The 142732-nt window shown below is 44.4% G+C and overlaps 2 protein-coding genes across 5 annotated transcripts; one reads left to right on the top strand and one right to left on the bottom strand.

The window, feature by feature from the left end:
• Positions 1-34950: 34950 nt before the first annotated feature.
• Positions 34951-127740, top strand: SLC22A23 (solute carrier family 22 member 23; the record flags this gene model as incomplete). 4 transcript variants are annotated; one of them, XM_082754019.1, is made up of 11 exons in its annotated part: positions 34951-36225; positions 50731-50834; positions 55821-55975; positions 102966-103134; positions 105090-105217; positions 111075-111164; positions 116579-116681; positions 118520-118752; positions 121489-121521; positions 122328-122451; positions 126644-127740. In XM_082754019.1, the coding sequence occupies exons 1-11, from the start codon at positions 35713-35715 to the stop codon at positions 126999-127001; spliced, it is 2010 nt and encodes a 669-aa protein (XP_082610145.1). In that variant the 5' UTR covers positions 34951-35712. The 4 variants fall into 4 exon arrangements, with proteins under 4 accessions (XP_082610145.1, XP_082610147.1, XP_082610146.1 ...); XM_082754022.1 differs by lacking the exon at positions 34951-36225 and adding an exon at positions 50285-50388; XM_082754020.1 differs by lacking the exon at positions 111075-111164 and having other exon boundaries at positions 34953-36225.
• A 3467-nt stretch (positions 127741-131207) lies between these two features.
• On the bottom strand, positions 131208-136975 carry PSMG4 (proteasome assembly chaperone 4). The gene is made up of 3 exons (XM_082754023.1): positions 136620-136975; positions 136462-136537; positions 131208-132698 (listed from the first exon to the last, which is right to left on the bottom strand). Exons 1-3 carry the CDS (start codon positions 136830-136832, stop codon positions 132577-132579), a joined length of 411 nt encoding a protein of 136 aa, XP_082610149.1. The 5' UTR covers positions 136833-136975; the 3' UTR covers positions 131208-132576.
• Between the last annotated feature and the right edge of the window lie 5757 nt (positions 136976-142732).

Here is a 142732-nt window from a genome sequence, read left to right as displayed (position 1 = left end):
GTCCCCACTCTTTAAAATTGAAGTGTGTGCATTTAATGGCCTTGTTTAACTACCTGAGCTAGGTGGAGTGCAGCCTGAACCATGCTTGGGGAGAGAAAGCAGAGGGGAAGGTAGTAAAATTGTTCTTGAATGTGTCCGAAAGTGCGATACCCGTTCCTGGTCCCCAGGAATTGATGCAAGGAAGGCAGGTGCTAATGCCTGTTGGGGCTGGTCCTCTGCCAAGGGCTATGGGAGCACAGCAAGAGGCCCTCTGGACAGGAGCCAGGCTGCTGACCCTGTAACCCAAGTGCTGCATCCGAGAGGAAGGTGCTGAGAGGTTTAGGCTGCCTCTGAAATTTCAATTACTGTTGTTTCTAGCACATCCTGACTCACAACTGATTTGCTTGGCTATTAATTTCCCAGCAAAGTGACTCTGAACCTCTCCACGTTACGAGGTTTTGGAAGCATTGTGCCCAATGGGTCCAAGCTGAGGCCTTTTTGCAGACTGGACAAGTCTGAGGATCTTGAAAGTCCAGAAGACGTGGTAACCAGGTGTCAGGCTTGCATCACACAGCTGTAGGGCTTTTCAATAGTCTTAAGGACTCAATGGTAAAATGTGAATGTTGAGACCTTCCTAATGCTCTAGTTTTAGCAACAATTTGATACAGTATGGGAAACTGCACACTGAGCATTGCAACTAATAGGTTTTAATTTATTCTGTGGAACTGTTCTTATCAAGTTGGAAGAGGAGAAGCACTGTGCTATGAGCTATTCACTTGTGGGATGTGAAATCTTAGAGCATGAAGGTGCACACAAAGGGGAGGAAACGTAAAGCTTAGACTTTCATACATGTCATTAAGTGAACAAATTTAATTTGGGAATTAGGGGGGGGAAGGCAATAAATTAACATTAACGTTAACTGAAGTTTTATACGGATGTTAGTGAAAGGTATGGAATCTTATTATGTAAGATTTTCTCCAAAGCCTTCAATAGTTCTTCCATTTAAAAAAAATGGAGGGAAAAAAAAAAAAAGGAAATGCTGACCTAATGCCAGCTTTTATCTATGAATAAGGTCTTCTCAGTAAACTTTCCGACTCGTCAGCAAAGGCTTTGAAATCTTCCCCTGCTTGTAATGGAGCTGAATGAGTTCAGTGGTAAATATGCAACAAGTGTAATGCCTGTTTCCGCACTTTGTTCCCCCGGGAGTCATTCAAACAAAACAAATTCCATGCACACTAATAAAGTGGGTAGGTAGCTATTGCAGCTTAATAGCCTGGGCTCGACCATTTTCCTTGGCAGGGAGTTAAGGGAATGTTTCCAGCTAGGTTATGATATCTTCATCCCGGACTGTTATCAGGACTTGCGTTTCCTGGTGTCAAGCCACAGGGCTGGAGATGTGCTGCTCTTCCTGCACCGCTCCACAGGCTGCCTGGGAGGTGCAGAGTTAAACACAGCATATATTCTCCTTCCCACAGCCCATTGTTACTGCTGCAGCCTTCTCCACTTGCATTCAAAATGTCCTCCAAACAGGGCATGTACTGGTTGCTTGCCTATTTGCTTTTTCTTTTTTATTTTATTTTATTTCTTTAAACTGCCAGTGGTAATTGCTTGTGGCTAGCTAGACCATTTTTCTGCAACTCTACCTCCTTTATTCATCTGTATTTTAGCAAGAAGCGGGGTGTGAATATTCTGCTTGTGGTGCCTCCTGAATACGGTGCTCTTTGACTGGTGTAACTGTCTGGGGAATGGGCACAAGCACGGAGCAAATCTGCTGAGCTGTGGAGGTTGATGACAACGCATGCTCCTTCAGGCTGTGAGCCTGGTTCTGCTGTGGGAGACTTGTTGAGTGATGGGCAGTCGGGGACAGGGTGACACAGGAAGGTCTGCATACTCTTCCCTGCTGTCTGTAGGTAAAAAGACTAACAGTTATGATCTGCAGGCTACATCCATTGCTTTGTGGTACGTTGAGCCATGAACCTGTTGAGACCCCTCTGCAGAAGAGGACTGCCTCTGTGCAAACTGGTGCTGAACATGCTGAACCTGGGCATCTGCAAACAGACAGCAGTTTGTGTTTTTGTTTTTTTTTCTGGTCTTTAGAAAATATTTCAGAAAGTAGAACAAAAATCTACATACCGAGGAGCTGGTCGTGCCTGGTTTTCAAAGGTTTTGTATTCACAGCTCAGCGTCTCTGCAGTTCATCTTCCTTTGGGGGGGTTCTCCCTCATCTACCAAGGGAGAAGCCTGCACTGAAGCCTTCTCTTCTCTATGCGGGGTTACTTACAACACCTCCACCTGTTTGCACCCTTCCCCTGACCTTGAAATAGTAACAAACATTGAAATTTGGTGGAGAGGTTGCTAAATTACTAGGAGTTAAAAAGGAGCTAGAAAATATGACAATACATCTTCTTTTCCTCAGGAAGCTATAATGCTGCTGATTCACGCAGTGTTTTGTAACTGCTGCTCTCCCAGCTTGGTTTTGCTTTTTTTTTTTTTTTTTTTTCTTTTTTTCTTTCCTTCTAGTTTGGTATGGATGCATTCTCCTTTTCTAGAAGATTGATTATTGAGAAATCATGCCTGAAAGATTTTTAATTTAACTTCAGCATCCTAAGGAAACCGATGCTCAGACATGCAATATGATTAAGTACAGTCTTGTTTCAATCAGAACCTGTTAATCTTGCCAGCTGAACTCATAATTAGAAAGGAAAAAAGCACTTCTGGTGAGCAGCAGATTAACTAAAAATTTTAGAATAGAATTGTTCAGAATCTGGGGTCAAATTCAATCAATAGCTGAGCTGAATTTATAAGATTTTGAAACACCAACTTTTAGAATGTATTTTGTTGATCAATTGGTTATTTCCAAAGGCTTTCTTATTCATTTAAGCTTCAGGATATTGAGTCACGCCACTATAAAAATGGAACTTAGTTATTTTGTTTCTCGTTTTTGTTTGTTTGTTTGTTTGTTTTTTGTTAAGAAATAAACCTTTATATCTGCAATTTGGTTCATTCTAACAACAACAACAAACAAAAAAAAAAGAGGTTCACTCTCAAAGACACTTTATTATGTGTCCAATGTTGCCACTAGTAACTTGTTCAATTTTGCACATATATGTGACTATTTCTTACAATAATTTCTGTAGCTGAACTCTGAAAGTTAATTATTTCACCTCTCAGAACAACAGTATCTCAAATGCTGTAAGCTGAACCACGTGCTTTGGAGGCTGGTTTCATGTGCATGTGCCTTAATTTTTCATATGGCACAGATCGCTGATTTAAGATGTGTGCAGTTCTCACTGCTGCTGAAAACCCAGCTTTTGCTATTGGTGCTCACGTGTGGATGCAGAGCCTGAATTTTCAGCCTGGTAGCTTAAATGCCTGGATCACACTTTACACTGTTCCATCATGTCTATATATTTGGCTTGTTCTGGCACTCTGCAGGGAACTGCACAGCTACCCTGAGCCTTTCTCCAGAACAGTCATGCTCATAGCTATGATCTTCAGCCTGAAAGTTATCTTGAGAGTTTACTGTTTGGCCTTTTCCACTAAGCTGATGAAGTGATACGGTGAGATCTTGGTGTTCGAGAAGGCTATGTTTCCTACAGTGATGTTGGGGACTGTAAGTCCCACTCTTACTAAATTGTGACGGTTGTGTTAGTGGAGGGGCTGCCTCATCATATGGCTCATAAGTAGCTGCTTCTTGCCCTCCTTCTTTAAACAAGGAGGGTGTCCACAGTCTCCATGAGGAAAATGACACCAGTGGTCTATAATACCTCCTGCGAATTGCTGTATTTGTCAGGACTTGCTACCATTGTGAAGCCTGCTGTGTGGTGGTCTTCTTTCTGTCCTGCAACACAGACGTCAATGGACTGCCTATTTCATCCCCATAAAGGAAGCTTGTTTTACAGAGGACATGATGCAAAGAGCCTGAAAGCTTGAGATATCTGGATGTCTTCCAATTTCTATTCCCAGGAGTCTTGTTCTAACAAACACCATTGAATATGCACACTGTACAAGGGAGTGCAGGGAGAGGCTCAGCAGGAGATGGGATCATACAAAACATCGTCAGCCTTGGAGCAGCACCAATATATAGCCTGCCTTAGATCTTTTAAGTCAATCTGGAGTGATTCCTTGTTTGAGGTAAATCTCTTTACCTGGCAAAAACAAACTGATTTATATGTATGATCAGACACTCTTGAATTTAGAGGGTTATTTTCCACTCCTCCTGTGGTCAAGCACGTGGATTTCAGGATGCACCCAGGTAGGAATATTCAACTTACATGAGAGCCAGTTGATATATTAGGAGTTCCCCAACAGTCTTTATGGATAGTCTTCATCTGTCAGTCTAGCACCAAGAAAAATGAGTAAAACTTACTTTCTCCTTCCTCCATCTGAGTTCACAGCAGCCAATAGTCCCCAAATTGCTCAAGACTGTCATTGCTTCCCTTATTTATTGTTTTTTGCTAGGTTTATACATGCAGATCCACTTTGGGAAATGACTATACCAGAGCCAAGTAGCGAAGTTTCCTGAAGGTAGTTCTGTGGTGGGAGAAGGAACTAGAAAAAAAAAATTTTAAAAAATCCCTCTGCTTTCACTAGCCTAGATGAGCTATTGACAAGAGCAACAGAGCCATTGGCCTCCAGCTGGCTCTGTTCTGCTTCTTTGAATATCCTCAAACCTCTGCATGTGGAGCCAGGCTGCTGGGAATATGGTAAGAAAAGCCAATGCACACCCTAGGAGAGGTTAAAGAACCACCTTGAAAAGTAGACAAATTGGAAAATTAAACCATAGCAATATCAACGAGCAAAGGAAGAAGGGAACAAATGTATTAGTCATCTTTTAATTGCTCTTGGAACCCAATATGCTTAACATCCAGAAATAGAAAGCCCATCATTCTAGTCCTGTACATTAGCAATTTAAAAAGAAATAAAGGAAAGCAAGATCTCCCGAGGATGGAGTCATGTATATTTTCATATGTTTGAACAGGTAATTTTACTGTTTGCAACCTCTCAGCTTAATTCCTGATACATTATTATTATACTTGAGACTCCTAGACAAATTCCATTTTGGACAAGAAGAAACTTTTGCCTGGGTTTCAAGGAAGGTTATTTCATATTGCATGACTAGAGTGTGCCAACATATTATTAATTTAGGAAAAATTTTGACTGAATAACCTTAAGAGCCGAGCAAGAACTCTCAGACTTGAATGTTTACTTGCTTGGCAATCTCACTTGAAACCTGTGCCTCAGAGGTAAGGACACATACAGACTCATTCAATCTAGTATGGCTGGATTTTTTCTGTCAATGAAATCTGTAATTTTTCCTAAGCTACTTATCAGCCCAAATCCCTATCTCCCTGTTACATAGTAAGTGTAATAGAAATCACAGAAATTGGACTGTTTGGTTTGCACTTAATAGGCCGTGTCATCTTCCCTACAGAGCTCCAGGGACCATCTCTTGTCCTCATTTCTCTTGCATATCAGCTGTGCCAAAAGTTGTCATCCCTTGTCTTCTGTCAAAAAATGGTTCCCCACCACCACCCCTGCCCCTTTCCTGCTTCATGCACTGGTGCTGCTTCAGCTCCTGGGAGTACTGGGCACAATTTCTGGGCACCTGTTTGGATGTGCTCACATCTTGCACACAGCTCTGGACCTGATCCAATTGGATCTGAGATTCCATCTGGAGGCATCGGGTCCTTTCTGCACGACTTGCTGGGGCTGTGAAGATGGCAGCCTCATCAAGCCTCCTGAAATCAGCTTGTGTACGTATTAATGGCAGGTTGATGCTGTGGGATCCTGGGTGACCTATAATTTTGTGCAGCATTGCTGACATAGCTGAGCCTGCAGCTGCAATCAAGAAGATTTACATTCTTTACGGTGTTTCCCATGAGGTGTTGCTTGCAGTGATGTTCTTGATGATGGAGAAAATAACGTATAGAAAAAAAACAAAACCACTAGTATTTGTAATTACATGGCAAAGATTAAATGGTACTGTGTTGAAGAGCGGTGGTTGTGTGAAAATGACCAAAGATGTTTTAAACTGAAATGGTATTTTTAAGTATTTCCACTGAAATGAATGGATAGTGCTTTATTTAATTACTTTGCTATGAATCAAGAATGTGTGAAAGCATGCATTACCCTGTGTTTTAGAAGTATGTCCTAGCAGTGCATTCTGTGCAGAAGTACGTCCTAGATTTATTACCAAGCCTTTTCATTTCCAGATCACAAGTGTAGTCTATAAAAGCAGTGAAATGCTGACTGTTTTTAACCAAAATAAAGATTAAACAAAATATAGAGAGCAAGCAAACCTGAGGCAAAAATCTAAAATCAGAACACTGGAACCAGCAGTCCAAAATCAGATTTGCGATCTCAGTCTTGAATTTGGGTCATAATCCTAGGACCAGGGTGACCCTCCTGTTTGGCCTCGGGGGCAGGGATCCTGACACATGCAAACCACCTAGCAATTGTCCAGGAACTGCATGGGACAAGTGGCAGAGGGGGCTTTCAGAGACAGGGAGCAAGGTGGGCATGTGGTGGCTGTGTAGAGCTGTTCCTAGTCATGGAGAGCAACCTGAGGAGAAACCATGAATGTTCTTGATTTTCCACTGTCATAAGTAGTCAGTGAAACCACCCATAGGAAGGAGAAGTTCAGACTTTAGTTTATCCTTGTAAAGGGGCTGTTGACTACAGAAGATAGCATGGTTTTGTCTTCAGAAGCTAATCACTGCTTGGAGAAAGCTTGGGTGGGCAGTGCTTGTTGCTATACCAGTTCCACAAAGAAGGAGAATTTCACTCTGCAGCCTTCCCAGTCTCTGTGCTCTTCACAGAGGTAAATTCGCCTGGACTGGTCCCTCACATGAACCCAACAGGGAGCAGTGGCATCTACAGCATCTGAACTGACTTCCAGCCTTCCGTTCCTGATGAGCTCTGGAGGTAACGGTGGGGACAGCAGACATATTGGCGTCAAGGGGAAGGAATTCAAAGAGAGAGTCTTTGGAAAGAGGTCTTCAGACACAGTTGTTTTTCATGCCTGTTCATGATAATATAATCCCATATTGCTGAGAGCTAATACTTAAAACAAGGGTCACTGAAGGCGAATGGGCAGGGAAAAGCAGTTTTTGAGGAACACCTGGGGAACAGGATCCCCGCTATCAATTTTATACAATGGGACCAAAGAAAATTGTTTTTCCTCATTTGTTTCCTGGCGTTATGTCCTCGGGCCATGGACTCTTCCCTCATTACGTCAGGGTAACTGATCTGGAGTTTAGCTGTGAGCAAGAGAAGCCGCTGAAGAAAATGTTTCCATTGGAAACACAGGATATCCACGGCATGCTGAGCTCCACTTCTGGAGTGGAGAGACGTGGCACTGGCAGTGCTGTTGGGCTGCAGCTATGGGGGAAGTTTTAACCTTGCCTTGACAAGGAGATGACTGGGTGTATTGTGCCATGTGGGAGGGGAGAAGTGGTCATGGGGCATGAAAGGCTGAATTTTAACATCACTCCCAGCAATGCTTTAGACCCACATGTGCTTCATGGTACATGACTGAGGGAAATCTGTTGTTGTAGGGCCATCTCGGTGCTGATCTGTGCCTGCCAGAGGGCCACAGCAGCAAATGACAAGACCTCAGGACAAGCTAGTGTGGGAGAAAACTGACGTTATTCCCAGTGTAGCGTCATGCTGAGAACTCTCCGGCTTCCTGCTGAGGGAAGAAAAAAAAAAAAGGAAATGGGTTTCTTTTCTGGAACAACAATGGACTAAATTCAGTACTGGAGTACATTCACAAAACTCCCAGTACCTTTATAACTGGGCAGTTTTCTGTCTTGAGAATAACTAAAGAGAGAATAGGCTCTTTGTTTAGGTTCATTTTGCCTTGTCTGTGGAACATGGAGACTGGCAGGGTGGGCAGGTAGTGTTGCATGCTCTGGTATTTTGGCCAATCCAGTACTAAATGGTCCTGCTGAAGGGACTCCTATTAGCTGTTCAGGGTGACTATTTTGCACTTCATTCCCTTGTGAATTGTTTCAGTACTGAGCTTAAATTTTTCTTTGCAGTGTGTGTGGTGTGTTTTGTTTTGATCTTCCTGCAGTATCTGCAAGATACCCAACAGGTACCAATAAGCAAGACCAGCAGCAGAAGTGGAAAGTTAGCACCTTTTTCTTTTCTTTTTCTTTTCTTTTTCTTTTCTTTTCCTTTTCTTTTTCTTTTCTTTTTCTTTTCTTTTTCTTTTCTTTTTCTTTTCTTTTTCTTTTCTTTTTCTTTTCTTTTCTTTTTCTTTTCTTTTTCTTTTCTTTTTCTTTTCTTTTCTTTTCTTTTCTTTTCTTTTCTTTTCTTTTCTTTTCTTTTCTTTTCTTTTCTTTTCTTTTCTTTTCTTTTCTTTTCTTTTCTTTTCTTTTCTTTTCTTTTCTTTTCTTTTCTTTTCTTTTCTTTTCTTTTCTTTTCTTTTCTTTTCTTTTCTTTTAAGATGAATTTCTCAGCATTCAACAGTCAAAATTTATTTTTGTTGTTGTTGTAAACACCTCTAGATGTGAAATGTGGGAGAACACATTTTATGAACAGCAGTGAGATATTTTGAGATGCATATGAGAATTTTCCAATATATGTTGTTAAAAGATGTGTTTTTTATCTTGCTTTCCCTTTACAGCTTGTACACTCAGGCTCTTTACTATTAACGTAATCAGTCTGTACTGATAAAAATTGAATGTTCATCTGCTCTTCTAATTGAGGGAATTTGGAATATAAACTATTTTCCGTGTGTGCAGAATTAGGAAGGTTCTTGCTGAGATAAGTGTGAAGGGGTTAAGTGCTTGGCATGACTCTGGGGCAAACAAATTGCTAGTGCAAACATTTCAAACTGTATCATAGAATGTAAATACCTATGAAGACCAAGTATAGACTCTGCACACAAGCTCTAGGGGTTTTGTTGGCTTTGTTTTCCAGGCCAAACTCAGCTTCTTTTGAGCATGATGAATTACGTAAATGATTTCTCTTTCTATACAATTACACTTGAAAAAAATAATTATCCTCTCTCATCCCTAACACATGTACACTCTGGCCTGATAGCTGCTTTTAATAACCTGAGCATACGCCCTCCCACAACCAAACGTGGCTCTCCAGGCAGAAGTAGAGTCCTTGCAGCGAACCCCATCCCCAGCAGGATGAAGCAATCAACAACCACCGAGCAGAGCCTCGCGGAGGGGAACTTGTTGCTATTTCATTCTGCAGCTGAAGAAACATACAGTAGTGGCAGGGAGCCTTGGGGCAGCTGAGTTAAGGATTGGTTTTGCAAGCTGTTCCTTAGTATCCGGCATTCATAAAATTCACCTTGAGTAATGATTATTTTTCTGCTGAACTCTTAAACTCCTGCCAGAGGAGCATCGTGCTGGCTGAACGTCTCCAGGCTGTCTCTCAAGCAGCACCAGATGGTACCAGCCATGCTGGATCCAAGGAGTAGCACCTTTATCCCCCATCAGTTAAGATCTTCTCTCCTTTCTGAGGAGCTCTGCTAATGCCAGCTGTAAATGCTTGCCCCCAGAGAGAGCCTCCCACCATCCTCTGCCCTGTTTTGAGAAATGAGGCAGGATTAAAAAAGCGTAATTACCTCTGGGCTGTTGTTTTGTGGCCAGTCATGTGGTGGAATACTTTGGACAGAAATTTTAATTTAATGCAGAGTTGTTAATCAACATCAAACACATGAACGTCAGGGGCTGATAAATGTAATTGGGTGTTTGTTTAAAAGTATTGCAGGAAGTATGTGCTTGAAGCATCAAAGACTGGATTGTAGAACTTCAAACAATACTCCGGTTACATTTTTGGGAAGGGCTGTCACCACATTCATGCTGTTTGGCTGCTCTAGTGATACCTATTGCATCAGTTTCTTTACTTGTGCAGTGTTTACTGAAGTATGTATCTGTGTAAACAGGCTTAAGAAGAATTATGCTAAAAGAGCAATGTAATGGTGGGTGACAAAGGCATGGTTAGGTGACACAAGCGTCAAGGATGCCTGCTGAGTCTTAATTTGCTTCTCCTTTCATCCCAGCCCCATACACTGTGGACACAATTCTTTATGTGACCACACACTGCATTTCTGGCAAGACCGTGAATGCACGAAGCAGATCTGCTCTGGTGGGAAGGTGAAACTGTGGAAAGAGGCTGATACCTTCAAAGGAGAGGGACATTACCTGCTCTCTCTGTCCATAAGTGGGTAGGACAAAAGGTTGAAGCTATGTGAAGGAGACAGAGGTTAGACTATGTGAAGATATGGAGAGATGGAGGAATCACCGGTCCTCAGAGTGTGAGACTGTCATATAGGACAAGGAAGGGCCAGCTATTTCTGCATCAGAGGGAGTGGACTAGGTGCCTTCCAGCTCCCTTCCATTCTTTCCCATTTACCCTGGATCTGTTTTCTACCTCTTATTCACTAACAGCAGAAGCTACAAGGCACACGGTGAGTGAGGCAGGCATCAGTAGAATGGAAAAAGGAGTCTTTCTCTGAGAGAAAGGGGATCCCTTCCCAGCCTAGGTCATGGAGCTCCTATGAGGTGCTGCAGATGGTCCTGCAGCCATCAGCTGCTCCCGTTTGAAGGTCTAGGTGTGCCTTCCTGCAGTCTCATTTGAAACACTCGACCCTCAAAATTTAAACAGAAATTAGCAGGATGTGCTCTGAATGCATAATTTTTGACCTCTCTGGAAAGCTACGTCTTCCTGTGCGTCAGTTGCCTTTCTGTAAAATGAGGGCAATACAGCATTTCTGGGGGGATTGCATGAGTTTATTAATTCTCTCGTAGTGCTCAGATGCTGTAGTGGCACATGGTATGTACGAGGCCACAAGGAAAAGATGAATTCTGTCCTAGCCACAGGGGCTGGACACTGCGTGAAGGCTGAGGACCACGTGCTGAGCTTTGACAAGAACAAAACAAAATATTGAATGGCTGCTGATTAGGTGAACCAAATTCTGTTCGTGGTCCTTTGGACTTGTTTTTATTTTTTATTTTTTATTTTTTTCACATGGAATTGATTTTTTCCCCTGGACTGTTAGAGGGGAAGAAAGCAGTTAGGTGCAGAAAGACAGGCAGCTGTGTGCCTGGCTCACTGCAGCTGCAAGGGGAGTCCCACAAGAGGCCTTCCCACTGCTGCTTGGCAGGGTTTTTCTGCAGGGCTGGTGCACGTGCAGCGTAGTTTGGCCAAGGACGGTGCATTTTCAGAAAGTGCCAAACATGCATCTTTTGGCAGAAGGGCTTTTCCGCTAATGAATGGGACATTCCTATTTTACAGAAGAGGGTGCTGGGACTGCTTTAAAAATAAAGGTGTTGGATCATTTTACACAGAACATTAAACAAGCAGCTTCTGTCACCCTCACCCTGCAGAAAGGGCCCAACAATTGTGCTTTTGTGTGCAAGGTGTCGGGCAGCTTATGTATGGCAGCTCTGTCTGCAGTCCTCTGTAGTTGTGTTGTTACTGGCAGCAGTGTCCTGAAACTGTAGGAAGATATAAAATAAGTTATTGTAATGACTTGATAGAGCTGGGGGAAAAAACGGCAAGCGTTAGGACGTGAAGATAAACCCACATGCCTGAGATCTCGTTTATTTGGATATTTGTTATGCCACTAAGAGCTAACACATCTCTGTTCAAACCTCTAGCCTTCAACATGTTAAGCAGAGACTATGTTGGACAAGGTGACGTTGTGGCCCTGTGGGCTAGGAGTGAGCTTGAAAGAGCGTACAGGAAATTTGTTTCGGGGAGTGTTGGGTTTGGAGGCAGGGGTCTACTCTAATATGATAGAGAGACCTGAAGGTGCCTCATCTTCCCCTACAGAAGCTGCGTGGGCCAACCCAGGAGCTCCAGGTAGAGCTGAAGGAAAGCCTCCCATGTCTAGAGCTTTAGGCATTCTTCCCCAGGTCCCAGGCACGGAGAGATGCAGAGCTGAGTTGTATCAACCTCCCTCCCTCCCCACTGCCTCATGCACCCCTCAGCGCTTTCCCTGTCTAGAGCCATGTCCTACAGCTAGCCCCTGCTAGGGGGCTAGTGATTCAGTCACTTCAGACCCCTTCAGTCTAGTGACTGAAATTCAGGAAATAAGGTGGGTATCTTAACAGGGCTCCTGTGAGATGTATGTCCTACAGGGGAGAGCCTGGCATTCTTTGTTCTTTGTTCCAACATCTCGCTGTCTCCAAAAATTACTATGTTTTTATTTTGCAAGATGTACTCTGGGATAATGTAAAATGCCATGTATTGCAACACCATTTGAGAAATGCTGTGGTTTCCAAAATGAAAAGAACTGTGCAATGGACAGAGAACAATATATGGGTATCCATGTGGACACAGATAATGCAGGGTATATATGCAATGAGGGTATACACAGGGCCTTCTGTCTGGTTGTAGCTAGTCTTTGTTCTATCTCTTTAATTAAAAAAAAAAAAAAAAAAAAAAAAAAAAGATGCAAACTCCAGTAAACCATTTAACCATTTCTCATTCCTTCTTGCTGTCCCTCTTTAGCAAATGATGCAACACCTGAGGCCATTGACACATTGAACTGATCTCACAGCTGACTAAGGAGGAAGAGTCAGAGAAGCTAAAGGTGAACCTGAAGCAAATAATTGCTATAATGGGCTTGATGCCTTTGTGTGACTTCTTATGATCAAATAGTATTACATCAGCAGAAAAGAAGACCAGAAGAGATTATATTCCTCTGGGAGTCCCTAATTTTAGATTACAAAGTGAGTTAGTCAGATGTGAGATGCTTAAAATGAATAGGATCTTCTTTCTGTACACACTTGGGAATTCCTGGCTTCAATAACAAAAACCACTAATAGAGCAGTGGCAAAGAGAAAGCTGAAATTCTCATTCCAGTCAATTTCTGCCCTCACTTACCCCGGTGCAGACACGTTCCTTCCTGGTGGCCTGGCTCATCTGCAGCCAAGGACACCGGCTCGCTCCTGGCCGATCTTTACCGATGCTGCTAATGCTTGCACTGCAGAGCACCCTGCCCAGTTGCAGATGGAAAAATCCATATTTTATTTTTTTTTAAGAGAACACATTGCATCTAGTGGTTGAGGTACTGTAATTATAGCAATTTATCACTGTCCTTAGTGTTGCTGCTTTGTAAAATAAACAGTGGTCTTACAATCTTTCAAAACATGGTGGCCTTAATCAGCTTTTCCCTGATTACAGTTATCACCCTTGGCATATGTTTGGTTAAGGGTACCTCTTTCATGGTGAAGCTTGAAATAATGTTTGGAATATACTGCAATTAATTTCAAGGTGTCTCATTAAATCTATTGGAAATCTTATTTTAGCTCAGCCGATGTTATTAGTGCTACTTTTGAGAGAACACGGGTTTCTCTGACATTCTACTCCAAGGCTTATTGATTAACAATGACCAAAATGGGCCTGACTTGTCTATCTGGGGCTTCAAGTAAAAAGCTGCTGGTGCAGCATCAGCAGCTAATTGACAGGATAATTTTCCCCCATCAGAGATCATAAAGATAAAAAAAAGATCAGGGCCTAATTGTTTCCTAATGGAGACAGCTGATACACAAAGAGTGGCTGCATTAACTGAGGAGCTCGGCATGCCATTTGCAGAGATTTGGGTGAAACCAAGCTAAGCGTGCCCACGTGAGGAGTGGCCCATGCAGAGCAGCTCTGCAGTGTGCTACCAGGCCTCTTGCAGAAGGCATCCAGGAGCTGATTATTGCTCCTTTGTGAAGAAAACCACAATGCTCTAAGGAGACCGGGGCGAAGCTAACGCCTGTGGCTGCTGTATCCCAATGCTGTCGGTGAACAAGAATTGAATCCTAAAGCACTAGCTTGTATTCAGAAGCCGAATCCCATCAATCAAATTAATGTCCACAGAAGAACAGGGGAGGAAATGGCCAAGGTCTTGATTTTTTTTTTCTAGGATATTGTCACTCAAATATTAATAGAAACCAAGGCTTTTTAGGCTAGCTACCTTAATAAATGGTCTGGTCTCTGAAGCAAGCCTGTAAGAGTCCTACTAGTGTGTATGTGAACTGCAAGGGCTCCATCCTTACAGAGACTCTCACCTGAGATGGATAGTACACCTGTAAGCTCCAGCACCCTCTCCCCAAGAGCACTTGTGCCAAAGGATGCATGAGAGCACTGTTCCGTAATCCATCCCCAGTTCCACCCAATCCCCGGTGACTGCAGGCTGGCCTGAGGCATACAGCTTAATCTCTTAAATATGCCTAATTACTTGTGCCTTGACTCTCAGTAGCCTCATAAATTGTCCCATCTCTGAATTCTGCTGTGCTTGCCAGCACCCCAGGGCAGAGAGCTCCTTGCCCTTTGTGTTCACCCTCTCTCATAGTTTGTGGGGCATTATCTTCCAGAGCCATCAGTGGTCCCCTTGCTGCTGCTGCTGCTAGTTAAGGAGAACAGAATTTCTACACTTTGATTCATTCATCATTTATTTATTTTATTTTTTTTCATCTCCTATTTCTAGCTTGCCCTTATAGCAAGAAAGTTGTGGGGTTTAATCACTTTAACCCAAGCCTCTCTAAGCCTTTCCTCTGTTACTCCCTTCTCAAAAACTTTTGGTTATTCAACAGCCGTTTTTTAGATAAGCCGTACTGAGCATGCTGTTCCGAGAGGCCAGCCCATTCATTCATCTTACAGTATTATGACATGTTTTTTGCATTTATCTTCATCTTGTTCCATATAAATCCTTTTTGTTTCCTTTCGACTGCAGTCGGAGATTGAGCATTAATCTCCACCGAGCTGCCTAGGTTTGAAAAATGTGGTCCTCTCCCTTATTTTATCTGTAAGCTTAGGAGTAAAGAAAATCCCGAGGGAGGGGAAGAATGCAGATTTCACTTCTGCCCTGCCCACCCAGCTGCATGTTCTGCTGCCCCCATGCCCTGTGAAATCCATCAGTTGCTAAAAGCCTGGAGAAGTTGCTCTGTGCTCTCACTGGTGGTTTGGTAGGCTCGCTGACAGCACCGTGCTGGAGCTGACACCCTTGTGCAATTGCTCTGTGATTTTTGCTCTTGCAGCAGAAAGTTCAGAGCTTTTCTCCGTGCTAAGTTTTAAGGGACTCAGCTTAGAGATGTGTGGTCTAGATCTAACTGGGCTGCGTGCTTGGGGTAATTGGGAGAAGAAGCAGATCTTTAGAAGAGTTATTGTTTTTTGTATGAGAAAAAAATCTGCTTTGACGTAAAGGGAGTTCCCAAAATGTTAAGCTCATTTTCTCCTCTTACGGTGTTTCTTCACAGCCTTTAGTTTCTGTAACTTGGCAATACTGCAGTAAATCAGGAAGTCAAGGAGCTCGGGTTAAATTGCGGGGAAACGTAGGATATAAATTGCAAATCTGTGGAAACGTTTAACATCAGGGTATTATTAACCTTTAGTCCCATTAAGGTCTAGTGGATAATTGTAGTTCCAGGCTTTTGCATGTAGATTGACACTTTTGGATAATGGGACTTATGACTATGACTTTGTCTGTGCCAGTGTAAATACTTACAGCTTATCAATACTTACAGCTTATTGCAGCAACCTGGAATAGGTTGCCCTGAGAGGTTGTGGAGTCTTCCTCCTTGGAGATCTTCAAAAGCTGCCTGGATGTGGCCCTGCTGGAGCAGGGGCTTGGAGCAGGTGACCTCCAGAGGTCCCTTCCCACCTCAACTCTTCTGTGATTCTGTGATCATCCAGGGCCTGGATGCTGCATTACAGTGTCAGCGAGTTTAACATTGATTAACCACAGGATGGAACAGGAACGTGAAAGCAATACCGATTCTCAGCAGCTTCTCAGTTTACTGTGCCCTACTTGCAGACTAAAGCCTGTCAGAGAAAAGAGGCAGGCTGCTGCCCTATTCAGGATCCAGTGCAGGTGAGAAATTACATGCACGACTGGCTCAGCAGCCTGCCTGAGATCTGCACAGTGGGGCTCAGCTCACAAGAGCCATGCCTGACATGGGATTTAATAAGGCAGGCAAGAAGAAGGGGTAGTGGAGCCCTCACCTAAACCAGATTAGGATGCTGAGCTCATACTGGTCTACAGACCAGCACAAAGCAGAGCGGTGGCCAGAGCCAGCAGAAACTCTTGTTTCGTTGCTGGTTGCCAGGTAGCGTAAGCCTTGTGAAGGGTTTATTATCCAAATAACAAAAGAGGAGGGTAAGTTTTCACTGACATAGAAAGATTACATTGCTGAGGTTCATCTGTGCACAGCCATTTTTTTCCTGTCGTAGCCTTTTTTTCAGTCTTCTCCCAACTACAGATGAAGAATGTTAGAAGTGGGAAAGAAAAAACAAAGCTCAGCCCATAAAAGGAGCAGGAATTTGATTTCAGAGTGGTTTTAAGGGACTTCAAAACTTTTACAGCACAGGGAGCTCCTCTCAGCAGTGGAGCAGCTTCTTGGCTGTGGGGAAATAATGCACCCCAGAGTTACCCCTGTCAATCCCTGTCGCAAAGTAAGGGCTAGTATGGGGTCCAATTCTCCTTCAGCCTCGTCCACCTGAACTGTCAGCTTTTCACACAGCTCCCTTGCTTTATTCTGACTGGAGATACTGAGCACAGCCAGAGCCCTGCAGCTGGGCAAAGCCTGCTTCAGGGCATGGTGGCAAGCTGGTGAGATGGGATCTCATGCTCATAGGTGGCCGCAGGGCAGGACACTGTCATCACGGCCTCGGGGATGGTGCCAAGGATTGGGACAGAGAAAGCAGCATCAGTTCTGCCCCTGGAATGCAAGCAAGGAGGGCATAGCAGGAGAAAATACCAGCAAGATAAGTAGTTTCGATGCAAATCAGTAATCAAAAAACAAACAAAACCTGCATTCCTCCACTGGTTGCTTTTATTTTTACTCTCCTCTTCTCTGGTACGTGGGAGTTTCCCGTGAAGGATGGATTTCATTGCTGTTAAACTGGTTTCTACACCTTTACTGCTGTTGAACTGTTTGCTGGTTTGCCAAGAGAGAGAGAGCACCTCATTTGCAAAAAATAATTGCCACCTGCTGCAGCCCAGCCTGGCCAGAGGCTCTGGTATTGAGCTTCCTGCTCCAGCAGGCTTTCATGCTGCCCCTTGGCTGCTCCTCCTGCCCCTGAGGAGTAATTCACAGGCTCTGAAAGGCCAAACGGCTCCACGTATAAACTCATGCTCCTGCACGGATCCTGCTTGCTTTTGCATTGGCCAAAGGGCTCCAGTGTGCAAAGCCCTCCAGCTAGCAACCCTGTGGTGGCTGTGAGGCTCTGGGGGCAATTCTGCTTCTTGCTGCTGTCTGATGGCATCCAGCAGTGTGTGAGCACACTGGCCTGAGGGCTTTTATTCAGCAGGGTGAGTCATTCCTCAGAGGAAAAAGTGTTTTCAAAGGGTGAGAGAAAGAACTCGGAATTGCTGTGCTTTTTTTTAAAGCCTGTGAGTACTTCCTATGCAGGCTGGTTTTCACATTGTGTTTTCTTCCTTTCCTTTGGGACAAACACTACCTCTCTTTATCAGAAGGAAGGATGTAGTTGCTTACAGACCTGGGGGAGAGGGAGGCTGCCTCCGCTGTCTTTGTTGTATTCGTTTGTCATTTTCGTAGCCTGGTTTCTTAAGATAAGCAAAGCTTACACAGACAAGTCATCTGTTTGTCTCCCTACACAATTATTCTTGGATTTATTGGCAAATTTCATTCTAATTTTATAGAGGCGCTTGAGATATCAATGATGTGAGATTTCTGTAAGTTTTAAGGAAATTATGATAGATAAGCAAGAAAGATTGCATTAGCATCCTTACTGTGGGACCAGCTGAAAAACTGGTCCCTTTGCATCACAGAATCCACATGGAAAAAAATAGATGCCTGTAATTCCGCCATCTGTGGGGCTACTTACTTTAGTTAAAATAAAATAAAATAAAATAAAAGTCTTATGTGCCAAGGGACATACAAGGTAAATAGTTTACTGTCAAGATGTGTCTAATGCTAAATTACATATACAAGTGGGTGCATGGAGGGTATGCTTTGGAGGAAGGGTAACAGTGCAGCTGCTTCAATGGACAAGAGTTCTCTTATTTGAAAGTGAGCTGCTCAGGTGAGGGTGGTGCCACTGCAGCATCTATGCTATTCCCAGCCTCCTCATGTTGTAAATGTTCATCAAGATCAACAGCATGAAGGGCAAGAGCACTAGTCGCAGAAAGGACAGCGGGTCAAAATCACTTTTGTCATCTCCTATAAATCTCATAGTTGTACCTTCAGGACTGAAACCGAAAACTGCCCAGTGTGCAGCTTCTGTGTGCAACAGCACAAGCCTTAAATTGCTGGCACTGCATTACCCTGCGCTTGAAAACCCACTGTCCATATTTTTAACTACACTTAGGTTGCATACTGTCAATGGAAGTTAGAAACTCCATATCTTTGGATTCAGTGATATTGATGATCCTTTAAATATCAGAGAGGTATTTGCTCTGGGGTGTAGCAGCTCCCAGAATTTGACATATGGGCCAGGAAGCTCCTCTGCGTTCATTTATCGTGGACTTATAGTCAGATGTTACAGATTGTTTCTATGGCAGAACAAGCTATTGCATGCTCCATTTTGTGACAGTTTAGGCTAGATAGCTAGAGTTAAATAAAAAAAAAAAAAAAAAAAAAAAAAGTTGAGAAATTTTATCTTTTAAAAAACTGTTCTTAATATACCAGATGCCTGTGAGTAACATTTATGATGAGACTCCTGCCAGCTGAGAGCAAGCGGCCTGCCGAGAAATGACAGAAGCAGGGGAACATCTGCCACGGTGCATGCAAATGGCAGGTCTCAAGTGCATGTGGCCGTGATGGGGGAAAAAATTAACAGCAACCTTGGAGGATGCACCTGGCTTAGGTGAAATATCACACTGCTGAAATTAATAAAAGAACAGGAGTAGGTGCCCTGTGGTCTAAGAGAGCTTTTTTGGCAGAGTAATGCACCTGCCCTGCACCATTTTTCTGTGAATAATAAGGTTATTAAACCCACTGGTGGTAGGATGTGTTTTAAATCTAAAATTGAAGGCTGCTTAGGTAGCTTAATGGGTAGGGCCCTTTGCTACCTTTCAGAAGGGCTGGTATTTCCATTCCCACCCTAAGTCCCTGATCCCACCTTACAATGTCAGTTCCTTACCACATAGCTCACTCCAAATCATCTATTCAACATGAGCAAGGGGAGTGGCGCTTGGCCTGATGGAAAACACTGCAGAGGCAGCACAGTCTCTAACAGAGGAGGAAGCAAACTGTGTTGTTCCTGAGTGATCACTATATTGTATCTTGAAAAATAAACATCGTCCAGCCTTTCTTTGCCCACCTCTACCAAACATTTTCCTTCTAGAAGTGGGAGGGCCAGAGGAGAGGGATGTGTTTTAGATCTCTAGCAGGGAACATGAAAACTCACAGAATAAATGGCATTATCAAACTAATCAAAATTTTAATAGTAACGCTTTGGGACCCTAGTTCATTTTTAGCTGTGTCATTTCTGCATCCCACTAGTGATCGGACTAGACGACCTTTCAGACTTGGGCTGTTTGGGTCAAGTAATTGGGCTTTATTAGCTGCCTCTGAGACACTCATTACTGGGTTTATAAAAATGGGCAGTACAGCACAGTACATGTATACCCAGGGTGTTTTACTGGAGTTTTATATGTCTACATACTTTGCAACCACTGTACCTATTACAGAGTCTCCACGAGTGGTTTGTGAGCACTAATGGGGCCTGGAAGAATGTTTTGCTCAACTACAACTCTCGACTTTGGCTGCTCTTGACTTTCAGAGGGAAACTTAAGGAAAACAAATGGCTGAGGAGAGACTTGTCTGCTGTCCCCTGGTACTACCAGTCCCAAAACCTTCAGTCCCAAAGGATTCTTGTCATACATAGCACCACCATGGTGTTGGACCTTTGCAAGTCATTGCTTGCCAGGCCGCTTCTGTTACTCCCTCCATAATTCAGGCCTGGGGGGTGTATGACAAGAAATGGTGGGACAGATAGTCTTTGAATGCAGATTTATGACTTTTGCATGAACTCATGCAGCCCAGGTAACATGGTCATAGTAACTAGAGTGGTGCAGTGAGGTTTCTTTGGTAGCTGTGTGCGTGGCATAATAGAGAAATATATTATTAGCATGTGTTTTGGCTTGTGGCAATTTATCCACGTTTTTAACCTTGCTGTTGAAATTTTACACCTTTAATTGCTATCTGTGTCAGAAAATGGATGTCACCTAAATGTTCCCCAGCTCGTTGCCACGCGCTAATTAGCTCAAAAGACAGCTCTCACGAAACAGAAGCCCAGTAACGTGTGGGGATGGTAAAACATGAGTTCAGCCAGAAGTCAAGGGGTCTGCTACAGTGGGGTCTGCATCATGGGATAAAATAGACAAGATTTGTTTTAAATGACAACTCCAAAGTGTTACACACGGTTCTTTTCCCTCTTGTTTCAAGATTTTCTCCATCTCCCCAAATGCAAAGGAAGATGACAGCGATATTCAAAGTCTACTCTGTTGAGCTCAAGTTATACGTTAACTTGTACTGAACTAGTAAGCTGTGCTTATCATTTAAGCTAACTTCCTAGGTTTCAGGCAAACAGTACCAGCTCACTCATACACTCGCACGAAATACTACTGTCTGTGGGGACACTGCTCTGTCTACTCACCTTGTTTTCATCTCACCTGTTTTAACGGTATCTCTGTTGTATTACAGTTGGCTGTTGATACCGGTGACTTAAAAGCTCTTTTCTGCTCCTGCTGACTGCTTAGGCTCAGTGGTTTACAAGGTCAAAATGGTTGTGCTGCCTTTCTTTGTGTGTGGCAAAGGCACACGATAAACCAGAATGCTTAACACAACCAAACAATTAAAACACACAGCCGCACACAGCCACTTAGTACACCAAAACCCTGATAAAGCATTTAAATGGAAACTCCAAAATGCATTTATACCCATGCCTTAGTGATTCAACAAAATGCCAGCAGCTTGAGTGAGCTGTGAGAGTATAAGCCTGGGACCTGCAGGAAGCCTTGCTGGCTTTCTCTTTGTTTCAGCAGGCAAACAGAGCTTGGAGCGCAGTTCACTCCTGTGGAGAGGATCAGCACAAAACATATGCATCTTGAAGACCTATTCTGAGGACTCAACCAGGACTTAATTGGTACATTTTGTGGTAGATTATTACCAGGCATGAATTTCACTTCAGCTGAGTACAACTTCAGACTAAGGGGTTTTGTTTGTTGGAGGTATTTGTTTTAAGGTCTTTATTTTCATGTTCAAGGAGAACAAGCTGAATTCTCTTCCCTGGCACTCCAGTAGAGTTGTTCAGTGATTCCCAGTGAATTATGCTTTTCAAATACTTTAAAAAACCTGAGGTTTCCATGGTGTCACTAAAAGGCATCATTTGAAGGGAATGTCATTGCTTTTGTGCAAGTCAAGGAGGAAATTACTCAGAATTTTCATTTTTACCATGTTTCATGGGAAATAAAAAAAAAATAAAGATGGCTTCACTTAAATGCAGTGACCCCCACCTACATCTGCAGCAGTCACAGTCAGAGAAATTGTCTTTTCAGTTTGCATACTGAGTGACTGGAAAAGAAAGAGTCAGGGGCTGCTGGACTGTGCTATGCTGCTGCTATTTCAGCTGCAGCACAGAACGATGCTTTCAGATGCAAGGTAGTCCAGATATTATATCCAAGTAGCTCAAAACCCAAGTGCCATGCTACCTCTCCCTCAGGACAGCTGAGGGCAGCTGTGTTCCCAGGCTGTGAATGCAGTAGTCATCTCCAGGCTGGCCCTGACCCTCCTGGATGAGATAATACAGGGGAAGTGGTGCTCCACACCGTGTAGCTAAATCGAGGATTACAGTCAGCAAGCCCCTGTTCCTAGTACAGCTCCTTGGGAAGCCTGTAAATTCTCATGTTTTCTTTTAAGGGGATGCCTGGAAGGCATTCCTGGTGAAGGCAGTGGCTGCTGTGACTAGTTTAATTAGTGCTTATGTGCATTAATTCTACTAAATTTAGCACCTGTGTCTGCTAATCTACCACCCAGCTGGAGGGCATTGGATATCAAAGGAAAAGGAAAAGTAATTGCTCCAGCCCTGGGGATTGAAAGTTAAAATTACGATGGAGAATTTAGTCAATTGACACGTTTTACCCTCTCAAAAATAAATAAATAATGGTTACAATTGTCTGGAAAACAACCAAGGTGTTGAATATCTGCATGATATGTATTCCCAGCACAATAGCTGGCATTACTGAATCATTTTCACATCGGGTCACAAGCAGGATTTCACAGATGGATCCCGTTAATTAACATACATTAGTTACCTAGAAGTAAGAGCATCCCATTTGTTCCTGTATGTGGGCTCTCCAGTGGAGAGGCAAGGTCATTCAGCACATTGACTCTTGACACACAGTGTATGGGGACTGAAAATCCACCACCACAACATCTCTGTGAGCAGGAAGGTAGGCACATCCTCTTGTGTTATTATCTGGAAGGGCACACGGTTAAATAGTTGAATGTTACTTTTCACACCCTCTCCAGAGGCTCTTAAAAACTTGTTTTCATCAGTTCCTAAGGGGTGTAAGTCTTCTGATAGCCTCAGAGGGATTGAGGGCAAATCCTCCCTGGAGTATCAGCTGTCTATAAGCAGCACAGACCAAGCTGAAGATCCCTAGAGCATGCTCTGATGCCTTTCATCCCTCCCTAAAAATTGTCTCCATGAACATGGGCTCCGCACTCAAGCAAGGCCTTTCTCAATGTGCTGTTTCCTCTCCTCCTGCAGCACATTTCTGGGTGAGCAGCCATAGCCAATTTTCTCCCCACAGGTCCAAGGTGAGGAGAAAAGACCTGTCATCTGCCCAGCTCTCCTGTTTAAAAAAGAAAGACTTGTATTTTAAGGCTAGCTATGCTGACATGGCTGATTGAAAGGGGTTCCTATGGATAGACATGCAACAACTAATATAAGGCACATAGCCTGCTATGCTAGCAGACCTCTCTCTGGAGATGTCCAGCTCTTACCCTAAGCTGCAGAGGTATGTTAGGCTCCGAACTTCAGGCATCTATATGGCAGTTAAACTAGGTGCTGAAAAGGCAAGGGGAATTGGATATTGCTAGCAATGCTTCCCACCACCAACAATTAGAATCAAATGCTAATTGCTTGTTTGGGTTTTTGAGGTACTTTATCAGCCATAATTTATGCCTTGCTACACCAATAGTTCTGGAAAACATGGCTTTTGTCTCTGCTTGCCCTGGTTGGACCTTTTTTTTTTGTTTTGTTTTGTTTTGTTTTGTTTCCACCAGTGATGCCATTATTAAGAAAAGGGTAACAGCAGACTTAGTTTCTCTAACTGTACAGATTTCAGGTGTAAATTACTTGTAGCTAAGTGCCCAGAAAAGGCTTTCACATTGCTCTTTTCCTTCTCTGGGGGACAAAGAATGCTCACATCTTCAAAGAGAAATTCTGGAGGTGCTGGGCTTTTGCATGACCCCACAAAACAAAGGAGATTCCTTGAAGAGAACAAAGTCAGTGACATGTTAAGTTTTCAGAGTTTCAGGGAGAAAAAGAAAAATGGCAAAGTCCTGATATATTAAACACCACACTTTATGTTGCTAAAACAAACAAACTTTGCACTGCAAAGTCATTTTGCTGAACAAGATGAAAATACATCTTTAAGTGGAGAAGTAGACTTGAAACTATTCAGCTGCTTTGTGTACAAGCAGCCTGTGACACCAGTGTTTCAAACGTAACAACAAATACTCAACCTCATTTGTTTAGAATGAGATAATGGAAGCCACAGTTCTTAAAGCCACAAGAAAAGTTTCAGGAAAAAAAAAAAAAAAAAGGAAAGAAAGAAAAAGGAAAAAGAACTGAACTGTGGTTGGCAAAATTGCAGCACGTTTTAATAAAGTACAAGTGGTTCTGTGCCTGCTGTAGTGGGTAACAGCATGAATGCTCATGTAGCATTCCCTGGCTTATAGAAAATGGTTACAGGATCTGTATTATTCTTGCTAAAGCTAAGACTTACCAATTACTGAGATATTGTGATGCATCTTGTGAAATGGCAGCATGCAGCAGGCTTTGCAATCAGGCTGTCAGAGAAGGCTGTAAGCCTGAAACTTGGCATACTAGGAAACTGTTACAGAAGATACTGACACAGGGGGTACTCTTGACTATGTTAATGGGATCTGGAAGCAAAACTAAATTACATGTTTAGAGGAAAGGTAACATTTTGGGACATCACAGAATCACAGAATGTCTAGGTTGGAAGAGACCTCAAGATCATCGAGTCCAACCTCTGACCTAACGCTAACAGTCCCCACTAAACCATATCCCTAAGCTCTACATGAAGCATTACATATCTTGCACCCTTCTTCCCAGCAAAATATCCTGCCAGCAATGAAACAGTTGACTTTCTCAGAGTTTTATTGCACTGTGCTTGATGTGAGAGGTTGAAGGAGGTTCAGAAGTTCAGCAAAGACCCTAAAATGTACAGAAAAATTGATGATACATTCCTTCCACACCTGAAGGGCTTAGATTTCTCTGTGATATTGGATTAGATTTTAAAAGGAAGTTGCAAGCACTGTGGACTTCATCACAACCTTGTCACAAACCCTACAAGGAATGGGCATGTTAATAAAAGAAGGCGAATTTCTTGTTTGCTCCAGTGCCCTGATGGATCAAATCCACCAGAAGAGTGTGAATCTGGATGGCATGAGAATTTTCCTCCCTCTGAGGAACTGAATTATTTCACTGCATACAGACCAGGAGAACCCAAAGTCTGCAGAGTAGATGTCTAAATTCACCTCCTCCCAAGTATCATGTATAATGTAAACTGCCCAATCTAAATGTGATCAAAGGCTCTTCAAAGCTGTTTTAAAACCCGAGAATGTCACACAGCCAATTGCACTGGAAATGCGTGATAGGCTACAGATATATGGGTTGGACCTCAACCTCGTGCAACTGATGACTCAGCTTTGCCTGTTGCAAGCCGGCTATCAATTTGCAGAAGGTCACTGAGGTCCATTCCAAAATATTTTTTGTTCAGCCAAACCAAATGCTGATTGTTTTGCAAAAAGGTGAAGCTGATACTAATGTTTTCCATTATAGTAGCAGCCAACCCCAAAAATGAGAGGAATACAGATGCCTAATATCTGTCACAGCTCAGGAGTCTGCACCTCGTGCAATGAAAAGAAAAAAGGCAGCAGAGAAGTCTGATTTAAAGTTCACAGGAGTTTTAGGTAAATTCACGTAATGAAAACAGCAGCCTCTGAACTTCATCCAGCTTGGACTCTGCTCTTCTATTTGTGTTTTTAAAAGAAATAGTGATGAGCTTTGTACCGTGCTTACTTTGTCCACCTGTAATAAAACAAGGAAAATAAATTTGGTCCTAAGGTTTAAAACTCGCTACCTGTAAACTTCTTCCTTTTTTAGTGTCAGCTACCACTCGATAAGCGCTGCACTGATTTGCACTGTCTGAGTTGTGGGCAGGGCACTTCATTGCTGGCAAAGTGAACAACATAATTAGCATCGGCATTAACTAACTGGGTAAAAGTTTGTCCTCTGAGCGGAAAATAGTGGAAGGATGGGTTTAAGCAGCTAAGAATTAAAAATTAAAATAACTGACTCCAGGAGCGTTTTCCCATAGCAACATGCTTTTAAAAATAATTGAGAGAGGTTAAGAGAGAACTGCTGCATAATTATACAGATCCATCTTCATCCCGTGTCAGTGGGTTGTTAGTGCCAGAAATGGGGGCGTTGTAGGGGGGCCACAGGCACGGGGAACACAACTAAGAGTGCTACAGAGGACAAGCTGAACTGGGCACCAGTTAGTCACCTGCTACAGGTAAGGTTTCAAAGATAACAAGGAGCCAGTGATGTGAATAGTGAGAATAATCGCTTGTCACCGAGTCAGGAGATCACAGATACCACTGTGAAGACAGCCTAACAGTGTCCCTCCTGCCTAAAGACCAGAAATAGTATTAAAGCTAATAAACATACAAGTCTTTTGTCAAATCCCTCTGGCCAGGAACACTTGATCCCTATGGAAGGGAACTGGACATCAGCAATGTCCTGCCTGGGGTATTTTGGCAGGGCAGCTAAGCTGCGAGATACGCACGGCTGCTGCCAAGATAGGTTTGGCTCATTTCCTATCTCCTTCCAAACAGCCATGACACTGGTGAAGGCCTTTCATGTTCTCCCACGGCAAGGTCACAAGTGGGAACAATTTACAACATCTGCAGTCACCCGTACAGGCTGTTTTTTAAATGCTTGTTACTTTTAACCTGTTGCCCAGTTCATTTCTTCCTGAGAAAGATGGCAGAAACCCTGGTGTGTCTGAAGAGAAATGCAGGTTTCCTAGCAAAAACCAGACTCCTTGCTGCTGATTGAGGCCACTGATGTTGCCTGTTCTGCTGGCTAACCCGCAGTGGACCAGCTGAGTGGGTACCATGGGGAAGCAAGGAAAGGCCACAGCAAAAGCTGCAGCACTCGCCTCTTGTCCTCTGTCCTTTTGTCTCTTACCCACAAACAGAAACCTGGTGGGAACGAAAGTTTAATTTCCCTTTCCCCTGTCATCTTATACCAAGTCTGTTTCTTCACAGTATTGCTTACAATTTACTGTTTCCTTCCTTCCTTCCTTTATTTATTTATTTATTTATTTATTTATTTATTAAGCCAAGCCTCCCCAAGCCAGGAATTGTTTCCCAGCTGACTCCCCACTCACAGCGTTTCTTCTCTCTCCAGGTGTAACCTCTCATTTTCCTCTGGCTGCTGCTGGCAGCTGTTCCCTCCTAGCAATATGTTTCTAACTTGATGCCTCCAGCTGCAGAGGAATTTGCCTTTTTCTGACCGGCTGCTGTATTTTCGGGCTCCCCAGGCACAGCAGCATCTGCGGGGAGCAGAAAAGGCTGGGGTAAGTCTGCAGCGGGCTATTTGGTGCAACACACTTGGTAGGGCCGAGGGCTCTCACCTTGCATGGGCACACTGGGTGAGCAAACATCCCGGTGAGTTGCACGTGCCGGCCACATCCAACCTGGTCCTGAGCAAAACTGGTTGCAGCTTCACCCTTTGCTTCAGGCACAGCGGGCTCTAGGGTTCCAGTGGTGTAAAACACAGAGCACTTTGGATGAACCCTCCTCCCTTCTGTTTTATTCATTTCGGAAGCTCACGGGCTCCTCGACTTTAGGCTGCATATGTTCAGGCCAAAAATAAATAAATAAACCAGTGGTTAGGCCTGGAAAGACAAAGTCTGCTGGGCTGACCACGCTGCAGAGCCGTATTTGCACAAGGTGGTCTGGATTCTAAGTAGCTGCAAGCTATTTAACTCTAGCAATGCAAGCCTCTTTTCTCTTGAATCTTTAAATGTTGATAGAAGATATAACCAAAATATTAAATACCATGCTATGATTTTTCCCCCACCTTTCCTTCCCCTTTGTTTTTATGGCAGTTTTCATAACAATTTCATATATGGCAGTATTTCATAACAATTTTCTTGAGCAAAATCAACATGCTCTTTCTCTGACTTGAGCTAATTAATGCTCTTATTTCCCTCTTAAACCATATGTGCACAGTCATGCTTGGTTTGTATGCGGAGAAAAGAGAATATGCTGCTCTGGAGATTTTTGAAAGGCTTTATTGAGGAGAACCCAAACCACAAGCTGAGCTGTGGGCCACTGAGGCAGGTGTCCTCTGTGGGTGGGCAATGAGAGTATCCTGCTTGGGCAGGTCAAATTTAGCAAGGTCTGCACTCAGTGTCCCAGTAATTCCTGCCTGTGATTTAGGGTACAGCAGCGGTGAATGCCAGATAATGCATGAACAGATGGATGGATAGGATCAAGGATCTTGCTTTTTATCCCTGTTGTAGTGGGGAATGTTGCCTTTTATTCCAAGATAGCCAGTGTTGTAGAGGACAGGAATTGCTTTTTGCTACCGCTTTCTCAAAGCCTGTTTTTGCAGCAATGGCTAGTCACACCAGAAATGCTTTTTAGGGTCAGGTATTAGTTGCTCAATTATCCTCCTTTGATAGTTATAGCTCTTGAAAGTGGATTTTCCTTCCCTGTCAGATGAGCTTGTGATTAACTGCAGATTTGGAGATACAGTCCCTCATTGTTTAGCAAAGCATGGATCCAAGAAAGGATCCAAAGGTAGGATCCAGAAACCCAGATTTAGGACAACTGTACTTTCAGTATCATGAGCCCTCGCTGTTCTCAGGGCACTCACATCTCAGGCAGCATCCTCTCCCATCCCACAGGGCAGTAACTGTGTGCAACACGGGGTCCACTGTGGGCACAAACTCATGGACAAGCTCCCTGCTCAACATTTCATGTCTCAGTGACTGTCTAATTAGGATAAAAAATAATTTCTTTTTACCCTTCTCAGCCCATCCACTGTGTGGGTGACGCCCCGTTTGGGCCAGCATTAAAGGACAGAATAGGCTCTGGTCTTGCTGCTGTACCTTGGAGCTCACTCACCACCCAGGGATGCACGGCAAAACTGTTTGGACAACAGGTGAGTGGGAGCTTGCATGTACACTACGGGAGCAGGCATGGAAAGAAACACTCTCCATTGAGCGTCTCTCTTATTCAGGTATAATAAAAAAGAAAAAATCAAAGGGAAATATTTCATGTGCAAATGAGTTTCTTGATTATATGTTCTATTCTTACTAAATATTCTGGTTTAGTCCTGCAAGGTTAGATCCTAGTGATTAATACATTTGAGGCAATTAGGCTTTGAGCTGCCATCCTTACATTTGTTTGGTTATTTTCTGTAGCACATACACACACTTGCACAGTTAGCCTGCATGCAAGGTGTAATTTGTCTGTCTGAGGGCTGCGCTTTGAGTCACTGAGTTTCCTCGGGGTATACTGATTCCTCTCCTCTGGAAGTCCTCATGGAGTATCCTAGGTGCTGCTTGTTTTTTGCATTCCCTTTAAAAATTGAGTTGTACTGTAAAAGTGGCAGTAACCATCTGCATGTAGCAGGCTGCGATTCTCTTTATAAGGTGAAAATGCACCCATCCTGCTCCTGAACTAAGGATTACTATTCCAGTCTCGGTATTTCTGTTAAGGATCTGTCAGCAGCCTTAGAGGAGGATGCAGAAAATATATACAATATATTTGCACTTGGTGATTTTCAACATCAGATGTTTGACTACAATCTCAAGACCAAGGGAGTGTAGACTTAATGCTGTTGGAAACTTTGGTCCTTCAAAGCAGGAAAAAAAGCAGTCTTGAACACTGCATTTAATTTCTTTTAATTCAATTGTTCATTTAATTTAATTTATTTAGTCCTAGTATTTGAAGATCTGTTAAAAATAAATAAAAAAGCCACTGGACTCACTTAATTCCTACTTGATTTCCCTACGTTCCATTAAAGCATTCGTGTCTAAAAATTATACACACTGTATAACTTGTCTTGTGTAAGCACTCATTGGTTTTTGCATTGTTTTAACATATATGCACAGAGAAAAAGCCCAAATTAAAATGCCATGAAGAATGCAAAATCAGTCACTTGAAATTCAGGAACTACACAGGGTAAAACAGCTTGTGTAGAGCTAATTTGGCCTCTGTGTGTCTGTGTTCACATACTGTGTATGTTACATATATATATATATATATATATATAATGCGTACAATATTTGTGTTCTTACAGGGATGAAAGCCTTTAATTACATGACTACCTGCTGCTTTTTGCAGAGAGTACTTGCCTCGTTCAGTGAACAGGACAGACCTGCTTTGCATGTGGGTCACTTTACCATGAAGGAGGCTGCTCCCCGTGCGACCCTGCCTCATTTATTGCAGAGGTGAATCACAAACGGGGTGGGAGGCTGCAAGGAGAGTCGAGGTGTGTCACTGCTTCTCCCGAGAATTAAATTCATCATTTAGAAAGTCAGCGGGATGACTGCTGACAGGTGTAGAAGTGTCTGAGCTGGCTCCTCAGCTCCCCTCGAGGAAAATTCTCCTGACAAGCTTACACAGTTTAAATAGCTGGTTAGAGTGAACTTAGCTTTTTTTACCCTACTGTGAAGTAGGGGGTGAAGGCAGGAGCTGTTCTGTAGGCAGACTGAAAGGGAACTAATTTCTAGCAAGGAAATGGTTACAAGAAGTTGATGGAGGTCAGCTCTTCTGGTGGCATCCCTCTGTCTAGAAGAGAGCAACCTGGACCAAGTAGGGTAGAGCCACCTTGGGTTTATCTTTCTTACACTGCAGTCACTAATATTAACATCGGGACTATCTTCATTAACCAAATTCACAACCTCATTAAAAAAATGGTAGCGTGGCAAGGTTTCTTTTTCATAAATCCAGGTTAGCTGTCTCTAATTATCTTACCCAGTTTTAATTCTTTATTAATCAAGTGCTGCACTGGCTGCTCCATCATTTTGCCCAGAAGTGATGTCAGGTTTCTCTCTCTTCCTCCAAGCCCCATTTGATGTTATTCCAGTTGCTTTTGTCTCAGTTTATGAGTGCGTGCCTTGAGACTCTGGAATCTGATTTACAAAAGCACTGCATATTCACGGTTGCCAAGAGGAGTTGTGCTTTGAAAATACAAAATGCTGCACCATGCTCAAGAATGCTAAACTGCTGGGAGCTGTGAGTTAGGCACACAAAACTTCATGGTTTTCACCTTAACCCATCTGTCTCTGGGCTTCCCATCAAGAAAGGAAGGTACTAATAATCATCATCTTATGGAGATACAGTGAAAATAAATGCATTAATGTTTGTGAAACACGTGGATACTTCACAGGGAAAATTATAAAGAAGCCCATGAGGACATTAATCATTAGTTCTTGAGAGCAGGGTTTGAAGATAGTGCATTAAATAAGTCATGGGGCTCTATACTGTATGAAGAGAAAACAAAATATTGAATTGCTCCTCATTAAGACCCAGAGTCTCAAAGGGATTTTAAGTGCCTAATTCTTGCTGAGAATCAAGGCTTCTTAAGTGGTCATATTATTTTTTGTGTGTGTGTGACTGAAAAAATCAGGGGACCTGCAAGAAAAATGATCACTTAAGTATAGGTTGCATCATAACGCACATGTAATTAAATGTTTCATCAGAATGCATATGCACAAGATTTGGGACACAAATTAACATTGCCCAAACAATCTTAGTTGCAGCATTTAGCAACACCAGGTTGCTTGACTTTGCAACATTCACGATCTTTTCCAATAGTTACTGCATGGGTAATTTTATCTGGTTTTAGGTTAGTAAACATCCCCAGTGGACAGAAGATGGGAGGCCTTCCTTTGCTGCACACCTCCCCACACAGGGGTACAGACCTTTGCCAGCAGCATGAATGGTGCAAGTAATGGGTTGTCATCTCCTGTTTGGATCAGCAACAGGGAGGGACAGGACGCTTTGCCAGTGAGTTTCACTAATATTTGCTGACGCTGGAAGAATGGTGAAAGTTGGGTGTCTTTGGTTCAGTCCCAGGATCGGAGGCTTGTGTGCCTGTTCTACAAATGGCATAGCCCATTTTACCATTTTCAATTCATTCATCCTTCTTTCTGTTAATCTTGCCCCACACAGAGCCCTTGCAATACTGCCTTGACCTCCTGAACTGAAAAATTCCTGGATAAAGCCCTGTGTGCCCGGATCTGATCCCATAGCTGATCCCCCTTCAAGAGGAGATAAGAATAGATGCTTCCTGATCCCTTCCAACCTGAATTATCCAATGATCCTATGAACTCATCATGTTTTTCTCCATTATATAATTAGTCTGCATTCCAATAGCCTATTTTATTAATCAGTCTTTGTACCAAGTAGCTTTGATTTATCGCATCGTCATAACTTCACCTCTACAGTATAGGATTCCTTTAGATAAAAAAGGCAACCAAGCATACATCCCATAAAACGGTAAAATATAGCCAGGGTTGTTATTATGTGGGATGAGGTTGTTGCAAATTCTATATAAAACGGGAATTTGTGCCAGGAGCTCTTCAAAGTGCCATGGCTGGCCTTCCAAGAATCTGGAAATGTCATCGCCAAGGCTAAGGAACCTTGTTTTTTTCCTCCTCTCTGCAAACATGATGATATTTGTCTGGATCCTGGCTCTAAATCCTCCGAGCCGTGGCAGGGTGCCGAGAGGCAGTATGCTAGCTGTGCAACAGGAGGCTTGCTCTGGTCAGGGCAGCGCTCCCCATTTTCCAGCGTTGGGACACACTGCCCCAGAGCTGAGGCCACTCTGCATCAGGGCTATCTGCATCATCTTCTAACAAAGAGGCACCCCAAAGATGCTACATCTGCTGTTGGGGGTCAGAGAGGCACTGGTTTAGAAGCCATGCTTGATCATGAGAGGTAGCACCTCAAAAAGCCCTGCACAGGAAGGAAAGGCCTGGCTCTGTAATCTCGACTTCAGCATTTATTCATGTGTAGGCTCCACCATGCAGTGGAGCATTCCCTTCAAAATGTGGATGTTCCTCTCAAAATGTTTTCATTTTCCTATTCAAATCAAAATCAATTTTCACCAGAACACGTAATGACCCTTCTGTTATTTGAAAGATATTTTTTTCAGTGAAGTACTACCTCAGTACTACTTTTTCATCAAAAACACATTTCTTAGTTACTAGAAATGTATTTTCTTTCATTTGTTTGTCCTCAACCCTCTTGTACCCAGGAAGAGTCTCTTGAGGATCACTATTTCAAGGGTGGGAAAACTTCTACCATGTAAAAACGTGTAACTCCCAGGAATATACCACCTCTGAAATTTTCAGTTCCAAACAAAATCACAGGACGTAGGAGTAGCCCAGAAGAGGTGTTTGGGATGAAGATGTTTGGTCAGCTGGAGTAATGGCTGTCACTGCTCATTATGTGCATTTCATTGCACTGGATGATTTTATTTTGTTTTTACAGGTTCTGTTTCTGCTCATTCACATTGCTCCTGTCTCTTCCTCTGAGGCCTTTTCTTTTCCCTCCTAGCTCTTCCAAATGTTTTCTGTTCTTTGCTGTTAGTCAAACTTTTCAAAGCTATAATTTGACCTCCGTTCCCAACGTCCCCTTGCATTTCTCCCTGCCAACTACAGGCCTTGTCCTTTGCGGGAGGGGAGTTAGTGGTACCAGGGAAGTGCTGGAAGACCTGTCCCATTGCAGAATGGATCTAGAAAGGGTAGTGAGCAACCAAACCAGCTAAATCACGAGTTCCCAAAAGGAAGCATGGGGAAACTAGGTCAGGCTTCTACAGGATAAGCACAGAAGTACTGGATAGCAAGAGCATGCAGGGACAAACAGAGAAAAGCCGATGCAAGAAATACAACAAGTAACGAGAGCGGGGCAAGCCATGAGAAATCATTCAGTAAGTACAGCAGTGGTAAGAGGAAGTCAAAGGAAAGTGGATTAGTCATCAGAGAGAGAAAGCTACTGACTGATGCTGAGAAGGCTCGGGGCGCCTGATGCCTTTTTAGCACCAGTCTTTGCTAAAAGATGTTGCTTGTTATCAGGTGATTGCCATAGTGCACATCAATGACAAAGAAAAAGGATTTCAGCCCCGACTAGGAGAGAACAAGGTGCGAAAGCATTTGGGTAATTTAGAGGTGCTCAAATCAAGGGGCTGGCTGGCCTTCAGGGGAGGCAGCTGAGAGAAGTGGCTCAAAGGATGCTGGAAACGTTGAGCTCAGGGAGGGTGACCGAGGAACGTGTTGATGGAAAAGAGCAAGAGTGGGGCCTCTCTTTGAAAAGAGCATTTAAAAATAAAAGTATATAATAATAATAATAATAATAATGAACGTAGCCCAGGCAGACATTTTCTTCCCAGAAAGGCCCTAGTAAAAACAGCCAAATCGCTGGCAAACAGGCAGAAGGACAAAAGAGATAAGTAACCATTAACGTGCACTTGCCAAGAAGAAATCAGGTCGAGCTGACCAAATTTCCTTTGGCAACAGAAGAACTGACCCTGTTATGGAAGAAAGGAGCGACCTTAAGTTGGGCTCTGCACACTTGTTTATGAATGAAGGAGTTAGGTTTATGCAAAAAAATGTTGGGTAGTGGGTATAAAATGCCCAAAACAGCAATTCTTGAAAGTGTGGCGTGAGGATGTGCTAGCATGTCCAGCTGGCCAGTTGCTGGGAGGAGAAAGGAGGAGACCTCCCTGGGGAGGGGTAACAGGGCTGTTTCAGCAAGGAGTGGTCAAATAAGTGTGAGATGCATCCCTGGGTGGGCTGTGGGTATTGGGGTGTCAGAGTGGGGCTGAGGGAAGCCACATGGAAGGGATCTGGAACCAGTGGCAGCGGCGTGGCCTTTCTGATGTCCTGTGCAAGAAAAGGAGCTGAAGGGAAGGACAGACAAGGAGTTAACGGTGTACAGTAACTGGCTTGCAGAGACTGAATCAGGTAAATGGATGTCCACCACCGACTTGCTCTTCCATTTATATCCAGCAACGATGCCAACCTGCTACTAATGCACCCGAGTATTTTCTGCTCGCTAACCATGTTCATATGTACAAGTGCGTATTGATCTGTTGTCTCAAATAAATAAAGAAAGAAATAACTGCTCGGTAATGCACGGGCTGCGCTCCGCGATGCAAATAGTCTGAGGCACTTGGGTGCTGAAGCGAATTGAGCTGAACACGAAAGTAACCTTCACACCTCAGAAACGACTCCGCCGCAGCTAAGGCGAGCTGCTGGCATTTATCTACATACATTTTATATTTTTTTATTTTTTTTTCCCTAACGTCGCACCGCGGCCTGCTGGAGGGGGCAACCGCGGCTCTCAGCGACCCCCCCCCTCTCTCCGTACCCCCTTCTTCATCCCCCCCCGGGCCGCTCCTCCTCCTTCTCCCCCCCTCGCAGCGCCCCAGCCGCAGCCGCAGTGCACCGGGCAGGGCGCACCGCCCCCGGCACCATGCTCGCCCCGCTCCGCCGGCCCTGGCCCCGCCGGGGGGCGGCGCGGAGCCCCCCCCGGGGCCGCCCCCGCTCCCTCCCGGTCCCTCCCCCGGGGCCGAGCCGAGCCGGGCCGGGCCGGGCCGGGAGCAGGTGCCGGGGAGGCGTAGGGCGGAGCGAGGGGGGGGCCGTGCCGAGCCGTGACGGCAGGTGGGGGCTCGGGGGGGTCCCCCCGGCGGTGGTGCGGGGCCAGGTGTGCGGGATGGGGGCTGCGAGCCGCCCGCGGAGGGGGGCCGGGGGGTGCCGCTGCCGCTGCCGTCCCCGCCGCGGCCGCGGGGGGACCTTTAGCTGAGCTGGGAGCGGGGAAGCCGCAGCGGGAGCTGGTGTTTTCCTCCCCTCCTTCCTTCGCCTTGCCTCCCCTCCCTCCCTCCCTCCTCCTCCTCCTCCTCCTCCTCGCCCAAACCGGGAGAGGAGGCGTGTTCCTACAGCCTTGCTGCACCGGTTTTGCACGGCTCGCTGTCGCCGGCTTCGCTCCGCGGGGTGGCCGGCCGATTTTTTTTTTTTTATATTATTATTATTTGTTTGCTCGTGCCTTTTTTTTTTTTTTTTTTTCCTCCTCCCTCTCTTCCTTGCCTTTCCTTTCTTTCCTCCCCTCCCTCGGCCCATCGCATGCTCGGATCCGGCCGGCTCCTTCCTTTTTCTTTTCGGCGGTGCCGCTCGGGGGGGGCAGGGAGAGCTGCGATGAGTGCCGCCTGACGCACAGGCACGGCGAGGGGGGGGCCCCGCCGGCAGCCGCAGCCCGCTGGGGGCCGCAGGGCGAGGGGCTCGCTCGCCGCCGCCTCCCCCCCTTTCCTCTCCTCTCCTCTCCGCGAGGCGTGCGTGCGAGGAAGAGGAGGACGACGAGGAGAAGGAGGAGGAGGAGGAGGGCCGCTTCGACTCGCCGGGAGGCGCCGGGGCTCGCCGTGGAACCCCCCCTTATGTGAGCCCCCCCCCCGGGCGGCTGCATGGCGATAGAGCGGCGCCGCGAGGGCCGGCCGCTGCCGGAGGAGAACGGCTCGGTGCCGGGGGCCGCCGCCGCCCCCCCGGGGCCGCCCCCCGGGGCCGGGCTGGGGGTCGGGGCCGAAATCCAGGCGGTGCCGCCGCCCCCCTCGTCGTCGTCCGCCGCCTGCAGCCCGCTGCTCCTCGACTACGACGGCTCCGTGCTGCCTTTCCTCGGGGGGCTGGGCGGCGGGTACCAGCGCACCCTGGTGCTGCTCACCTGGGTGCCGGCCCTCTTCATCGGCTTCAGCAAGTTCTCGGACTCCTTCCTGCTGGACCAGCCGGACTTCTGGTGCCGGCAGGCGGACGGGCAGCAGGGCGACTGGAACGGCTCCCTCGTCCCCCCCGGCCACGCCAACCGCAGCGGCATCTTCCCCCCGGCCACCGCGCTGCCCGGCCCCGGCAACGCCAGCGAGTGCGACTGCCACGAGTGGCACTACCGGATCAGGGCCGGCCTGGTCCAAAACGTCGTCAGCAAGGTGAGGAGAGGGGCTGCCCGAGGGATGCTCGCCCCCGCGGGGCTGCCACCCCTTGGGAGAGGCGCTGCGGGTGGGTGCCGCTAGCCGGGGCGGCGGGGAGGGCTCCCGTCGGGTCCCTGCGTGAGCCTGTGCCTACAGCCGGGCTGCTTTTGGGCAGAGGTGGTGATGGAGGTGGTGGAGAAAGTTCTGCTAAATCCCTCCCGCTTCATAGTCGCTGCCTCGATAACTCTTTCCATAGAAAAAAAAAAAAAGGAGAAGTGCCTCGCGCGAGGTGTACGCCTCCTGAGGCACAGGGTGCTGCTCTGTTTCGTGGTTCTCCCGCTGGAAAGGCTAAAGGGGAAAATTCCTGGTGTGTGGGCCACGCTGCTTTCTACCCCTGCTTTGTATTCGCCGAGTAGCATTTGTGAAAAGCCCACCTTGCCTTTTCACCTGCAAGGCTTCGCTCGCTTATCCTACTGTCCACACGGAAGCCCTGCTGCCCGTGTACGGGCCTCGCCGGTACTGACAGACAGCTGTAGTTCTTGGAAACGTAAGATGAAACTGTGAGACTGGGAAAGTAGCTCCCTGTGGCCGAAATCCCCCCGGTTCAGCAGAAATTACTTCCTGCGTGGAAGTGTTGTGGTGTGACTGTGCGTATCTGGTTGGGCGCGAGGAGCGGGGCAGTAATCAGATGACTGCTGTGGTTGTGCCACGGTCAGCCGGCACGCACTTGGATTAATCACTGAAAATCATTTAGGTTTATCTTCGTGTCCCTCGAAAGCGTGCGCAACGCTGGAAAAGCAAGCAGAGCAAATCCCCCCAAAGCTCAAACCCAGAATGGTTTTAGGAAAAAAAAAATAAAAAAATAACACAACAAGAACCAAAACCCAACAAGCCTGCTGCACTCCTTCCATGAGAAAAACACAGGCACATGGTAGATGTGAATGGTGTGTGATGTAGAAGTGCATAATGAAATCTGACATTTAAGAGAAGCAGATTTTCTTCTGTTTATAACCAGAGACAGAGCTATTCATATGGTGCAGGGCTTAACACTGATGCCTGAGCATGAAAAAATCATCTCAAAATATTCCTTTCGAGTGCAAACTGTTTAAAATTTTTTTTTTTTTTGAAACGCTGAGAGTCTTGTGAAGGTCGTCATCAAGTTGACCACAGAAGGTCAAGGGAGAGTTGGTTTGCTATCTTGCATACTTCCTTAATAATAATAATAAAAAAGTGTTCTTTGGAAGAACTCACAGTAAAGGGCAGATCAATTTTAATGGATAAATAAACAGCTGTGGTCCCTGCTGTCTTGTTTTCTACTAGAAAGAATAATAATCATCTTTGGAGACTACATTTTTTTTTTTTCAATGCGGAGCTTTTGTTGTATGTTTGCTTCCAGAAACTTGGCAGCTTTTTCTCTTTGATTTGTAATCCCTTATAATTATAATTAGGTTGTTTTCACAGGGTCAGGATTCCTCCTTAGCTTGTGTTTTTGTTCTCTTTTGGGGTTTTCTGGGTGGGTGTGCTGGCTGTTTTTATCCTAGTGAAGAAAGGGAGGAAAAACCCAAACACAGCATCGGCGTAGCCGAATTCAGGCTCTCTCATAAACTACCAGGAGCTCCGATAGTGTGGGAGCAGTTCTTGTAGCCGCTGCCTCTTCTTGGGTGCATCTCACCGCCCTTTGTGCAGAAGGGCCCCGATGATGGATTCAGGAGCCTGGATGTTCAGACCTCCCGTAACTCCCCTCAAAAATACATTTGGTTCTGTAATGGATTATGCAATGTTCTCATCTTTCTAAATAGAGTTTTATTAAATCTGCCTTAGTCTAATATACAGTCATCTGTGTGGTAGCCAGTGGTTATATTGAAATATCGTAAAGAGAGCCAAAAGTATATTAATAAAAAAAAAAATGCACTTCTGCTTGACTGTTCAGTCCCCTTGTTCTCATCCTCAGCAGCCCAAGCTCATCTCCAATGGATGCTTTTCTTCAAAAACAACAAAATAAGTGTGGTTATTTAGTGCAAAGCATATTTCCTGCTCCGCCTTCTGTCAATGAACTGGGGACAGTGACGTTTCACGTACCTTGGGAGCAGACCCTGAACTAGGATGGGTTTTGCTGTTTCCACAGCCTCATTGACCCATCCCATGGAGGCTTCCTCAGATGCCATCTCTCCATCCCCATTTTTTCAGCTGTCCCTTTCCCAGCACCTGTTCCTGCGTCACACTTGGGGTTCATTGAGTCGAGACCTGGCCACCTCCAGCCTTTCTCCTGTCGGGCTGGTGGCCAGGGCCGGAGGTGGCCTCGCGTGCGCCTCGGCGAGCAGCCCTGCCCTCCTGGGCTGAGTCACGGGGAGCGTTGCTTTTTATAGTGCTGCCACTCATTGGGACCGGGAACGGTAATAAAAGACGTGCTGCTCATTATTTAATGCCGTTGAAATACATACAGCGAAGAGGTCAGATGTGTAACGTAACCACAGGAATTCCGGTGGCCGTGGTAAATCACAGATCTGAGCTCATGGCCTGGCTTGGTGCATAAATCTTGGACCCGAGCGTGGTTCATACATAAATATCTCGAGGATATGTTCTCCAGGAGAATTCACTTGTAAGGCTGTTTCACCGCTAAGCGTTTCTCTGAGGGTTTTCATCTATTCTTTGTCACATCATCACCATTATCACATCGCTCTGAACGGAGCGCAGCTCCATCACTTCTGAGATGCATATCCTCAACTAGCCTTGGGGCAAAAAGCTAGTTAAAGAAAATCATTTAAATGGGCTGTGTGTCTCACCACTGTCCAGAGGATGGATGCTAAGAAATATTCCTCCTTACATTCTTTTTGTTTTGCGAAGGGGAAACCTGAGGTCTCCTTTTGCCTATTTGCAGAATGACAGTCCAGATGAATTACTACCATGAACGTAAAAAGCAACATAATCACAACAAAGCATATATGGTTGTGGAACATAGCAGGACGTTGGGTTGTGTTCAGCAGGGACTTTTCTAACCCTCTTGTCAACCTCTTCAGTGGCTGAACCTTCTGTCTGCATAGCCAGCTGTAATCTTGGGGCAAAGTTCTCATGGAAGCTCTTAGATATGGGGCTGGCACTTGTTGTTTTTCCCTCTTTTGCTGGGGTGACTTGTCTGCTGTGTTGAACAGCATTACGTGGTGGTATGGTTTGTTCTTCTGAACCCAAATCCGTATCATGGACACCGAGAGCTAGCGATGGGCAGCGCCTGAGGCTTGATTAAATCTCAGTGGATGGTAGCACATCATCCCTTCTGCACACGCTTGTGCCATTCCAGATCAGTCCCGCTCTTGGCAGTGGTGTTGGGAGAAGCGGCTAGTTGGAGGCTGCTTTTTAATCACCCAGAACAATTATGTAATAATACTTCATGTCTGGTCACACGGGAATTCCTGTTGTGGCTGCTTTTCTGCTCCAGATGCCTTGTTTTGCTGCAATGCTGTTCCTCTTGGCTCTTAGCTTCCCACTTGATTTGGGTTGAGTCATCGTCTTTCCCAAGTAACGTGCCGTGATTTTACCGATCTACTGCTGGTTTGATCCTTCTCGTTCCAGTTTGGCTGAGCCTCCAGCTAACTGTATGCACATACACACACACCAAAAAATCAAAAGGGAAGCATAATTCAGGAGACCTCCCCTTCTCCCTTGTGCTCCAGGGGCGATGCTGCCCAGCAGTGAGCTTGGAGCAGTGCTGTCTTGGTGTGCACATGGATCAGTTCAGGCAGCGACATGATGCTATTTGCCCCTACAAAGGTATGTCTTTGTCCTACCTTTTCTTCCTTTGTCCTGCTTTTCTTCCTTTTTGACAGTTCTGGCATTTTTCTGGACTGGTCTTCAGCTGATTTAGCTTGCTAACCTGGCAGATTTTTAAATACTTTTTTTTTTCTTTTTTTTTTTTTCCCCTGGCTTTTCTGTCAGATTAATGAAGTGAAATGGCTCTGCATGGTGACACCTGCCCTGGGCTGTGGTGGTGTCTCATGGGATTATTGCAGGTACCTGCAAGTAACCATGAACGTTACAACACAAAAATCTCTGTGTGATAACAGCAGAGATGAATCTGGCACTGCTCATAGGGTGGCATTTCTTGGAGAAGGGGGTAGGTGTGCATTTCAAGTGCACTTTCAGAATGCAGTTATTAATTCAGAGGGATCCCTGACAAGGTCCTTCCCAAAAGGAAGGGTGATAAAGCACTGGCATAGGTTGCCAAAGAGGTTGTGGACTCTCCTCCTTGAGGATGTTCAGAAGCCATCTGGATGTGGTCATGGGCAACCTCCTCCAATTGTCCCTGTCTGAGCAGGGGGTTGGACCAGGTGCCCTCCAGAGGTCCCTTCCAACCCCAGCCCTTCTATGAAAATCAGAGCTATGCCACCCTTTCCAGGCACAAATGGGAGGAAATCTTTGTTCTCTTCTGTGTATCCCGTAGCTGGCTGGCATCAGAAAAGACTGCAGAAATGCTGATGCTTCTCTTTTTCTTTTTTTCCTGCCACCACCAGGATTTTTCTTGTCAGTGTTGGTTCATGGCTGACTAGCTTCTACTTGGTCCCAGATAATTAAACCCTTGAGTTATCGTACCCAGTGCAGTAGCTGGGTCAGAAGCAGCAAGATCAAAGGTAGTGTATTGCCCATGCTCTTGCTTCCATTTTACAGGTTCAAGGGAGTGAAGGGACCTGCAAAGCAGATTCTTGCATCAAGCAGGAGGACTGATGTAAATTTCTTTCAGACAAGGCTTTGAAATGACTACCTCTGTTCCAAACACGTGATAAAGGGGTCAACAAATCTGCATTCTGGTTATCGGGGCACTGATGAACACCACCCTAAAAGAAAGTGCGTTCCTGGCTGAGCAGCGTGCAGGATGTGGCGGGTGTTTCGGTGACAACACCCCTCTTCCCAGGTGCAGCGCAGCTGTGCAGAGTTGCTTTCTGTCTACCTGCAAACATTACGTTATCTTATGCCAGCGTGCGAGATAACCAGCTGTGATCTCACCAGACAACAAACATGTGTCTTGTGAGCTTAGATGTTCTTTCATTTATTTTTGAGGGGGCGGTATGTACACGCCAAAACACTTCTAAGCAATTGGTCTAGAAAACAGCGACTGCATTAAAGCCAATACTGCTACCAGGACTGAGGTCATCTTGGTTATCTGTTTGGTATGGATTTTATGCACTAGAGGGAACCTACGTAGAGTTAGTGTTTATTATCAGCTTTATGATAAAGTGTCATCGATACAGGAATCTGATTTCAGCTTACTGTAAATGTGTAGAAATAATAATAATCCTCTATGAAGGTAGCTCCATCTTGCAGTGTCTTTAAGTCATCGTCAGCTTTCCAAGACTTGGTATTGAGCCTTTCCCATTCCTCATTTTCAGTGTGCGTGTGAAACCACTGCGTTTTTTTTCATTATTATTATTTGGGATGGACGCAATGTTTGAAATGGTTGGGGTTTTGTTTGTTTTTGTTTCCACTCCCCAGCAGATCCTGTATCTCAGTCATTCAGTTTACACATACTAACCCTGCCTGTGCTGCAGCAGGAATTGCAAGCTTCAGTGCGTATTTACCAGCTGTTCGGGCGGTTTGAACCCAAATATCTAACGTGCTCTGGCAGTTTTACTTCTTACTCTGACCACGAGAGCACAGTTGTAAAAGATGCCATCATGGTTTTCTTAAAGCAATCTCCAAAGAGGAGGAACTGGCATTTAGAGAAGCGTTTAATTTGGAGCCAGTCCAGCTGTTTGTCATGGTAACGCTGAGATGAGGATCACAGGCCAGCCAGCTGTGAAGGTGTTCGTTTTCAATGAAAGAGCATCTGGAATAGCACGAGACTGGTGGTTTTCCTTCGCGTAGAAACCCTTGGCCATATCAACGGTGCAAAGCCTTAAATTAAAGCTTTCCAGATGAATTCTAGACAGCTGCTAAATTTAGAAGAAGCTGAAATATTTAAGCTTTTATGTACTTTGTCTTCTGTTTTCCCCATCAGCCCGCTTCTTTCCATCTATTTTCCCCTCCACACGACCTGGCATCCCTGCTTGGAACAATGGCTTGCGCCCTCTGGTATGCCTTCCTCCCCTCATGCTGCTGGCTTGGGGTTATCCTTGAGAAACTGTAGGGCTGATGAGATGATGCTGAAGCCTTGCTGGAGAAGGTAGCTATCGTCTGTGCTGTAGGTGATGTGTAGAAGATGGGAGAATCCTGTCTGGAGAAGGAGATCCTGCAACTTTGCAGCCCTGCTGAGGTTTCCATGCTGAATTCCCTCAGCATGGTGTCTCTTGGGCTCCAGTCCCTTCAACTCTAAAATGTGTGCTTGGCTCTAAAAATGTGATTATTTTCTGTTGGCTTTTGCCAGCAGGTGACCTTATTTGAATTCAAAGTGCAAGTGCTGCTCTTGAGGCCGCAGCCTGTGCCCCTGAGCTGGTGATGAGAGGCAAGGGTGAAGGTCTTTTGGGGCAAGGGTCCTATGGAGAAGCCTGGTGCAAGGCGTGTGCTTCTGTCTGACTCCACCAGTATCGTGAACATCTTTACCACTCACACCATCAGTCTGTATGCACATGTAATGCTGTCCTCACTGTTGTACTGCCTGAAAGCCTTCTCAGTAGCGTGTTAAATGATATAAGTGAAGGTCTGTACTGCCAAGGAAGGTTCTTTGCTTTTTTAATCTCTCACCTTATCCCCAGGAGGAAAATTCAATATGTAGTGTAGAGCTTTGTTAGGATTTTTATTCTGCCTTTAATTTACAGCAAGGAGAGAGCCCCAAATGCAGGTTGTCCTACTGAAACGTGTGAACAAAAGACCAGATAAGTGAGTATTTTCTGATACTGTTTTTTGGGGCAAGTGTTTAGGTACACAAGTAACGAGGCTGGGAGAATCAGGAATGTTACTTGTAAGGTCTAGAAAACAACACGTTCACGTTATCCAGTGACATGTGGTTTAGGGTTGCTCTTGTGCACTGTTTCCACAGCACCAGGTGGTCCGAGTCCATGCAAAGGGTTTTGGTCGGGGCTGGAGGAATTCATTTTGGCTTGAGTGCTGTCTCTGTGCTACTGCTCTGGTGCTGCCCAGTCTCTTCCTGGCCTCTGGACCGAAGTCCATGAGCGTGTCTACAATGTTGCAATGTCCCAGCTACAAATATTATTAAGGATAGGGAATGTAAATTACACTGTAAGACCTTTTCCCCTGCTCTCTCTCCCAGGGCTGTGTAAAACCCTGTCTGCACGAACAATACAAGCTTGACAGACCAGTTTCTTCTCTTCATTTGTGAAGCAAGCTGAATATATTTATGCCTCCTTCCTTCCCCCTAACATTTAGTTCAGTCTGAATTAATACCAGACCCTTTTTTCCCTCTCCCTCTTCTTTTCCGTTTGCCCGGGTTTTAATGACTGTAGACCTCAAATGATGAGCAGGCAGGGTCACAGCAATGATAACTGCATGTCAAAATTAATTTTTAATCTACGGCCACTTTGAACAAGTACTTCTCACGAGGAAAGGCTTCCTCTTATCGTCTCCATTTTGGAATTTCATCCCATGCTTGGCATTTTTGAGGTTTTTCCCCCACTTCAAAAGACAGCCTAATAAGAGTGTGAATTGGATTTTGCCATGCCAGCCCTTTTAAAGTTGTCTATGTGCAGTTTGTTTGAAACATGTGTTGTCCTGGAAAATGTTGGTCTTCAAAGTGTTAACTTGTTTTTGATTATCGGATGATAGCAAATGTTAATATTTAACTTAAATGTTGTGGGTGGTGTTTTTTTTTTGTGGGGGTTATGGTTTTTTAAACATATGGCTTCTATTTACAGCATTTAGACCAGTTCAAAACACCAATTTGGCAGTTTGCTCAACTTCTTATTTAGCTGGGTCACGAAGCCAGCCCTACCAGAATGTGTCTTGCTCAGCATAAGGGTGGTCATCAGCTGAAAACTGAGGGGTGGCACTGGAAAAGCATTTTTACACGTGTGACTTGGTCAGTTGACTTGGTCTTGAAGCAAGGAGTAGGTTTTAAGTTAGTCGTTTTTGTGACAGGGACTTCCCAATGATGTCAGAACACGTGTAGAAAAGACAATCGCAGCACAGAGATCTAGAAGAGAGATGGAAATATCCTGAGTATGAACGTAGCATCCGTGAAAGCTGCGAGCAAGATGTTGTATCTCCCAGCACTTTGATGTTGGATGACATTATGGAGTTGGACAAAGCAAAGCAGATCGCATCAGCTGAGAAACGAGTTAGTTGACTAATCTTGGTAGGGTGAAGGCTGGAGAAGATCAAAATGTCTCAGAATGAAGAGAACTGCTACTGAAAATAAAAGAAGTGGTGGAGAAGTGGGTGATATATAGAAGCTACTAAAATTGACTTAATCGTGTTGAGTATTCACAAGACTGTCATATGATTAACAAATCATATTTTAATTGTTAGCGTATTAGTGATGATTATTTACTTAGCAAACTTCCTTCTTCCCTGTCCCAGTGGGGAAAAGAAACAGATTGGGATCAGAAGAAGCTAATTGCTTCTGATTAAAACGTGAAACTGCAGGATAGATGAAATTTGGCTAATTTTGCGTTTTATCGGATGGCATCCTGTCATCTTGGGGTTCTGCTGATGGATAGCTCGGAGGGTCTTTTCTGCTTACGGCATGAAGCGAGGTTGTTTTAGTGCAGAACAATCAAGTGTAACCAAAAGCCACTTCCAGATTAACCTAATCATGCTGCTCCTGGAGCCGTGTCACCGCGGTGTGGAGATGGCTGTCCCAGGTGAACTGTGACCAAAAGGTCTGAGGATACTGCAGGAATGTACCCGTCATTGCTATCGCCTTGCAGGGCGTAGCGGGGCCAACCTGTTTACCTTGAGGTAATCATTACACAGGGCGATGACTGAGAGCAGCTTGACGTAGCCAGTGCCTTAGGTTTCCTTCCTCACGACGGAGCTGAAGTTTGCAAAGCAGGTGGAAGCGCTGTTTTATGTATCAGTGTTCGCCTAGCGATGTGTGATAGCGTGGCACCAGTCCCACGTGCTTTAGTTTTAAGGCTGAAATACCAGGCTTTAAAAAGATACGCTTCAAAACTTAACGTGGAAATATCACAGCTAAGTCATGCTTATCCAAAGGATGTATTTCGGCAACTTCAGCTGGGTTAAACTTCAGCAACTGTTAGGTAAACCCGGGAAGTCTGTAGTTGTGTACTGTTTTGCAGGGATGGAAACTGTTTTCATAGGTACACGAAACTGCTGTCCTACAACAGCACAAGGTCTAATTATATCTTTCTGGGAAGCCTGCTGAGCACATGTCCTCTGGCTCACGCGCCCTCTCCTCTTTCTCTGTCCCCTCTGCCCCCCTCTGCGTGTCCCCAAAACCCTTGGCTTTGTGGCAGCAGTCAGAAGGAGCTGCATTCTTCAAATTGTGCAAAAAGTGCTACTGTGGTACCAGTAATATTTCCTGCTACCCCAGTAAAAGTTCCTGCAAACTTGGGCAGTTGTAAATCCCTCAAAATACCAGGCTGTGCTTGCTCAGGAGAAATTTTAGTGGGAGGATTTATCTTTAAGAAGTCCAAAGCACTTGGGCATTAGTTGGAGATTTTCAACAAAAGCATCCACCTACAGTGAAGTTGAAGAAAGTCGGATGTATTTTGTGCTTGGAGGTCATGCAGAAAAAAAATGGCTTGGAAGTCAGCTGTCTGCTGTGTCTTGAGTTTGGGCATTGAAGCATAGGTGGTGTGGGTTTCTTTGAGGAGGTGCTTAAAGAAAACACAACAAAAACTCTCAATAGCTGGCTTGTTGGCTTTTTTGTTCTCCTTTTCCATGTATGTTTGTTTTGTTTTGTTTTTGTTTTCAGTGGCTCTTATGTTTTCCAGGTAAGTCCAGTTGTGCCTGCTAAGAATGTAGGGCTTTTGTAGGGATTTCCTCCCATCAGTGGGAAAAATGTATTTTGGAAGACAATTCCTTCTGAGTGTGGCTGGCCAAAGAAAGAGAAATTTATTTATTTTTGCCTCTTCTTCTGAAGTCTTCCAGGATTATTTGGTTAATTTTTTTTGTTCCCAGCATTGCCATTTCGAAATTCTTGGTAGTTGCACACAGCTGGCTGTACTGGTCAAAAATGCCAGGTGTTCCCATGAACACTTTATTGATGCTTAAAATGCATTTGGGACTGGGGAGTGCTCTGGCCAGCTGTGAGCTCAGCTGAGAAGCGTTGCTACCCTGAACCTTGAAGATTAAATAGATTAAATGCTCTGTCGTTGCCACTGCTGGCAGGAAGGAGAGATGCTGAAAGTGTGCTGGGGCTGGCCCCATGGGTTTTTGTTTTGTTTTCCAGGAATGTCTGTCAGTAAAACCATCCCAATTTTGTGTTGCAGATGGGTTGTTGTGTCTCTCTGGGAATCTTCTCCTGCAGCCTCTTTAGTGTGGCATAACTGCACAGTTATTTGCTGTAGAGCTGAGCATTGTGCCATTTTCTGGGACTTGTACATTTTATTTAACGTTACAAACAAAGCCAGGTTGTCATTTCTGGCCAGGGGCTGAAGTGGGGAGGAGAGGAGCACTGTCCTCGAGGGAAGTCTTGTCACGGTTCCTTCCAGTGGCCGTGACTATGAGGACTGCTCTGGTTGTTGAGTACTGGGAGAGGCATTAGAGAGAGGTATCTTAGGGTAGAACTGACTGTTCTGCTTCTCTGTATTTACTTATTTATTTGTGCATGCACTGTTTTACTGGTAGTGCTTGGTCTGCTCAGTTGGAGCTTTTCTTCAAGGACCTGGAGATGGTTTTGCTTTTTGTAATATATATTGTATGAAAAACACCACTTGATTCTTTTTTTTATTATTATTATTGTTTTTGTTTTTATATGTAGCTTTTTTTTTTAAATAACTTTGTGGTTCATATTTTTTTTTTTGAAAAATACTCTGAGAATGTGAAGGCATCATAAATTTAAACTCTGGCTATACAAGGTACTTACATAGAAACGGAGAGAAAAGATGGATGCTAGCGCTGTGCAGGGAAAACCGCCAGGGTCTGGTTATGAAATGATGAATCGGGAAGGAGAAGAACAAAGAAAGAGACCCATCATATGTGGACCTCCGTGACAAGTGATCGATTCCTATTGCCACTTAGAGATTTCAAAACCGCCATGAAACATACAGGGGGGCATGGGGCTTCTCCACAGGAGGGATTTGGGGCTGCCCTGTCAGGCTGTGGCGTACATGCCACTTAGAGGCCAGGGATCCCAAAGTGGAGCCTTTTCTCCAAGGGTCAAGATAAACTGACATGCAGCAGATTTTAAATTTGCATTTTAGGTAAAACTTCTGCCTTAACTTCACTACAGATCCTGATTTGCTGCATGAGCCCTGCCCAGACTTCCATCTCTTGCAAGGAAGGCACAGGATGGTTACATCTTGGGTGCATTAATTTTTGCCATATGTCTTCTGAAGCGTGTTTCAAATAGTCCCTCAGCTTGACTTCTGGTTTGAAGCACGGTGACTCACAGCACGGGTGGTGACTCACTGCGATCAATTAAACATTAGGATCCTGAAGGTGTGACTTCTTAGGCTTTGGCAAAAAGCGCTGTCACAACATGAAAAAAACACTTGCGATGCATTGCACATCTGCATAGGTGGCAAATTCTCCACATTGCTATACTGCCACAGAAAAAAAAGCTTTTTTTTTTTTTTTTTTGAGATCCCTCTCCATGGTTTGCATAGTGGATTATATTTATAAGCATAACTTATCAGCTCTGTACATCACTCTATCAGACCTCTTGCATTAGGAGGCTAGAGGACAGAAAGAAAGAGAAAACAGAGGTGTCACTGTAAATTTAGCAGCACCCTTCCTTCAGGCTGGGAGCTGCTAACTCCCAAATGGGACACCAGGGGATTCTGACAGAGCAGCTACAGGATTTTCTGGTCTCGCTGCTCGTAACACGTTAATCTACCTTTTGTATGAGGTGATAGGGGATTACTGGCTAGACTCTGGCCAAAACAATCTCCTGGTGCAGATTTACTCGGAGTGCCACTTGAGCTGTCAGCAGCACTGCCTGTCCCAGCGTGCTGCAAGATGGGAACCTGTGAGGGTTTTCTTTCTATGTGAAAGCTGAGGCTGAAACCTCAAATCTGTGTATGGTACCTGTTTTGTATACCTGGTAGATTTATGCTAGACCCTAGAATAGGCCTTCAGCTGAAGGCAGCAAATGGTCAGACATGGGATTTGCCCAGAAATGGATGGTTTTGTTTTTAGAGGGGCTGAGGGGCTGGGTAAGAGCCTTGTAAACAAGCAGACGTGTGGTTCCCAGATAGCTTATCGGAGGGAGCGGGCCTGCTCAGGGCACTGCTGAAGGGCCTGCTGGGAGATAAACTTTTCTTCTGCTTTCAAACTCTTGCTCTGTGTGCCAAAGTGGACAACTCGGTGTCTGCCGTGTTGTCCCGGCCTGAAATTTCACAACATGAGGCTCAGGCTCCTCCAGCCATGAACCTTCACCTATGTGTGACCCAGCACTGCACGTTCCCTGCCCGGGCTCCGCGCGAGGGCCAGCAGCGGCCGGCTGTGGAGATGAACAGGATGTATCTGCTTTGTTTGCTTTCCTTGTACTTGGATGGCATTACAGCTCCTCTGACTGCAATAATGTGACAATGAGCAACTTGCAGTGCTTGCCTTTTAAAAGTATTTGTGTATAAATATGACTGTTTTTAATATGCTTAATTTCTACTCTACTTTCAAAAGTGATTTCTCACTTCTAATCATTGTACAGACCTTCTGGATTGTGAAAATAAGCCCAGAGCATTTGAAAGCCTGCCTGGAGCTCAGAGGTGCCTCCTGAATTTTGTTTTGATTATGGCTAGCCTGGACAGGTATTTTTCTTGTGAGCTTGAGATTGGTTCTATAATTGTAAATATTAGGAACTGCATTTCTCCCACTCGCTAAATACTTCCGAGAAGTCAAGAGCTTCGGAGAGCAATTCTCATTGCCTTGCTGAGCTGCTTGTTGCAAATAGTCCATAGCTACTCAGTGGAAAGAACACTCATACCACTCGCTTCTTGTCCCTTAGTACCATTAACCTGTGGCTTGCAGAATGGTGTAGAGGATCAGAAGTGTATGTCCCAACTTCTACAAGTCGGAACAGTGAAGAACTCAAAAATACATTTAATTAAAATGAAAAGCCTGAGCATGAATGTTTGCCGAAAGCCAGCACGTTTCTTTTGGCCTCAGTAGTGCTACACTTCTTGGTGAGGTGGTGTATTCTGGGGAGGATGTCTTCTGTGATGTTGAACCAAATGGATGAGTCAGAGCTGCCTTATTTATGGAAGGGCTGCATGTCACGAAAACACCTAACACTGCAGTGCACCTAATTAAGCTCTTTGAGGGAAGCTCTCTTTTAAAGTTGCACCTGACTTTTTAAAACAAATTGCGTGTTTTAATTTTGCATTTTTGGCCATGAAACTTCAGTGACTGCTGTTGGGACAGCACTACTATTACCTTACACGCACAGCCATTTATTCTGTGAAGTTTCGGTTCTGGAGTAGCTGGCTCTTCAAAGTTAGCTGTACTTACTTGTTCATGAAACGTGTACGGCTGCTGTTGCCATCAATATTTGAACACTTCACAAACCACGAGCAAACACATCTTCCACATTTATTCAAGGGTATGATGGTACTATCCACGCTTCACACACAAGAGAGACTAAGTTATATGCCTGAAGGCAATGAGGGTGTTGGGTTTAAGCCAGGAATGCAGCCTGGCTCTCCTGAGGCTCTGTCTGATGTTTAGGAGGAAAACATCTTGGAGGTTAGGGAAGCCTTGCTAGAGACCTTGTTCCTGTTTTTCTCTTGGGAAGGGCAGGCTTCCTGGAATGGTCCATCCATTGTTCCTTTGGACACAAAGGATGCTTTCGGTATCACAGAGAGCCTTGTTGTGGAGGTTCAGGCCCTGACTGATCTGCAAGCCATGATGGGGGTTGCTGTCCTGCGGCTCTCTGGATTGATGCCAGGACTTGGCTTTTCAGACCTGGCCTGACAAGCCATGACATTAGTCTTCATCACCTTCCACCGCCTTCGGATGCTTTTCTGAAAACAAAAGCATCTTGATGCTTCGCCGATGGGAGCCTGAAAGTATCAGCCACTGGTGTCTGTGGTAAAGCAGCTGCTTTTCCTGGTGTCTTCAAGTGGTGCCAAGTAGGCCAATAGCAGAATGTCCTCTCAAACTGTCTGGCAGCAGGTATCTGGGGCATTACAGTGATATACCATACTTACATCAGCAATACCAAAGCTGGAGATGCTCCCCGAAGCATCCAAACTCAGGTGGCCTGAAGAGGGGGGAGACTTAAGCGTTGAGTATCCCCCTTCTGTCAATAAGGGTCTGATAAAACTCAAATAAATGAGTCTTTTCACATACTTTGTAGGATCTGGGGCTTGACTCAAGGGGGAAAACTTTTCCTCTGCCATTCCCATGCACTTGTTCTAGGACCGAAGCTTGCAAGGAGGTCTACACGTGTGATAGTAAGCTTAAGTGCATCTGGGGATAGCTTGATTTATTTTGGTTTATCTGTCTTTCTTCCAGTGGGATCTTGTTTGTGACTCTGCCTGGAAAGTCCACATTGCAAAATTCTCCCTACTGGTAGGATTAATCTTTGGCCACTTAATAACAGGATGTATAGCAGACTGGTAAGTGAAAAATCTTTTAATGCTAGTATAACTGTAAATGAATGCCAGTATTAAATATTGTTTAGATTTTTATCTACTTCATATTCATAAAAAACTTTTGCGTAATGATTTTCATGTTCTGAAAGGAGCATGAACAAATGGTTTAGAACTGTATGTTAATTGCTTGAACGAAGTAATTTGCACCAAGGTAAGTAACAGGAAAATAAGCTATTTGATAGTTGACTTAGTTATTTCCTGCTGATACAGTTTATTACAGCTGTAGTGCTCATACAGAATTAAGTATTTTCTAATTATGTAAGTGGTGCCTTTGGTTAGTGGTTGGTTGGTTTTTTTTTGGTTTTTAAATCAGGAGATGAGGCCAAAAGAAATTGAAAGTGACGTTGATTGAATAAAAGAGACCAGTGTAATGTCAATCTTCGGCTTACACAGTCTCATCTAGGGGTGGTAGAATGCTGTTGTTTTTTTGTAAACTTTTCCTTTGTTCTATTTTTAAAGTTCTTGTTAAGCAAATGTGTTGATTGTAGTGTTAAGGAATCGCTGACTTATGTGCCACTAATATTGGGGTATTAGATTTAAAAGCACAGAGTGCAGTTGCTTAAATTACAGTAGTAAAAACATTACCAGATGCCCTGGTTGTTCTGAGAGTTCAATTTTTATTTCAAGAGAGTGCCTTGTAGTGCAGAAAAAGGGGAAAAAAATTAATGCCTGACTGAAGTGATTTCAATGCAAACTTGCAGCATTTGAAACAATAGCCCTATGATGCCATCCCAGTCATTTCAGTGGCTTCCAGTACAGTTGCCAAAGTTGCTGCTTTAAGTGGCCCCAAGTTAACTCTTTCACCATTCACTAAACCAGGAAAGGAAGGCGTCACTCGCACTTTTTAAGATTTCCGTAATAGGCAAACCTGTCAGTCAATGGGCAGAGAAGAGGCCCCCTGCAGCTATGCAGTAATGCGTCTGGAACTTTTGTAGCAAAATTACATCTCAGTTCTTGAGTAGTCATTAAAAGTTTTCAGGCAAGTGGGGAGTCATGTCTTTTCAGTGAAGTAGGGAACATGCATGATGAAATACAATTGAAATTGATTAAAACACTGCGGTAGAACAGGGCTGTAACAGTGTGTAGAAAGTGTAGCAGGGAACTGAATGAGGGATCTCTTGGTTTTCCTAAAAAGGAATCCATGTGGAGAAAGCAGACTTATTGCCAAGTTAGGGAAATGCTGCTGTAATTGACAAATAAGTCACAAATAAGTGAACATCTTGTTGCCTAAGGCACTGTCTTCAAGAGTGAGATGCAGTAAGCGGTTTAATAGCTCTCTGCCACCAAAAGGAGGAGCATCCTTTGCTCCCATCCATTTCTTTCCCCATTTTGTAGCTTGCTCTGCCACATGTGATTGTTGAACCCTCTCGCAGGCTGTTAGATGTATTTGGGGCTGCTAAAAGAGGACCTAAACAAGGATTTACTTTACAATTTAATCACAGTTTGAGTTTCCTTTAAGATGGAGGGTGGTGTGGAAAAACAGATATAAAGGGGATTGTGCTTGTAAAATTAAAAAAAATAAATTAATTAAAAACTATGTCAGTCCAAAACAAGAGCAGGCAAGATTGGGCAGATTAATAGATTGAAGTGTTACAATCTTTAAAAATCCTGTTTTCATTTAATTTCATACCACTATCCAGTGTAGGTAATCAGAAGAGGCTTTGGGGTATTTTTATTTTTTATTTTTGAGCCAGTAGGGTTTGGGGCTTTATTTTTCCTTTTTGAAAGGTTTTTAAAGCTGCATGTTATCAAGATGTAATCTGCACTAAGACAATTAGTTTATGCAAACCGAGTGGTCTGTTCAAAATACGGTAGTTGTATATGCTTAGGTAGCTCTGTGGCAAATCTATAGGAAGAAGGTCTGCAAACACATATTTTTACTCAAAGCCTGAGTAAGTTACTTGTTTGACAGGCAGAGCACTGCTGGCACTTTTGCTTGCTCTGGTCAGGGTGGCTGAAAGGTCTGTGGAAGGGTCTTGATGGCCACGTGGCATCCTGCTGAGCAAACCTTTTCTTCTCGCTGCCCAGTCCAGCCCTGCTTTGCAACTGCCCTGGTACTCCTTGGAGCCTTTGTGCCAATTCAAGTCCCAAAACCAAGAGAAAGGCTGCAAAGAATGGTACAGGAAGAACAATTTCATCAGCTGAAGGAGCAGAGCTTAGTCTTCTCAGGGTGGCAAGGTGCATACTTAGGAGCGTGGGTCTTGTCCTCAAAGCATTTACCTTTCCCCTGCATCTCTTGATGCATCTGCACATAGTGCCGTGTGGGTTACAGGTTCTCCAGAAGCCTGTGGATGTTTGTATCCCTATTTGTTTACCTGTGCAGGCAAAAGTCTGCATCTGATACAGCTAATAGTATGCAGCGTAGGCTGAGACTGTTGTGGCACAGAAATCTCCCTCTGGAATAGCACGGATGGCAGCAGCTAGTATCCTGGGGCTGTTTTACAAGGGAGATTGTGTATGTTTTAATTTCTCACAAGCATTGCCACGTAGTGTTAGTCAGATAACTCTGTCTACACATAAAAGGATTTTAGATACTCTGAGACAACATCCTGTCAAAACACTGCTGGATCACCAACCATGTGGCTGATAGCTGCCCTGGAGTTTTGATTTCTGAGAAAAACCATCCCTGGGTGAGGAGGGATGCTAGGTTTGTCTCTGGGAGGAGGTACTGGAGGGCTTGCCTGGCCTGAGAGCCCAGGAGGATCTCCTGATTCTTCGTTAGCAGCAAACATTAATTTGCATAATTTGTGTAATGGCAGAAGAAATTCCAAGCCCTAATGATGCATAACCTCGAGTAAAGAGAGGGGGAGGAAGGGGGCTGATGTCTGCGAAGCAGTGGGGCCTTTTTTAATCAACATCAGGAAATGGCAGGTCAGGCTTGTGATGAGAATTAAGTTCCTAATTCTGAGTGCTGGCATTAATGCCTTTCATCCACAAAATGCTTCCACAAATACTAATTAGTATGAATTACAGCTTGACTGTTATGAAAATAGGGATGTGGAAGCCTGCGCAGATCCCTGATAAGAGCTTGCAGTTTTTGTGTTCAAGGTTTGGTATGAGGTAATTCCCCTCCGTGTCCAAGTGCTGTGCACCCTATAAATACACCATGTGAAGCCCAGGCAGTGGTAGCTACCTCAGTGTCCAGCATGTTCCTGGCACGTTGCGTATCACTGAGGAAATAACGCTGTGTTCCCACCTCGAGTGGTGCAGCGAGCAAGGCTCATCCCCTACGGGCTGGGTTTGTGAGGAACCTTCTGCCCTGACCTCGCTGCCTCCAGCTTGCCACTTAGTACTTGCTGTTTTAAAAACACCCAGTGCTTGATGCCAACAAGCTGAGTCTTGGGTAGGTGCCCCACAGCTGATGCTGCCGCTGGAAAAACATGTCCTCATCCAAAGGATCCCCCAGCATCATCATCTGAGGTGTGACTTTAAAATCTGTAGGTGATGATGCACATACCGGTGTGGTTTTCCAGTTTTTCCAAAAGCATCAAAAATGATGTCTCCTTTCCAGCCCTTTGCCTCCTAATTCATTGTTCCTATTCCATTTTAAGTGAAGCAAAATCCAAATTGTTAATTGTGAATGCCTATATATATAATGCATTTTACAGCTGCTGGTGACAGTCTGCTGAAATAATTGAATAGAAATGCTGCGGTATGTGAAACTGGATTAGGTTGTGAGGTTTAAATTTTCTTTATTGTGCTGACATTCAACCTGATGTCTGGCTTGCAGCTGACAGACTGCTTTGAATAGGTCTGTGAAAGCTGCCTACGAAAAGCAAGTTCATATATTCTTTGTGGAAGTGGCATATGGAGCTGGCTGAAAGGAATCCTCGGTTCCACTGGAAATCTTGTGGGAGTTGACAAGTTGAAAAATTTTGGAAATCTCCACATAACGATCCAATTCTTGCTTAAAAATAGCAGCGTGCTCTGGTGCTTCAGATCATCTGTGTTGCACAGGAAGAGGAGGGGGGGGAAAAGGGGAATGACAAACACGGAGCATGTGAGATATGCAAAAGCCTCATATTCCTTTTACATAAGAGCCCAACTGTGCAGCAGGTGCCCCGCGTTCAGGGGCACTGTAATTCCTCTTCTCATCGATGCCACCCCAGCACGTGCAGCTGTGGCTTGCAGCTGAAAATCCTTCCTGCTAAGGAGGGCTGCAAATCCTCATGCCCACGCTGCCACTGGTGGGTGCAGTGCATTTTTTATTCTTCTTGTTGTTTTTCTCCTCCAGTCGGGCTCATTTTGTGGGTCTCTACAGCTGCTGTGGGGATCTGAGGGGAATGCACTGCTTTCCTACAAGCATTGCTGTCAGCTCTGTGAGGCTCAGGGAAGTGGCACAAACCCTGTTTTAAACTTTGTCCCTGTTTGTTAGGCTTGTCCTTAATAACAAGGCAAAAAAAAGTTGTTTTTTTTTGAGCGTGCTCCTCTTGCAGATCAGGCTGGTAAGCACATGTCTATTGGGTAGAGGAGACCTCTGCAGTAAGCTCTGTGGCTGTAGGCTGTGAAGAAATAATAATATAGCGTATCATTTAACATATAATGTCATATACCCATCTCTGCTGCTACAGAAGGCTCTGAGAAGTTGTTTTTAATCTTCAAGATACTTGTTTGTGGTCCTGCTGTAGTTCTTAGACAAGTCCTTGTTCACCGTTGGTGTTTTGCAGTTGATGTCAAGCAGTAATAGAAATTGATGCTAAACAGTAATAAATCATACGCTGGCCCTGCATAATCCCACCTGAAATGAACTTGTCAATGCAAAGCTGAGTGAGGAATTAAGTGATTTTTAATTTAAAATTAAATAAATAAATAAAAATGGAACAAGCTTTAAAAATGGGTAGCAATATTTGGAAGGGATTGCATGACTCGTGCCCCTCTTTGTAATGCTGGAGCGTTGTGTCTGTCCTGGCTTTTAACACCGTTTCTCCCTACTTCCTTCCTTATTTTTAGGGTAGGTCGACGGCCCGTACTGCTCTTCTCTGTCATATTCATTTTGATATTTGGACTGACTGTGGCACTCTCAGTGAACGTGACAATGTTCAGCACACTCAGGTTTTTTGAGGGGTTTTGCCTGGCTGGAATAGTCCTCTCCCTGTACGCACTGCGTGAGTATGCCTTCATCACCCATCCCAATGTGTATTTACTGAGTATGTTGCTTGCTGTTCCGGGGCTTCCTGCTTTCCTCCAAGCAAACAAAAGAAGAATTGTTTGCACTGAGAAAACTTTAGCCTGAGTTTCAGTGACCAAGTAGGGATTTTTGCAGCTATCTCTTGCTACAGAGCAGTCTGTGAAGCAGTTTGAGGGCCTGTTTAAAAGAAAATTATAAAGTGTGGGGGGTATTGTTTGCTGTTACGTAAACCTAGAAATCATCTGTGTCATGGCTCTAACGGTTGTGGATTTCGCTATGCAGTACTGAGCTCAGTAGGAAACTCCCTGCTTTCCCTGTCTCTAGCTGTACGTATTCTGGCACTGTTTCAGAAATTTTCCTGTTAACTGAGGCCAAGAAGCCCCTTGTCCCTGTGTTTGATCATAAAGTACATCAAAAATACACGAGAAGAGAAGGCTGAAGTCATTTTATCAAGGCTTCTTGTTTCTTTGTTGTTCTTTTTTTGATTGTTTCAAGGTGGGGGGGGGGGGGGTGAGGGGGGAACAACCGAGAGAAACTTGAAGGAAATCTTACGAGAAATGTCTTTGTGATCATAGTATTTTGGGGGAGATGCCTGGTAAACTTGTCGCCAAAACATTTGGAAGCCCTTTCTGGAGGCCTTGCCCTCAGGGGGTCCATGTGCAGTGCCACCAGCCCTGCCTGTGTCACTTGGATGGGCTCCAGGGAGCTCTGTCTGCTCGCACTTCCTTTGCTGTTTGTGATTAACAGGTAGCTGAGGAAAATACAACATTTCCCCCTTTTTATTACGGCTCTGGAGAAGTATTACCTAAATATATCCTGGGACTTGCTGTACAGATCTTCATAAAATTTTATTCACTTCCTACTGTATCTGGTATCTAGCCCATCAGGATTTAGCACTGTATCCTTACTCTGCATGGAGTGCTTTCTACTATTAAGCTCTTGTGGAGCTTAATATTTGTATTTGTTTTGGTTTTAGACTGCTCAGAGGGGAAAGCAGCCTGACTAGAATACACAAGGGCTTGCTCTGTATTGTGCTTCTTCATAGTAGATAGGCTTACTTTTTTTCTTCCCCTTCCTTGTCTTTGGTCATGTAACCTCTAGCAAGAATTTTTCATCAAAAAGTAAGACTACTACTGAAGACACATCTTTTTTTTTTTTTTTTTCTTCTCCTTTTATTATTTTTTTCCCCATTGTAGAAAATGGTAGAGAAACTTGCTTATCCATTTCACTTAGTGGCCCTAGAGATCTTAGTAGAGTGGAAGAAACTGAAGCAGAGCAGGTTGTTGTTGAAGCAGAACTAGCATCAAACCTCCTCCCTGCTGGCCTGCTGCACAGTCAACTCTAAATGCTGATCATGGTCTGGGCCATGAAGAAAGATCTTCCCCTGCTAGGGCAGCCATTACGTGTGGATATTCAGCAGGAGCTTAAACTAGTTGGGATTTTCCACTGCCCAATGGAGTATGTCCTGGTTGGTTGGTCAGTTGCTTGTTTTTTCTTGTTATTTTTAAGGCATCTAAGCAAAAGTTTCGTTGTGGACTTTTGTAGACCTGAGAGAGAGTGCATGTGTCACTGAAGAGCAGCCCAACAGTAGTTTGCCAGCCTAGGCTTTTGTTCAGCAAACAGGAGATGCTGGTTAGTCCATGCTCTGCTTCATTCAGATCAAGGACTTGAATCTGATTTCCCCCGCGTAATTGAAATGTTTGCTGTATCTGTTGCATGTGTGTATCCACTGCAAGCAGGCATCTGTCTGCATAGGCAACGTTCGAATAGAGCTAGTAGGTGTTAGGAGAGATGTGTGAAATTAGCTGCGGCATGAACATCAGTGCAATTTTATAGAAGTGAGAAAAAAATATCTCCCTGCACCCCTGGGAGATCTTCTGGCTAGGGAGGTGAGGGGAGTGGGAATTTCTGTATTAAATATTATCATTAAAAAAATAAGAAGTGTTGTCATCTTGGTGTAGAGTAATGGGAAAGAATTAATCCCTAGAGCCTTAAGAGAATGGGAGGAACATGATTTTTTGTTGTTTTTGTTACTTTTTCTTTGGTTTTCTTTTCTACTCATTAGTAGGCATAATTTGTTAGGCTTTCTCTGAATTTTGGATTATTTTTTTCTGTTTCTGCCAGAGCCTATACCGCTCTATTGCACTCCTCTGTGGAGTCATCTTCTATTTCATGGCCCCTATTTCCTTGCTGTTAATGGTCTTGATTTCTTCCACCGGAGCTTCGTGTCCCCAGAATTCCCACTTGGCTGCCCCAAGCAGAACAATAGAAAATGGAAAGTTTGATCGGCTAGAAAGAGCCATTAGCTGAAGTTTTCAAAGCTACTGCACGGAATCAAACTGTATAGGCCTGTATAGCCTGCAAAGGTAATAAGCCTGCCACAGGGATCCTCTTACACTCTGTCAGGCTTGCTAGTTATGCTTGGATTTATGGCCTGCCTCACGGAAATTGTAAATAACCGTCCTGGATGCTTTGGGAGTGGGAATAGCACCAAAGTGCTGCCTTTAAAACGCAGAGCTGCTGAGCTTGAGTTGCCCTCACTGCTCACACCACGCTCTTTTCAACAGCCTAACGTGGTTTTCCTACAGGTTTGTGCCAGCATGCAGGGTGAGCCTTGAGATAAGCATTGCTTTTGGTGCCTCTCTGCAGGCTGGTTTCAGGGTTGCCATGAGCTGGCTTCTTGTGGAGGCTGTAGCGAGGAGGTTGTTGGCCTTTTTTCTCAGGCAACAAGTGATGGGACACGAGGAAATGGCCTCAAGCTGTGCAGTGGGAGGTTTAGGTTGGGTATGAGGAAGAATTTCTTCATGGAGAGAGTGGTCAGGCACCCAAGGAGATGTTAGCATCCCCATCCATGGAGGTATTTAAGAGACGAGTGGATGGGATACTTAGGGATATGGTTTAGTGGTGGACTTGGTAGTGTTAAGTGATGGTTGGACTTGACGACCTTAAGGGTTTTCTCCAACCTAAATGATTCTGTGACTCTGTACAGAGAGCTGGAGCTGCCTGGGACTTTGCTAAAGGAACCACTTTTGATGCTGATTCATTAAGCTGAAAAGTTTTTCTGCAGTTGTTTTAGTTTTGGCAAAAGCTTTTGCTGGAGAGGTTTTTCGGGTACAACTGGTGAACTTGCAGGAAGAGCCAGGCTTTGCAGAGGTGGTGGCACTTGCTACGAAGGGGGAAGCAGAGGGGAAACAAACCTGGGAACCTCTTCCTGGTGCTGTGGTCATTGAATCCTCTCTTTGAGAGAAGGAAAGGGAGGTGCTCTTTTTCCTGAGCAGTGCCACGTGTGCCTGAGTAATGCCTCAGCAGGCACCTGGGAGTTTTTACAGCAGGTAAAGGAGCACCGCTTCCTGTGAACAGCCCCGCTCGCTGGCCACAAGCCCTGTGGGACAAAGTACGCCCGGCAGATGTGGAAATTGCTGCCCTGGCCAGATGCTGCGCCTTCCCTCGGGCTGGATTTCACAACCCGGTGGGGCTGCAAGCAGGAATTCCCCCCACCCACGCTGCTCCAGTGCTGCCTCCGAGGCCGTGCTGGTGTCAGCATTAGTCTGGGAAGCCGTCCCCGTGGGGGACAAAGGGTGCTGCTGTCAGCAGGATACACCCTCTGGTCTCATCTCCCCTGCCTTGGGCTGGGTTCCTGCTGTCCCTCGTGCCACCAGGGCCTGGGGGAGCAGGGCTTGTTTCCTGGAGCAGAGGCTGTGATGACGGCACAAGCCGCAGCGCGGGTTTGCATACAATCGCGGGCTGCTCAGCTGTTTCACGGGTGACTGGGCTGCAGATTAGGCTGCGAAATTGCAAAGTCTAGACTTGAATGGAGCAATAAATAGGCTCTGAGAATCGCTGCACGGAGAGGGAGACAGCAACTCAGGTTGGAGCGAGGAAGCAGGGGTGTCCCTCCAGCACGTAGCAGCAGGATGAGTTGGCGTGGTGTTTTCTCCCTTTCACTGCTAGAAGAAAAAAGGTAGGAATGCTGTGCAAAATAATAGCCTGTGTTTTGAAAGGCTGGAGAATTCTGGCAAAGGTTTCCAGACTGGTTAAGATGTCCAGCTGTGATGTATCTTTCTCGTTTCTAGCTAGGTCGACCTAACCTGTTACTCCTGTAAATTACACAGGCACTGACCTGAGAGAGGCTCAATGTGATTTCTTAAGCCTTTTTTTTAAATGTTTATTCTGTAAAGCTAGAGCAGCATGCTATAGAAAGCTTTCTAAAGCTGAAGGAAGCCTAGGGACGTTGGATTGTGGTAATGTCAGATTTGTAAAATAAATTTGCATCTAATGAGCTGTCAGACAGTGAGAGTTGCCTTCTTTCTTTTTTCTTTTTTCTTTTTCTTTTTTCTTTTTTTCCCACCTCCTCCCACCCAGAAGCATATAGGCACAGGTATCCTGGAGCATCCCAGGTGTGCAGCCCCCATGTCCCTTGGAGTTAGAGTGGTGTAAGCAGTGGAGTTGCTCCATTTTATTCTCCAGTTTCCTCTCCGGAGTCTTCAGCTGTCGACGTGGCCTTGGCCAGGCAAGGCAGGTGAAATCCTGCAATCCGCACGCTCCGAGTCTGTTTGGTGCAACCTGAACCAGCCAAATAAATAACGCTGTAATGCCTTCCTCAAATCAGAGGACGTGGAAGGCATCTGACTGCGTTCAAGTGCCTTGACATGTGCTTTCGTTCCGCAGTAACACGCAGTTCTCTCTGCTGACACTTGGGTGACAAGATCAAGGTTGTTAAGCCACCTACCTTCTGTTTATGTAACCAGCCTTCTGCTCTGAGTCATCCCATGCAGGTCCGGGAGGAGGGATCACAGACAGATCAAGCGCACGAAAATCTTTCTGAATCCCTCCAAAGTGGCCATTAATTGCTAAATCACACAATCTCAGGTATGGGGCTCTTTGTCTGAAGAACAGCTAGGGATTGTGCTGATACGAGGTGGGATGCGAGTTTCTGGAAAGCGCAGCTCTCTGTTTTTACTAGCTTTGTGCAAGAACTGTTAAATAAAACAACGTGAAGGTGGAACACTACAGCTGCTCAAAAAAAGGTCTGTGCATGCCTTTTATCGAATGCCTGGGGGGTTCATTTATGCAGGAGTGGAAAAGGTTGCTAGAACTGCAGCACTCCCCGTATAAATATCTTCCTTGCTTCCTCCCACGTTGATCCTACCGAAGGAAGCAAACTGTGACTCTTCATGTAATTTGTTGGCTTCCATTTCTCCACATTTCCTTCCCTTTTTCTCCTGGTCAGAGCTCTTCTAGAGACACGGTGTCTGCCCTTGGAGCACTGGCTGGCATGTTTATTTTAACCCCTACAGACTGTTTTCCAGGGCAGAGGTGCCCTTGGAGCGTTGTGAATATGTTGTCCCAGATCACGGAAAAAAGCCATGCAATTTGAGGCAGCCAATTTGAAATAAATTTGTGCAGCCTTCAAGTATGCCGAAGGGGAATAAAACCAGAATCTTTCTAAAGCTCCTTGGGAGGTTAGAAGGTGTTCAGTTAATGCAGAGATTGCAACAGGATCTGATTTTAATCATTTTTTCCATTTCAGTTGCTGAAAATCCTGCATGTTGTCAGTGTGACCAAAAAGCCCAAGGAATTAATTTTTATTTGAGGTACTTCTTGTATGATTGGTCAACTGGGAATGCAATTAAGATGCAACGCAGCTGTTAAAATACTTGTGATGATGGCAATCAGATGAGATTAGAGCACACTTGCGATTTCCCCAGCTCAAAATACAGCTTACATTTACAGTGTAAAGCGTGTCTGCCTTTTAATTGTTCCAAACCAGCTCCAGCAGTTGGGTGTGCTCTCTTTGAGAAATCCTCCCTTCTGTCATGCAAAGGCTTGGAACTGTAACTTTTTGTGCTTGTAATGACAGTTCTAGGGATTATTTTTTTTTCTTTTTATTGTTTAATTTGAGTAATGGCACGTTGACTTAGAGCTGCGCCAGAGGGATGATCTTGCTGCCACTGGAAGAAAATGGAATCGTGCAACCATAGATTTAGACTAAGAGAGAGGGGGTGTTTAGGATGGATATATAGTTACATCCAGAAAGTTGCCTTTTATTTGTAGCTCTCTTACTCAGCTGAAGTGGTGTTAAAGTGCCAATTGTTAACATGTCTGTTGCCACCTGCCTTTTCTTGGCGGTGTCAGGCAGCTGCTAAAGGGCTTTTCCGTGCTGCATTGATTGAAGCTACTGGTGTAAGCTACAGAGGGTTGGTGGTAACAAAAGCTTCTGATGCTGCATGTGTGTGTGTCTGTGCAAGCCCTGTCCAAGGAGGCTGCCACAACCATCCAGCCATGGGTCCTGCATTGTGCAGAGCCCTGCTGCAGCTCTGCAGCCCCTGGAGAGCCAGGCTCAGCTGGCAGGAGGAGAGCTCTTCCACCGAGCTCTGAGCACTGCCTGGGCTCCAGCTGCTCTGCTTGTGTCGGTTGGTACACTGCAATGTCCAGTTGCAGAGGGTTGGTAGCTCAGTGATACTGCTGCATGTCCGATGTTGTTGTGGCTTTGTGGTTAGTCCTGTCCTTCTGTGATCTGAGAAGTTATGTTTCCTCTCTGGGAAATGCAAGTGGATCACAGACAGGGATATGAAAGTTTTGTCAGCCGTGATTTGTATTTATTTATTCTTTTTCCTGGCAGGAAACTGAATCTGCTACAGAGAGCATCTCTTGCTGAAGCCATGCGTATTCTGCTAAGGCTGTTAACTCACCGAGTTTTAGCTCTCCCATTCCCTCGGCTGAGACCGGTGTCCTTGCACCCTGCAGACTTGTAAACTGGCAGAGTTAGTGCTGGAAATGAGACGGCAGCAACCAGCTCAGGAGCTGCCCTTGAGGCAGTCAGCGTACAGGCTTGTTTTTTTTTTTTTCCTCAGCTGCTTCTTGCAGTGAGGCATAGGCATGTGCACATTCCTCAGCTACTTTCTCCTGCAAAAGGAGGAACTCATAGGTTCACAAATCACCTGTGAATGAATGAGTAGTGCTTCGCTTCCCTTTCCTGCCTGTTCTTACAGACTTGGCAAGCCAAATTGCAGTGGCAATGGGATGTGCACAGAGGGAAAAACACATGTATGCGGAAGGTGGATTTAAAAGTTACCTGCAGTGACTTGAATATTGAAGTCCAGCAACAAATGTCAGCACACAAATTCAAATAAATATTTATGTACTTTTCAAGAGGAACCATGATTTAACAAGGCTAGCCAAATTTCCATCCCCAGCCATGTAGACATGACTCCTATCTTCTCACTTACGAATAACATGACCCTGTGGGATTTTTTACTAGTTCGACTTAATTAAATTTCACTCAAAGCATGAAAATTGTAGGCAGCGTTCACTGTGGTATTTCTAAAAATGCATATTATTTAGTCAGGTATAAAAAAAACGTAGGTTTTTGTTTTAATTCTTGGTTTTATTTGTATGATTAAATTCTGCAGGCTAGCAACACAATATACCAATGCTCGTATCACTCGCTTTTATTTTTTAAAGACAACTACTCAGTGTTGCACTGCAGTGAATTTATTTATAAATTACATGCTGCAATTACTGATGGACCTGTAAATACAAGCTATGATTTTGTCTTTCGAGAACATCTGGTCCCTTCTTAAATGAATGGTACATACAGTTGTGTGTTTTTTAGAGATAAGTTTCGGCACAAGTGCTTGTTATTAGCTTGAAAACTTGTTTGCTCACATTCCTTGAATTCTGGTTATGGTATGAATTGAGAGGCAAAATCGGTTTGCTGGAATCTGATGAGTGATGCACAAATCTCTGCAAGCGCACCTTCAGTTTCACATACCTGAACTGTATGCCCCGTCTAGGCACCCGGTATGGAATCTCTGAGACATGGGTAATCTTGAGCTTAGTCTTAGTTGGGTGATACAAAGCAGGTGGTCTCATGGAGAAAGGGAGTGTTTGAAGAAGGTGACTTGGCTTGGGAATGTGTCCGTCTCCTTTTGAAGGGTTTCTGTGCTGAACTGAGGGAGGGAACATGGTCCTGTGTTTGCTTCAGAAGTTCTGGACCTGCATTCCCCAGCCTCTGCAGGTGATATCCCCATCTTCTTGGTCCCCAGCACCTCTGTCCAGCTTGTGTTTGCAGGAATTCAGAGCAGATAAACTATAAGCCCCAGTCCTCTCCTGCATAGTCAGGCACTGGAGTGCAAATACATCTCCATTAGTGGCTTACCTCATATAATCAATATGTTTGGTTATGGATGTGTATTTCATTCTGGTGCTGTGTAGCATCTGAGGAGGGCAGTCACTGGCACAAGCAGCAGCGGAGCGCAGGGTTTGTGCATGCCCTCGCGGCCGAGGGCCTTGGTGTCGTGGAAGAAGGCAAACTCTGAGTGCTGTGATTAACGATCATCTGTTAGAAATGCAGGCTGGGAGACCTGCGTGCCCCAGCACTGAGGCACGGGTAAGTTGCTTTGTGTGTTGTTTGCTGTCTGAACATCCAGACCAATTGTGCGCAGAAAGGAGGAGGGTGTTTTCTCTGCGAGGCAGTCAGTTCACTAGATGCCTAAGCTCATGGACCAGGGATCGTTAGTTAAAATAAACAGATTAATAAATCCCTTGAGTTTCCTGTTTGATGGGAAGCTGCTGTCCAGAAGGAGCACAGCACTTGGCAAGGGCCTCTTGAAGTCACGAGGCTGCTTGCACCCAGGTTTCAGCGCTGTGCTGGCAGGCAGCGTTGCCATCTCCTGGGTATGCAGCCATTCATCCTCAGAGCATTTCGTTTGCAGCTTTATAAGCAAAGGCAGAAGGAAGAAAAACAACAAAAATATCCAGGAAGCAAAAGCAATTGGGTTGGGGGGAGAGGAAAGCAATATATGAGAAGAGGGTTTTTTTTATTATGGACTGACAGCAAGGAGGAAAAGCAAGAGCAATTTAAAAGGGCTGTATAATGGTGGAAGTAGCTTGTATGTTGAAATTGCAACCAGCATTCGTAATAAAATCCCATTTTGGTTTCCTTTATAGCTCTGGCTTTGGAAAAGGGGGTTATGTCTGGAACTTGACTGACTTGTTTTTCGAGACAAAACCAAATCTGTGTTTCTAGGAAGCTGGAAGAAAATTAATTAAAGAGCCTTTGATTTATAGACCCATTAAAATTAACTCTGCTTTGAAAGTCAAAGAAATAAATAAAGCTGCCAGTGTTAGTCATCTGTTGGAAAAAATGGCTTCTCATGTATATGTACGGTAGAGAAACCCAATTACTGCACTTGAATGCGTTGGAATTTGGACAGGGGAAGCTTTGATTATATGAACCTTAACTCTGGCCATGTTAATCTTTTCAGATGTCAATGTGAGTTCAGAGTTGTGAATCAGCCTGAAGCATTGTCCCATCCTTGCTTACTTTCTTGTTAGTGTCTGCGATATGTCTGAAGAAGAACACGAAGTTCAATTTGCATCTTGTAAACGTTTATCCTGATGGATTTGATTTTTCAAGGAGACAAACTTCACCCTTCTTGACTCAGTATTGCATTTCAATAAAATAAGTATACATGCAGCTGCTTTTCTTCCCTTCCTGACCTTTTAGTCTTCTTCTCTGGCTGAGGTTAGGTGCTTCTTGAGGGCCTGGGGACAGCGTGGAAGAGCAGCGAACAAGAATAGCCAACGCATGACCTGAAGAGGAAAACTAAAGTAAAAAGAATACATAGCACGTGCAGCAGCTGCTTCTTCTCTCTTCCTCTTGATAAGAGGGAATGTGACATACTTTTCTGCTCCCATCCAAGGAAGAGTAATAGCAACAATTACAGATTTTGTCTCCTAGCTATTTCAGAAACAAAAACACAGCCAGGCGAAGCTGTGTGTTGTGCTGGGCTCTGCAGATCTGGGTGGCACTGCCCTGCCGGGGCTGTACCCTGCTCGGATCCAGCCTTGGGGCTTTTAGTGCCTCGAGGGACTTGCATGGGACTAGTGCCTTTTCCTGCCAGGACAACTTTGTATGCAAAGTCTGTTCTGATGAAGAGGTGTCTATTTATTCATAGCGTTCATCCCTCCTTCTGGCCGTGGATATGTGACCTGCTTGCCTGGTGCCACTCAGCTGCACCACGGCTCTGCGTAAAGCAGATGCCATACTTAACAGAAGTGTTTTTTTCTGAGAAATAACCCACTTGCCTAACAAAGCGGGGGCTTTTTATATAGAAGATAGACAGATCTGCTTCCTGCTCTGGTTCCTGGAATTAACTAAAATATCAAAACAGCAAAATAACACAATGGGTTGAAGCTTTTACCATGCTTTTGGAGGGAGATGCAGATTCAGCCTGCTGTAGATGCAGTTTCATAGCTCTGACTGGTGGCTTGTAAATGAATTGATTTGCACACACTTATTGCAGAGACCTGAGGTCAGGAAATTCTCTTGGTGAAAGCAGCTTAGGCTGTTATAAGTCACTGTGAAGTTACAAGTCACCGTGCCTTTACTCAGCATGGGTCATTCTGGAACATGGGATTTAAAATGCCTTTCTTACAGGCTTTTTAGAGATTAGACTCTGTTTAATTGCAGCTTGGCAGAGACAGCAGGTTTAATGTGTTTAGAGACGTATGCCTCGGACAGGTTGATGTTTCCTCCCAAGATAGCTGTCTGCTTGCAGTAGTAGCAGATGGAAGTCCTTTCGTGTCTTCTGGGCACTGACTAATGTGCATTGGAAAAGGGTGGATAAACAGCAGAGAAAATGATTCCTAAAAAAAAATAATAATAGGGATCTTGTATGGCTTTGTTTAACTATATTTACTTCAGCGCTTGGAGTGAGGACGCTGGCTTTGGATTTATTTAAAACTTCTAAAACTCACTTGGAGAACCAAATATGATCAGGTCTTGGTTATGAGACTTCCAATTTTCTGGCTGGCTTTTCTTAGCAACATCCAAATTAGTGAATAAATAGAAGCCTCCAGTCTGACGATGACAACAAATAATCCGTGATTCATAGTCAAACATCCTGATCGTGGACTTGGCAGCCCTAAACCTTCAGGAGCAGAAATTCAGGCCATCAATCTGATGCTGCAATGCTGGAAAGCCCTAGTTTCTTTGAAAAGGTCACTTCATTGCTGTCCCTTTGGTTTTGCTTCAGTAAATTATACCCTCTAAGGAGAAGACTAGATTTTATTTTTGGTTTTGACGGTGGGGAGGGTGGGTGTTAGGGCTTGAAATGAGGGGCAGAGATAATGTTTGTGTCTTGTATAAAGATGCTGAAAGATGTTCTCTGCACTGAACTGACCAGCTCGTATGACCTTGGTCTTCTACCTTTGGTATTTGCAAAGCCTTTGGGATTGTCACAGTGTGTATTTTTTTGTTTGTTTCGCTTTTAGTTTATTTCTGTTTTTAATTAATTTTTGATCGCCACTTAAGTGGCTGCCTGACAGTGTCTGACTACAGTGTGTACATCTCTATTTTACACAATATCATACAGTATTTTAAAAGAAGGAAAACACAAAGGGAGGTTTCAGGAATCACTTATTTAGGCTTCATCTATATCTCCCATTTGTTTTGTTATAAACTGTACTGAAAAGAATGAGTTTCTCTTTTTCAGCACTAGAAGGGAATAGTGCTTATTCTTTGGAAAAGGCCAATGAGAAAGGTATGCTTCAAGAGTTGTTATAACACATTGAGGGAATTCACTAAGATTAATACAAAACCATATTTTTCGTGGTGATTCTGAACTATGAATATTGGTCTGCAAAATAGGCGTAATTCCAACTTCAAGTAATAGAATTTTAGTGGCTTAAATGTTAGCTGTTACTGTAACAAGGTTAAATGCTAAACCAAACAATCACTGTTTTCTGTGCTGCAGTGCAGTTATGCTTGTGCAACGTGTAATTGGTACAGAACAGTACTGCTGTACCTTTATACAATTTTAAGTCAAGCGTTTGGGGTAAAACGCATTAGATTGAATTCCACTAAAGATTTACACACTGGGTTGTTACGCATTTGAAAACCCTGCGTGTACAATCTGCCGTTACTTTCCCATTTGTTGTGTAAGCTGGTGTATCATCAGAAATCATTTTTTGCTGTTGACTGAGGAATTTTACAGGACTAAGCAGTGGCTGGCAAAGCCTTCCCATCCTGTCTGCACGTGGAGGGCAGTGGCACATTCTCCCCAGAAAGCTGCTCACCCCTGTTCAGAGGTGTTTCCAGCCTGGCACAGGACTGGGGCCAGCACAGCTGCTTCCCGTGCCTCTAATACCTGTTCCCCAGGGGACTGGTGTTTTCCTGGTGGCCCTTAAGGAAAGTTTTTACTGCACAAGAACTGTGCTGCAAGTACAATCCCAGCGAGATGCTGGTGTTCAGCAGTCGTGGATATAGTGTTCCCATTCCAGTCTGCGGTCACTGTGTGGGTGAGCTGTATTTGTGAGGCCAGAGGTAAGCGTCAGGGAAAGCGAGAATTGCAGGAAGGTGGATGAGGCTGATGGGCTGGCAAACTGCATCCTGGCCAGCGCTGTCTCATGAAACTGAGTCTGAAAACAGAGCGAAGGTGTGGCTCTGCATTACAGCCCTGGAACGGCACAGCAGGTTTCAGAAGTTTCTGCTACCTGTTCCCACGTCCTGAATTTTGCTGATTTAGCTGCTTCTATACTTGAAACCAGGTGTGTAAGGTGATAAGGCTTAAAAAAAACTCAAAAGCACCACTTGAAATATTATCCTCTGTATTTTAACAGATCTATCTTAGGATTTCTGTGTGGTTGCATCAGCGGTTGAGTTGGTGCAGCTGAGGGAGCCCCAGCCTTTCCCTCCCACATGTCTGTTGTCTGCATGCATTTGGAGTCAACTGAAGGTAAATGAGCTGCAGAGTGCACCTAAGGTGGAGTGAAATCAAAAGAAAAGAAGTCAAAGCATCGTGCTGTGAGGAAACAGCTACAATCTTTGGACCCTAGTAAAGGAAGTTAAAGAAGTGATGAGTGATGAATGGTGTGCGTGTGGGCTCTGGCTGAGCTGGCTGTTCTTGAAGGGAAAAGTCAGGGAGGGGAAGAAACTCTCAGCTCGCCTGTTTATGATGAAAACTCAAAGTCTTGTGGGTTTTTTTGTTTGTTTTCATCTGGAGTTCTGAAATATTAGCAGCAGACCTAGCCAAAAAAAAAAAAAAAAAAAAGGATATACAAGTGAGTGGACACAAACATGTTAAAGGTACCTGATAGAGCGCTAAATGGAAATCATGATATGACTTACAGGAGGGGAAGGCTGCCTACAAATATATGCACATTTCTTCTTCTGAAACTGCATTGTGTTGAGATGTAGACTTTCCACAGAAGATGCTTGACTTCCGTGGCATTTCCCTGTGCTGGGGAAATTGTAAATGTCTTGTTCTGAGTCAAATTTAATTTCTGCAGCCTCTAGAGATAATGTGGTGCTTTTGAATGCTATGTTTATTTTACTCCTCGTGCCTGGATTCCTGGATAGTGTATTTTCACTGCAGTCTTTTTCGTCGCTGAACTAGTCTGTTGTATCATGGGAATTCCTAAGCAACAAGGACAGACTTAGGTGAAAACAGATGTCAAAATATTAAAATGCTTCGTGGGATAGAAACTCCCCATCCCACGCACACAATGTATATAACCTACTGTTGGCATAGTCTCCTCTGCAATACCTTTTTTCTTTTCTTCTGCACCGAGTTCTTAGCAATGTGCTGAGGCTGGCTTACAGAAAACGTGGACTGAGCATAATTCCCAATGGTCTGAAACGTTTGGAGGTACTTTTGTGCTGCATGGGCATGGGAGAGGCAGTTGCTCCCCAAACCTGCAGGCATCAGTGTCATGGTGTTTATTTGCGCCTGATAACCAAATGAGTATTCTTTCCCCCTTTTATTTAAATGGGGATTACTGAAGGCAGCAATCCAAAGCCATTGGGTGTGAAGTCAGAGCCTTTCTTGGGAATCCCCTGGAAAGCCTCTGAACGGTGGAGGCAAAGGTGAGAGCTGCGAGACTGCCTGGCTCCTGCTGTCCTGAGCTCTGCTGGAGCTCTCAGTTCCAGAGGGAATAGGTTCCCTAGTACTACTTCTATTTTATTTCGTTTAATTTCATTTCTTTTGTATTCTTTTCGTGGAGCTTGGAAACATTTAGCCTGTCTTTGTGCCTCGTCCTCCAAAGATAACATGTCAAAGGAGCATAATGAAAGCTTGGCAGGTACAAATTGTGAATTTAGTTATCTGCATGATGGTAAAATGGTATGAGATCAGGCACTGGGTCTGCAAGGGGATAAAACAGGCTTCTTAATGCTGGTGTGCTTGACTCTTTTGGCAGTGTCCTCATGAAAGAAGGTGAAAGCATTTTTGCATGTGTGTGATCCTGTTTCATTCTCCTTCCCTGCCACTCTTTCCTCTCCTCCAGGCTCCCTTTCCCTGCTGTTTTCTCAGTGTTTTAGGGAATGCACGTGGAAATCTCATGCAAAGCCATGGTGAGGGAACATGGGGTTGCCATGCTTTTGCTGCATCTCATGTAACAGCTGACAGGTAATAATTTATTGTTATTTCACCAGATAATGAAATGTGTCTAGAAATCACCACGTAGGGCTTTGGGTGGTTTTTGGAGGAAGGATTTTGACCATTGGTCCAAGTTGTGCTCTGCCTTGTTCTTTCTTCAAGTATTACAGTTTTTGGTCTTCTGGTTTGTTAGCAGAGGCTCATATAAATAGCTTGTGTTTGCAGACTCTGGCATAAAATTGTAATAAAAAGCAGAACGGAACAATCACAACTCCCAAGTTCTTTGCTAGTGCAGATCAGTAATTCCTAAATTAGAACATAAAATTAGTTTATATCTTAATGTAGGAAACTTCTTGTGGTTAAGGAAGAAAAGAGGAATAAATCCAAAATGGTGCCGTTGCCTTTAGGTGTCTTGCTGCGGAAAAAGGTTGTGGATTTGCTGACTACATTGCATCTCCTGTTGATCTGATGGAAACGGTCTTCAACTGACCAAGGGCATATCACACCCTGCCTGCCTGCCTCGCTATTGACCGTGGTTTCCTGGCAGCGGCACTTAATGGCTTGTGGAGATAGGCTTCAGCTGAATTCCTGGGACAGGCCAGCGTGGTCTGTCCCTGAAACATCCTCCACCCAGCCCACCGTGGGTGCTGGTGGCAGAGCAGCTGGTGTTCCCATTGCTTGCCGGATTTGGTTTCTTTGTTGGCACAGCTTCTTAACGCAACACCTGATGAGTCAGTGTGAACCTGTCTCAGTTGGGTGCATGGCTGTCGTCTCCCTGAAGACCAGGCAAGAGTGATGGGGATTCTGTAAGCCAAAAAGATAGTATAATATTATAATCCAGTACCTGTAGGGATGGCAAATTGCAAGTGAAACCAGCTCAACCAGAAGGAAATGCGTGTGTCCCCCGCTCCCTCAGGCAGCGCTTTTACATAAGAGGGACGCTTCAGAGATGCATATTGAAATTGATTTCATCTTTCTGCCCCATTAAACAAGCAATTGGTTTTCAACAGCAGTTCACAGATGAATCAGAGTCAAAGCAGGCTGATTAACTGGAGGACAGCCAACTTAGCAATTGTTTGCCATCTCCTCCTTAAAGCTAGCTGTGTACATTGATATACACGTCAGAGGCTTAAAACTTCTCTCCTCGAGAGACAATACAGTAAATCAATCCGTTGAGAAACTGCTGAGATTCCAGCAGCCCTACCATCTTTTGCATTTTTAACCAAGTTAGATACTGCTTGCCCCAAAAGTTTTGATGGACCGTTTGCCCCAAAGTAATGATGGTATTATGATGTATCTCATTCCTATTCTGGATATCTGAATTTAGGGTGTGTTGGTGACTAACCTGACTTCTGAAAGGCAGTGGTGTTACAAAGTGTCTGTTCAAAGTCTGACGAGTCTTGTCTGTAATCTCCTGGTATTTGTCACCCTGATTATTTTAAAGAAAAATAGAGGTATTTAAGAGTTCTTAATCACCTCTGGTGGTTTGGTGGCAGGTGAAGCAAGCATGCTCTAGTCCTTTGGGTGTTGAATTAGGGAGAAGGTGAAAGGAGGGAGAAAGCTGTTATTGTTGTGTACAGGGTACCTATTACTTATATTTTGTAGTTCAATTCATTCTTTCAAAGGGAAGTTAATGAAAATGGTGGAGTTTCAGATGGCTGTGATGCTGCCTGCAGGGGTGGGAACTGAAGTGAACCTACAAATTAAAGTACAAGGTTATTGGAGCACTTATCTGTGTGTAGTATAGGTGCATGTCTCTGAGCTATTGAATAATTGTATTGCTGCTGCTTTAATAATTAATCCACCCTCTGGAAGCTGCAGGCTTTTGTCTAGGGTTAATGTATTCTTAACGTCCCCATGTCTATCACCTCATCCTCAAAGGGGTCGGCACAAGAATCTGCTACAGGGGGCTTGTCCCCATCTTTGTATGTTCCTGTATCTCCATCAGAAGTGTTGGTAATCCCTTCAGAGGGGAAACCTTCACTTCTGTGCTGCAGGGCTCTCCCACGTGAGCTCAGAGGACAAGGCTGTTAGCAACCTCCGGCGGTAAGTGGCAGCTTCCCCTGAATGAGGAAGGTTGTTGCCTGCCTGCCTTGTGTGTGCGCGTTGTGCCTCTCCTGTTGTGGCTTGTTGGCGCGGGTTGGTGATGAATTAGCAGCTCACGTCTGCCACAGCATGAGTGGTGCGAAGCGGGAGGGCTGCGTGCTTGCTGCTGTCTGCCTGTGCCAGCTCCCGTCTGCTTCTGAGATCCCCTTTGGTTTCCTGGCATTGTCCTCCGGACTGAGCAGCTCCTGCTTTTGCCAGGAGGAACTGTGTGCTGGGCTTTGCCCCGGTCACCCTTCCCCATCCCATTAAATACGGTCGATGCCCACCACAGATGGCACATCACACCATCAGGCACTGAGGTGTGATGGGCGAGGAAGTCTCCATCCATCCATTGCACACCGTGCCGGGCAGCACGAGGCAAGGGCAAGCGTCTTTTATCCCTGAGGGCACATTTTGCTGGTGGGTTTCTGACCCCTGTATTGAAGGGAAGCAAGACTAGGAGGTTGACAGAGGCATGTGCTTGTCTCTGGAAGTGTAGCTCCTCCCTCGGAGGAGATGTTGTGCTGAAGATGATGGCTTTGGGGCAGCCAAAGGAGAAGGAATAAAGGAGTAATAACGGGGCCTCTGACTTAGCTTCTAAAACCCAAGGAGTGGAAAAGGAGGGAGGAAAAAGTGGGGAGCCCTACTTGTGGCAAGATTTGTTTCCAGCTAGTACAGTGAGTGCTAATGGCCAGTATAAGCCCTTTGAATCGATCCCTTCCCTGCCTTGTTTATATATTTATTTTTTTCATATATACGGAGCTTAAATTCTGAAGGTCTCTGCAGTGCAGTCAATGACATGTAAACAGAGACTTTCTCTGTTTGTGTTTTGGGTTCATTTGTTTGTTTTTCATTAACCATTTTTTGTAGCAGCCCATGAAGTTGAGGTAACACAGTGGTGACACAGTGTTGCCTTCATGGGTAAACCCAGCTTGTAACCCAGGTTTCTAGGGGCAAAAGGCTAGTGCAACCTTTTTTTTTTTTTTCCTCCTCATCTAACTGTTTTTAATTCTGTTGGGGCACTTTTCAGTCTCCAAAGGAGCTCGTGCAAGTTGCCTAGAGCAGCTTAGCTAGGAGGGTGTTCCTGAATCAGCACAGAAAATTGGTTAAAACCAAATCTGTGCTCCTTGGCTTCCTGAAGTGCTGTGGGTAACTGCATGCATAATGAGTACTGGCTAGAACTGATGGCTAGTATAAAAAAAAATAATCAGTATTATTTTCCAATTTAGTGCTTTTTTGGTCATTTGTATCCGCTTGCAGCAGGACATCCAACAATAAGGCGGTGTTGCAGCATCAGAACAAAATATGCACTTCCCACTGAGATCACAGCAATGCACAGCTCTTCATTTCACTTCAGCTGGGTTTGAGCACACACTGCTAGGATTGCTGAGGTCTGCAGTTTAGCTTGGAATGCTACTAGAGCAGTGGTACTTTGAGTCATCACAAGTACTGCCAGTTTGTTGGAAAGCTGCATGGATTTTACTTCAGAGGCAAATTAATTACTAATTTTGTTTTCAGAAATGTATCTCTTTGTAAGGGGGGGTAGTCATACAAAACAACAACAAAAAAGCCTAGTAGCTTGCCGTTTCGTTTTGTCAGCAACGTGAAAAACTGAGAGTTGGATATCACAAAGTTGAGTATTCTTCTTTCCAGGAACTGAAGAGCATAGCTGAGTGCCAGCGTTATAGGCTCAGCTTCTCACAGGAAGCCAATTCTGTATGGATGGGTCTGGGTCTGACATGCACACACATTCGCAAGAGATTTGTTTCAGGTTTCACAGTTTTTTTCATTTTTTTTCCTTATACCATCCCAGCTGTAGCCCATCCACACCGTACAGGTAACAAACTACCTCTCCTGATTTCTTTTCAAATTGAGAGGATTGGTTTATATCCATTTTCCCTGGCCACTCCACATGTAACACCCAACCAACTATTGTCTGTAATTACAATTTGAGCTGTTCTTGGCTTATAGCTGTTTATTTGTCTTGGCAAGTGGCCAGCGTTTTCCATGGGATTATTTCTTTTTGCTGAAGTTGTTCCAGTCAGCATGGGTTAGGCAAAGCAATGAAACCATTGGTTTTTAGGCACCAAAGGCCAATTCAAGCCTCAGAAACCTCAGCCTGGAAACGGCAAAGAAACTTATGGAAAGGGGACAACGTTTTGTCAGGAGCAGCATGGGCACATCTAATTAAGCGGGTCTCGGTGGACAGTGTTTCTCAGCTCGCTGCAGTGACTGTTTTGATTACATTTCTCATTTATGTTGAAACGTCCTAGAGTGCCATTGGTGCAGGTAGCAAATTTCGTTTCTCCTGAGGTAATGGCTTTGCTTATTTGAGGCCAGGGGAGGAGAGGAAGCCAAGTTAATTTAGTGTGGGCTTCATCTATGAGGTTTCTTTTTTTTTTTTTTTTTTTTTTTTTTTTTTACAGTGAAAGCTGGCGGAGTAGGGAAAGGAGTCTTGGAGACCTCATGATTGAACAAAATGAGACTGCTAATTATGTTCAGGAGGGTTGCTTGGTTTGTCATAAATATTTCTGCTTGCATTTAAGCCCACAGACTTTCCTTTTTAAGAAGAGAAGAACTCAGGGTAGATGTTGCTGTAGTTTGTGGACTTGACTCCCTGCTTTTGCTTTGGTGCTGCCTTCTGTGTGGTTTTACTCGGGCGGACAAATTGCTGGGTGAAGCTACCTGCCTTGGCAATCGGCAGCGCTGGGCAAACGGAGGGTTTATAATTACCCTGTCCCAGGAATGAGAAACGAGGTGCTCATCTGACCTTGGCTTCCCTTGTCCTCCAGATGGTGCCTTTCAAGTGCTCGCTGCCAGCTGGAGGGCTCCTGGGGATGTGGGGGGACCCCATGGGAGCAGCACCCCAGCACCTGGGGGCAGTGGGACCCCAGAGCTTTCCTTGCTCTGTCCCTTCAGCTCTCCTTTTCAGAAATGTGGTCAAGGTGAGGGAAGCACTGGTAATGTTGGGTGACCTGGCATTTCTCTGTAAGCAGGCAGGGGGAGGAGGAGGCAGCTGGATCCAGGTTTCCTGTTGCTCTCCTTCTTTTCCCTGCGTTCCTACCCCCTTGCTGCCCTCCTGGCAGCCGTATCCCGTGGCATGCTCTTGTGATCCCCTCTCGGGCTGTGCTGTCGCACAACAGAGCCTTTGTTGGAGCCAGTGTGGTATTTGTGTGTTGTGAAAAGCACTGGCAGCTGCCTGTATCTGAGTCTCTGTGCACTTCGGGACACTTCAGGCGTGAGCTGAGTGGCCAGCACCCCCTGAGCTGAGCGCAGAGCTGCAGGGAGGCTTCAGGCAACGGGAGGGATGCTGTAAAAGGAAAGAAACTTTGACTTCAGACCAGTGGTACAGGGGCTGTAGAGAGCAAACTCCACTTGGAGAAGGAATACTGGTTCTTGGAGGCTTCCTAGCTACACCTGTCAGGTGCCCATCTGATTCCTGGAGGCTTCCTAGCTCTACCCATGAGGTGCTTTCCTTCTCTCCGTGCCCAGCAGCCACGCTGTGTCTGTGTTAGAGTGGCCCAGCACTCTGTTACACCAGGAGTCATTGAGAAAAGCTGTCCCGGGGAGGCCACTGGCACTGCAGAAAGCCCTCTTTTGAGTCAGCGTGTTGACGCTGTGCTGCAAGTGTGTGTTGTTCAGAGGCTGTACTAATTATAAATCAGTCTTGGGAGATGAGGATAAAAATATCTGTAGTCGGCTTGTCTCTGTAAACAACCTGAGATGCTATTTGGAAACGTGGCACAGTTTTCGTGTTGCAGAGAACGCGCGTGCTGTGTGTGAAGGACCTCAGCAGAGCTTCCCTCTGCTCCTGCTGATGGGCAAAGTGAGGGAGGGATTTTTTTTTGAACACCAGAGATGGCAAAGTGGTTGCTGATGAGATGTTTCCTGCCATGTACTGTGCAGAGGATCAAGTGGCAAGCCCCTGCAGTGCTTTTTGCCAGCGGCTAATAGTGGCACAGGGCTGCTCCCAGCAGAGCTGCTTAACTCCTCAGACCTTCGTGGGTGATATTGGTGGCTGGGGGACAGTTGGACCAGATGATCTTGGAGGTCTTTCCCAACCTTTATGACCCTATGTACCTTGTGCCCGCTTTCTGATGTGTGCAGGGTTTCCAGCAAGCTGAATAATGCGAGCATGCTTTTTAACGAGGCAAAAGCACTTTGCCTTTCCCTTGTTCTGTAGCTTGACAGTGACCGAAACCAATGTGATCTGATGCATCCTTCCAATTTTGTTTGGGAGATGCATCTCGCTGCAGGTTGTGGGCTGACCCGTGCTCTGAACTCTACTTTTTATGAAACAGGCCAAATACGAGCAGAGGAGGTAGGAGCAGTCGATAGCCCCACTTAAGTGCCCTCAGTTCGATACTTTGGGACTGCATCGACGGTCTTGGGGAGAGAATGCCCGAAGTACACAGAAGGATTTATCATCTGGACTAAATTATTCATTGGGATATTAAAAGAAGAGTATGCGGGGGAAAAAAAAAAAAAGTAAACGGAGCACAGCCCGCTGTAACGAGCTAAATGCAGGCACAGGTCTCAGGGAAAAATCAGAGAATTGCAATTAGCTCAGCACTGCCAGAGCACACATCAGGACAAGGGTGATGCCAGGCATTTGTCCTCATTGTACTCAATTTTTGGTAGCTTATATAAAATAGGGCTTACTGTGTATTAACAATAGATTATAGCAGGGCCAGTTGATAAAGAGTGCTGTAAGTCTTGTGAGTAAGCAATAGCAATTGTAAGCTTTTTGCTCCTATTTTGTAACTTCCCAAGGTTTTTTTGTTTTTTTTTTTTTTGTTTGTTTGTTTTTTATCCTCCTTGCTGTTTGTCCTGTGAATGCTTATAACTTGCATTTTTGAGATGTCTACCCCTTGTGTGTCCCGTTCTTGCATCAGCTCTATTCTCAGTTGTTGAGTGCTTGTATGCTTGAATATGTCTCCGTCAGCATTTTAAAAATTGATTGCTTCCTCCTTTAGTTCACAGATCGTTTTCAACCATCTCAGGTTTAGCAGTCTGTTTTCTGACTTTTTTTTTTTTTTTTTTTTTTTAAAGAGGTGGGAGTCTTGCTTCTCTTGCTTAGGGCATGATCACTTGCACACATTCACTGTGAATTTCAGAAAAAAAGTCTAAATCTAAAGCATTGAGAGCTTTAGATTATGTGAGTGATTAAGAGGTTTCTATCTTCTTTTGGTCTTTCTTAACAACTCTCTTGTGGAAATCCTGGATTGTAGAACCAGGTCTTCCAGGTTTTTTAATGCTGTTAAGTCTGTTTTCTCTGTTTGTCACTAGCAGTGCTTCAGGCAATGTCTTTCTCTTCCTGAACTTGAAGGTCTTGCCTTAATCTTGATGACAAGCTCAGGTGTTAAGCACTGGGATTTGATTCTGAAAAGCATTAGGGCACAAATGGAAGTTGCTCTGCCTTCAGGATGGTAGTTAATATGCTTGAAGCTGGTCGTCTTGGAAGAGGTCTTAAGCATTTCCTGTGATGAAGATAATTTTCTGTGCTTGTTTCCAACCCTGCCCCTCTTCTCTCTTTCTCTCTCCCTCGTATATTAATTAATAATAATCTTGGTGTGGGTGGGGATTTGTAGACCCAGAAGTGTAATGAACTAGAAATGACCCAGGAATGTGTGTGTATAGCTCCTAGACAGCCATAACAAAGAAGATCCTGCTAATTATTTTCCAAGTAACTTTGATGGAGGCATGGATTAAAAAAAAAAAAAGGTATGTGAATATTTTTGGATAATCAGCTGAGCAAACCCTCTAAATCTAGAAGTTGCTTGATCTATTTTTAAATAACGATCAAAAAAACTTTAACAGCAACAAAAAAGAAGATGAGAGGAACTTCTCATTGAAGAATCAAAATCAATTTCAGCCTTGAATGAAAACCTGAAAAGTTCAGGCAGGCACCTCTATTAGATATACCCAGAAAGGTTGAGGGAGGTGCAAAGAAGTCTCTTCCTGAGAAGTTTTTCTGTGTGCTCTTGGTGCTGATATCTCATACAATGCAGAGGTCACCTGAAGCAACAACAGGAAAAGAAAGCTACACAGAGAACTGCAAAACGTGCTGATTCAGGGATAAGAACTTTATATTTGGAGCATTCAGGTTCCGATAGTATTTTAGGCTTCCTTCATTTTTGATGAATCCATTTATATTCAGTCGTGCTTCTTGGCAGTACCTTCATTTCCACACTGCCAGAGTCTGAGCCTCAGCCTGAGAAATACCAGCAGAGGAGGGAGAACAGAGGCACGTAAGTAGGTGTGCAGATAAAATTGAAAGGGCTTTCTGCAAAGAGGAGACCATCGTGCAGGGTCTACAATGGAAACCACGGGTCTTTTTCATTATTATGGGTAGCACTTGAGACATTGTAAAGATCAGGTGTGAGATTTTGAAAGTAAACACATCTGTGTTTCTCTGAAAGGATTAGTGGGGTAGGGTTGTTCCTGCCTTTTTCACCTGGGAGAAAATTTGGTTGTATGTGCCTGACCCTGTGAGGAACTGAGCAGTTCATGTCCTTTCCTGATGCTGCAGCTCTGGAGTGCTCAGTTTTTGGCTGGATAATTTTGTTTGTGTCATTTAAGTATCTTTCTGGTCCCTTCTGCATTTTTGAATGTTCTTGTGTCGTGGGACAAACCTAGCTTGGCTCATTGCTTGTAGTCTTTCGAATCGTAACACCCTCCGTTTAGCTCTCTTCAACATCTGTTGAGTTCAGGCACTTCCTCGTCTGATATATTCTAGGCTTCTTGCTCTTATTTAGTGTTCCAGCTAATTTGGCAAGGCTCTAGTCTTCTGTTGCTTTTAGCTCTGCGTAGGGGTCCATTACTATTCATGTGTCCCAAAGGAACTGATGAAAGAAGTGTCTAAAACATTCCTCAACATTAGTAACTGCTTCCAGCAGGGCCAGAGCCCTCAGAGCAGGAGTGTAGGGCTGTGGCAAAACTATTTGGAAGTGCTGTGCCTTCTGTGAAGATTTAAATCATTCGTGTTGTCCTCTTGTTGTAAGAGGACAGTGTTCTTGTCTTTTGAAAGGTCTGAGCAGTGCTGCCAGAATCTATTGATAGGTGTTGACCAAATTGTCATAGTTCTGCATCACTTCTCCCTGCTCTTTGGGGTTGTTCTACTATCCTTTTGTGAAAATTGGATACTGCTTCTGAAGGAAGAGTATGGCCTCTCAGACATGAAGCCTTTCCTTAAACCACTTATTTTCTCAATGGCAGTCTATACAACTTTTTTTTTTTTTTCCCTCAGTCCAAGGTATAGTCCAACCCAAGGTTTGCAAGTCCACTGGGGGAACAGTCAGCATTTCTATTTTTGTCACTTCAAAACTTAGTGTTATTATACAACAGTTCACGTGCTGGCCTGAGAGCAACAGTCCAGATTGATGTAGGTAATGAACTTCATTGCTCCCAGCAGCTTGTATGCTCTTTGGCAAGTGCACGAGTCATCCGAACTAAATGAATGCAAATTGGCAGATTGCTTCAGATAGAGATGAGGTGCACAAAAACTGCAATTGCATCATGTTCGGGGTGTGTTTCCCTGCGTGCTGGGAATTTTTGATGTATAGGGAGAACAAGCAGCCCTGGATCATAACTGAGAGGCATCAGCAAAGTGATCTTCGCGTTCATTTGATTGCAAATGAGATGGGGGGAGAGGGAGGGAGGAATGTTCCCAAGCAAAACGCCGTGTGTGGGTTGGCTATGGGTTTGTGGGATTTTTGCTTGTAGCTGGGATATATTTATCTCCGTGTTTGTTACCATATAGTTGGCATTGTGAAAAACTGGCATCTTACATACCAAGTTACACAAGCCACTTTGTCCTGAGCCCATTTTCTTTAACTTAATTTCCCGTGTGTCTTCTATTAGTAATCATCACGTATCTGTGAGCAGAGGGGTGACATATTGTAATATGTGAAGTAAAAGCAGCTGAAATGAAATCAGATGATTGACAGTAAGGGGGGAGCGTAGGGGAGACAGCTTGATTAGCTGCCAACATGACAAAGCGCGTTAGTTCAACTTGTGTTTTTTTTTTCTTTTTTACTTGTTTTCAATTTTGATTCCCTGGTTGGGCTCAGAAATGTATATTATTTATGTAAGGCAGTACTCATTTCTTCAAGATGAATGCTTATAGCCACTTTTATAAATAGAAGGACTGATACCAGCAGGATTGATGCAGAAACACAAGTATCAGGCTGGATTTGCTATATGCCATGCATTCTCCATACTCTGGGTTTTGTGGCACACGATTGTTGCTGCAAAGAGCACTGCTTCTTTAGGGTGTTATTTTAAGGTGTTTACTTTAAGCTTCTGAGATGCTGAATTGAATTCTGGTTTTCTAATTCATCTCTATCACTAGGCTTTCAGAAAGAATGGGGAAAATATCTTGATTACCTTTCATTTTGCCCTGCACCAGACTGAACTTACTGTCTGTGACCATGCTGAATGAACCGGACAGAAGTAGGGGGGAAAACCTCAGTGTTGTATTTGCAGTGCTAATAGTGTCAAGCCAATTTTCTTGTATGGTTTCAGCAGAGTTTATAAGGAGTAAGTATAAAGTGGTTTTTTTTTTTTTCCAGGCACTAACTACTGCGTAATTGAAACTTTGTTAATTTGTTGAACCAATTTATATATCTTTCTCAAAAGCAGGGGTCAAGCTTTCTTGGCGCAGGCAAGCATTTAACACTTTTTATTTAATCCAAACATTCTTTGCTGCTGGCAGCCAAATTGCCTGTGTCATTTAATGCTCTGTGCTGCCAACACATTCTCCCTTTTCTGTAGTACTTGTGATATTGTACATACTAACTGCAGATTTTTTTCTGGAATAACAAACCAACCTGGTGTGAAAGAAGAAAACTTTTCTTCTTGGGTTATTACTGCTTTCCGTACATCTCCTATTTTAACTGATCTTACGCTGCTCAGAGCAAATCTGATGGTAGAAAATAAGTAGCTAACTCAGGAGTGCGAGGGACAACTCCCAAGAAGCTCAAGGACTGGGTGGATGTCACAGGAGAAGAGAAGGTCCACCTTTGCTGTACCAAAGTTAAATTATATATTATTTTTAATGGTTCGATAGCTAATTTTGAGAGTGCAGATCTAAACTACGCTTTTTAGATGTGTTTCTTTCAGCCAAGTGTTGTGGCTTACTCAAGTTGGTAATAGTATAAATCAGTGTGATGTCTGGAAGGGGGATCAAACTGCTTTAGCATGCTTGCAGGCCTCATTGGCCTGCCAAGAAGATGAGAGTTTTTAGTTTTGAAGGTGCAACTGTTCCTATGAGCAGTTAATGTTTCCTTTAGAAGTCCTTTCCCTGGCTTTGTAGCTGAAAAAGCAACTCTGTCGCTTGTCCCCGTACTTGTGAGGAAACAAACCCAAGTGAAGTGTTGTTATGTGGCTCGAGCATGGACCACAGCTGGAAACAGCACTCCACATTTCCCAACTTTGCCTTGAATGTCTCTGAGCCTAGATGCTTGTCATTCCATTAACTGATTTTTCTTTTAAGCCTGTTTTCCTTTGAAAACAAACTAATTCAGCTCATTAGGTCGCTGTGTATCCTCTTCCTCTTGCCAGTTCTTATTCCTTTTTCCTCTGCCCCCCCGTAGCTTTTTGAGCCCGTTGACTAATTTCAGCCCCACAAAAGCACACTGAAATCCATGAAGATGCTCCTCTGGGCAGAGGGGATGTGCAGGAAGGAGCTGGCCATGCATCACCCATGTGGTCCTGGCTCTGTGTAAGGACACCTACCTTCAGAGGGTGCTGAGTTTTTGTGGAAGGGCAGGAGGACTCTCCGGCAGGGGTTTCGGAGTAGCTAGCAAAATAGGTAAAAGCTCATACAGTAGCATTTCAGCTTTGCTAGCCATCGCCAAGTTTCCACGTGTTTATAACATCAAGTGCTTCTGTAAACAAGACCTCAGCCCACATCCTCCTCCTGTGTAGGTGGCCGTGGAAGTTTCACTTAAAACCCTGTGCATGCCTCCGTGAAGCCGTGGTAATGACTGACCTAATGACTCTGCCAACTAAACTCCAACTTTCCAGTCTCATTATATGGCTAACAGGCCTAGGAAATGCTTGCGTGTCGTGAAGCTTCCGGGACAAATGGCTGTAGTGTACATTATTTTCAGCTTCTGGAGCAGAGGAGTCCACTAAAAGCAGCTGAATAAAAGGAAAAGCAGCACAGCCTGGAGATGAAAGGAAGTGGCCTCTCCTTTTAGGTTAAATAAGTAGGTGGGAAGCTCCGAGACTGGTTGCTCAGACTTTGTTCACAGGAGACTTTACTGAAACCTGTGGCGGGCAGGGCTTGTGGCACTTGTGTCTTTTGAGGTCTGACTAAGGTTTAGTCACTGATGCAGGTGCAGGTAACTTGCTGGCTGGGTGGTGTTTGGTGCCTGGTGATAAAATATGTAGTGGCATGGCAGGAGAGTTCAGCCAGGGGTGGTAGGGCAGCCATCACAGGGTGTCCTCACCCTCCGAGTGAAGGCCGTGGCCTCTTGGACACCCATGTCATTTCCAAACCTGTTTCCTGAGGGGGATGAGGGTCTCTGAGCTAGGTGTTTTATACATAATACATAACTCCTTCCAAAAAGATGAGTGTTTTTTCTCATACTGATTATATACGTATTTCTGTAGTCCAAAAGTCTCAGTGTTTTGTAGACCAAGTCTTTGTAGTGTCCTCAAAATGATGTGCAATATATCAGCGTTTAAAATAGATGGGTACTGTGGAAGATGCATTTCCTGCTGAGGAGTAGGGAGAGGCAGTCAGAGAGAGGGGATGGTGTAGACTGTTAAAAAATAAAAAAAAATCTTCCATCCAGTCATTAGCAGGGAATATTTGATCATAGAAAGGCCTTGTGTGGGAGGACCAGGATTTCTCGACCTTGCTTCAGTTCTCTGAAATTTTCTGGAACAGAAACAATCGAAGAAGAGTGATGGATTTGATGTGTGCACAAAGACATTGTGTCAGTTTGTATTGGAGATACCCAGACCAGCAGGCACTAGGGGAGTTTGGGCTATTGCTTTTCTGGTTTGTTGATTCAAACCCAAATGTATTTGCAGTCAGAGCAAGAAGTTTTAGTTAAGTCTTAATGCACAGACTAGCAGAACAAGGAAATCCCTGTACATGCATTGTATTTCTTACAATACCTGATGACACTTTTGGGGTATGGCTCCTTCTGGAAGGGAAGCTGGGTAGTTTCTAGAATTGTCTTGCAATTTGTTTTTTTTACTGGTGCTTGTTTGGTGTATTCATTTGTCTGAAATTATCACTTGTTTGAAGGTCAAAACCAAACCCGTTTGAGTGTAAACACGTTGGTTCCTTTTTATTTGTTCCTTGGAAAAAGCTGGAAAGAGGCTGTTTATAAGGATATGCATTCCTTGCTTATAGTGCTTTGACTGGCTCCTTAAACGCTTGGATGAGAAGAATGTGTTGTGATCATTCAACCCAGCTGAATTTACGTGCCTGGCGAGAAGACTGTTCTGGGAAATGGAAAGAAACCATAGAAATATATTTAAAGGGTGGAACTGTAGGGAACCTACACAAAAGTGAATTCAAATTCAATTAAGTGGATTTGAATTCACTTGTCTAATCTCCCAGGCCAAAGGATCGTTTGCTCTGTAAATGCATTTATGTGTTGACTTGTTGCTTTTTTTTCCCCCCTAGTTGTGTGCTGTCTATTCTCAGTTCTGAGATTTAAGAACGCTTTTTTTTTTTTTTCTTAAATGCTGGTTAAGAGTGTCATACAAAGTTATTGTTTCTGAGCATTGCCTCTTCTATGTCAAACATTTAGTGTCAAAGCAGTTTGTAGAGTGTTCTTCCCCACAGCTTAATTGAGAAAGAGCTTTTCAAATCAAAGCCACCTCTGCTGCCTACTTTTTTTTTTTTCTTCCCAAAAAAGTGTTATTGAAAGGCACATCTAAAATTCTGTTATTGCAAAATACTCGAATGTTAGGAAATTTGGAAAGCAACAGCAGTGGTCTGGCCTTCCCCATCCCATAGCTGCACAGCTCTGTCTCAAGTAAAATGCCATCAGCCAAACACTGTTACAGTGTGCCAGAATATTGAGACTCTGGTTTTATGATGCAGTAAATGTGGTTTTAAGATGGTTTTTGTGGGATCAGATGCACTCTACACTCATGTGGCATGATAGGTTTATTCAGTATAGATTCACCCTGCCAGTTCTTCTTCGCATGCACGAAATCGTATGTATGAAGGCTTTTCTCCAACCCCTCCCAGCAGATCTCAGTCAATTATTGCCTGTCTGCTACTGTATCTGCACAGGTCAGATATTACTGCCCTGCCACTGGCATTGAACTTAACTGGTTACTCTGAAAACCGTGATTTTCCACAAAAGCTTCTCTTTTACGGTGGCTAATGTGGGGAAGTATTGGACGGTGACAACCATTGACATCTTTGAGCCAGAAAACACGATAGAAAGAGCAGTTGTAGAATCCAAAAGCCTTCAACGTTTTGTCTGTAAGCCAGAAGGACAAGAAACTTTGCTCAGCCCATCCTTCCGATAGCATTTGTTTTCAGTTGATGGAAAAGGGGGGGGGTGGTGGAAACTAAAGGAGGCAGAGGCTTTGTATGGTTGTATAGGGAAGGCAGGAGAAATGAAGAAAGTAGAGTTTTGCACAGCTGTTTTGCACCTGTAAGGTCTAGGGCAAGGACACCTTGGTCTTAGCACTCTTCCTCATCAACCACAATCAGTATAAAAGAACTATAATTCAACGTCTTTAGAAGTTTATGCCCTATAAGCGCTGAAATAATTACAAAGTACCTTTTGGGATGCGGGAACATTTATGTGTTCAGGGTCAGGTCATAAGGGTTTGTTTATAAGCTGCTCAACTTGTACTTGCAGAAATAGCCCCAATCAGCTAGGTCAGGGTCCACAACGGGATCATACGCTGCTTAATGCAATCCACAAAATCACTGTGGTTCTGCTAATCATTGCAAGAGGTGGTGTGAGGAACACCAAGAGTTGGCTACGGATCTTCTATTCCAGCCTTCAGGCTGAAACCCTAGCTTAAAATCAGAGATAAATTATTTAAGATGCTTTTCAAAAAGGAAGTAACTGATCACTGGCTGGTAGTAATTCAAATATGTTGACTCGTAATTAAATATAGTTTTCACATTCATTTGGCAGTGCTCCTGGAAAACTGGGTGGGTGCACACTGTATCTCTGTAGACATGCTTACCAAAGCAGTTGTAGGACTCAGCTCACGCTTGCTCAGATCCCTGATTAATGGATGTTTTTCCTTGTGTTTTGTGCCAAGCTGCACTTGGATGGAAAATGGAATTAAAAAGCACAAATATTGTTTATAAACTAATTATTAGTGAAATAAAAGCTTGTTCACAAGCTCTTCTACTTAAGCAAAATGGAAGTTTATAAAAACGTGTTTCTGTTCTTTATTGCAAACCAGTCTTGTAAAACAAAGGGAGCATTGTGGCTTTTTGTTTCTGGTCACCACGTCCTTCAAGGAGTTTGATATTACGGTAGATAACGCAGTGGATACTGGAGGAAAGAGAAGAACAAGCTTTTGGTGTCCTGAAACTTCCCCACTCCCGTAGATACTTTTCAGTGTCAAGTTTGAAGCCTGTAGTAGTAGGTTAATTTAAACAAACTGCAGTTAACAAAATATTCTTTGCACATCTGGGGAAACGTATAGTTGTCAAAAGCTGAGCAACACCTTCTGCAAACTCTTATTTCAGGACATTAGTCAATGGCTTCTGCAAGTTCAGTGTCTGGCTTTCTTTAAAACTGACAGCAGTTCTGTGTTTCACTTGAGTATTCTGAATTAATTTGTAAAATTTTAAGTTTCGTTTTTTTATGATTAGTTTTAATTATGGTAAACATAATTGTGATTTTAACTGTGATTTTAATTGTACAGTTAAAAGGATTTGATTAAGGAATTCAAATAGGTCTGTTTTAAATCCAGCTGTAGAAATGCACAGAAAAGTGATTTGGAGTGGAAGGATTCCTCACTCCTAAACCACCACCCACTCCAGTGGGTCTTGCTTGCTGGTAACCTCATCTTAAGATTGGGTAACCATCATACCCAAGTTATCCCCAGATGAAAACCAACATATCTGAATAGGCTTTCTAGGAAGGCAGGCTAATCGTATGCAATGCAGTGCCTTGGAGGTTTAAAAAACCAAAAACCAAAAACCTCAGTATCTGGGGGTATGTATGAAAATAAGGAATTTTTTTTAAGATTTTTTTTTACAAATTGAATTTCTGTGAAAGCAAGCACGTAGCATCAGACATAGATATTGTTCCTATTTCTTCTTTAACAGTTCCTTGATTTATTTTTTATTTATCCCCTCCCCATGTCTGAATGAAATCATGCAGTTAAGGCACACTGTAGCACCATCAGCTTACTTCAGTGTTTTAAGACTTCAGTAGGCTTTAGCTGACATTTGAGAGCAGCTCTGTCCTCTGAGGGTATTGTACCTTGCAGACACAGTGGAGACCCAAATGTTCTCAGGTCGTGGAAACAGCTTAGCCATAGCTGTAAAAGCCGATGCAGAGGATGGTAGGTAAGTTTAAATGTAGCTGTAAGTAGGAAAAACATGGGTTTTTCCACGGGACAGCAGCCAAGGCACAACATTTTGCTGTTAGGCATGGAGGACTTCTGGGCTGATTGCTATCCTGGTGAAAGGAAGAACGATCCTCATGGTTTGCAGGAGTGGCGATGAGCAAGTAGAAAGCCAGAAATGTCTGGGGTGGGTGGGTTCGGCCACGAGAAGGAGATGGGTGCCAGGCTGCTTGGGATGCAGCTCCTCTGGGAGGGAAGGCTGTGGTCTCTGGGTGAGGATGCTTCCCTCTGCTCACTCTGCATCTGCTTGGTGCAGGGGCCTGGCACGCTGCCTGCCTGTAAAAGTAAGTACCACTGCAGCAGAGAAATAGGCAAAACGTGTGTTTTGGTTAGTGTCTCCAAGGAAGCTCGTTAGAAAGAGAAATGTCTGAATTCTCACGTGGCACCAACTTGTGTTCCCTGATTTCCCATGCAGAAGACACGCTCTGTCTGCTTCCTGAGGAGAAAAAAAAAAAATCACTCTTCAAGCTCTGTCTCTTTTGTCACTTACCTCTGTTTGCTTATGAGACTTAGGAGGACCTTATTCCTTCAAACAGCTATCCCAGTTCAAAGGAGACTCAGTGGCCTCTCAGAGAGGCCTCTGACAGTGGCCACTGTCCCCCTGCTATGCCTGCTGGTGGCAGACATTGTCCTTGGGGCTACACAGCCAGCTGGGAGCGTGCTGGGAACCAGGGACTGCCAACTTCAAGTCTTATTTCCTTGCCTGGCCTACCTCGTAGTTTCACGTGTGATTTTATTTTGTGTAATGAAAAAAAAAATATTATGATCTTAAATGCCATGTTATTTTTCTATTTTCCTTGAAAAACAAAAAATATATGAATGAGTGGGAGTTTACTCAAGTGGAAGAAATGACCTCCGCTTCCCAGAAAAGGGGATCCACTAGTGTTGGTTTTCCAGCAGCAAATAGCACTGGTGAGAGCAAGGTGTTGACCATGCTTCAGATGAATTTGCAGCCATCTGTTTTCAGCCGTGTTTTTGATCAACATGATATTTTCATTCTGTCGGGTTCAGAATGAAATAATGTCTCTAATAGTCTTTTTTTTTTTTTTTTTTTTTTTTTTTTTTTTAAATCAGTTTGTAACCATTCAAACTGCAGAAAGATTGCTTGGGGGTGTTGTAAGACCCAGCTTATGAATCTTTCAAAGATGTGATACTCTTAGTTAGCCAGGTTTTTGGAGAAAGACAGCAATGCATGTTGACTATGTTATGATACTGGGTTCTGAAGCAAATGCAGCTTCTCTTTATTCTGAAACATTACAAATTATTTCCAGGATTCAGGGGCCAGTTATAGTTGCCCTGCTTTTGAGACAAAGATCAGGAAATGAAGATGAACTACTCTTTCCTTCCAACCCACCCATGTTCTGCCAAGGCATAGAAGAGAAACCCAGATCACTTCATGGTGAAAGAGCCCTGCAGATATGCAGATATCACGTTCCTACCTAGGCAAGTTCCCCATTGTGTTTCGGAGCAAGGATTAGTTTTGCTGCTTTCTTGAGCTGGAGTAAAGCATTGCGTGGATTTCTACAGAGCTGTTTAAACCTATACCAGAAACCTCTGGCCTGCAAGCAGAGGTGAAACAATTCCTGCATGTTTTGAGAGGCAGTACATTTTGTGTTCGGATCCTTTGGTGATAAGAGCGATGTGGTATAAATAGGGGTAAATATTAACTCACTGCACATGCTGCAGCCCACAGTCACTGAGTGGTTTGTGTGTGAAACCATGGCAGGAAGAGGCCGGGACAGAGCAACCTTTTTCTCGTCGGTGGCAACACCTGTTGGTGCGAGTTGTAACCAAGAGAAACATGTTCTGTGGTGAGCTATGCATGGTGCTCTTGCTTTGGTTAAGCCTTGTCTGCTGTACGTGGCAGTGTTTCTGGTAGCACAAATATCTATGGGGCTGCTTCAGCATGCAGCGTGTTTTGTGGAAGTAGGGGGTCAGCCACAAAGTGGAAACCGAACTAAGCATCAGATCTAAGAGAACTTGTTTCTTGGGCTACGGGAGTGTTTTCAGTGTAAGGCTTCCTTCTTGAAATACGTTTTTTGGTTGAAAATGTTGGTTTGCTGCTGCTGTGCCATGTTCTTTCAATGTAGTACCAATGGTCCTGTCAAGAATGTCCAGAACAGTTCTTCTGATGTTGACCTGTGATGTCCCATTATCTGCTGTTCTGTTCTGTTTGTCTTGAATAATAAGTTCAAATTTCTTTGTAATAATGATTTCCTATTCTTTCCTGAAATAAACTGTGCTTTCTACGAATGTTTCTAGGAGGTTAATGAATACTGCAGAGAAGGGAAAATCCTTTTAATAGGCAAGTGAATCAGATATGATGTATGAAAATTAATGGTTAGACCTAGAGCTTTAAATCTCTTATAAATTGTTCAGTGTGGATATACAGCATGAAGATGTTCTTAGAAGCACCAATTCCAAGCATTGTTATTTATTCTGTCTGTATCTCAAAATATCTTTAATCTGTTTTTTCCAAACAACTAAGTTTACAATTGATGCGTTTAGGACCTGTGCCTGAATACATTGACCTCTGTTACATTATTCATGTTTTGGTGAGGGAAAGGATACAAAAAGCGTTTTCTTCTTCTTTTTTTTTTTTTTTTTCCTTAACCCCTCAACATCTGTTTCCTTTTTTGTTATGCTTGTGCAGACCTTAGCTAAAATGGAAAAATCAGCTTTGAATCTTTGTATCTTTTAGGAAGGATGTGCAATGATTGTTGAAATGAAAAATACAGCTGGTGCTTGGATAGTTGGTTTTGTATGCTAGCTACTGACAAGCCAATAATAAATCAGTGCAAGGCTTGTGCGTCTGCACTTTTCCTTCTTTGCACAGAACTTGGATATATTTTGCTGCCTCCTCTCTTTTGTGTGGTGGACTGCATGGGGAGTTTTCCTGTTCTGCAGGAGGATTTTGAAATGAAGTTGCTACCACGCTTCTGATCTTAATCTGCGCCACTGTTTGCAGATGATTCTCCACCAGCCAGCCAGGTCAATATTAAAACCGTCAAAAACCCTGCGGGCCTGTCTGTATCAGCATTTCCAATTTTCTCATATCTGGAGTTCAGAAATTGGCTGTAATTGGGAAGCAGCCCCAAGCACAGGGGTGCAGCGGAGAAAAGCAGTAGGCTTGTGTCGTCACTCGACGCCAAGCTGTGTTGCTTCTGAGGAGCTCAGTAGTGTTGGAAACCAGTTGCATCGTTATCTTGGTATCTACACTGCAGGCATTTATTTTTTTTTTTTTCAATGAACAATTTGCCTTGTTCAGTTTCTGTGCTACTTGTTTGCCTTCTCCTTTTAGGAGCTTGCATATTGCTTTTTGTAAGTCGTAGCTGCAATAATAAATGTGTTGATGTGGCTAGGCTCATACCTGGATGATGGTTTGATTTTTATTTATTTTCTTTCTCAATCCTTTCCTCAATTCCACCAGCCCACCCAAAACAACAACAACAACAACAAAATCTGTCATCACAGTTGCTTCTGCTTTGATTTTTGTGGTTATGCAGAAGAGTTGCTGGTGACAGCAGCACAGCAATGGCAGTGGCACTCCAGTGGTAACTAGCTCTGCAATTTTCATGCGTGTAAATCCTTAGCCTTCCTGTGTCCATTTTTTTCGATTTCAAAGGTGGCCACCCTCTTAGATGAGTTTATTTTAATCAAATGCATGTGAGTACGTGGCTGTGTTGTGGCCAGGTTATTTATAGGTGGCTATGCCAGATGCAAAATGATCTGAGCAACAGCTTCTGGACAGGTTAAAGGAAAATCCAACTCATGGAGAAGCCTGTACCTACAGTTTAACTCCATAGGAGTAAAGGCACAGGAGTGTGTTGCCTGCATTCGAGGGTAAGGGAAATCCATTGATGGCAGTGAAACTTTTGCAGGTTGTTTGCCTGTGTGTTTACTGGCAATTTGCCATCACACAGTGAACACTGGAAGATGCAACTATCTGTAATGTCCAGAGTTAGATGATGTTGCTTGCCTCCTCAGATGTAGGAGGCTGCTGGGTTTTAGTATAGCTGTAAAGTCTTAGGCCTGCATCAGGGCACTTGACATCAACTCAGATTAAACCAGATGAAATTTCAGGATGAGAGAAGCTTGTGGAGCTTGTTCTTTGCTTACAGATATTACCTGTATACCCAGACTGATGGACATCTTTTTCTGCACTGAAATGAGTGCTGTGGAGTCCTGTGTTTCTTTCACAGGTGAATTCTGGCCTATTCAGGCATGGTTGTAAATGTTATATATATATATATATTTATACATATATGTGTATATATATACATATATAGAGAGTGCAGCACCAAGTAACCCTTTGAAAGCCAGCTCCCTTTCAGACTCCAGCAGGCTGCATGCTGCAGAGCCGATGCCTGGCACCTTGTGCTCACCTGTGGCTCAGGATGTTTTGTCATCCAGCATTTAGGAACACCAGACATTTCCTCTCCTTTGGACAAAAGCAGAAAAAGAAGTAGTTTTATTTAGAAACTTTTTTCATGTTGTTTACTTCCATCTATTCTTGCTCTTGGTAGAACTGGCATTCCTCCTTCCATATGGAACATCTGGTGAAACTATAGATGTGAGGAAGAGACTGAAGAAGCAGCTTGACTGAAGTGTTATTTATTGGATGGTTTTCTAGAATTTAGGTGTTTTATCGTGGCTTAACCATATAGGAAGATCCTTTAAAATAAGGAAACAGTGGCAGTAACAGAAGCTCCTGTTCTTAGAAACCTGAGCTTAAAAATACCCTAGTAAAAGGCCAGTGCCTGGCTGGGAGGCCTGCAGTACTGCAGGACATCTGGAAGCATTGTGCAAATGAGGAGGGAAGTGTAAAGAGACTTATGAGGAGGGAAGTGTAAAGAGACTTTCACTTGCTTTACATTTCCCTACAGCCTCATGCAGGGGCTTTTTGGGGGGGTCCAGCCAGTCCCTGGTGGGAAGGGTGGGCAGACCTCAGCAGGCTGGTGGTCACCTCCATCCCTGCCCTCCCCGTGGGATCCACAGGCCTCGTGCTTTTGGCATGTGGTTTCTTCTGGTTACACTCAGTAGCAGGCTCAGATGTGTCAAGACTGTAGTCTTCAACCCACGTGTGCACAGTCTAAGCTGTTGAATTTTAGCACGCCTGCTCCAATCCTAGACCTCGTGGTTAAGAGGTTCTTCTAAGCCCTCAGACCTGAAGCAGGCAAAAAGCTCTTCCTTTTAAGACTGTGCTTCAAGTAGTGAGGACTAAAATGAAAAATTATAAAGCTATTTTTCTTCCTTTAGTTCATAAATAGCATAGCATGCCTATCCCTCTTAGGTCTGTGGTAGAAGCTTTTGGTTTGCAACTTAGGATTTTTTTTTATTATTGTTCAGGACCCGTAGTTCTAAACAGCTCTGCTCTTTATTTATTTATTTTCATGACTCTCTCGTGTTACTCCTTCTCATTTACTTACTTATTTTTGCCCTCAGCTCAGAATTCAAGAAGCATCCCAATTATACAGCCCTCTGAGCTTTACCCTTCGTTGCGCAAGCACCGGAGTTCAGTATAATAAATACGGCTGCTCTTTGGCAGCACTCTCCACATGTCTTTCATAGCTGAAGGGTTTACAGCATTTCCAAATGTCTTCTGTTTTTTTTTTCCTTTATTCAACTTCTGATTAGAAACATCGCTCAGCAAGGCGGAGGAGCAGTTCAAATTTCCTCTGCTTTTGTACACATCTCTCTGTCTCCCCTGCCTTTCTTCTCTATTGCTACAGGAGGGTGGTAAATGTGTTTTTTTTTTTTCCTGATGTACCTGAAACTGGACCCTCATCAGGTGATGTCCAGGACCACGTGCTGTGGATTGCTGGCGTTTCCTGCATAGGAGGCAACTCTCTGCCTCTACCCACTTCTTGCTTTGCCTTTGACCTTGCATGGGCACAGATAGAGAAGCACCACTCAGTTGGACCTACCCTTCGAAACCTACGAGTCACATAGACAAATGCTTGGGAATTGGTAAGGAAGAGGTTAAATATTGATCTCCGCGGGGCCGAGGCAGTGCAGGTATGCATCTTCATAGTTTTAGTCACAGTGGTGATGTGTACAAAGTTGAGTCGTGTTATCAGAGCAAGTGAAACCCGCTTCCATGAAATGCAGTTGGATCCTTGCCAGGGAGTTCAGTTTCTTTTAAACATTGTGTTATTAATTGCTTAAGCAATTCGTTCTGGTTTTATTTGGAACAAATCAGCAAGTGTTGCCGTATTTCAAACTCTTCTGCAAGTGGCAGGGTTTTGCTGAAAGAGGTCTTTCACTGGCGAGGACGAGCATCCTCTGCAGGAAGGTCACTTTTTTCCCCAGCATACTTACCAACCTCCACGAAAGGAGGATATTAAGGAATGTGAGTTTTCTCATTTTCAAAGTTATTGCAAATCAATAGGAAATGAAGAGGTTATACCATCTGTTGAGCAGAAATATTTAGCTCTTACCAGAGTTTTATCAGGCTATATTGGTATTTTACCCTTCTAGAGCAAGTCTGCTTGGCTTGTAAGTCTGTATGGAGTGTTGGAAAAACTCATGTATTTTTCAGGGATCCCATCCTGGGAAAACTTCAGATCCCGGCAGATGGTTTTGGATGGTCTGTTTTGGTATTGCGTGGGCATACCTAGCACAGCAATTGTAATGCTAGCAGGTCTTTCATTGTTCTTCACCCTCAAGTCAAATTTTACCAATTTGAAGGATTATGGTTCTTCAGGAAAAAAAAAAAAAAAAAAAAAAAAAGCTGTTCACAGGTGGTGTTTGTAAATTTAGCAAGGAAGAAATTTGAATCTAAATCCAAGTTGAAAATCTGAAGTCTTTAATTCTATACATGACGGTAGGAATGTGAGAGATGTTCCACTGTACTAAACTCTGTGTGTGCAACAAGAGATGCTGCCCTCCCAAGTTAACCCGGTGACCCTCTGCTAAAGTCATGCAAAAAAAAGTGAATTTGTCCTCTTGTCTCTTTCAAGACGAATCCTAGAAAAAACTGTGAAAGAGATCTCTCAATGTGCTGCAGTTTGTCTGCTTGTGCCATTGCAAGATCCACCAAACGGCCTTTCAAGGCTGCTGCGAAGAATATAATGCAGGAACTTCTTTTTCCCTTACAAAGGCTTTTTGGTTTCATTTCCTTTTTTGTTGTTGAAAGCTTGTTTTTGGGGGGGATGTGTTGTTTTTTTGTTTGTTTGTTCTGCTCCCTCTTGGGTGTGTTATGTGGAATATAAAAGCTAGCTGGAAAATGGAAGAGGAAAACCAATACCCACACATCTTCCAACTGTGCATTGGCCAATTCTGTATCAACAGGAATTTGCTAGCCATGGATACTACTAAAGGTTCATTGCCTCACTTTTTATATTGTCATGGGGTTGAAATTAGAGGAGGTGTGACCAGAGGCCATCCTGCTTGCACTGATTCCTGGTGCTGTGGTTTGCATATTGTTCGGCATGTTCCTCGCTTACTGCATGGGTGTTTTCATTCAGTATCCCTGTCTCCGCATTTCCCAGGTCTGTGTCAGTTTTCGTGCTGAATCCCAGAGCACTATCTAATGCAAAAGTCACCTGCTAGTCTGAACAGCCCTTCCTTCTCCAGCAGATGGGCGCCGTGATGAAAGCTCCCGAAATACAATGGCTTATTGGCTCTGAATCTCCAGAGTTTCTCCTTCACGGTGTTTACGAGACAACTGAGCAGAGTGCCTGGTGGCATAAATCTTTAAAAACAAGGATACCCCAGGGGCAGAGCGTGCGACAGCCTCTCACAAACGTGCTTACTAAATGCTTTTGGCTGAATTGGCTGCCTAGCCCCTAGAGGGGCTGCAGGAAGCATCTCCCAAGTGGGGCTGCTGGGCACTGCCCCTCGCTGCCCTATTGCCTTGGTGAGCTCAGAAATGTTTAGTAAATGCCTAACACCTTGTTTTGGGTTTACTTTTTCATGCTCGTCTTCTTGGGGACTGTCATCTGCCTGGAGGTTGCGAACTGAGATTTAGAAACAGCTGCTGTTGGCAACTTATTTGCCACTTGGTTAATTAAGAGATTGCCATGCAGATCTGCATCTATTGAATTTCTTCTCTCCTCTTATTTTAAGTGGCTACAATATTGTTGAAATTTTCTGACAAATACAGATGCAGAATCCTTTCATCTGAAGCATAAAAGAAAATGAGCTCCTCTGATGCTTCTTGCACTGTGGCTTTTGTTTCAGCTGCTCTCATTCATTCCCGTCAAGAAGACGCCAATTGTGATTTAGATCCTGCCAAGAGAAAAGGGGCCAGCTGTTGTGAACAGCAGAGGTGTTAGGTTTGCAAAATATTCGTGTGATCAACTGTGTGTTTCCTTTAGAGCAAGGCACCTTTTTGGAACAAGGAATAATGAAATGTATTTCCATACAATCTTAGTCTGGCACACAAATAAAAACACGATCTTGGCATGGTTTTGGAGAGGCTGGGGTGGGGGGAAATAGGAAGTTATAGACTGGAGGTGGAAAACAATTGTTTTTATAGGTAGTTAATGTATATGAAGGCTTATCTCCTATATACATGTAAGCTTTTTTAATCACTGTTGCAATCACATTTAAATTAAGTCACCTGTATTCTGAAATCAGCGTGTTCTGTATCTACCAGTTTCTCACACCCTTTGTCACTGCTGTTGTGGTTTCCAGGGCCATCCTCTGGATTTTATTCCCTAACGCCATTGTTCACACACAGGAACTGTCACCAAAAACCAGTGCTGGCTCCATGCTGCTGCAGGGCTGTGTTCCTCTGGAAGCAGGATAGACGGCAACTATTCTGGCAGTGCCAAAAACATGATTTAACATTTGTTTGGTTTCATTGTCTGGTGTAATAAAAGGCAGCGTGGTGTGTTGAAGGTATCCTGTGTGGCCTGCTTTGGGAGTTTGCCTTGCAAGCAACATCTTGGTGCAGCATCACTGCTGCTGCGGGCAGCCAAAAGTGGGCTGCAGCTGGAAGGAGGGCTCCTCCCGAAATCGTATCACCTTTTTTCTCTTACAGGGGAGATTCAGGAAAAGCAGAGTAATGTGCCTTGTGGTTTGGGCTGGTTTTTGGACAAGAGGTGGTGTCGTGCTTGCTTGTTTGATGCTGCAAATCTCAGTTCGTGTTGCAGCCCTTGAGCTAGCCGAGGCCTGGCAGTGAGCCTGTGGTTGTAGACCAGGCCTGGTGCACGTACACCAGCTGAACCCATGGTGTGGTTTTGGTGAGAAAGACACCTGTTCGGATGAGATATTGACTTATCTCATAGCTCAGTCTGGTAGGCAGCAGGCAGCTGTACTGGTCAGGGCAGGGGGTGCTACCAAGGTGTCACTGGGGCATCTGTCACCCCAGGCCGTGTCAGCGCATGGGTGACTGGTTTGACACATGTTAAAAACATTAATTAGGTGTAAGTGGTGGGCTAGTGTGTGTCTAAAAGAAACCCTCCCCAAACCTACTATGTGTAGAAAAGTACCTTCCAAGGAGCACCCATGTCCTGTCACAGCTGTATTTTAGAATAAGTTTTGTCCTGCTGTGCTGTTGGGTCGTTGGAGGTTTAGTCTATTACTGCTGTCCTTGCTTGACAACAGATTGGATTTCTCCAGAGAGGAAATTAGATTTTTCCTTTCCTTTCACTCCATCTCTGTCGTTTGTTTACATGAATTGGCTGATTGCGGTGCATGTGATAACCTTTCCTTCCTCATGCTGCTCTATTTGCTGTTCCTTAATAAACTGTATTTACACACAGTGCTTCGACTCAGCTGCTTCTGGTGACAGCAGAAACGACCGAGAGAAAGCTCAGTGTCTATGCGGAGCCGGGAGCACACTCAGGCTTAACCTGTGCCACTTCAGCCCGTGCTGGATTAGGAGTGTGCTGATGGAGGCAAGGAGTGGCCTTAGCCCTTGGCTGAGGCTGGCAGAGCTTGCAAGTTTGAGCCTGGTAACCCGCTGGAAATTTGGATATATAGGCAGGTATTAGCTGGATTTTATTTATTTTATTTATTCCCCCCCAGCAGGATCACTGAGGACTGACTACTCAGGGAGCAGAGCCATGGTGGGACATGCTGGAAGTGCTGAGCAGCTCAGAAACCAAGTGCTCTGGGATGTTTTTTTCCTCTCCTCCTGTGCTCTGTTGATACACAGAGCCCTAGCATTGTGCTTCAAATGCAAAAAACTCATATTTACTCCTGACCGAGCCAGGCAGCTCCTGGCTCTGAGAGGCACACGCAGCTCTGGTGCATTAGGATGCTACCATCATCAGTGATTTCTGGTGTCCTGCATTTTACACCTAATACCATATTACCTGTGCTTTCCTTTGGCTGGCTGATGTGCCAGGGCTTTGTGCAACTGCAATTGTTTTCTTCCCTTTTTGGGGTAGGGCTTGCAACCTGAGAGCCCTTGGAGGGAGTGTTGGGTATATAGTAACAGGGTAGAAACTGCCAAAAATTGTGATTTTTTTTCCTCTTTCTGGTAGCATTTTTAGAACTATAACCATGAAAATGAATCTGGAGTCAGTTCGTCTCCTCCCCCCCTCAGTGGGAAGGCTGCAGCCCAGACTTCAGGTGCTTTGCCCTGGCTGTTTTCTCCAGGGGATAATCCTATATAATTACAGTCTTGGCAGCTCATAGCCTGAAACTGGGAGGGGGGAGAGAAAACTGCAAAGGCACAGAAAGCAGCTAGCTTGTGGTTTCTGTTGTAGCTAGTGCTTGGACCGCATTGCAAGAATTGCTTTGTGTTTTGGGACTGAAGATGAGTGAGTGAATGCTAGAGAGTTGCTCAGGCAGTGGGATTTAACCTCTTTTCCCTCTTGATATATTATTTGCAAATTACTTTTTTTTTTTTTTTTAAAGTAAGTCTTTGCTATTCTTCATTGTGCAAATATCCTGTGAGAATAAATGTCAGCCTCTGAGGACAAACCAGAAGGCTTCTGAAATCTGAAGCAAACGGTCTGCTACCAGCACACAAGGGTGAGACCAAGTAAGAAAGGATGAGATGTGGCCCTTAATCCCTTCGCAGCCCACCCAACAGGGTCTGAAGGAGCTGGGCTAAGCAGGTTTTGAGCCATACCTTTGGCGGCACAAGCTGATGTCAGCCCGATGTTACTGCAGTCCTTCCTCCCCAGTCACTCGTCCGTGTGTCCATCTCCTCTGCAGAGGCTCCCCATTAGCTCTCTCCTCTCATCTGTGCCCCAGCCTGAGCTGCCAGCCCCTCAGCTTTGTAAAACCTTGTCAGCCACACAGGGATGTGTGCTGGAGCACTGTCCTCTTCCAAAAAAATGAGGCTTTTTGGTGAGCTGTTGGAGGGGGCAATTAATTTTGGTGTGGAACAAGCTAGAGCCCTGGTTCCTTTTGCAAGTTATCCTTATGTTTCCAAAAACTATTAAAAAGAAGAAGAGAAGTGGGAGCTTTCAGGACTAATGGCTCTCTGCAGATGCTCTGAAAAACGCAGGTCTGAGATGTGCCATATCTCATCTGCCTACAGCAGCACTCCAGAAACATCTTAGTGTTTGCTCCGCTCCCAGAGCTCTTCCAGATGCACTGGCCTCCAGATTAAATGACTTAAACAGCATGCGTTGGTTCAAGCACTGGACAATTGTAGGGAATTAATTCATGGATGTTTATGCACAACCTCTTCTTGGTAAAACCGCAGATGCATTTGCAGAAGGACGTCTCAGCACTTCATTTGGTCCGTGCAATGAATCTGCTTTTCCCTTCTTTTTAACAAAAATCCCAAAGGGCTGCATAGCAGGCGAAATGCAGTGGGTTTTGTGTGTGAGAGGGAGAAAATGAATCATGTTTAAAGAAAAGTAATTTTGATATTACAAAACCTGGTTGGTAGGTCTTATCTGCCTGTCTCTGGTGGCATGCTGTGGCTGCTGAGAAATAGCAAAGCTCTCATTTCCAGTTGTCTCTTCGGTTTGGTCTGTCAAGAACATTTTATTCCAGCCTTGCCGCTGTTGTCACGTAATATGCAGTGTGGATCAGGTGAGGATTTGTGCATGACAATGTTGCTCTCAGTATATAGTCTGCCAGGCCCTAAATACTACTTACTGTGCTTTTTAGACACGTTTGGAAAACTCTGCAGGTTGGAAACCTCTGTTGAGCTCTCCATTCACCTAAGGTGCAAGAGGATGCCCTGACAACCTGGTGGTTAAAGCTGGGTGGTCAGAAAGCCTGACCGAGCTCTGCCCTGTCGCTCCATTGGTGCCTTTCTTTCCATGAAACTTGGCTTCTCTGCCACCCAAGGGCTGGCTCTGCACCGGTCAGGGAAGCCAGACTAGGACATCTCCAAGGTTGTTCCCATTGGGAATTGTGGGGAGCATCAAGTGGGAACCCTCCAGGTGCAGAGGGAAAAGCCCCACTACCTAAAAGGTTTAACACATCCCAGGGGTGCATGTGGCTCTGCTAGGGGCCAGGCAGGGCCATCGCTGCAGTGCTGGAAAAGGACAGTGTATGAGGGCATGTATGTATGGCAGAGGAGCCCTGAGTGCTCTGAAGTCTGACCTCTTAGTACACTAAAAAATGTTGTTTTGAACATCTTTTTCTTGAGCTTGGCCTTTGTCACTGAGAGCAGCCAATGTTGCTGCTGTGGTTCTTATTCCCTTGGCTAGTATCTGAAATGATTTCCTATGGGATTTCTGAATAACTCAGCGAGAGATCTTTCGGGACAAAGTGATTTTTTTCCCAAGTCTGTGAGTGGGAAAATTTTGCACAACCACTCATTCCCTCATATATTTCATTTGTTTATGCTCTCACATCTATGCACTCACAAGTACCAATACGTGTGTGTCTACATGGTTTTTGTGACACAGGCGACACGAGGCAGTGGCTGCTGAGTCCTCATCGCATCCCCAAGGCTGTTCTAGGCAAGCAGCAAACCAATTTTGTGTTTTCAGTTTTGGCTGCAGTCATGTTCCTTGCAACTTCTTGATACCTTTTTGTTGGTTTTTTTCCATCCTGCTTTCGTTACTTGATTGAAATCACAGATGGGACGTGATTGGCACAATGGGCACGTGCCAGTGCCATGCTCTGCCCATCCCTTTGGTACCTGCTCATCTGCTCACTCTCACTGGCCCTGGTATTGTTCCCTTAGTGCCAGGATGAGTCTCTGTGCAATGCAACAAACCTTGAATGGTTCTGCTTAAATTAAACCAAACAGCCACCAGAAGTGCTTGATGCCCTGGTCAGATGCCCGTGGTTCATGCAGAGGCTCCCAGCAGTAGATTTATGAGCTGTAAGGCTGGTGAACAGTGACCCAATCATTTTTGTAGTGGAATGACACAAAGATAGAGTCCCAAAGAAGGATTTCTACACTTTCAGCTTCTGCATTTCCCAACCAGATTGTGTGTTGTGCAATGAGGCTTGTGGTTTGTGTCTCGTGTCCATGGGGCACGTGGGGATCACGTCTGCACCACACATAGGGTTAGGCAATTGTCTTCAGGAAGAGAGGTACTGGGCAAGCAAGCAAGGTCTTTTCTGTGCCTGTCTCCTTGCCCACACAATTTTTTTCCAAGTGGAGCAGCTGGATATATCCAGGAGTTTGTGATGCTGATGGTTGTTTCCATGATTTGTGTGTATGACAAGGGTTTACTTGACTCTCTCTGCTCAGCAAAGTAATTGAGGAGAAAACGTTTCTGCTGAAGGAAAGAAATGGGGCTTTCTTGCCAGCTTAGCCACAGAGGGATGAAGTTGATTTCTGTCCTGCAGCAATTGTACATGAGCCAGTAATGGATCGTGTGAACTGGGTGAAAACTGGTGTGGACACAGAGGTCTGGTGGCCAAGCACATCGAGGCACCAGTGAGAGCATCAGCAGGGTGCAGGAAGCCTTTGCTAGGCCTGGGGCAGAGCTGGAACAAGCCTGACTGCTAAATGCTTGCTAAAAAACGCAAAGCTGAATATTTTATCATATCAAATTGAAGCTAAAGGTTTTGGAAAGTCGCTAGACTGTCCTCATATGTAGAACATTTATAAGGAGATGTGATATTTCATATACATGAAGCGCCTGCTGAGGTCAGCTGAAAGTTGCGCTCACCCAGCTATAGCAGGGTTTGTTGTTTTGTTTTTTGTTTTTTTTTTTTTTTCATTCTTTGGCTTTTCTAGAGGAAAGGGCAAAAAGTGATCATATGCCTGTGATAATCTGGAAAAGAAAACAGATGCGAAACAGCCTCCAAAGTGACTTCCTTTCTATACAGTGAATGACTGCTGCATATGGAGTGATGTGTATTATGCACCAGTGACTCAAAACCACATACTTTTTATTATTTTGATGCCTCTTTCTGACTTCATCCAGAAGTTGTTCTTGTCCCGGTTATTTTTTTTCATCTCATACTACCCCAAGCAGTGCAGCTGAGATGTCAAAGTCTTACCTACCTAACGCAGGCTTCCTGTTCCTATAGCAACAAAACTCGTCCTTGTACTTAATGAAGGCACACTGGAGCATGAGTAACTGCAACTTTAAGGCTTAGCAAAACAAACAGAAATACTTCATAGTTGCAGATTAGAAAATAAAACGGAAGTGACCTCTCTGCATAGAATTAAAAAAATCGCCTAGGCTTGGGATCCTTCATTAGTAAGAATGAAGCCATATTCATGTCATAAGAAGCTCTGTGCTTTAATCTCATTTTCCTAATTAAAACGTAAAAGCCTTTTATACCAAGTGAGAGTCTTTGAGGATTTTTCCCCCCTTCCTTTCCCAAAGCTGCTCTGTTTGTGGTTAAGCTAATGAAAATTGGGGCTGCTCACAACAGACACATTTTCCTTTTGTATTGGCAAAAATCCATCAGTGGTTTTTGTCATGGGCCAAAATAAAAGGAGGAAAAAAAAAATGTGGTGTCTAATCCTATATTTGATCTGCAAGCTGGTTCCTGGTCAGTTAATATAAATCTGTGTTACAGTGATAAATACTGAACAAGCTACAGATGAGAGAGTGAATGAATGAGCAGCTGTCATCTCTTCCTATTGTCTGATGGCTTTTCAATTACAATTTTAACAACCATTAAATTTTAATTTAAAACAACCATAGGAAACATCCCAAGGAAAAACACCACAGTGCTGTCAGCAACATATCATGAGCGTTTATGAGCCTACATTTCTGTATCAGCATGCCGATAAGTTCTGCACAACATTTGTGGCAGGTTTATGGGCTTGATTATTAATCTGTAGAAGTGAGTGTAGGCAAGTGGGAAATTTGAAATAGTGGGTTCTATTGTATTCCTACTGGCAAAAACATTATTTATGTTGGAATGTATTTGCACAAGGCAGTCCAATTTTACTGCTGTTTCTTCTGGAGATTAAAAAAAAAAAAAAAAAGCTGCCTTTCTGATAAATTCATTTTATTTTCTGAAGACTGAATAAAGATAGACGGAACTCGTGGTTTAAGGAAGTTTTTGTCTACTGAACTCACTTGTCACAAAGCAGCTGAGACAACTGATAGCAGTGATGGTGGTAAATTGCCCTACAGCAGAAGAAAGGATGGAGGGCAGGATAAGACAGATAGAAAGCTGTCTTGTTTGAAAGTTGATCAAGATTAGGTATTGCAAAAACAAAAAGCAAACCCAGGAACAACCCACTCAGCAAAATCCAGCTTGAAACTGGCTGAGTCACAGTGTATTCAGCTGTGGGCAGGTGGCATCCCATATGAGTTGGGAGACTGTATCCTGCTGAGAGTGGTGATGTTCTGTCTAGCAGCAGATTGATTGGAAAGGCACGTAGTGTCTTTGGGTATTATGAAAAGGCTTGACCCCAAATCTATGAATTATCTTTTTCCCTCCATTTTCCTTTAAAATCAATCTATGTATGTGTGTTACATATGTATTTGTTTTATTAAAATGAAGGACGTTAAGACCCTGAAACCTTTGTGAAGTTAGGCACCTGGCCAGGGGGAAGTAGACCTGTGGACACCTTTGCTGGTGGGGTCCTGACGCAGCTGCATGTGCTCTGTGTTTCAGGGATAGAGCTCTGTCCTCCTGGGCACCGGTTCATGATCACCATGGTGGCGAGCTTCATCGAAATGGCGGGGCAGTTCCTCATGCCGGGGCTGGCTGCCCTCTGCAGGGACTGGCAGGTCCTCCAGGCGGTCATCATCTGCCCCTTCCTGCTGATGCTGCTCTACTGGGTGTAAGTATTGCTTCCTCCTGTCACGTCCAAGTCAACACAAGCCCCTAACACTGGATTTGGGGGTGCTCACATAGGTTTTATGTGCTGAGGTGTGGTGGGGACCTGGGAGATGGCTCAACCATTGAGCTGAAAGTTGTACGTTGTCATTTGCTGGCTGTTGTGTCCCCTTTAAAGATGAAAAAGCCTCCTGAGAGGACACATCTCAGCCTAGCTGTTGTGGCTGCACAGCTAAATTTTCCCCTTAAACCTGCCCTGTGGTTCTGGGTTGTCACTGTTGGTTCCTTCGGCCTGGCTTAGCCGAGCTAAATATAACACACATCCGCTCATGAGCAGCACCCTTGGACACTGCGTGTGTGTGAGGTGGCTGGCCCTGAGCCTCCCTGCTTAGGTTTCTCCCAAATTATCATGTGTTGGGATGATGGCACCATTCCCACAGGTTACTTCTCCCATCCTGGTTTCTTCTGGTCTTCTGCCAGCGTGAGGCTCCAGGCCCGATGCTGCCTACCCTAGAGAAATGGGAGGCTCCCACCTTGGTGCTACTGGGTCTGTCTTCACCAGAACTTTATAAACCTCTCAAAAATCTTACTTTGTGCTTTTGTCTTAATAGTGACACACAGTGGTGGCACAACACAGCAGAGGCTTGCAAGAGCAGGATAGTACAAAAACGTAAGACTGAGAGCAGGCTAGGTAATTAATTTTAAAGGTAATGCTGACTAGATTAAAATGTTTACTTGCTATAAGCAAAGGAACAGAGGAACTGGAAAAATTCACTGCTTGCTACTTACCCACCACATACCCAAAGCAGAGTATGGATAACAGGACAAATAACTTTTGGATCGCAGGCTACCTGACTTTCCTCTTTTTTAATATAATTGTATACATGTATATATGTGTATGCATGTATCTGAGATGAGTGAAAATGAGGCCTAAATAAGAAAGAAAAATATGCTTATAGTCAAGTCTGAAAGTATCTGTATTAATGCAAGTGCGGGGCTATTTTGTTTAAGATCTACGTATTTATTTTGCTTTTGTATGAAAATAAAATGTACTTATCTAGAAAAAAAAACAGGGAATAATGGTTAATTACTCTGAAGAATCAGGTGAATGTCAGCATTTGAAGGAAACAAGCAGATGAAAAGTAAACTTTTTTATTTTATAACTCTATGTGTATGCTTTTAAGGCAACTCAATTAGCATAATGTTGTCTTTACTAGGGGAAACTTTTTATAGCAGCAACTGGATGTTGTCTGGGGCATACACAGTACTGACCTGTATAAAAGAATGCCTTAAAATCTGTGTATAGGGGAGATTTTTGGATGTTTAAACATATAAAAAAAATAAAATGTTCCATTATAATCCTGGAAAGTAATTCTTCTCTTTCCTCTCTCTGTCTTTACATGAGAAATTCAAATCACTTCTGTCAGAAATTTTCCTACTGTGGTCTGAATTATCCTGCGTTAACTGCACAACTCATTTATTCCCTGCCTGGCAGCAAATGTCTATTGCATGCAGTGCTTCCTCCTTCTCCTTGCTCCTTCACAATGGTATTAGTAGGCAGAACTCCTCTAATATGTTATAAAATTCTAATACGTCCTATTTCAAGGTGATAGGATGGTTCCTGTATCATTTGTCAATCAGTGTAAAAGTGAATGTCACTACTTTCCATATTCTGAGCCCTTTTTATTAATTTTACAAGCCTTTTTCTGCTTTTTGAAAATAGTAATATTGCTCATGCATATTTAAATGAGCAGCTAATCACTATCACTTATTTCTCTGTCAGAACTTGAAAAAAAAATCTAGAAACTTCCTAGAAATTGCACAAATTTGTCAAATTCCAGATGGTGAAGTAAAGCAATATCATTTGCACTGAGGAGAAACGTCATCCTTGTTAATTCAACAGACTGGGAGATGCCTTCTAGAAAGAAAGTGACCCTAACGCGTTTTCCATCTCTCAAGTATTTTCCCAGAGTCCCTCCGGTGGCTGATGGCTACGCAGCAGTTTGAGGCGTCCAAGGAACTTATCTTTCAGCTCACTCGCAAGAACAGGATGAACACGGAAAGCGACATCAAAGGAGTGGTGCCCGGTGAGTAGGACAGACAACCACAAGTCTGGCTGCTCAGGTGAAATCGCTTGCTCTTCTCTAAAGGCTGCGCATGGCGCTGCTGTCTGGAATTAAATAATCTATTTACCACCTGCAAAACCATCCTATTCATTCATTCATTCTTTTTTTTTTTCCCAAAAAAAACTGCTCCAAACTCTAGCACCATGTTTAATATTACTCAGCCTGTTGAACAGTCTTAATATTACAATCTCACCTGGCAGTGCCATATGCTTTTAGGGACATCTCTTGAATAATTTTGCCATGGCTGCGGAGAGCGCCATCAGCTCAGCACGCCTCTGGAAAGTGTTTTAAGGAAGCTTCTGGTTGGGATCCTGCCCATCACGCAGCACTTGTTTTGTTGGCTGGGAGAAGTGGCAGCACTCAAGCCACAATTTCTAAAACACCACTCCTGTGGCAGACCTAAATCACATCCCAGTTTCTCTTTAAAACCATACTGCAGGAGGCATTTTGCCTTCTGCTCCTGTAGCTTCTGAACAATGCTGTCCTGCTGGTGACAGCAGTAGAGGGCAGTTTTTGGTTCAGAGCTCCTCTCCTCCTCCTCCTCACAGGCTTGACAGTGCCCACAGATACCCGTTTTACAGTGTCCCCTGCAGTCTGTATCAGGCTACCTACTAGTCAGAAAAGAGTGGAAATGTATTAGGGTGTTTTTTGCAGTTTTTCATACCCTACCTACTATGACTCTGGGAGCTGGAGGGGTACATCACCCCCACACCTGTGCTCTCTCTGCATTTGGCTATTACTCGCTGTTGAGGGTCTATGGAGTAGCTCAGGTCAGTCCTTGCTAAAGGTATTAATCAGCCCTGGGATAGACTGCATCCAGAATGGAAAAATATCACTGTTAAGATCAGTGCATCGTGAATGAAGCAGTCTTTATCAATAATGTCCTTTAAAACTGATGGGACTAGGGAAAAGTCCAATTTGGGTCTGTGTTTCATCTTGGTATTGATACCAAGGCCAATGGTATGGTATTTCTGGTGCAGTTGGCAGACTTGTGTTAATTGTCATGTTTGCAGGTGAATTGTATGTCGAGGGTTTCCTGAATCTGCATCGAACATAGCATGGCTCTGCAATGTAAATGACATTTTTCTGGTAAAGCTCTGGAAAGCTCAAGGGTACAGAGCAGCTGTTAACGCAGTGATCTCCATCACTGTCTCTTTTTTGCAGATCTTTCCCAGAGTAAATGAACAATCTTGGAAAAAACTTGTTTCTGAGGCAATGAAATGTCTCACCATTGGACTTGGAGACAGCTCAAGCTGTCTAACCAGCTCTAAATTTGGCCTTTCTTAGCTAGTCAGTGTATTGAATTTACAGACAAAATAAAATATATTTTTAAGGGGAAAAAATAATTACCTGAGTTTCCTTTAAGGGAAATTGTAAAGATGCAACTCGGTGCTAGAGGGATTTATTTAAGCCACTTATAATGATATTGTCCACGGAGGAATGCTAAGTGTCAAAATGGTTTTATGACTATTACTTGTGACTGATTACTTTTTCCAGCAGTTTCACGGTAGGGGCACACTCCTGTTTAAGGAGGGACTCCCTTTCATGTGGAAAGCAGTGTTATTACACATCTTGGTGCTATGGACTCTCTGTCTGCAAATATATTTAGACATAGCAGTTGTCAGTAAGTTACCTTTTGCAGCCTTTTGTGGTGGTTTTACTGTGCTGGGCAGCTAAACCCCACAACCGCTCTCTCACTCCCCCTCCTTTAGATAAGGAGGGGGAGAAGTAAAGCAAAGAACAACTCACGGGTTGAGATAAGGATAATTTAATTAAAGGGAAATAATTATAATAATTAAATAAAGACTACCGTGAACTAAACAATTTAACTAAGGGGAAAATAAAAGGGAAAGGGGAAAAGGGAGGAAAACAAACAAACAAAATAAATGAAAGCTATATGGAAGTGCAGAGGAAAGAAATTACTCTCTACTTCCCACAAATGAGCGATGATTGACCACGTCCTTGAAGCAAGGCCTCAACGCACGCAGCCGGTGTTCGAGAGGAGGACCGACGTCTTCTCAACGAGAGCCCACCCCTCCCCTCTTCTTCCTGTTTCCACCTTTTATTGCTGAGTGTGACACCACATGGTATGGAATATCCCTTTGATTGGTTTAGGTCAGCTGCCCTAGTGATGTTTCTCTCCTCACTTTTTTGCCCACCCCCTAGGAGGGTTAGAGAAAGGCCCAACGCTGTGCCACTGCTGCTCAGCAGTAGACACAACACTGGTGTGATAACACTGCTGTTCCAGCTACAAGTACAGAGTACGGCACTGTATGGGCTGCTGCCGGGAAAGTTAACATTCCAGCCAGACCCAGTACACCTTTCTACACATAATACAGAATGTTCTCAGTTCTGCCTCCTTGCTGATGCTGGATTTGTTTTATGGTGTGAGGTTGGGTTGGTTTTGTTTTTTTTTTTTTTCCTTGTTGGCTTTGTCTTTTTAAAGTCTCTCTGCAGCCCCACATGGTAAGGCTTTTCTAACGCAGCTCTGGAGCAATGCTTTATTTTTTGTAGGGAGAGAAAAGCGAAGCAGTATCATGTGGATGAAATGAGCTTAACTAAAGATTTTGGAAGGGCATTCTTCTTCTGGGTACATGGGAGCATTGATCATTTGAGTGAGGACAGGAGAAAAGCAGAAATTCTGAATGAAAAATATGATTAAAATGCACATCATATGTCTCTGGGTGGGTCTGTAAGCAGAAGAAAGCATATTTCTGCTTTTGTGTGTTGTAGTTGCATATACATAATTGCTGGGAATGGGCAAAAAGCTGGTATTCGTGTGTGAGAAAGGGTGCTATTCAGCCTGATGCTGATATCTATTTCTGCTTGAATCCCTTGTGGAGCTTTCCTATCTGAGTGAAGGTTTTTTGTTTGTTTGTGATTAGTTTTATTCTCTGCTTTCCATCCCAAAATGCTGGAAACTGTTTCACTCTAGTTAAGGCCCAATGTGTTGCCATCTGATATTAGTCATAGCAGCCTTGTGTGGCTGAGTTACTCAATTTGTCTAAGCAGTAAGCTGCTCCCATACAGTCCCTTTCAACTGGAAACCTCAGCGTAATTCTACTCACGTGTATCAGTCAAATTAGTGTATGCTATGGCCCAGGTCATTACAGGAGTTGTACGCTCACATTCGGGGCAATTGGCAGATCTTTTGATTTTTGGTAGGAACAGTTTGCCATCGTGAGGAGATTTCTGATTTTATTTGGTTGCACTTTCTTCTGTAACACTTAAGAAGAGTAGGTGTACCGATTTGACCTCTTTAAAGCATCTATAAACACTGTTAGGTCTCAAAATTTTACTAGCTGGCTCAATGCTTTGCCCTCCTTTAGTGACAGAAGTTTAAATTTGTTTTTACAACAAAATAAATATTGTTATCCAACTGCATATTGAAATGTCGCTTATAAAACAGGCTTAGTAAGTTTTGTTGACAAATTATGTCAAACACATTCAATTCCCATTATCCAAAAGAGTCAGCTTCAGTCATGAGCAAATTAAATATTTTGATAATATTAATTTAGTGGAGGTTTTTCACTGCCAGGTTCTTCTAAAACCTCCACATCTCTTCCCTGTTCTCCTGTGAAGCAAGGAACAAACACGTTTCAGTTGTAGCTATAGGACAGTCATTTTTAGCAATGTGAAGTAAGTGCTAAGGAAGCAGAGAGAGCTTACTCTTTAGAGTATTTAGGGGAATTGGAAATCCCAAAGCACTAACTGTCCTGACACCTTTATAAAGCTGTGTCATACATTAGCTGTTTTTTGTTATTTCAGTAGGGTGCATGTTCTTTTCTTCATCTTTTTCAGGGTTGGTTTGTTGGTTGGGACAAATCACCTGCTGCAAGCTGGTGATCTCTACCCATATCTAGCCCATCGCTTTGTTTGGCTGCCTTTGGGAATACACAGCCTGGGAAACCACAGCAGCAATTATCTGGGTGTCAGGTGTGATGCTCCCATAGAAGCCTACCATGGTGTGTTTTTTCCCCATCTTCACGAACTTTAGTCAGTGATGTTTCAGATGTTCCTTAGCAGAAAAAATGACTGCTTGACTGGGTGGAATAACAAAACCACCTTTCTGCCCAGCTCTAGGTGAAAACACAAACCAGGACACTCCTGTGGATGCAGAGGATATATAGGTGTTGCTTTCCAAGGTAGAGCCAGTCAGTGGAAGGAGGCACCAAAATATTTTTACAGCATGGAGGAATAATATTGACATAATTACAAAAGTGGCCAGCAAAGATCAAGCATCCAAATGTATGCAAATATTTTAAAGTGCAGGACCCTTTGTGGAGAGACAGAAGGGATACAGTGGAAACAAATATCGTGTGTGTGTGTGTATGTCTTGGTTGCAGTTAAGAAAGCTGTGGTTTTCAGAGGATTTTATTTGAATTTAAAGAATACAATTGTTCACCTTTCTTGCTTCTGAGCATTGTGCTGCCATCACTTTTGTTTTGTACATAAGCTAGTTTTCTATTTTGTTTTGCTGCATATTTTTATTTTTCCCAATCATGAGGCTTGGATCTACACCCTTGCATGCTGTTTCTTTCATTAAGTAAATAACAGAAGGAAGGGTGAAAAGGCTTTATGTCTGAGTCAGCCTCTTTCCATAATGGGAGAGATGAACTCTCCCTACAAGCCTTTGATCATGCCCTTAGATCATCACAGCTACAACTACTGTTTCAAAACAAAGACTGGGATGGTTGAAGAGCCAGGTGTACTAGCTAGAGAAAGAAAGCAAGTTCCCTGGCCCCATAACACCATGCGATGCTACTTCGTGCAAACCTGCTGGGTGTGTTCCTTTATAGGATCCCATTTCTTGGTCCTTTAATAGTGAACAACAAGAATAAGACTGTCCAGGATGAGTTCTCTTCTGCTGGCTAGATGTATGGAAATGGAAGAGGAGCTCATGCATGCACGGGCTATATCCCTGGCGAGGACAACAGTGACCTCTGACAGCTGCAGCATTTGGAGGGGACGGGGAAAGAAGGCAGCATTGTGCCAAGTTTCTGCATTTTGGTGCTGTTGGGAAAAGCCAAATATGCTCTAAAATTAAAAAAAAAATAAAAATAAAAATGAAGTAGCAGTGGTGGTCAGTTTCTATTTAAGCTTGACTGACTTTGAGCAGGAGCTGGGGATGCAGGGCTGGAGGACACTCTGGTGCTACTGGCACTTTCACAGCCCACGTGCATGGAGGGGAGTGAGGAGAAGGAGACCTTGGGAACCAAGTGGAAGAGGAAAGCAAGAAGAGGGACTGGTGATGGAGACAAAATAAGGGAGAGAGTGAGAAGAGTTGTGGGGGCAAAGCATAAAAATAGTTTGGGCAGAGGCAACAAACCAGGGGTGATTAATGGCTGTGGATAAAGGAAAGAGGAGAGGTAGATCATGGAGACTGTGACCATTTGCTTCCTCCTTCCTTCAGAAGCTGTTAAGCCCAAAGATTCAGTCTTGGCATCCTTCTCCTGTGAAATCCACCTCTAAAATGTGTGCCTCGACTCTCTGTGCTGCCCAGCTTGCTTGCTCTCTGCTGAGATTTCCTCTATGGCTTCAGCTAGATAGCAGCAGATAGCAGTAATGCGTGTGTAGCTATCTGAAACATGATGGCCCAGATACAGTACCACACGATGGCATTTGAGGTATTCTTTGGTGGTTTTTCTTCTTTTTTTTTTTTAATGTTGGTAACGTTAGAGAAATGTAAATGTTGACAAGTAATGCTCTGAGAGATGCAAAAAGTCAGATTGCCTGGGGAACCCTTGCTTGGCCTCCTGGTGTGAAGGCATGATTGTAGAGCCTTTAATAGCATGATTACAACCTATTTTTTCCACAGGGCATAGGATGGACGAATCAGTGCATAGCATGGACGATGCTGTGGAAATGAAGCTCTTGTCTGTTCCTCATTTCTTGCAGAATTTGGAAGGTGTGTAGTGAATGAGGCAAGGGGCTGCAGAAAGAAAGAGCACAGTCTTTGGGGAAATGGAGCTGAATACCTCCTGAAGAGCTGTACCCTGTGTCCACCAGGGATGTTTTTGTACAATGATGGAAAATTCCCTGTAATCAGTCTCTTCCAGTGTTGTCACCAATCATGGCTTCTTCAGTGTCTGTCTCTAGCATGTAATTCTGGGGCTTGCTTTGCAGAAAAGTGGAGCTTTTATATCAACACCTACAAGTGAGTGTTACATGCAGAGGATTCTGGGCAACCCAGAGCTCACATTCCTCAAGCTATGCTCCTAAAATCACTGCATGGTTTTTCTCATTCTGGACACGGTTCCTCTCTGCTTTATCTCCCTGCCTTGCAAAGTAGGAATAATCTTAGAGGAAAGCAGTGGAGATGATTTCAGTGATATTTATGAAGCACGTGAATACTCTGACAGCACTGTAGGAATGTCTCTGAGGAAACCGATGATTTCTGCATTCACTGTGAGGTTTGGATAATAAGGCAGAGGGGCACGTGTTGAATGAGAAAGGTAGAAACATCATTAATAGCTGCCCGTTTGCTGACTGCAGCAAGCGTTCTGCGACGGAAAACTTATGTGACCATCTAATGAAGTGCTATGTTATAATGTATGTGAGCGACTGGAGATTGCAATGGCAACCTTATGACTGGATTTCTCCCATCTGTTTTTGAATGTAATTAGAAATACAGGATTGAAACAAATTGTTGCAATCAGTCCTTTGAGATTGTTTTCACTGAGTTACCTAGTTGTTCTGATGAAATGACCTTCATCTTACATGTTGTTAGCATTTTTGTCCTATGTTTTTGTTGGAAAGCCATTCCCTAATCCAAATCACTCTTGTGCTAGGGTACATTTTAGCATTCAGTTCAAATATACTGTAGCTGTCCAGGTTCTCTGTCTTTTTTCCCTTCCCACTTGCTCCTGTTCTGCAACTGTCTTTGTATTAATTCGCCTTTCCCATACTGTGTTAGCAGGCCCTGTTCCTTCACTATGCTAAAGTTCTCCATTTCCTCTAGTTTGATACCTTTAGTTTCTCAAAGAGTGATGAGCAGAATTGTAAAAAATCCCTTCCATTTCATTGTCTGAATTGAAAATACTTCATGAACACAACAGACTGGTGCCTTGTAGTTGTTAGTGATCAAGTAGCACATGGCCAGCTGCACCCCAATTTTTGTTAAAAGTTTTTCTTCCAGCAGAAGCATTTCTCTTGATTTGCTGAGTTGTATTTTGCATTTTCAACTTGCTTTTGCCACGTATGATCTCAGGCTCATCCAGTTCTCTCTGTTGTCCCATTTCCATGCTGTCCTGCTGGTCGTGCCTCAGTGTCACTAGCAAACTTCCCTGACACATTCCTGAGCTTTGTGCCAAACTCCCTAGTGAGGTTATTAAACCAGATTTATTTATTTTTTGAGAACAAGACAAGTCACCCTACCAGAACCTCCTGCCATCCTGCTGTGATTTCCATTCTTCTGCCTCTTACTGCCGTCTGCCCATCAGTCAGCTCTTCAGCCACCAACAATTTCTGTATGTGAGCTGATAGCCTTCAATTTTCCTTCAACATTAAGCTTTTCAAAAAAAAAAATAAAAATAAATATATATACAAGGCTATTAGCCCTCGATGATACAACTGAGCACAAAGGGAGTTCACAGAGACAGAAATCCTGGAAGTTATCAATAGAGCTGTGCATCAGTAGCTCAGCGTGCCTGTGAGCAGGTTGCTTCAGCTCTGCATTTCAGCCCTGTCCGTCTCCTGCTGCAGAGCTGTTGTGCTCTGGGGCTTGACAGTGCCTCTTTTCATGTTCAAAGAGCTACTGGCAGTAATGCTCAGCAGCCAGAAAAATCCAGCAGAAGTCCATCACCGTGGGACACTTGTCACTTTGGACATCCTTTTTCAGAGGGTTGTTTCGAGCTTTGTCTGTTTTGCCAAGTGATGCAGGGATGGGTAGCTTCATCTGAAGACTCGAGATACTTCATGATTTTGAAAGCCGTGGTTCTGAAATGCAGACTGGATCCCACGAGAATCCAGCAGCGTTGGGAGCTGGAAGCTGATGGGGTTTCCCTCCCAGTGAGACATTCACAATGTCCCGGAGAATAGCTTTAATTTCCACTGAGACATGAAGAGTTAGCTTGTTGACAGTTCTCCTACTGAGTCCCTGAATAGGAAGCCTAGAGTGTGTGTGGGCTCTGGAGTATGGGAAAACTCGTAACAGGCCTCTGAGAACATGGGTAAAAATGTTTTTTTTTTTTATTTTCCACACTCACCCTTCTGGTAAATCGGTCAGAACTAAAATGTTTAATGCAAATTCCCTCCGAACTGGTGACTTCAGTGCAAATTCAAATAGGTTCGGGGAGGGGGAATTTTCCTGGTGTTATTCCAGTAACTGACAGAGTTTGCTGCCACGTGATTTTCTGATGGGCATCGGCTTGACTTCTCTTTTAAGATCTTAACATTGACCTGTGGCATTCAGACAGCTGAGGAACTGCTGAGGCTTGGCTGCTGCTCTCCAGACAGCCCCTTGCAGTCAGGCAGCGCAGGTCCTTCCACAAAAAGCCAGCTACCCCAAAGACAGCAGGCAGCTGAAACAAGAGCCAGGGCTGTAGCTGATGAGGTGGTGTTTTTCTTCCCAAGTCACATACCTTATTTGCTGCCATCTGAATATTTTGATTACTGTAAATGATTGACTGAAAGTGATTGATTTTGGTGTGGGTTTGTTTGTTTGTTTTCAGAGCATCTGACTGCTGTGTATATAGAAATAAAGGATGGAGAAGGTCATCAGGGAGATTTAGGAATTTGGAGACTTAGGGAGTGCTTCATCTGAAGCAAGTGACTTATGCCTGGATTTGGAGTTTTTAACAAATTAAAGGGGGGGGGGGGGGGGGGGAAGATAACTGGTAGAGCGAGAAGGCTCTCGGTAAAGGCAGGTGCTATTTCCATTCTTTGGTGTAAAGTTGGAAGCTGTATAATATATATGCTTTATATACATATTATACATAGAAAACATATATATACATATATATATATAAATAAAATAAAATTCTTGTAATGCAACTACATGTGGAATCCCTTTTGGGACACTTTATATCATAATACTGTGTACTCGTAGAGTGTAACCCCTGACATAGTGGAGGCAAGGGTTCACTGCTGCCTGAGGAGGGGTATAGAAGGGGTACAGTTTCCTCCTGTAGGATCCTGCTGAACCAGGGGATGTGTCTGCTGGCTCACGTGATGCACGGGCTATCTGTTGTGTGAGGGTAGAACAGCAGCTGGTGAAAAACAGTAACAGGAATTAGTTTGGAAGGCCTGATCTATAAGAAGTGTTTAAAGGGAGCTTAAGTGCACGTGAGAAGGATATGTGATGGTAAATACAGGATATAGGGATTGTAGCAACTGCTAGTGTGTGAACAAAACAGGACTGGATGGTAAAGTAGTATTTGTCTTCTAAAAGAAGTGTAGCTAAGTAAAGTGTTGCTTCTCTTAATTTCATGTAACTAAGTTGTGGCTCAAAAAAGCACACTGACAATAAAATCCACTTCTTCCTCTCCTAAATAAATAAATAAAAATGACTCTGAGAAATGGGAAAAACTCATGACTCTGATAAAACTCATGACCTTAATAAAAATGACTCTGAGAAACACCTAAAATGAGAAAGTTCTAAGAACATGGCATCAGCTGCAGCCTTCTGGTGAGTTTTTTTTTTTACTTCAGAAGTCCAGAGCTGGTCATATTTAAACAGTTTGAGCGTGAACCCTTATGTCCATATGAAGCCTGTAAAATGTGTTGTTTGGGCAGTGATTTTCATTGTTTCCCTTGAGCTGAATTAATAAGCAGTCATTCTCTGGAAAGCTTTTCAAAACCTTGTGCTTTTCCTACTGCTTTGTGTGACTTTTTCACTGCAGAAGGCTTGGCTGGGGCTCAATTATAGACTTTACAACTCTGTTTTATCTGTCTGCTGTTGTTTTTCTGAATTAGTTTGTTCCCACTTAATTCTTTCCAAAATCTTGCTACAAAAATCATTTTGACCTTGCTCTTTGAGATTAGGTACCATCATTTTTATTGCTTTTTTTTTTTTTTCTTTAATATAGCCACGATCCATTGCTGAGCCTGCTGAGTGCTCCTGTAGTGCAAACATTAATTTGACCAATTTCCTCTTTTGCTGTGGCTCTGCTTTTATGATTTTGTGGGCCTCACGCTGCACAGATGCTGGAGAGAAGGAATATTACTAGGTAGCAAGCAGACTAGTCGGGTAATACGCTGCTTAAGTACAATCATTAATGTAAAATACCCTTCATTCCTTTTCTCAAAAACATTCCCTGTAGTTACTCCAGATAGGTGACCAGGAGTGACCTGTGAGCAGCAAACAGGACAAGTGTTTGCATCTAAATAGTATTTCTTTGGTTTATTATTTTAATGATACTGCTTTCCAATAACAGCAAGTATGTTTTTTTGTTTTGTTTGTAAATCAGGGCTGATTTATCTCATTTTCCCCCAGTGGCTTGCTTTTATTTGCCTTTTTTCCCCCGTCTTGCGTCTGTTAAAGGGATCACTGATGCTTGGAGTAAAGCAGAGGCCAGGGCAGGCAACTGAGGACACTGGGCTAATTGCTGGCACACAGAGGGAACGGATGCAGGGTGCAAAACAGAGCCCTGCTGCCACCTTGGAACAGTCCAGAAAGCAGCAGTATAAGCCTTTGCCCTAAAAACATCCCTAGTTTGCATTCCTGGAAGGCATCAGTTTTGTGATGCTGCTTTATAGCTCCAGCTTCTTCCTCTTGCAGCAGGCTTTGTGCCCCTATGGCTGTCCCACCGATCCCACAGCTTGGGAGCAGTGGTTCAGTCAGCATGCCTTCATGCTCAGCCTCTGAGCTGGTGATATTTGGGAAGTAGGCTCTAGCCTCCTTGTTTAAATCCAGTTTTCATTAAAAAAAAAAAAAAAACACCTCAGACAATTCCCACACAAACTGGGTTTGACTTCCAGTCCTTTCCAGTGGCTTTTCAGATGAGTATTGCAGAAATGCGATGGAAGTCAGCAGGGCCCTGAAGCTCTTCAGGATGTTTTGCATCACGCTTGCTGGGACTAAATTCCCCACTGCCTTCTTCTTACATCAATGTTTTGGCTTGGAGGAAGGTGTGATATCTGAGGGAACTCCTGGGCAGCTCTTGAGCCCCAAGGAGGTGGTTGCTGCAGGAAACTTGGAAGAAGAGGGAAACCTGGAGTGGACTTCAGGCAGGTTGTTTAGTTTCCTTAATAGCTCATGTTAGTGTAATCAGAAGTGTCCTGCTCTCCACAACATCCCTAAGAATATCTGTAGTTCACAGGCTAAGCTGCTCCTTCTCTTTGTCCCCTCCAAAAGACTAATTTCAGCTCATTTTGTTTCAGAGCTGGAAAAGGAGATCGCCAGGAGACCGAAGAAAGTCTGCATTGTCAAGGTGGTGGGGACCAGGAACCTGTGGAAAAACATTGTGGTACTGTGTGTGAACTCGTAAGTGTCTGGGGGGGTTCTGAACCGAGAGCAGCAATGGGAAGTGATGGGGGCCACCTCTTTTTCCCAAAATGGGACCCTTAAAACTATAAACTTTCCAGGGTCTCCGATAAATGGAGGAAATTGTGGCTGTTTCAGGCAGTAGCACCGTGTGTCTTTCCAAGCATTGGGCTTTGTCCTGAAACAATGTTTTTGTCTTAGGCTGTTTTAATAGCCAGCATTAAGTCTGAAATATGGGGGAATTCTCCCCTTCTCCCTCACCCTTTCTAATAATGCCTGTTTGGAAATTCCCTAACCCAGCACTAGGCAGCCCACAGAGTGACTTCTGGCAATAGCATGTGGAGGCTGTGTGCCATCCAAACAGTGTGAAGCAGATATGTGTTGAAGAAAATAGCTTTCAGTGTTGTCTTTATGGGGTGGAAAAAAAAAAAGAAAAAAAAAAAAGACTATTTAATTTTGTTGTTCCTCTAGCCTGGAGCTGTGCTGAATTTTTGCAGCGTGGAGCACGGAGAAGGAACTTTTCACAGGGAGTGATGAGACATCAAGGGAGATAAATGTATTTAGTTTTAAAAGCAAATGTTCTGACCTGCTAGGAAAACCAAGATAATTGACTGGTTCAAGGGCAAGCAGGCAGGCGAGCAAGCACAGATGATACATTAATTTGGCTTGTTGGTCATGGCCTAAATAACTTCAGCAAGGCTGTTTTCACATAGAAAAGAGAAAATGCACTCCGGTCACTCAGTCCTCCTCTCACTTGGAGGAGGAATCAGTTATAAGCCAGGTATCCAGAGCAAATGACATTTTTGTGTAACAGCAAGTACTTGTGCTATTGCTTTTTTTTTTTTTTCTTCTATTTTTTGTCAGGGGGAAGTGTTTGATATTGGGGAGGGTATTCTAGAACTATGGCATTGATTCACAAGATTGCCAGAGAAATTTCCCAGCACTGTGCTGCCATACATACACTCAGTGGCTGTGTATTCCCCAATTGTTTCTGTGCTTACATTAATATCCAGCTTAAACTGCCAAGTGCTTCAAATTCCTGATGCTCAGGAGGATAGAGATGTATGCATGTAATGCACCTGCTGTGCATTTTTGGGGACCTGGGTCTACAGCTGCAGCTCTGTGAGGTACAGTTAGTTTGACGTGACCTTGTAGCAGGTTTATATGGTCTAAATGCTAGGCATCATGAAGAAACTTTTAAAAGAAGGGGAGGCATTGGTCTGTAGGGAGACATAAATATGTAGATTGAATTAGGATTTCTTATTTTGTAATAGTACTAGTCATGGCAGCATGACATCTGGCTTCAAATACACACTTCTAAGGGGTTTTCAGTTTTAACAGGCTAATTTGGACAGTAAGATTCAATTCTCAGTATGACCAAATGCCATGGTCAGAAGGGTCTTCCTGGAAGAGATATTAGCATTGTGCTATGTGTTGCTGTCTGAGCTCACAGGTTGGTTATTGCCATCAGTGGATGTACTGGGAGCAGCGCAATGCCCTTGTTGAGAAAGAGGAGCTCCAAAATATGTTGGGAAAACCAGTCTCACACTGAGAGTCGTTATAAAACTGCTCATATACTGAGCAAAAGCTGTGCAAATGAAGTCAGGAGACTGCAAATCTCTGGTTGAGAATAGGGCTTTTATTATTATTATTATTCATTGTTTATTTTTTTACAGTAGCACTTGGAAGTCTAATTTGAGATGAGTGTCTTTTTGCACAAGGCGTTGTATTCCTACAGCAGAAATGCTTCCCACATTTACGTGTTTCTACCTTGAACTACGTTGCAGTATGTGTCAAACTTTTCAGCAGTTTCCTCTTGCCCTTTCCTCTTTCCCTAGGCTGACTGGTTACGGCATACACCACTGTTTTGCAAAAAGCATGATGGGGCATGAGGCGAAGATGACGATCACCCACAACTTCTATGCGGACTACTATACCATGGCGGGGATCGCCTTGGCATCCTGCCTGGCCATGTGCCCCGTGGTTGGGTTTTTGGGGAGGAGAGGAGGACTCCTGCTCTTCATGATCCTGACAGCTCTGGCATCGCTTCTGCAGCTGGGCCTTCTCAACTGTAAGTTGGAGACGGGAGCTCTTCAGGACCACACAAGGCTCTTGAGTTTGATGTGTAGGGATAAAATGATCACAAAAGTTCATGGTAGAGTAGCTGCCTGGGAATGAGATTGGTTTGCGTACCACATGATCCTGTAGAAGATGACAGCAGAAATGCCAGTCACGGCGTATTTTGTCCCCCCTTTATCAGTTATAGTAGAACATCATTAGGTGCCCCTACAGAAATCCTTCCTTGCAGGAGGAAAGGTACAGAGGTTTATGCTCTCTCAGAGTGAATGATTCACTATCAAAAGAGAATCAAGTTTTGGATTAAAATTTGTTGCCATCCCCCCCCCCTTTTTTTTTTTCTTATGGGAGACAAGAATAGATTTTAACACGCTTGGAGAATTCACGGAAAATGTTCATGGAAATTCATGGAAAATGTTGTGCAGCTTCAGTTTGTTGCAAGGGTCACAAAGAAAACTGAAGACAAGGGACCAAAGAATATCATTCCATTCCCTTTCTCAGATTTGACATCCAGTACAAGTACACCTGCATAGTTTAAGCAGCTGAATTCATTTGAAGGGTTCCCCAAACACTTGTTGCCTTAGATTCATTAAGAAGAATCATCATGTTCTGGATGAGTCCCAGTGGCGAAGCTCGTTGAGTGTTGGTGCTGCTTCTAAGTTCTGTCATGTAAAAACAAACAAACAAAATACTCTTCTTTCAGTGGAATACCCTCTGGGGAAAGAGCTGAGTAGGGGTTGGGAAGGAAAAACCTTCCCACTTGAGTTTGCTTCCCAAATAGCCTCTAAAACAAGCAGAAGTTAAAGCAAAGGGTATGTGTCCTCTGCTTGCTCTGAGCATCTCACTACTTAGAATAAATATGCAGGTAGCAGGGAAACAGAGAGCTGGGATACCCTGCTTTTACTGGGGTGTGTATGTAAGGTCCATGTTCACGTATAGATGCAATTTCATGAGGTGACACAGCTTCTCAGAGAGGTTGTTCCTGCCAAAAGCAAGAGTGTCCCACCCCCTCCTTCAGGGGTTGTGGCATTTCTCTGGCACTTGGAGCTGCTTCAGCTATTAAAACTGTTACAGAAAAGTTCCCTTTCCTTTCCTTTTTTTTTTTTTTTTTTTTTTTTAAATCATATTTCCAAGAGTTAACTTAAGATGGAGCAAATGGGGTGTGATGGGTCAGAGAGGCATGGAAGCAAAGGGAAGGTGAGATGTGCCTGTCACACTTTTAGCTGCACACCAGCGGATCCCTGTCCTGTGGAACCTCACCCCAAGGAAGGGGAAGGGGATTGAGAGACGTGCTCCTGGACAAACTGGATACGAGACAAACACCAGAACACTGGTTGTTGCTGTTTTCCATTTCTAAGTTTAGAAATGATTTCAGAGCTTTAATGAGAGAGGCCTTTTGCATTGAGGATGGAAAAAATTTTACATTCCCGCATGCTGCAGGGTAGCCCTGAGCCAGCAAATGTTGCCTATATTTACAGACCATGTTTCCTGAACGTGTTTACGAAGTTAACCTTTAGTGTATGCACTATTTGTGGAAGTGGGAGGGGGGAACAGGGAATCTCTTTCAGGACGCTGAAGAAGCTCCAGAGTTGCGTGTGTTTGCTCCCAGCTTGGCACAGATGTTCACATTTCCTTTGAGCACATTTACCATGTCCAACAGTGCCAGCCAAGAGGAGAGAAGCCCCCCGTCCCCATCTCATGCCCAGCCCTTTGAAAAGCTGTGACAATTCACATAGAGGTGCACGCTGTGTGTGCATGTTGTCCTAAAACTCCAGGTTCTGGTGGTGGTGTCCATCAGGGTCACTATACCAGAGTCATCTTGTTTTTTTGAGTACACCAGAGCCAATAAAATTAATTTTCAGTTCTTCAACAACTAAATGGTGAGGAGGAACACCCTGTAAGAATTGCTACAACATTTTCCATGATGGGTTTAGATAGTTTTGTGAGCAAAGGTGCTCAATCTGGAAACAGTCGTGGGCCCTAGGTGCTTTCTGCTATCTTGGCACAGGGCATCTGCAAATGCCCTGTTCCTGTGGGCTGTCCCTGCTCTCCTTCCCCCATTTCTTTGTGAAAAGAGGAGGGAAAGGCAGCCTTTAGATTCAGAGCAGCTTGTCTCCTCCTACTCTAGACGATACCCCCCTTCTTCCCCAAAAGAGCTAGACAATGTTTGGAGAGAAGCAGTGACCCTGCTGAGCGTGAAGTCTGTTACAGCCTCGTACGTGTTTCACTTTTGCTAATTACACCCAAATTATTCTAATGAAATCGGAATTGGAGAAGGAGGGGGGAGAGAGAGAGAGAAAAGTGCTCCAGCACGGAGCAGCAGAAGTCTCCCACCGCCACCATGATGCTGATGCTGGGAGTTTTGCTCTCAGACCACAGCCTCTGTTGGCCATCCCCTCAGGGCTGCTGGACGAGGGCAGTTTCTCTTCTCCCCCTTCATTAAAAACAAAGAGGCCTTTGTGTTAAGCCCAGCGGTAATTCTGAGTCCCTTAAAAATGCCATGCCTCTGCGTTTATTATCACTGTCTCATTAGCATTCAGTCCTCTGGCTGCAAACAGCACGTCGCATCAGGCCGGTCATGTCACAGAAAGGAGTGCATGGGAGCTGGGGGAGGCATGCGGGGAGTACCTTTTCCTTTTTCCTTTGCGTAAATAATGACTGTGTGTTCTTGTTTTCTCTCCCTTTCTCTCTTATTTTTGTCTTACTCTAACTTCCGTGGTCTTGGATGCAGTGATTGGAAAATACAGTCAGCTTCCAGACTCAGGTATGGTTTGCAAACGCGGGTAGATCTGAAACCATGGCCAAAGTCCCCAGAGTGTGGCTGCTGCCACAGAGGGCTGCAGGGGGAAAGCTCACCTCAGGACCCCACTCATAAGGAGGTGTATTTGTGTATGCACGGTCTCTCGATGCAACATCCTCTCCACACAGCATGAACCTGGTTGTGTCAGCATGTGAGGAGAGGGTGCAGAGTCCCCAGGGGTGGTTATTAGACATGGGGCAGTGCTTTCTCAGAAAGCCCATGTCTCAGATCGAGCTGTCGGCTGAAGGCTGCCAAGCTTGCAGCTGAGTTTGCAGACCCACCATTTGCAGGAAGTTAGCAGGGAGATGGGAGCACTTCTATTTCTCTCCCTGCTTGTCCCGTGAGCCTCTCCAGTGCCCAAGCCACCAAGCTGTACCAGACATTTGGCAACTCGACGAACGCCGCCTGCCTCTGCTTGTCTGTCAAATGTGGGAGGGAAGTGTCTGGTGCCTAAAAGGCTGCCCAAGGATGTGCAGTTTCTTTTTTTTTTTTTTTTTCCCCTTGTGTTTTACCTTTTTTGCGGTGGCTGAGCATAAGTAATTCAGAGATCGCTGCCATTTTGGGGCATGACATTATGATTTTTTTCATGTATGTTTGTGTCTTGGGTGCTTGGGAAAGAATTTTATAAATACCAGTTTTAAATTAGTGTTACAAAAGTGACTCAATTTTTCTTGTTTAGGTAGAATGAGTAACATAGACCTGTTTTCTTCTGTTCTTTCTTGGCAATTTCGCCTCGTTCTCACTTTTCATGCACATGCTTGTCTTGACAGGTATGAGTGACAGCGTCAAAGACAAATTCTCTACCGCGTTTTCCATTGTGGGTATGTTTTCTTCGCATGCTGTTGGAAGTCTCAGCGTATTCTTCTGTGCTGAAATCACACCGACAGTAATAAGGTGAGACATCAGAGTCGTCCCCCCCCCCGTAAAGGGAAGATAATAAATTGAACTCATTGTCTTAGTATCTGGCTGTGTAACTTACATTGTGTGGGGTGGGGGATCTCCTATAATTAGAGACCACACGGCAATTTCTGGGCCACTTCTTAACCTGGTGTCACCGCAGGCAGGCTGCATAAGTAAGTGCTTAGCTGAGGACAGAGGGGCTTTGTTTCAGATGGATCCACTTCGAAAATCACCATTATGTTGATTTTTGTCGGGCAAGTCATCACGTGAATTGCATTTGTTCTCAGTGTGGTATGGGCTAAAGTACTTGTATGAACCAGATCATGTAGTTGAACCGTTTTGTTCATTCGCTTGCCCTGTTGGATTTGTACAAGCGGTACATGCAAGCTTACAGCTTGGTATTAGAAGATAAATTAACATCAGTGTGCAGAGAAGGACATGGCTGCAATCTGCTCCCTGCCTCCACAGGGTAAGCTAATGCAGCTATAGGAGTGCCTCAGTGGACAGGAGGTGTTGCAACGTGCAGTCTTAAATGCTGCTGGTGTGTATAGGTGCTCTGAGGACCTGCCGTCACATCTCTTACAGCACCAGTGTGTTTTGCCTTTACTACAGACTTGTACTCTAGCTCTTTGTCATTTTTCTCTTTGCACCCAGAGGCTCGAAGTTTTTGTAAAGAGCAGCACTTACATGCTGGGCAACAGCAGAAGCCAGGCGGATGATCTTCTCTGGAGAGCTTTCCATAAACTGTCTCGGTGTTGTCTGGTTTTTGTACCATTTTATTTATTCACTGTTATCTTTCACAGCACAAAGGCTGTGCTTGTGTGTTCTGGATTATGCTTTCAGCAATGCCACAGCGATTCGGGAGTCCACCCTAACTCCCATTGAATTTCGTAGGAATGTAGGTCGTGGGGGTGGGAGGGAGAGACAGCGGAGGGAAGAGGATATTTTTTGCTCCCCCCCTCTGCCCCCAATTACATGTTTTTTTAATAACTTTGCAAAGCTATTACAGCAGAACTGTCAGATATGCAGCCAGCCTCCTTGATCTATGGCCTTTTCTTCAAAGCTATCTGACTTTGTGAATGTTTTACAGATAACATTATTTCTACAGGGAAGGGAAAGTGTGAGTGGTGTGGAGATTGCACAGCAGCCCAAAACACTAACAGCTATTTACTTACATGCGTGTCAGTCAGTTTGGTCTTTTTTATGCCTCTTTAATTTTCTGCTTGTCTCTGGAAGGCGTAGAGATAAGGAATTGGCCGACTCAACCAGAAGAGAATCTGCCGAGCAGGGTCAGATGTGCAGTGTGAACTTAGGAGGCTTTTTCCTTAAATCACTAATGTTGTCACAGGGAAGGGGACAAAATCCTGGCTGGGAACTGAAGTTCTGCTTCCCCCGAGTCTGCTGGGTGACACCAGGCAAGTGACAATAGCTGGATGTGCCTCAGGGTCCCCATGTATAAATAGGGATGATGACACTCTGCAGCATTTTGCGGTCTGTCCTGCCACTGCAAAACCTCTTGGTAACATCTCCTCAGGGCTGTAATTAGGAGGTGGCTCTCAGGACAGTTCATAAACACATCTCAGGCTGAGGTGTGGCTAAGCTGTCTGTGTCTCTTGTTTTGGTGGTCCATGGCCACTCCCTCATCACCTTTTTTTTTTTTCCAAAGTATCACCTCTGGTGCCCCTTGGTGTTTCAGACCACTCTACTATGCTTTTTGGCTGAATCTTGAGGAGCCAAAGGGAAAAGACAGGTAGAGAGAACTGGGGCTGCCTCTGAGGTTTCCCTGACCAGGGTCTTCCAAACATCAAATTTGAGCTCCAAATGGCTCTAGTAATCCATCTCTAATAATCTTGATGAAAACAACAGTGAGGGTTGCACAGCTGGTACATAGGAACGGGCTGAGGAGAGTGTGGTGTCCTCCCTGTCCTCTGCGTGCTGGGTTACTGACAAGTTAAAAAGAGGTCTGGTCCACAAGTTCCCACAGGAAAAGGCAGGGAAAAAAACATAGGGAGGATTCAGGGACTGACTTTAAGAAGTGGCTGAACTGAGAGGACAAAGCAACTGGGCCTGAGGTCAGCATCGACCCTGTTCTGTGCAGGGGGATGGACCAGGTCCTCTCCCAAAGCCTCCTCCAACCCGAGTGGTTCTCAGGCTCGGTGGTACTCTGAGCCATGCCACGTGGTGACCCGTTTGCTCAAGGTGCACAAATGGCCAATCAAAATAGGATTAAAATTGCTCTGCTCCAAGCAGCTCTGAGAAGGCTGAGTCCCTCCTTGTAGGTTCAGCCTGGCTCAAGTGAAGGACATCAGAGAGGATGTCATAATTGAGAAAGACACTGCAGCAGTCAGCAAGAGGAAGCCCTCCCCGGCGCTCAGGGTGGCCTTTCTGAGGGCAGCATTTTGGGCTCGGGCCCGTCAGGACAGAGCATCGGCTGCCGAGCTGCCCGGTCGCTGCTGCGAAGGCAGCGTGAGCTCCATCTGCTCCCTAGTGGCAGCACTGCTTCCCTCTTTTGGCTTTTTCCAGCTTCTTTTATCCCCTAGTATTCACAGTACTGTCAAATACAGGAGGCACACCACCGTGTATTTGCAGTCCTTCTGCCAGGTTCCAAGGGCAGCGGATAAAGTAATGCCTGCTCTAATTACTGACACGATGTGGAAAAACTCTTTTTCCCCCTCCATACGTGAAGCTGCTTGCCCTGTAATGACAGAGCTGTCTTTGTTGCTGCCTTTTCCCTGCTTCCTTCCAGTTTCTTTGATGTCCTTCCACAGCTGCTTTCAAAACTCACCTCGGGTCCCCCTTGGTTGTGGAGATGCAATTTAGCCGTAGCAAGTACCGATGTGAATGAGCCAGTCTCCTGCACTTCAGGGCCGAGTCCTGCTGATCGCTCATGTGAGCATATTAATGAAGCTGCAAGGAGGCCAGTCACACAAGGGCTGCATTCAGCTGGCTTTCCAAATTGTCATCGGAAAGCTGGCGAGGATTTAATGAGGGCGTTGGCAATGTTGGGGGAAATCACTGTTATCTGCGAGAGGTGCTTTACCAAGTCCAGGACAGCCCCGTGTGCTCAGGGCTTGGAGAGGCATCAGAGAAGAAGGGAAGGCACTGCATGTGAGGGAGGCTGCTTGTGTAACCCACTGCCAGGAAAGAGCACTGGATCCAGCCTGTGCAAGCCTTTCCATTCCTGCGATGAGGTGGGGGAAGAGGTTATTCTCATACTTGTTTTTTTTTCTTTAAGCTTGAATGTGTTTTTACTCTTTTTTTATTTTTTTGGTGTGTTTGTATGTATGATGTCAACATACTGGCACATTACATTTCATGAACAAACATTTGTGCCCTAAAGAATATTTTTATAAAGCTCCCTGTTTACAATTTAAGCATTTTACCAGGGTTGACCGTTTTGTTGCCCCTTGATGCAGTATGCAAATACACAAGGAAAGCAAGAGCAAAGTGTGGGACCTACCTCAGCTCCTACAGTGAGTCAAGAGGAGGTCTCAGGAGTCTCAACCCTTGACTTGTTCTCCTATTCTAACCACTAGCTACGTTATCTTTATTTTTTTTTACTATTTTATTTTTCCTGAAAATGATGTGTGCTGGTACAACATCAGTGGGTTGAGAGGTTCCAGCTTCAACATGTCCTACAGGGAAAATGTTTCAGCGCTCAGTGTTTGGTATAACAGATCCAGGCAGTGGTCTGTGGAGTCTGATCTCCTGGCTCTGCTGGCAATTGCTGCCAGGTATTTCAGAGGCAGCCAAAATTGACTCCTGCACTTCCCGCTTCTTGGTGTGTCTCGTCTAAGCTGGATGCTAAGCAAAATCTGGTTTTCCCTTGCTGAATGTGAGAACACATGGAAATGGGAATATTTTAGAGGGCTGTCTATGTACTCACACCTTACAGCTTCTCTTCTCCTTACGTGGGTGCAATTACATGGGTGTGAAGAGATGCTTGTGTGAGTGCAGCTATTTTCCACACACAGGCAGTAATGATCTACAACAGCAAAGCAACAGCAAAAACTCCCTCCTAGGGCAATTGCCCAGCATGAAAGCCGTGAGCAAAGCGGGTTTGCCTCAGAGATTTCGGAGCCCAGGTGCCAAAATTGCTTGCCGAACAGGATAGCCTGGGGTCCCAAGGCATTTTTGGGTGTTCTTCCAGCGCAGGGCCAGGCTCTCACCTCCGTTGTGTTTGCAGGGGAGGCGGGCTGGGGCTGGTGCTGGCCAGCGCGGGCTTCGGCCGCCTGACCGCCCCCATCATGGAGCTGCACAACCAGAAAGGCTACTTCCTCCACCACGTCATCTTCGCCTGCTGTACGCTCATCTGCATCATCTGCATCCTGCTGCTGCCAGAGAGCAAGAACCAGAACCTGCCCGAGAACATCCCGGACGGGGAGCACTACACCCGGCAGCCCCTCCTGCCGCACAAGAAGGGGGAGCAGCCCCTGCTCCTGACAAACTCTGAACTCAAGGACTACTCGGGCCTCCACGACTCGGCAGCTGTGAGCGATGGCATCTCTGAGAACACCACTGCCAACGGGATGAAGCCTATGTAACTGTAACTGGGTTGGATTTTCTCCTTTTTTTTTTTTTTCTTTTTTTCTTTTTCCCCTTTTGTTTTGTTTTACCTTCTCCTCTTTTATTTGGTATTTTGTTTGACGCTGTTGTGCAGGAAGAGCAGACCTTTGGGCAAAGGTGTTTTGCACAGGTTTTACAAACCAGTGACGGAGCAGACGCAAACTTGGGAGAATTCAACTCTGCTGCTAAAGCGACTTGGAGGAATTGTCAACCGTTGTGCAGGTTGCTCTTGAAAAAATTATGGGGGAAAATAACTCATCTGAGAAAAGACCTGGCTGGAGGTAGCCCTTCAGAACTCTTTTTTTCCTGCCATTAAATACATATATTTATTTTGATTTGTTCTCAAGAAGCACTTTATTTCCTTTTCCTTTCATAGATCACAAAAACGAAGCCATCTTATTATAAGAGGTGCAGCCATTCCAAGAAAGAAACTGTGGGGGGGGGGGGAGTTGTTTTTTTTTGTTTCCTTTTTGTGTTTCTTTAAAGGAAGGAGGTATCACTGCAAAGTTGAATTGACTGATATTTAGACTTGTGCAATGTTGTTCTGCCTGTCTAGAAAGTCCAAGCGCCCAGGTTTCCTGCTGTGTTTGTATACACCAAAAAAAAAAAAAAAAAGAATCAAAGCAAAACCTGTTGTGACTCAAACTCTGACTGCATTTTAGGCAGATTACGTTTCTTTTTATAGCCCATATGCATTTAAAAGTTAATTTTCTTTTCCTCATCAAATGCAGTGAAGAAAATCCTACCCAAACAGGCTGATTTTTCAATGAGAATCAGCCTTATGCGTTTTAAGATTCCATTAATACATTTTAGACTGTTCCTGCTGGTGTTTAATACTAATGTAGATCGTGTAAGTGAAATGATTTGACCAATGATGCAAAAATTAATTTTGACGAGAGTGGCTTTAATTACCAAGAGGTCTAGAATCTGTGACTGACAGCTCCAGGAGAAGAGCATAAACCAGCAGGGACAAAAAGTAAAGAGCATTGGCTATGGTCTGTACTTCTTATTTCTGAAGGCAGCACAGCTAGGAGTCCCTCTCCTGGGAAATGAGCATCCTGGCGTTGCCCTGCCTGTTTTTAGAACCAGAGTTTTTGTTACCTATTTAAGCGGACAAAATTTTTAAGTGACTGTCTGAAAGGAATGAATTGATAACCTGTGAGTAATGATTTAAGGTTTGTTGTTGGCCGTCTCGGGTCTTTTAGGGATGGTTTCTGGTTCTGAGCCAAGAATACACGGTGAACTCACCTGTATTGCCCTCCTTCCCCAGCTGCTCTTGTAGGATTTTCTTTCAGTTAAAAAAAAAAAAAAAAAAAAAAAAAAAGTTAAATTGGATTGATGCCACTCTATGAGAAGCAAAACGAACATCCAATTTGTCGTGTTGTACAGATGGTACTTTGATAACGGCCACTTCTCTCCTCCAGTCCCCAAACCAGCTTTTTTGCTTTGGCCATCGGCTTTCAGTTCTCACCATGTGATGACTGTGAGGATCTTGTTCAATGCAAGGGCTTTGTAAACAAACAGCTTTCTTGCATTGTAGTTAACCTCCCTCCCCTCCCTCCCTCTTTTCCTTTATCACTCAGGCCATCCATTTGTGATTGCTCAGTAGTGCGGACATTTGAACAAACCGAGCAGCAGGATGTCAATGTTGTATTGCGTGCCCATATGATTGCCACTATGTTTGATGTAAATCTTTCGTTCACAAGCATGGGAAGCGCTCATCTGCACTTTCCTCCTCTGCCTGCCCTGCCCCTTCCTCCTTTGCTGTGTATATATATATTGTCTACTAACTACTGTACCTAACAATTTCCATCCTCCGTTAGGCTGCCAATGTCCTCTTACAGTCCCCAGTAAATCAGAGAGATGCTCCTGGGCGGGTGCTGAGGTCCGTAGCACGTCTCAGACGGTGCCGAGCACAGGAGGACAGGTAGACCTGCAGAAGCGACAGAGACTGTCGTGGTCGGGATAGCGATGTTGTCCTAAAGCTGCTAATTTTTGTACAGAGGATGTGGACATTTGGGTTCTTCCCGAGCCCGGTAAGAAACACTGGACCAGTTGATGGTAATTTTGCCCAAAGTTACCCTACTGTTTTTTCACCTTTGCTAGGCTTGCTTGTTACACTTCGGTTTTATTGCCCAGCTTGAGAGTGGCCATTTCCCTCTTTCTGTTCTGTGCTGAGACTTCCGTGATCCGTGCTCACCCAAGAAAACAAAAAACAAAAAAACAAACAAACAAGGCCTTTCAAGTCCACGCAGTATCCACGTGCCAAATCCGTGCAATACCTTTTGCCTTCCATGTCAGATGCTTGTGGCAAGCCACACACACTGGGGGGGGAAAAAAGAAGGAGGGTTCACAAGGAAAACGGGCGGAGCAGAACAGGTCTTAACGGAGGAGGAAAAGGTCTCTGTGCGTGTGCACTCAAGCTGCAGCACGGCTCTAGTGGCCCCTTCACAAGCCTACTGAACTGGCTGCTTCCAGCAGGGCTAGCGGTCCCAGTGTGCTGTTGTCCACAGCGCTTTATCGTTTCCTATTCTGGTGTTTGCTCTGCGACGACAGGCGGGCCCAGGGAAGAGAATGGTTGTTTAAACATATCAGCGTTTATGTAATAAACACACTAGGTGACAGGAACACTTGGCTTTTTTTTTTTTTTTTTTTTTAATAATTTCTTATGAAATTGACTTGATTTGCTGCTTGTTTTTTGGTCTGAAACCAGGTACTGATCTCCTGCAATGTGGGGAGCTCCAACTTCTCGCACCGGTCTGGCCCTCCGCCTCTGTCATGACAATAAAACATAAAATCGGTAGCTTATCATACTGAAACATTGAATTAACTGTTTCCTTAAGTTGTTTGTATTGTTTGTTTGTACACAAACGCACAGCTGAAAAGCTTTGAAGTGTGGGAGAGCTCTCTGAGGAGGGGGCAGGTGCTCAGAGTGGCAGCAGGGCAGAAATGAAATGCCTGGCTGCTCACCGTGCTCTGCATCGGGACGGTGCTCCGCACACCAGCCAGCCCATCGGCTCCTCCATCGGCTCTCCTCTGTAGCCATCGCTGGGAACTGCTTTCCTCCGATGGCCGTTCCTGGCCACCACAACAGAGGAAGCCCTCAGAGCGGTCCTGTCCCTGTTAGTCTTTTTCTGTGAACCTTCGGTAACCTCTTAAGTCCATCTGTGGATTTTTTTTCTCTCTCTCTTTTGGTTTAGCATTTAAGGGCTTTCTTCCTTCTTTGTTACTTCAAACAAAAGTGTGAAAGTTACATTATGCTTGATCTGGTTTTCTTTCCTTTTAAGATTTCCGTGATGCTTTTGTTGCCAGACACACTACAAACAGATAACGACAGTGTGGGGAAAGCTGTCGTGCGTTTGGGGGTGTTTTGTGGCAACTCCAAAAGGGTTCTGTCTGATTTACCTTGCAGTTTTGGTGAGCCTGCTTTTTTGTGTGGTTTGTTTGTTTGTTTTTGTGTTTGTTTGTTTTTTGTTTTGTTTTGTTTTTTCATGGAAGTATTTTGCTTAACTGTTGCCACTTCCTGGAGCCAAACACTAAAGGTCACCAAATTGGAAGCAGAAGTGCCATTAAACGAACTCTGTGAATGTCAAGTCAAGTTGCGCCTGTAGCTGGCACATAAGACAACGCTATTAAGTGTGGGATGATCTCCCCCACTGTAAGTTTTTTTTTTTTTTTTTTTAAAGAAAAATGACAAACCTCATTTTAAATGTATTGTGTAAAACGTTTTGGGAAAGGAGTAACAGTGTGTAATGTCTAGTGGGTGAGAGTTCCCTCCCCATTTCGGTTTCCGATGAAGTTTTAAAGAATCGTATTACTGTATGTTTTGAACATGAATAGTCTGGTGGTGCTTCCTCATAGCACAAGCTTAAATTGAGTACTGAAAACAGTCTTAAAAGCTAAATGTCTGCATGATGTTACATCTGTTGTACCTACTGAGAAACTTTGTATGTAAATGTACAGAATAAAAAGATGTTGTCCCATCAGTTTGTTTTCCTTGGTCTGTCTCCCACACCGTGATTTCTGGTGAGCCCTCAACAAAGTCCTACGCTCCTCTAAAATAGAACGAACTGATTTTTAATCGGGCTAATTAAATCAACACACTGATTTGCAACTAATTATCCTTTACATTCAGTTACGGAAGAACAGTTGACTCTACTTCCTGGGCTGTATAAATTAAGATCTCCTTCACCAGCTGCTTTGTGCTACTTGCATTGTCAGCTGTGCCTACCAGGTAAGAAAGGGCCCAGTGCTCCCATGTCAAATCCGCAATGTTGACGGTAAGTGTACAGCCATGGATGGTCAAAACCCATTCAGAGACAGCAAGAGACTGGCTGTGATCTGGGGTCATGCACCAGCAACCTTCAGCTACAGTTTTTAATTGCGCTAACAGGGCCACAAGAAGGTAAGTGCAGAACATTTTTCTCTAGGGGATTATGACAGTTGTCTACAACGAGGTGGCCCAGCAGCAGCGTTACTGTTTTTCATCTGTATTGGAAGCTTGGCTGAGTCAGCTTGCAATAAAAAAACAACTTGATTTGCTTATCAGGTTGCTGTGCTCAGCATTCTTCCAAACTGCTGGGAATAACAGGTGCTACTTGCAGTAGCACAGCACGTATTGGTGGTTGCAAATGGTCATTATGCCATTGGCTTTATGGTGGGTTTGAGTTTTGTTATTGGCTGTTTTTTTTTTTTTTTGCATAGCTGGTTTTTAGCTGCTATTTTTGTTGGAAAAAGTAGCACAGGGATCTGCCTTTGAAAGGATATCCTACCCAAAAGCCAGTCTAGAGTGTAGCAACAGGCTGCTTTGTAGTGTTGGAATTGATTGCTCTGATTGTTCTAACGGGTATGTTCAACTTATACACCCCATGGTTTTCTAGCAGCCCAACAGTCTTACCTGGTGCTCCAAAAGTCAAGCTGTGCACTTTTCTTCTATGTAGACCCTTGCTGTTGTACAGAAAACCCTTTGTGAAAACCTTCCAGTGTTCCCAGTGTCCAAGAGATGGAAGGAAATCCAGTGTTTAGCACTATTACAACCACTGGTAACTAAAATGATAGAGCAAGGCAAGGATCATTTTATGTTACAGCTATTCAATACACAAGCCACATGGTTCCATTTCTAATACTCAGCATTCCTACTAATGGCATTGTTCTCCTCTGAAGCAAAAGACAATGCTCTCTGTTACCCTCATAGGTTTTCATCTGAACAAGTAAAAGCTGCTGTACTGTGTTCAATACTACTGCGTGGTGAATCAGTTGTACTGCTGGAATTTGGCACTGATTTCCCACTGATTTCACTGCAGGAAGGCCAGACACTGCATGCACTTCTATGATGATGTTATTGCGTGGCAGCATGTTTCTGGCCCATTTAACAGAGTAGTAAGTTTGGAAAAAAAAGAATTCCAGGTTCAGCTGTACTTAGGTCCAGCTACATTTAATAACAAATGCAAATTCAATCAAAGCAACACAAAGTAAGTATACTAAATGTCAGTGTGAAAAGTGCACTCACTTTTTCTGAAACAAAACCTTAAGTTATTGTACAATGATGCAAAGTCAGAACTTCTCGGGAAATGCCGTCATTTCTTCTTTGATCCTGTTTTCTATGAGTAAGGTGAAATTGCTGTCTGTGTTTTGAAGATTGTAGCTGACAAATATCTGTTTTTTGGTCTTCCTGGCTAAAACACAAAACAGAGTATTCAGGTACAGTTTGCTCTTACATAAAAGTGATGAAAGTATTCAAAAAGCCCATCATACAGATTTTTATGCCATCTCCACTCCTCCCATGATGGACCCAGCTATGAACGAACAGCAGAACAAGCACCCAAGCATTGGCATGTTGGGCAATATAAGCCATGCATGTCACTGAAGTGAGCAATGTAGGCACGGTGACTATGAACTAGATTTTGGGCTGATGCAAATGCTACTAGTCACTGGAAAAACTCCCAGTGACTTTCATGGATTTTGGACAATTCTTAAATTATAGTACAGTTTAAGTGAAACAACAGACTACCTAAATCTCATCACTGAAATTTGGTTTATACGTTAGTAAGTCAGTGCTATGAAAAATAGAGAAAGTCAACAGGAAAGCGATCAGGCCACCATTAAAGTTTGTTTGTTTGTTTGTTTGTTTTATTATGAACCCCCTAAAAAGGCCCCTGAAAGTGTGCATCGCTTTTGTCTGAGCCTCCTGTCAATTATTGTGTTTCCTGTAACCTTTATTTATCCAGTGTCTGTGAACACTCCAGGATGCCAGAGAGCATTTTGGACATCACAAAACTAATCAGAATTTCCAGGCTACTGTACTGGTAACTACCTAGAGAGAGGTACTATAAAATCAAGAGCTGTCTTCCATGACAGAACTAATTAACAGCAACAAAAACAATGTCCACTGGGGCAGGAAGACTTAATTATCAGAGTGAAATAGGTAACATAAAGAAGCATTTTATAAGTAAAATGGAGTCCTTACTCAGATTTTACCATTACAATATATCTGTTTTGGAGCTCTTTTAATACACTGCAAAAAAATAAACTTTGTGAAGAGTTTCTCACCATAGGAGAGAGGTAAGCACTAGGTTTAAAGTGAGATGGGCAAAATAAGAGGCAAAAATGCTATTTGGGTCACAAGATACTCCTGGCAGGGAATAAACTGGGAGCTGACAGTCTCAAAGAGAAATCAGGCTGTACTGATGAATATTCAGAAACATCATCTGAATTTAAAAATTGGAAATAAAGACACCAGAATGTGTAATATCTCCATTCTTTTTAAACTGGAAAGCTAGCTTCAGAAAACCTGTATGTATATTTACAATACATATAATATGCAATTATTATATATACAGAGAAAGTACAGTTGAACTACTCCTTTGAGGTATTTTAATAGCACAAATCGATTTATTACCATTTTCTGTTCTAACAGGCTACCCGCTTTCCAGCTTAGTACATAGAGGAAACCCCAGTGACCTGCTTCTGAAACTCAAGGACTCATTTGCCTTTCAAGACTTGGCACTACGAAATGTTAATGTAATGCAACACGTTGCCACGATAGCAAAAAATTAGTGCTTGGCACCAGATTTTGTGGTACAAAGCAGCATGTTTTGTAAGCACTAGTGCTTCATCATTATACCCTAAGTGCCGTGTTAATTCTGAACTAATTAATACCATTATTCTCTCTTAACAAGCCTGCAGCATACGCTGCAGTGTCAAAACTCAGCTTCTTGATTATGTTTGCATAAGATCCGACTCAGTCTCGGAGATCAAGCTTCCTCAGCAGCTCCCTGTCTGGGACACTGAGCGTCCAAAGGCACCACAGCAGCACAGACTCACTGCTATGAAGTGATGGAAGGAGCAAAGACCCACATCCAAGCTTGAGGAGGAAGAATCTGGCATAAGTTTATAGACCCTTTGTGCCATGTTGGAGACAACTGTGCCTGGGTGGGAAAGACTCAAAGAAGAGGTTGAGGTGATGTCCACCTAGACCTTGCCAGCCCCTACAGAGGGAAGATGAGGACATGGCACTAGTCAGCAATCACTGGCTGGAAGCTCTGTGATTTCAGGACGTGCAGATAAGGGAGGCACAAATGGGGCACTAAATGCACAAGGCTTTGTCTAGAAGTGGATTTCTCAACCCCCCCGGGAAATAATTAGGATTTAGGTTTCTCAACTAGGTAAATACACCTCATGCTAGAGCAAGCAGTTAGGGTGGTGGGAAACAGTCCCTGCACCTGATACAGACAGAAAGGGGTAGAAAGAGGAACAGGAACACAGTGAGTGTCCCTTCAGCAGTGAGGAAAATAAATAAAAGAGGAAATTTGGGAAGAGAGAGAGACAATACACTAAATACAGCTGTTCTGAATAGGAACCCTATCAGACTACAAAGAAAATAAGGGGCGGATGCGCATACACTGATACACAGAAGCACTGAAACTCCTGCTCCAGGGACAGAAACCTGGCACTGCAGAAACAAAATGCAGGTGATAGAATGTAACTGGAAAGCACAAGAAATAATAATACTTGCCTCCAGGTGGCATTGTGTGCTACTTAAATCAGTGCCTGCCAAGAGCAGAATGGAAGCAGCACAGAAAAAAATGGTGACAGCATGGAGAGAAGAAAGAGAAAAAAAAAGCTATTGCCTGCCTGAAGGTTACCACATGGCAGGGGGGTTAAAAAGGCTACCTCAGAAACACAGCTATGGGCCAGATTTGGCTGTGAACAGTGATGTCTGTTATTACAGCAGTTGTGGGAGTACTGAGGACTTAATTTCCCGGAGGAAAGCTAAACAGCAGTAAATGCCAAGCCTGGTATTTCTATTCAAGGCAGAACACAGATTTCTTTACCACACACTTCGTGAAACAAAGAATATACAGAGGTGCTTAGTGAGGATCTTGCAGTGGTTTGGGGAAAATAATTGTGGCCTAAGTGATCGAGAGCTGACTTGGCCTACATTAAATTGCTGGATGGAAGCCTAAAAACTAAGGTGCATGAATCAGAAAGATTCAATTCTCTTCTCAAAATTAGCAAATGTGAAGAGGAAGCACGTGATTAGTCAAAGCCAGAAGTGTTATCAACTTTCCAACCAAAAGTGGAAAAGGCCTATAGGCCCTCCTCAATATAGTACGCCCTAAGCAGAAGAGAATGGGTAACAACAGGATCTATAAAGAACAAAAATGGGACTGACTAGCAAGGAAAACTGCAACTAAGAGGTTAGCGGGCGCAGAAATGGGAAATGTGACCCATCCTAAAAATACTGAGAGAACTAACAAGACATGGCAATCACAAATTCTAGCTCTGAAATCTGAAATGAACCTTTTGCTAGTGCCAATAATGCAGGAGCAGGTGGAAACCACCTGCACAGCTGAGGTGTTAGCTGCACAAATCTCAGAGCATGACCTGCAAAAAACGAGTCTGTACAAGCAGGAGGGCAAAGGGAAAGTGAAATAAAACTGTAACACGTTATCCGATGATAGCAGTTTCTGACTACATTCTTGCTAGCTGAGGTCTTAGGGCTAACGCAATGGCTGCACGTAAAGAAATGATGTTGCACAGTATCCCGTGGAGTTTTTAAAGTGGAAATGATTGAATCTGGTGAGAGACAGCGCTGCCAGCAGCCTGCTACGGTGCCTGCCAGAAGATATCAGGATGAGGAAGGGCACTAGTGCTGTGTTTCTTGTTGAGCAACCCTTTCTGATGTATGCAGGGGTGGCCGAGGAGAAAGTGGTGTAGGCTCATGAAGCCGCCTGAGGACGCAGCCTGCTGACACGCTGCCTGCACTGAAGATCCGGATCAGGAGGAAGACCTACCCGGCTCCTTCAGCTGCAACACGAGAAGCACGCCTTCCCGCACCCCAAAAAGAAAAAACAACAAACAAAACCAAGGAGCCCGGGTGTCCCCGGGCACGATGCTTTTGGGGCTGCCCCAGCCCCTTCGCCCACCCCCACGTACCCAGGCGCTGCGCCAGGCAGGCGGAGGCGGTGTCCGAGGGGTCCCCGAGCAGCGATGTGGACACGGGCACGCCGTCCTGCGGGCAGAGCACACGGCTGGCGAGGGCTGTCCCCACCGGGGATGGGGACAGGGACAGGGACGGGGACAGAGATGCTCACCCGGGGGCTGCACATGGCCACGGCCAGGCTGGCTAAGGCGGGCGCGGCGCCCACCCAGAGGAAGAGCGAGTCCCGCAGCCGCATGGCGTGGAAGTGCACCCGCTGCTCGCCCAGCCGGCCGCTGAAGTCGTGCAGGACGATGCCGCTCTCCACCATCGCCACCGCCTCCTCCTTCCCTTCCTTCCCTTCCTTCCCTTCCTTCCCTTCCTCCATCCGCACGGAGCCCGCAGGCCCTGCCCAGCAGCGCCCGCCCCGCACGGCGCACACAGGGAGGGCGGGCACCGGCTGAGCACCGCCCTCGGGACGGCCCCGGCTCTGGCTCAGGCCCCAAGACAGCCAAATTTCCCTTCCTGAACGCTGAGGCCTCGCATCAAAGCACCAGGAATAAAAAAATAAATAAACAAAATATAAATAAATAAAGCAAAAAGCATCCCCTGTCTTAACGCATCTCCCTGCGCCTCCCACAGACCAAGCCCTCCGCCCTGCTCGCTTCTGCCCATGCGGTGCTAAGCCCAGCCGGCCTCTCAGCCGCCCTCCACGCACAGGATCAGCCCGCAGCCACCTCCTCTGCCCTACATTTGTCCCTTGCTGCTCGCCCAAGCGGTTACGGCAGGCTCGGGCTACGCCAGAGCACGTTTGCTGGTCCCCAGCCTGCCCAAAGGCTTTGTCTCCACGTGGGTTGGCCTCCAAATGGTGGCCGCAGACGCGTTGCTGCTCCAAAAGCAGCCTCCAGCTGTCCCAGCGGCGTGCTGGGCACTGACATTGAGCCCTCAGGAACTGCAGGAAGCAGGCAAACTGGTGACAAAGCTGCCTTGGAAGGGGCTGAGTGCTGTTTGCGTGCTCCTGGCAGGCTCCAAGCTCTTCCCTTTGTGTCACGTTCCTCTTTCTGCAGCCATAGGTTTGCTGTTTCTTCAGAGGTGGGGTACATCAGTTGTCTAAACCAGGGAAATCTATCGCAGGTATTGCAGAAAATAATTAAGAAAAAAAAAAAAAAAAAAAGCATTGGATATTTCTACCAGGAGCCACACAGGTGTTGGTGGTGAGGTTCCTGTGATTAACCATCTGCAGGTGTTGGAAATTTGCCCCAGGCTACCTTTATCAGGGAAGAGAAAGAAGCAATTCAGGGCACAGTTCAGCTAAGCTACTTTAGATCTCTTCTGAGGGAGGAGAAGCATCCCCCTCCTATGTGCTTTCCATTAGCTACAAGAGAGGTTAGTGTGAAAGGCAAGGTTCTCAGGGCTTTGTGGACAAATTTATGTTTATGGGTAAGTCCTTCTCTAGGTGTTCAGAGCTGGTTTCTCAGCTGCATCTGGGCAGAGTTAGCACTGTAGAGCCCAGTAGAGGATCCAACCTAACAAAGCTCTAGTCTAGAGTATCTTTTCCCACTAGGTAGAGATTTGGGCCTCTTTGTATGCTAAATACATGCTTAAATGATCTCCTGTTTTGAGGTGGGAGTTGACCAGTTTCTTCCCTGGTGCTACCACATCAAGTACAGGTTTCTTTTCTTACTTCCAAGACTGTCTATAGGCTTGCTCCTCCCCAGGGGGTAGCAGCACTTTTCTGTCACATTCTGATCTTTTTCTTCATCAGGACTCCCTTCAGACATGAGGAGCTCTAGTAGCTCTCATTAGAAGCCTAAGACCTGCAGACCTCTGAAGCCAAGTCATCAGGCTCTTCCACATGTGTGTGGTTCTACGTATCTAACTATTTTTGTGAAATGTAGCTGCTCTCTGTAAATCACACTAGGTCTGCATTCAAGCTCAGAAGAGGAAAAGCATTCATCTGGCAAGACAAATGGGGGGTAAGCATTTCCATTTGCAGCACAGTTGTGAAGAGCGAGTGGAGCCGTGCAGAACTAGACCATCAAGTGTGAAATGTATTTCCTAATTAAAACACTGCAAGGCCATCAGAGCCCCTGCAAAATTAGGGTGGAAAGTGATCCAGCAGCAAAGGAAGCCTCGTACATTTCCTTTAATGCTTTCATCTTTATTCTGCAGCTGTGAAAGCTGAGCTCATTATAGTCAGTCTTATTTGTCAGGTACAAGGCTAGAAAGAGCATAAACTGCTGTGAGACACTGGATAGCAAATCAATGATAAAGTGAAGATTCTGCAGCAAAAGTGCTGCATGCGTACATGGATACACTTATGCTCCTGCTGAGATGGGGTCCAAGCCCCAGGAGTGTGGTTTAAAGGCAAGCACTTCCACGCTCCTTTTTCTTCTCCAAAATTTACGTTGCCCGTGGGAGTTACCAGATCCTAGACCCTGGCTCTGCAGCCTTTCCTCTTGTATAGCTCTAAGCCAGGAGTAAATCTTCCTGTTAACTCAAAAGTGAGTAGATGCACGTAATTATGAGCTGGGATGTCAGTGAGAGAAGGAAATGTTTTCTGATTCTGAAGTGCATCCTGCAATTTTGCTTCTGCATAAGCATGAATTTGATGTGTGAGAAAGCAATTGACCATTAATATTTATTGGTGAAGGCTCTGATGTCTTGGAATGTTCCAGGTTTCTCAATTTGTTGCCCTTCTGCAGAGGAGTAAATGTTTGTTAATTAAAGGCAAAGGAAGCCTCCCAGCTTGGAGTCAGGCTGCTCCAACAGTGGCAGTTCTAGGCTTTGGGGGGCCTGCTTGGTGTTGACGTGAAAAATCATTTTGTGTGAACTTCATTCAGTAGCATGGGTGTCTTACGGGCTTTTCCTCTTCCTATACCATTAGGACACCTGGGTATCTGATTTTTTTGGTTATTTTTGGATTATTTTTTCAGTTGGACAGATCCTCTGATGTAGCCGGCCATGTCACTGCACCAATGTTCACACCAGCCTAATGGAGGTCAATGTAAAGCTAGCACAAGAAGGCAAGAAAGGGAGAAGTGCCTCTGCTTATCCTGTTGCAATGTGAACCAACTTCAGGTGGGGCTGCCCCAGTCCTGCTTTCCAGGCCTCACATGATATGATGGTGCATCAGTCTGGGGAGCCACACTGGTCAAAAGTTATTCTCTTGTTAGCCAGATCAGCTCCTTGAGGAACAGGAGTTGAGGGAGGGGAAGCAGCTGCTTTGGCAGCAGCTAAAGGGGGGTCTTTGGCTGTAATAAACTGCTCCCAGAATATCCAACCATAGTATTTTCTTCACCTGAGGCCTCAAAATGCTTCTGTCAAGTGCTGGTCAGCTTTGTTTTATGGACCCAGAAAGGAGACCAAAAAGGGAATTCAAGGTCAGCATTTGAAATTGTTGCAGAGAACAGAGCAAAGTCACAGTTTACGAGATCTTAAGGGGGAGTGCACCAAGCTCATAATATGAATCTCATAATGCAAAGCAATATCAAGGCTTGCTCCTCCCTGAAAAGATTGTGTCTGGAAAAGCACATGTAAGCAAATGCAAAATTTAGATGTACAAGCAACTGCATGCCTGCGATAGCAGCTCTGCTAATGCTATCACAACAGCTATAAAATCCCCCTGGTGCCAGGGTCTTGGGGGCATCTGTTGATGCCTAGATAGGCATTGCCTAAGGAAATCCAGTTCCTGATTGCCAAAAGACTTAAGGTAGCAGCTTTTCTTCTTTTGTTAAAGTTGTTGAACTCAGCTGCTGGCGTTTCTGATGGGGTGGGCGAGGCCCGGGATGCAGATGGCACAGCAATCCTCTGACCAGCAGCTTGCCATGATCCTCTGTGCAGCGTCCGGGTCCAGAAATCAGATTTCATGCCTGCCTGGCACGGTGGCCTTATGCAAATGCTTTCCACTCGCTGCTTTGCTTCATTCATCTGCAGAGTGGAAGGGTGTGATAATCCCTGACGATCTCCCTGCAGTTGAATGGATGTCTGTATAAAGCAGCTCTTGAGAAGCTTTCTGAGCACGGAGTGAATTTCTGCTGTTATAAAAGGAAAGCGTTTCATTCTGTTGTTATATGAGTCACTGGAGGAACTCGTCGTAGGTCTGTCGGAGTACTCGAGAAGCACGGGTCTGTAGCTGCTGGATGGGAGGCACTAACACAGAGTGACTCATTGCTCCCCTCGGGGACAAGAAGAGGTTTTTGCAGTCAGATGGAAATTGTATTTTATATGCAGATAGAATTCCTCACCATGGAGAAATCCAAAACAGCTCACAAACACTGACTCCAGTGTGTAAAAGATATACTGAGCTTTGCAGATGCTGTTACATACCTGTGATGAGGCCAGGAAGGGATTTGGGAGAAAGGGCATGAAAGCCTAATGGAAATGAGCTTCTGAAAGGCTAAGAGAAAGGAAGGGAGAGGGCGGGGGGAAGGTGGCATTGAAAAATGTTTTCCCTTACATAGATAAATTTAGATGTGTAGATTTCCCATGACATACAGCACACCTGATGGATCCTGCTATTTTTCTGTCCTTGGGCCATGGAGCAAGACCAAGGCTCAGCATGCAACATCCTCGGGGGATGCTGTGCGCTCAAATCCAGTCAGGCTGTGAGTTTGCTACAGCCCCCGAGTGCAGAGGCTGATTTCTCCGATCATGTGGAGTTATTTCCTAGCCTTGGAAATCCCTGACTCAACGTGCAGTGCTGGCAGCCCTATAAACAAAGGTTTGTCTGAGATTCAAGCTGCTTTTGGTGATGAATGAAACCCTTTTTCTCAGAAGGCAGTTTGATATTGCCACAGCCATGCTTCTGGCCTCTTCCCTGTCTCTCTGGGTACTCTTCCTTTGCTGATGGCAGAATTTCCATGAATCCTCTCTTTTCCTCCTTAGACTGGGCCTTGGGCTTAATAGTCTCCATCAGCTGAGGCCTGCAGGTTCGGCTGGACATGTCTGCGTGCAGCTTCCCCCTCTCTCAAGCGTGCCAGCAAGTGCCTGCGTCTCTGTCTGGTTCCCCAAACAGTCACTCTCTTTCATTACTTCTTACAGTAATGCCATGGCCTTTCAAGTTTTCCATTTTCAAGCAAAACCAGCTGGACAAAATCAGCTTTGGTTATTTTGCTTCCTCCTCCCTGGGCGAGGAGCAGGGCTAGCAGGCCTGGCACTGTCCCCTGGCAGCCCTCAAGTGTTTGCTCAGAGGTGGGTTGTCTGCAGCCGGGCTCTTCTCTCTGCTTTTCCCTCTCGCCCTGTTGAACACGGGGTTTTAACCCAAACAGCAAGCATCCCAAGCAGTAGCTCTGTATTTGTGAGTCATATCAGAGGTGCGTCTGATTTCCTAGCAGAAGTATGTCAAACAGCTGCCGCTGGCGCCTAGCCAGCCGGTCTGAAGGGAGATTACAGAGCATAACCTTCAGGAAAAATCGCTTTGGTGACTGGTCTCCGATCTCTGGGGTTAAAAATAAAATAAATTAGCGCTACCTCTGTAAAAGCAGGGTGAATCCAAACAAGAGGGGAGTGTTACCTGTTGGTCTGCTGACAGAACAGGCAGAATAACTAAGCTGTCAGAACCCACTATCCCAGGAAAATGTTGCCACAGCTCCTTTACTGTGTTTTCAGTCTAGTAGGATCCCATCAGGCTAAAGATTTGCCTTTAAAAAGTCAGTGTCCCAGCCCTGAACAGCAACTGAAAACATCCTTCCCCGCTGCCTCTTGGAAAGCATAACAACTCATCTCCCTTCCCGCCTGGCTGCTTGTTGGAGAGAGCTGGGATGGTGCCTTTCCCCCAGGGCATGAGGGCAAATGCATGCACTGAGTGCCATAAGGCACACGTTTATTTTGTATTTCTCAGGAGGCAAGCAAAAATGGGGTGAGAATGATCCCCAGACCATGTAGTGAACCGTAAATAGGAAAATCAGGGGAGAAAGGACAAAGGAATTCACAGCATTTGGGGATAATACCTTTCCTTAACAGATTTGGGGTCTGAGCCAGGCTCTACTGAAATCAATTGAAAAAACACCTGCTGGCTTCTGTGAGCTGAGCATAAGATTTCTAGTAATGAACCTTGCTTATCACTCACCTGGAGCACTGCAGTTGGGCTGGTGGAGACGTGCCCTCGGCCCCAAAATGCCTGCACGTGTACAGTCGGGCAGGGGGACTGTGACAGTGCAAGGGCTGGAAGCGGCATCTTCACCTGCCACCCGCTCCAGTTTGGCAAGGAGGCCTCCAGCTTTAATAAGGCGGGCGATCAAAGCCTTTGTTTAAATCCTGCTGTTGGGAGAAAGGCAACGCTGCTCT

The sequence above is a fragment of the Aythya marila genome, assembly GCF_965140915.1.
Source record: "Aythya marila genome assembly, chromosome: 2".
In the NCBI taxonomy this organism is placed as follows: domain Eukaryota; kingdom Metazoa; phylum Chordata; class Aves; order Anseriformes; family Anatidae; genus Aythya; species Aythya marila.
This window is presented reverse-complemented; position numbering and strand designations above follow the sequence as displayed.

What these genes read in the sequence shown, in the direction of transcription:
- PSMG4 (XM_082754023.1), bottom strand. Translation starts at nt 136,832, where the DNA reads ATGGAGGAAGGGAAGGAAGGGAAGGAAGGGAAGGAAGGGAAGGAGGAG. An exon ending in TGGCCATGTGCAGCCCCCGG is followed by an intron (nt 136,538 to 136,619) that starts GTGAGCATCTCT and finishes CTCTGCCCGCAG; the next exon opens with GACGGCGTGCCCGTGTCCAC. An exon ending in CTGCCTGGCGCAGCGCCTGG is followed by an intron (nt 132,699 to 136,461) that starts GTACGTGGGGGT and finishes TTTGTGTTTTAG; the next exon opens with CCAGGAAGACCAAAAAACAG.